The following is a 144,179-nucleotide window of genomic DNA, read 5'->3' as shown; positions in this document are numbered from 1 at the left end:
TCCAGTTCCATCCATTTACTGGCAAATGCCATAATTTCATTCTTCTTTAAAGCTGAGTAATATTCCATCACTTTTTTTTTTAAATCCAGTAATCTGTTGAAGGGCATCTAGGTTGGTTCCATAGTTCAGCTATTGTGAATTGAGCTGCTATAAACGTTGAAGTGTTTGTGTCACTGTAGTATGCTGATTTTAAGTCCTTTGGGTATAAACTGAGAAGTGGGATAGCTGGATCAAATGGTGGTTCCATTTCGAGTTTTCTGAGGACTCTCCATACTGCTTTCCATAATGGTTGCACCAATTTGCAGTCCCACCAGCAATGTATGAGTGAACCTTTTCCCCCCACATCCTCACCAACATTTATTATTGTTTGTATTCTTGATAATTGCCATTCTGACTAGGGTGAGTTGAAATCTTAGAATAGTTTGAATTGCATTTAACAAGCAGATTTTTTGAAGATTTTCTTATTTAAAATTGAATTTTAACGGACATATCAAAACATAAAAATTGTACACAAGGGGTCCCATGTGATGTTTTGATACATGTGTACATTGTGTGATGCTTTAATCAGGTTAAACATACATATCTCCTCAAATATTTATCATTTATTCTTGGTTAAAACATTTAAAATTCTTTCTTCCAGCTCTTAAAGCTATACACAGTCACTACTATAGCCACCTACTGTGTGACAGAACTGTAGCTTACTGCCCACTGACCAACATTTCCTCATCCTTCCCCTTCCCTACACTCCCAGCCTCTGGTAACCATCATTCTGCTCTCAACTTCTATGAAATCAAAATGTTTAGCTTTCACATAAGAGTGAAATTATGTGGTGTTTGCCTGTGTCTGACTTATTTCACTTAGTATTTCCAGTTTCATTCATGTTGTGCAAGAGACAGGATTTCATTCTTTTTTTATGATTGAATAGTATTCCATTATGTATGTGCACCACATTTTTTTAACCCCTTTATCTGCTGAAGGACACTTATGTTGTTTGCATTTCTTGGCTAGGGCGAATAATGCTGCAATAAACTTGTAAGTGCAATTGTCTCTTCAAAAGACTGATTTCAGTTCTTTTGGCTATATACCCAGGAGTAGGATTGCTAGGTAACATGGTAGTTCTGTGTTTTACTTTGAGAAACATCTATAACGTTTTCCATAATGGTTGTATAATTCACATTGCCACCAATAACGTGCAAGGTTCTTTTTCTACATCCACGCCAGCACTTGTTACTTTTAGTTTGATAATAGCCATTCTTAGTAGAGAGGTGTGCTATCTCACTGGGGTTTCAATTTGCATTTCCCTGATGATTAGGGATGTTGAACATTTTTTATGTACCTATTGGCCACTAGTATGTCTCTTGAGAAATGTCTATTAGGTCTATTGCCCAGTTTTTAAATCAGGTTGATTTTTTTGTTGTTGTTATTGAATTTTTGGAGTTCTTTATATATTCTTGTCAATTGAATAGTTTGCAGATATTCTCTCCCAATTTGTAGGATGTCTCTTCACTCTGATAATTGTTTCCTGTGTTGAAGCTTTTTAATTTCAGGCAATCCCATTTGTCAAGTTTTGCTTGTTTCTTATGATATTCAGGTCCTGCTCAAAAAGAATCCTTGCCCATTCCAATATCCTGAAGCATTTCCCCTGTTTTCTTCTAGTAATTTTCATGTTTCAGGACTAACATTTAACTATTTGATCCATTTAGAGGTGATTTTTTAACTGGTAGGAGATAGGGTGTAGTCTCTCTTGCCCCTGGAGACCTAATGTTCCAACAACATTTATTGAAGACTCTTTTTTCTAGTGCATGTCCTTGGTACCTTTGTTGGACATCAGTTAGCTATAGATGTGAGAGTTTACTTCTAAACTTTCTATTTTGTACCATTGATTTATGTGTCTATTTTATGCTAATACCATGCTGTTTTGATGACTACAGCTTTGTAGCAAAAAGATACCATTCTGCATTGTTTTGCTCAAGAAAGCTGATTATTTTGATTTGTTCTGTGGTCCATTACAAACTTTACGATTTTTTCTTTTAATTCTATGAGAAAATGTCACTGGTATTTTGACAGGAATTGCATTAAATCTATGGATTGCTTGGGGCAGTAGGGACACTTCAACAATACTGATGCTTATTATTTATGAACATGGGGTGTGTTTTAATATTTTTGTCCTTACCACTTGCTTTCATCAGTGTTTCATTGTTTTCATTGCAGAGATCTTTCACCTCTTTGATAACATTTATTCCTAGATATTTCATCCTTTTGTAGCTATTGTAAATGAGATCAATTTCTTGATTTCTATCTCAGAAAATTCACTATTGGCATATAGCAATGCAACCGATTTTGGTATGTTGATTTTGTATCCTGCAACATTCCTGAATTTATTTATTCTGAAAAAAATAAATAATATATATTAAAAATATATAAATATACATTTATAAATAAGTATGTACATTGTTTTTTGCAAAGTCTTTGGGTTCTTTTTGCAGATCATGTTATTGGCAAGTAGTGACAATTCGACTATTTTCTCTCGCCTGATTTCTCTGGCTCTGATCTTATTTCTAGTACTCATTTTGAATTTGGTTCTTATTTTTATATTTCCTTGAGATGCAGCAGTATGTGGTTCACTTGAAATCTTTCTGTTTTTATGATGTGAACATTGCTTGCTAAAAACCTTCCTTTTAGTTCTGCTTTTGCTGAAGCCTATACATTTTGGTATTTTTTTCCATTTTTCATTTGTTTTTTTAATAACTTTATTGTTTATTTATTTATTTACATTATGTGGTGCTGAGGATGGAACCCAGTGCCTCACATGTGCTAGGCAAGTGCTCTACCACTCAGCCACAACCTCAGCCCCTTCATTTGTTTTGAGAAACTTTTAAATTTCCTTTTTGTTCTTCCTCGATTCATTGATTGTTGAATTGTTAATTGCTTAATTTCCATGTATTTGTTTAGTTTCCAAATTTTGTTGACTTTTAGATGTATTCCATTGTGGTTGGAAAAGATAATATGATTTTCAGATTTTAAAAATTGGTTGATACTTGTTTTATGGTCTGCCATATGATCGATCCTGGAGAATGTTCCAAGTGTTGTTGAGAAGAATGTGTATTCTGCAGCTGCTGGATGGAATGTTCTGGGCATACCTTTTAAGTCCGTCCGGTTCAGGGTCCAGTTTGACCCTGTTTTTGTTGATTTTTCTGTCTGGATGATCTGTGTATTGCTGAAGGTGGGTTATTAAAGTCCACTACTGTTATTGTCTCTATTAGTATTTGCATGATATATTTGTGTGTGCCAACATTTGGTGCACATATATTTAGAATTATTTCATCTTATTGAACTGACCCTTATTATGTAATGACCTTCCTTGTCTCTTTTTTGCTGCTTTTGATCTAAAGTTTATTTTATCTGATATTAGTATGGCTACTCTGGCTTTCTTTTGGATTCAGTTTGCATGGAATATCTTAGTTCATACCTTCACTTTCAGTTAATGCATGTTCTTAGTGTTGAAGTAAGTTTCTTGTGAGCAACATATAGTTGGGTCTTGTCTTTTGATCCATTCAGGCACTCTTTGTCTCTTAATTGGAGAATTTGATTTACTTGCATTTAAGGTAATAATAGATAAACAAGGTCTTACTGTAGTTATTTTGTAACTTTTTTCCCTTAATTTTATTGTGGTTCATTTCTTTTCTACTCCCTTTCTTAGGATCTTCCTTTGTGGTTAAGTGATTTTTTTTTCTACTTGTGTTGATTTCTTGCTTGGTATTTCTATTATAGATTTTTGCTTTGTAGACTGTGAGGCTTATAAAAAACATGCTTTGATTCTTAACAAGCTATTTTGGAATGATAACAACATGATTGTTAAAATAAGAAAAAAAGAAACAGAAAAACACACTAAACTCTTCACTTGTATTCCATTCCTCCTCACAGTCTGAATTTTTGATATCCATTTTAGCTCTTTCTACTTTGCCTACCAACATATTAATTATTTTAATTATTTTAGGTTTTAGTCTGTGCTAAATATATGAATGGTTTATGTGCCGTGTTGACAATCTTAGAGCATTCTGAACTTGTCTGCATAATTACTCTTGTCAGTGATTTTTTGTCTTCTTCCTAATTAATATCTCTTTCATTTTGAAGAGCCCATTAGCATTTCTTATAGGACAGGTCGAATGGAGACCTATTCTCTCAGCTTTTATTTGGGCATGACTTTATCCTTTTTAAAGTTTAGTTTTTCTGAGTACAGTATTCTCGATTGGCCTTTTTTTCCTTCAGTATGGTGAAAATCTCATACCCTCTCCTCTGACCTCTAAGATTTCTGCTATCGGCATATTGGGGTATCCTTATGTGCTATTTTTTTCTTTTGATGCTTTCAGAATCTTTATTTTTCACCTTTTGAGAGTTGATTATGATGTCCCGTGGTAAACTAGGTTGACTTAAAACAACAACAAAAATGACTGGTGACCTTGACCTTCCTAGCTATTTTTATGCTCTAGGTTGGGAAAGCTTTCCACTCTTATCTTTTAAAATAAGATTTCTGTTTCCATTCTCAAGTCCCTCATGAACCCCGATAACCCAAACCTTTGCTCTATTAATGCTTTTCTAAAGTTCCTATAGTCTTTCTTCATTGCTCATCATTCTTTTTACTTTTTCCTCCTCTTTTTTCAAGTAGCCTAACTCAGAGCTCTTTCCCCCCACCCCTACCCAGTGCTGGAGATTGAACTCAGGGCCTCACATGTGCTTGGTAAATGAACTACATTCCCCAGTCCTTAATTCTTTCTTCTGTTTGATCTATCCTGTTTTTGATATCTTTTATTGCATTTTTAATTTTACTTAGTGTATTTTTAGGCTCAGGGTTTCTGTTTGACTTTGAAAAATGCTTCTCTCTGTTATCTGTTAAAATATTAAATTGTTTGTTAAAGTGTGTCAAGTTTCCTTAAGTGAGCTATTTTGAATTCTCTAAGACCTCACCCGTATTAGTTACTGCTGCTCATTTTCTGGCACTTTATTTTTTATTTTATACAAGATTTATCTTGGTGGTAACTATATGAATATCAACAACAAAAAATTTTTAGGTTGAGAGTTCTCCAAATGTCTTTTTTCAAGATTGTTTAGCTATTTTGTGTTCTTGCATATGCATATAAATTTTAGGATCTTGTCAATTTCTGCAAAAATAGGAAACACTGATATTTTGATAGAAGTGTTAAATTTGTAGATTAATTTGCAAATATTGACATCTTAACAACATTGTTTTCCAGTCTATGTAGTGTTTTCATATATACTTGGATTTTCCTTAATTTGTTGACAACTCATTTGCAGACTACATGTTTTCACTTATGTGTTTAATTTACTCCTAAATATTTTTGATGCTATTATAAGTAAAATTTTGATCTTAATTTCATTTTTAGATTTTTATAGTTGTAAAAAATGATTTTTTCTATACTGATCTTGTGTTCTGAAACCTTGCTGAACTTGATTATCAGTTCTAAAGGTGATTTTATGGATTCTTTGGATTCTGTATATGCAAGATCATATCATCCATGAATAGAGATAGGCCTCCTTCTTCTACTTCTATCTAGATGATTTTTATTTCTTTTTTCATGCCCAAGTGCCTCAACCAGGATTTCCTTTACCATGTTAAGTAGAAGTGATGAGGTTTTCCTGATTTTTTTATTACAGCATCATATTTATACATAGTATTTGGGTTCCTTTCGATATAATTATACATACAAGGAATTTTATTTCAATCCTCATTCCCCAACTCCTTTCCTTCTCACCTCCCTCCCCTTTTTCTCCCTCCTCTACTCTGTTGATCTTCCTTTCAGTCATTTACTTTGATTGGCACTTTCTTCTTATACATAAAAAACTGTCTTTGGTACATTTATATATGTATATAACATAATTCTGTTAGATTCATTCCATATTTATTTCCCTTTCTTCCTCCCTCCCTCTCATTCTACTTCTACTCCACTGATCTTCCCTATATCTTTATGATATCTGATTCCCTCCTCCTCTGCATTCTTTCCCTTATTTTGCTTTAGCTTCCATATATGAGAGGAAACATTTGATCCTTGATATTTCTGAGTCTGGCTTATTTCACTTAGCATGATCTCCATTTCCATCCATTTACTGGTAAATTATTTAATTCCTATTTATGACTGAATAAAACTCCCTTTGTGTGTGTATCACATTTTATTGATCCAGTTATCTATTGACAGATAGCTGGTTTGATTCCATAATTTGGCTATTGTGGCACTGTATTTAGACTACTAGGTGAGTTCATGGTTTCCTGAAAGCTTTTGATGTTTGGTGTGTGATTTCAATTTTCCTATGACTTTGTGCTTATCTTCCCAGAAATTCTAAGCAGGCTGTTTATTGTCTCTGAGTCTATAGATACTTCTACTATTTTAGCACTAGATGATATCCTCAGTGTGGGTTTGGCAGGAGCTTATTGTTGGTGTGTTGTCATTGTTTCTGCAATAGAGAGTAATCCAAGTCCAGCTTTGTCCCAGATCTTCAGTGTATCAGACAGCCTAAACCAGGAAAGAACCTAAGAAGGGTGGTCTATTCCCCCAACGCTCTTCCTGTGGTTAGTGTAGAACCCAATGCCTTCTCTACAGTCACCAGCATGTGATCAAGCATTGTGGGATTCTGTACAGTTCTGGGCAAAATCACTGTGTAGGGATCAGTCCCAGACTACTGTGCCACTTGTGTCCACCAATACCATAACACTGTGTCACACCCTGAGCCTGCAGCCCACCTAACCCCAACATAGGGCAAGGACCAAGGCCCATGCTGTTATGAACTGCCTACTGCTGAGGTGGGCTTGTGGTCCAAGACTGCTGCAATTAACCACAGGTGATGCTGGCCAGAAGAGAAGTTTAATAGACCCAGGCCATGTGTCTTCACCTGGCATTGGGGTGATTCCGGAGACTCCATCTGTGTACACTAGCCTGGGAATGGGTGCTGTTAGGATCTGCCCAGTGTTATGTCTACCAGTCTGGTACCAAGTTCCAAGACAAAGTCCTGTGTTACCTCAGTAAACCCTGTCCTACTCTCAGTAAATAGAGTCTCGCTTCATGCTATGCTGTCTGAGGTTGGGACAGTGTTGGTAAAGGAAGTCCCTTGGTCACCAAGACAGACACTAAGCTTGGTTGTACCTGAGTCTCACAGCTGCCAGGACCTGCACAGTCTGTAAGGTAGGTTCCCAGCCCTACTCCAAGGCTGGCAATGATATAAGCACAACTCCAGTCCATCCTACCAGTGTGTAGGTCTCTGCCTAGCTCTCTGCCTGATGCCAGGGCAGGTTTAGAGGCTCTATGAGGTCTGACCTGGGTATAGTGGCCTTTGATTTCTGCTTGGTGCCAAGTCTCATCACAGTGGGCTCAGCACTGAGCTCCAAGGCACAGTCCTGTGCTAGTTTTCATGCCCTGCTTCCCACTAGGTGGAGTCTTACTCCCTGCTCGCCACTCAAGGGTGGAGAAAGGTGATGCTGGCAGTTAGCAACCTGGTCAACTGGAGTTCCATGACTTGGTCCAAGGTATCAGCCTTTGGGTAAGGGTCATGCTACACTTACCAGCCCTGGGGTTTACTGTGGTGGGGCTGGTACTGGGTTTCAAACCTAAGGACTGGACCTAATTCCTTCTCCCTCCTCCAAGTGGAAGGTATATCTTTCCACACTGTTTGAAGTTGGAGAGGAGTAACACTGGCAGCTCTTTCCTTCCTGCCGTCTTTGATGTATCTATTCTTATAACTCTAAAACCAGGCTTTATGCTTGTTCTTCAGTATCATTTGGTAATGAAATTTTTAAGCTGTATCTGACCTCAGAGATTGTCTAATTCAATTTCTATGTTTTGTAGATAAACTGAGGTCTAGACAGGTGCATGAACTGCCTGCACATCTTTCTCAATGTTCTCCATTAATTTTCTATTCCATGGGATAAGATTTTCCTATTTGTCCTCAGACCCTTGGCCTTTATACTGTTTTACTTTGCTCCACTTAACATAATCTTTTCTAGGACAAGTCTTTCTGAGTTTGTACACATCTTCCTCCCCTTCCTTGGTGTTTCTCCAGCACTATTATTTGTGTGGGGCATGTTTTGACCTTTGACACTGGGATCTTAGCATTTTCTGCTCTCAAAAAATTATTGAACTGAGAAATAAACAATGCCCTACTTCCTCTGATGATAGAGTCAAGAAATGCTTTTGGAGTCCTTATCCTCATATCATAGGACTTTCATCCATATGATCTTCATATACCCCACTGGGGTGAGACTTGTAGATTAGCACACAGCAAGTGAACGTCAAGAAATTTCTTAGTTTAAGTTTTGTTCTGCTTCCTTCCATTAACATCCAATTTGACATTTTTATTTTATCTTTTCTACTTGTTGTTCTATAGATTTTTTAAAAATATTCTTTCAATTCATAGGATATGGCAGGACTTATCACTGATCCACTTCCCATGTGTCCATCTTCAATAAAAATCTCATTTTTCCACCTTCTTTTACAGTTGTGCATTTTGCTTTGTTGACTCTCCCATCAGATTTTGAGTTATCTGATCTCACTGGCAAGTCAGAACACCATTTTATTCATTTGCAGAGAGACATAAAAATACCCAGAATTGGCATCCCTCCTCCTGAACTGGCCTGGCTACATCTCATATATCTGGCCCCTTGACTTACATTTTTCTAGAATTTAGGCTGAACAACAATTTCCTAAGCAAGTCAGATTATGGTACAATGAAGTGAAGTAAGCATTCTTTGGCCACAGCCCAGGCCTAGAGTTGTACCCTACTCACTCTGATAGGGCTTTGCCAGCACCCAGCACATGATGTGAAAGAAGAAACCCTTAAGTGTTTACTTAAATGGGTCTGTTTTAATTTCCAAGTTCCTAGTAAAATTTTCCCAGCAGATGTGTGGGTTGCTTATTCTCAACTTTGCTTAATTTCTCCCACTACATTTGGTAGCTTTCACCCCAGGGGCCTTTTCTGGCTCTGGATTCTTTCCTCATCATCCTTCAATGATTTATCCCAAGTTTATCAAATGTATGAACTTCTGGCTTCAATATTTAGTAATGTCAATGATCTCCAGTTCTTAACAATCTTCCTATTTGCCTTTACATTTAACCATTGCCAGCTCTCCTCATTCTTGCTTCTCTTCTTTCACTGTTCTCTGTAGACCCCTCTCTGCCTTCCATCTGGATGAAAATCCTGGGGATAAAAAGTGTGGTCTCAAGTTTCAGGGTATAATAGAAACCTTATCTCCCATTTCTCTGGTTTCCAAAGGCACTCACCCAATCAGCAACTTGGAGCACCATACGGAACTGCAGTGGATTCCTGTGCTGCCCATTGTACTCTATTCCTGGCTCCCTGCTCCATCCAGCTTCTAATACAACTTAGCATAGAGATGTTGCATTTAATTTGAGGGTCTTGTACTTCAGCCTCCTCAACTTGATCAGAAGCCAATGGACTTGAGCATGATGGTTTTGGTCTTAGTAACCATTAGGAAAACTCAAGTTCCACGGATTTTCCTTCTATACTGGATGTAGAACAAGGTTGAGGACATTTTCCAGTACTCCTGATATGAGATCACATGGGCAAAATACCCCCTTTGAATCCTGTTAGAACTTCTGAGCATTATTACACTTGTCATATGTTCCATTGCACACAGCTACTTTTGTTGCTCACCTCCCTTCTCTGCCCCTCACAGATGGCTCTTTCCCGTAGTACAGGACTTACTCATCTTTACATTGCCCACAAGAAGTGAATAAAATGTCTGTCTAAGGAATCTCATAAAATCCTCAGTGGGACAAAGTTTGAGAGGGAGAAGACTCTTTGAGGAGTTACAAAGAACCACTAGGGCATGTCACAAGCAGTAAGAGAGGAATCAAGTTTGGTTCCAACAAGTGGATTTTATTCTTGCAATACACACTCAACTTAACATTCCTAATAACAGCAAGTCACAAATACATTGAAGATTCACTCCCTTATTCACCTAGAGTCCAATCCCCATGGACTTACTCAATGCAACATCTCTTAGCCAAGAAGTCAGTCAACAAGACCGAGGGGATTCTCCTCAGCCTTAGCTTCTCTCAGCTCCTCAGATGCCTTTGGCTGGCCTTGGGTGTCTGATAAGCCAGGGGCTGGGTGGCAGTCGTCGCTACGGGAAAGGTGGTCAGCCATCTGGTCTCAGTGACAATGGTCAATCAGCAATAAGTGACAGAGTGGACAGCAGCCAGGGCAGTCAAGAGCCAGAGCGACATGGAGTCCTCTGGTCACGGTGCTGCTGACAGTTTGCTCTGAAAGTCCAGGGGTTTAAATAGTGATTTTCAGCCCAGTCGTGCTCTGGTCTTCATTGATAAAGACCAGAACATGAGTAGACTAGGAGCCACTGCTCAAATCATAGATAAAGGTTCATATCAGCATTGTTCAGGAGTATCATCCTGCCACAGAGCAAGTTTGTCACCAGGCGCCTTTTATGATTTTAGTTTTACAAATCCAGGCAAATACCAAATACAGTTTATTATTACTACATAACCACAACTATAACAATTTCTATTATTTCCTTGTCTCATTACAGAGCAGCAAAAGGACTTTCTATAACTCAGAGGTTTGAAAATCTGCTCTGAAGTTCTCACAGTATGGTATGCATTATTTTATGAAATAGTATCGAAAGGTGGATCTAGCCAGTCCGAGGACATAAAAATGTTGTAAAAGCAGTACTTGTGAAAAGTAAACAGCCACACTGACTTGCTTATCCTCAACTATCTTTTTCTGTCTTGATTTTCCTCAAGTTCTTAGTTTAATTTATTCCTCTTAGAGAAACTTTTCTAATTAGGAGAGGAGGAGTATGAGATAGAAATTGTTACAGGGAGAGATGTGGCCTTCTGGAGAATATGTATGTTTTTTGAAAAATATTAAAATACAGACTTACATTTTCTGACCAGACTTCTGTTTGCCTTGGGGGAGGATTAGAATTGCCACAGTGGGAATATAAAGAGAAAGATCAAAATTTGGTCTTGGACTTTAAGGGTAGGACTTCTGCATCTTGAGAAAAGCATGAGCTTTGAGATCCGCACTCTGTGGACTGAGAATTTCTTTAGCACCCATCAAGAGCTATCCTGGTGGACAAGACCTAATGAACATTAGGGTTTGAGAGAAATCAGTGAATGGCTTAGGGTGGATGGAACGTGTGAAAGAGAAGGGAAAATAGAGGGGAGGCAGGCAATGAGACGTGTATCCTGAGAACTCTTCTTTGGGGTAATGGCCAGAGAAAGGAATCAGGGTGCAGATGCTGACACCAGTAGGCAGATGGAGGGCCTGTTGAACCTCAGCTATCACCAGTACAGGGCACAGACCTGACCATGGCTCTGCAGCACAGGGCTAGCCCCTAGGAGGAGGATGCAGAACAAGAACAGCAAAAAGAAGAAGGCATCTCTGGTCAGGAAAGTCATTCACTCTCTGAACCCATATATTGTGTCATAGCTTTTTAAGATAAATAGCATTTTTATTTCATGGCTGAAGAAGCTGAGGCTCCTGAAGCTTAGGGTGATTTACCCAAGTTCATCTGGGAGTTAGACTCAGGGCTCATTCAGTGTTCAACTTCAGTTCAATCCAGGAACTGAACATCAGTTTCTCTGCTCCTTAAGGTTTTAAGGGTTTTTTTTTTTTCTTTTTCTTTTTCTGGTTTCTACTTTTTCATGTCTCATTTAATTTCAAAACATGCCTGTAATTCTTCCAAGGTGAAACAAATAAAATGCAGTGGTTTGGCCCTATAATGTAATAACTTAATCACCTTTTAATAAAAACATCATGATAATCCCAAATGCAAAATTCCATACAGTAGGAAATTGGATATTGGGGAAATTCCTGATAAATTCTCCCAGTTGATTTTATGAATCATTAATTTGGAGTTTGTTGGATTTACATTTTAGCCTCCAAACTCACAAGATTATAAAGACAGAATATTTCAAATTCATCACACTTTGTTCATTTTTAATTTTTCTTATTTTTGTGTGGTCAGAGTATATGATAAAACTTTTCTCTCCAACCTTTATTTTCCTTGTTAATTAACAACAACAAAAATGTATGATCTATGAGAAACTTCCTTTCTTTCTTTCTTTTTGTGGGTGGACAGTACCAGGAATTGAACCTGAAGGTGCTTAACTACTGAGCCACATCCTCTTTTATTTTTTATTTTGAAACAGTCTTGCTAAGTTGCTGAGGCTGGCTTTGAAATCGTGATCCTCCTGTCTCAGTTTCCTGAGTTGCTGGGATTGCAGGCATGTGCCAATGCACTCAGCAAAGCTTCACTACTTAATCAAGATTTTCATCATAATTTAAGTCCCCTAATTTTTCTTGAAAGTTAAAAAGTGATGCATTTATAGATTTCCAGTTTTCCTTCCACATATAAGGAGTTTGGAAGTCACTATTCAGTCCTAACAACATGTAAAAAGCTGAGCTGACTGAAAAATCAAGACATCTTCTTAAATATGGGAGACAGGGACAGACACTGGGCAAACCGTTGCCTCCAAGATGGGAGTGACAGACAGGCAAATTCAGGGAGTCATGGCTAGCTGGAGCAGAGACTCACACAGGTGGAAACCACTGTAGGAACTGGGGCTGGGGTAGGAAAACCTGAACGTTCTGATAAGTTGCTGGAGGGTCAGTGTGGACAAGTGTCGGTTAAAAACATTAGGAGGATCTGGTCACAGAGTGTCCCTGCAATATTCTGAGACTTAGCTCCAGGAGGGTGCCCAGGTTCTCATGGTTAAGTGTCACAGAAATCCCCTTGTACTTTGGCAGAAGCAGCAGACGAGGAGACATATGAAACTTTCCAGAACACTCTGTTATTAACAAAGTCCACCCTCAGGAGAAACTAGTAAACCAGAGCCCAAGTGACCTGGGGGAAGGAGAACCCAATTCCAGGCCCCTCTCATCATCCTGAGAAAACTGAGAAGCATTCGTGAAACACCCTCCAGAGATCTGGGCTCACTCAACCCTGAGACCAACTCACAGGGCGGTAGAGCACCTCCCCTGCCCACGCTTACCATCACACTGCTCAGGACCTGTGAGAACAACACTATGATCGTTGTTTGGCTATGGAGAAGGAATTACAAAACCTACTAAAGGACAAAAGGAAAAATCGGGAGAGAGAGAGCAAGAATCAGAATCACCAACATGAAAATGACATGGAAATTGTCAAAGTACAAATTTAAAAGAACTATGTTGAATTGGTGGATGGCCACCATGGATAAAGTAGATACTCAAAAATAGATTGGCAGTGTAACCAGAGAGTCAAACCCTAAGATAGAACTGAAAAGAAATGCTAGAAACCGAAAAACACTAACAGAAATGAAGGCTGCTCTGGGCTTCTTAGTAGACAGGACGTCACTGAGGAAAGAATCTCTGAGCTTAAGGATGTAATAACAAAAACTTCAAAAACTGAATAACAAGGCAAGACTGAAACAAAACAAAATACCAGAGTATCCAAGGGTTGTGGGACAACTACGGAAGATCTTATCACATCTGTGATAGGAATAAAAGGAAAACAAAAAAAACTGAAGAAATATTGGAAACAAATAATGACTGAAAATCTTCATAAATTAATGTCAGACACCAACTCCTAGAGCCAGGAAGCTTAGAGAACACCAAGCAGGATAACTGCCCCCCAAAATCCCTACACCATGTTTTTAATGGTGTGTATATTTTTTATTAGGCGCATGGCATTTTTTACTTAAAATCTTTTCAACTGGTAAGGAGTTTATTGAGATACAACTGTGATGTAACTCAAGGAACATCTGTATAATGGATGTGCTAAGAAAGGAGAGGAAATAGGATCCTAAAGCCATAAAAGGCATAAAAAGTTTGGAAGACAAAAATGGGAACAAGGAACAAGAGCAACAAGAAGACAGTAAAACATGGTAGGTAGTAATCCGATTATATCAAAATCACTTTGAATACCAATGGTTTAAATGTACCAATGAAAAGACAGATGATCAGATCAAAAAGAAGGGCCAACTATATTGTCCACAAGAAACCACTTTAAATGTGTAGACACAGATTAGAAGTAAATGGATGAAGGGCTGGGGGTGTACCTTGCCTGGCATGGGTAAGGTCCTGGGTTCAACCTCCAGCACCAAATAAGTATGTACCATACTAAAGAAAAGAAAGCAAAATTAGCTATGTTTTTTTTTTTTGCCAGTTATATATTTATAGAAAGATAGTCTCTGGCTTTAAATAGATATGTACATACAGATACGAACAAACTTAAAAAAAATACAAACCCTTGGATCACAAGAGGGCTTCTAGGAACCCTCTTATTCTTTTCCCTCACCCAAAGGCAGAGGGCATGAGTCTGCTTCTTAAAAATTATTAATTTTGGCCATCCTTGCAGCAATAAGCCTGAAGTTGGGTGATTTTCCCACAAGGTGAAAGTCAAAGGAAAAGTTCAGTTTACACTCTTTGAACTCTATGCATCTTCAAAATTAGGGCTACATGCTTTCTTGTTCTGTCTTAACTAGTATATCAGAGTAAAGGAGGGGGTTTCCCCCTGAAATGGGTCAAGAAATAAGATAGACTCAGTTTAAAAAGCAGGGGTGGGGTAATATCATCTGCTATAAAAGCAAATGACAAGACAAAGGCATACATACCCCAGGGAAATACCCAGTTCCCATACCTCAAAGGGATACATTGTCCAGCCTAGGTCCAAGCCTTAGGTTCTTTGCTCTAACCACCCCCTATTTCTTTGGTATTGTCAGAAGACAAGATTCAGTTCCTGGGTGCTGGGGGAGGAAGGCGAATGGTTCAGGGGCTTCCTATGAGTACTGAGTGAACAATTTAAACTTAAAATTTTCCCTTTTTAAAATATTTAAAAATAATCAAATCAAACTCCATCCTGTGCTGTACACAGTCCTTTTGACTCCCTGACATTGATTTGAGGAAAAAAGAGAAGGGGCTTCAACGTTGGAAGGGCCTCCTCACTTTCTTCCGCCGCTTGGGTTTGGCTTCTCCCTTGGGTACTGTGCTGTTGGGCTTGGAGGCTGCAATGGCCCCAGGACCAGGCTGAGGAGCTGCGAAGAAGTTCCCATTGGACATCTGGCCAGGGGGTACTTGAAAGATCCGATTCAAGAAATCCTGAAGGTCAGCGGGAGGGGCATCTGGGGTGGCTCTCTGGCGACCACTGGTGCCTGGGATCCGAGAACCAAATGAGATGTGATAGGGAACTCTGTGGGTATCTGGGGAGATTCCGACACGCTGGCATCCAGCCCACTCTGTGATGTCATACACCTTTCCATCCATCAGTGCAAAGTAGGTAATCTTGAGGCCCAACATGCTTGATTCTGCCCAAAAGTCTCCTTCTTCAGCAGGGTGCAGCCTATTACATTCAGCACAATATCTGGCACTTTTAGGTTCCCGGTCCATTTCAAACCTCCTGTGCTTTCCTTGGCATCGGCTACACATCATAGTATTCATCGCCTCCTTGAGGTCATCTTGCAGCTTGGACAGAAACTCATTCACAGACCGGCTCAACTCATTTTCTGCCATCCATTTCATCTCATATTCCTTCCGCCTTTCAGGTTTGCTGACAATGTCCCAAGCTGCCTGCAAAACCTTGAAGGCCTCTTCAGCCTGGGGATGTTGATTTTTATCGGGATGAACCATCACCGCCAGCTGCCTATAGGCCTTCTTCAGTTCAATATCTGATGCTGTGGTTTCAACCCCAAGCACATGGAAAGGGTTTAACTCATCCTCAGGAACCCCAGTCATACTCAAGAGTCGAGCCACTTCCTCTTCAGGATGGCAATAGCGTCCACTAGCTACGGGTGCATTCCCCTGTCTATTAGTCCTCTGCTTGCCCCAAGGCAACTCTAGCCAACCCCAGCTATTCTTACCAGCTGCTGCCATGGCCTGCTATCTCTCAGCACAGTCAAGCAATGCTGCAAAGCTGGAGAATCTAGCCAAGAGAAGAGCCAGGTGGCCTTATCCCTCCAGCCTAAATGGTTACCCAGTCCCACCAGAAACTGCCAGCCCAACTGCAGACAGCCCAAAAAGAGGGCCAGAGCCAGGAGCAGCAAAGCACCCACTAACCTAAGAAAACGGGTTAACAGTCCAACCCCATAGTAAAGCCCTTGGCTTAGAAAATGGAACATCATCTGGGCCCAGCCCCCCACCCTCCCTGCCCAGACTCCCACCCAAACTCGAAAAAGGTCCAGATCACTGCCTTTCAGCTACCTGCATGCATAGATGAGATGGCCACAAGTTTCCACATATTCTCCCACCAATACCAGAAGTTCAATCAGCCACCAGAAGCCTGCCTGTCCAAGTTGACATAGTTCCTCTGCTCCCCACAATCCCAGGCCTCTGCGCTTATCTGCCTGACTTCATTTCCTGCCCAATTGATGTCGACCAGCAGACTTGGGATCTCTACGGTCAAAATTAGCTATGTTAATGCCAGATATAACAGACTTTAAAGCAAGAAAAGTTATCAAGGATAAAGAAGAGCATTACATAATAATAAGGGGGTCAGTTCCCCAAGAACACACACGATCCTTAATGAATATGCCCTTAACAACAGAGGATCAAACTATGTGAGGCAAAAACTAATAAAATTATAAGTAGAAATAGATGTGTCCACAATCATTGTTGAACTGTTTTATCAGAAATGGACAGTCAGCTGACAGAAAATCAGTAAGAACATAGTTGAACTTGACACCTTAAGTCAACTGTGCATAATTGACATTCACAGAGTACTTCATCCAACCACAGCAGAATGCACATTCCTGTCAAGCACATGTGGCGTATTCACCAAGGTAGATCACATTCCAGGCAACGAAATACACCTTAACAAGAGAACAGAAATCATACGGTGTCTGCTTTCAGACCACAGCAGAACTGAACCAGAAATTAGTAACAGGAGAATAATGGGAAAATCCCTAAATACATGGAGGTTAGATAACACACTAGTCAAAGAGCTCTCTAGAGAAAAAATATTTGAACTAAATGAAAATATAACATATCAAACTATGGGATGTGTGAGAGTAGTGCTCAGAGGGAAATTGTAATGGAAGTCCTGGTGGGTCATATGGTAGTCCTGTGCTTTATGAAGAATATCCTCATGGTTGTCCATAATACATGTAATAACTTAGATTCCCAGCCAACAGTGTGTAAGTGGTTCCTTTTTCCACATCCTTGCTTGCATTTAAAAAAGTGTTTTTTAATGATAGCCATTTGTTAACTAGAGTGAGGTGACATCTTACGTGGTTAGTTTGCATTTTCCTGATTAGTAAGAATGAGTATTTTCATATACTTTTTGGTCATTTGTATGTCTTCTTTTTAGAAGTTTCTATTTAAATCTTTAGCCTATTTTTTCTTGTTGTTTGGTACTGGGGATTGCACCCAGGGGTACTTTTCCACTAAGTCACATGCCCAGCCCTATCTGTTTTTTATTTTGAAACAGGGCCTCACTAAGTTGCTAAGGTTTTCGCTAAGTTGCAGAGGCTGCCTTCAAACTTCTGATCCTCTTGCCTCAGCCTCTCGAGTTGCTGGGTGTACGCCACCATGCCTGGCTTTAATTGGATTACTATCATATTGTGTGTATTCAGTTTTTTGAGTTTCTCATATATTCTGGGTATTAATCCCTTGATGGATGAGTAGCTTGAAATTATTTTGTCCCATTCCGTAGGTTGTCTCTTAACTCTGTGGATTATTTCTTCTGTGCAGTCTTCTTAGTTTGATATGATCACATTTGTCTATTTTTACTTCTGTTACCTGTGCCTTTGTCTGAAAAACCTTTGTCTACACCACCGTCTTGAAGTGTTTCCTCTCTTTTCTTGTAGTGATTTCATAGTTTTGGACTTCACATTTAGGTTTTTGGTCCATCTTGAGTTGTGTGCAGTAGTAGGAAGGAATCTGCATATGTATATCCAATGTTCCCAATGCTCTTTATTGAAGAGTGTCTTTGTCAAAAAACAGTTCGCTGCATGAATGTGGATTAATTTCTGGGTTTTCCATCCTGCTGTGTTGTTGCTGTGTCTGTTTTTATGCCAGTACCCTGCTGTTTGGTTATTATAACTTTATAGTATGTTTTGAAGTCAGGTATTGTGATGCCTCCAGCTTTGGTGTTTTGTTTTCTTTATTTTTTGCTCAGGATAACTTTGGGTATTTTGTGTCTTATGTACTTCAATGTGAATTTTAGGATTTATTTTTTCTATTTCTGCTAAGAAAGTCATTGGTATTTTGATGAGAATTGCATTGACTATGTGGTATAGTATTTTTTTTTCCTGATGTCCAATTTTTTTGCTCTAATTAGTTGTATATGACAGTAGAATGCATTTTGACACATCATACATAAATGGAGTATAACTTCTCATTCGTCTGCTTGTACATGGTGTAGAATTAAGCCAGTTGTGTAATCATATATGCACATAGGGTAATAATGTTTGAATCATTCTACTATTCTTCCTACCCTCATTCCCCCTCCCTTCCCTTCACTCCCCCCTGCCTAATTCAAAGTACCTCTATTCTTTCCATCACCCTCCTTATCGTGAATTAGCATCCCCATATTAGAGAAAACATTCAGTCTTTGGTTTTTTGTGATTGGCTTCTTTTGCTTAGCATGATATTCTCCAGTTCCATCCATTTACCTGCAAATGCCATAATTTCATTCTTTAAGGCGGAGTAATATTCCATAGTGTATATATACCACTTTTCTTTATCCATTCATCTGTTGAAAGGCATCTAAGTTGGATCCATAATTTAGTTATTGTAAATTGAACTGGTATAAACATTGATGTGGCTGTGTCACTGTAGTATGCTGATTTTAAATCCTTGGGTTTAAACCAAGGAGTGAGATAACTGGGTCAAAAGGTGGGTCCATTCCAAGTTTTCTGAGGAATCTCCATACTGCTTTCCAGAGTGGTTGTACCAATCTGCAGCCCTACTGGCAATGTATGAGTGTACCTTTTCCCCACATCCTCTCCAACAATTTGTTTCTTGTATTTTTGATAATTACACTCTGACTGGAGTGAGATGAAATCTTGGAGTAGTTTTGATTTGCATTTCTCTAATTGCTAGAGATGTTGAACACTTTTTAGTATATTTGTTGGCAGATTGTATTTCTTCTATGAAGTATCTGTTCAGTTCCTCAGCCTATTTATTGATTGGGTTTTTTTTTTTTTTTTGGTGTTAAGTTTTTAGAGTTCTTTATAAATTCTGGAGATTAGTGCTCTATTTGAGGTGCGTGTGGTAAAGATTTTCTCCCATTCTTAGGCTGTCTCTTCACATTATTGTTTTCTTTGCTGAGAAGAAACTTTTTAGTTTGAATCCATCCCATTGATTGATTCTTGATTTTGCTTCTTGTGCTTTAAGAGTCTTTGAGAAAGTCAGTTACTAAGCTGACACAGTGATGATTTGGGTCTACTTTTTCTTCTATTAGGTGCAAGATCTCTGTTCTAGTGCCTAAGTCTTTGATCTACTTTGAGTCGAGAGGGGTTTCATTTCATTTTGTTACAAATGGATTTCCAGTTTTCCCAGCACCTTTTTTTGAATAGGCTATCTTTTCTCCAATGAATATTTTTGGCACCTTTGTCTAGTATGAGATAACTGTATTTATGTGGGTTTGTCTCTGTGTCTTCTATTCTGCACTATTGGTCTATGTGTCTGTTTTGGTGCCAATACCATGCTGTTTTTGTTACTCTGGCTCTGCAGTATAGTAGATTCTGGTATTGTGATGCCTCCTGCTTCACTCTTCTTGGTAAGAATTGCTTTGGCTATTCTGGGTCTCTTATTTTTCCACATGAATTTCATAGTATGGTAATTTTAACGGTATTCATTGTACCTGCTTAAGTGGGATATCTTTGCATTTTTTTGGCATGTCCTTGTTATGGTTTGGATATGAAGTGTCCCCCAAAACTTCTGTCATTGCAGGAATATTCAAAAGTTTGGCAATTAGATTATAAGAGCTGTAACCTCTCCATCCCAGTTTGAATGGGCTGACTGGAAGGTAACTGTAGTCTGATGGAGCATGGCTGTAGGAGGTGGGTGACTCGGGTGAGGTACCCTAAAAAGGTACACCTTCCCTGTTGCCCCTTCCTTACCCCTCCCCCCTTTTACCCCCCACAACCATGAGCTGAGCTGCTTTGCTCTGTTGGGCCCAGAGCAATGGAGTCTGCTGTTTATGAGCTGAGATCTTTGATACAGTGAGCCCCAAATAAACTTTTCCTCCTCCAAGTAGTTCTTGTTGGATATTTTGGTCCCAGAGACATGAAAGCTGACTAGAACAGCCTGCTATAATTTCTTTAATCAGTGTTTTATAATTCTTTCATTGTACGGATCTTTCAGTTTCTTGGTTAGGCTTATTCCTAAATATTTTATTTTTAGTAGTGATTGTGAATGGGATTGCTTTCTTAATTTCTTTTTCAGTAAGTTCATTATTGGTATATAAAATTCTACTTTTTCATATTTCTATTTTTGTATCCTGCAACATGACTTTTATTATCAGCTCTAACAGCTTTTTGATGGAGTATTTAGGTTTTTCTATGTATAAAAATCCTATCATCTGCAAACAGATAATTTAACTTCTTCCCTTCCAATTTGGCTGTCTAAAGTTTTTCTTTTGCATGATCGTTCTTGCTAAGACTTCCACTGCAATATGAAATAAGAGCGGTGAAGGTGGACATCCTTGTCTTGCGCAGATCTAAAAAGAAATGCTTTCAGCTTTTCCCCCATGATATTGACTGTGGGCTTTTCACACATATCCTTTAGCATTTTGAGATAAGTCACCTCTATACCTGATTTGTTGAGAGTTTTTATTAAGAAGGTATGTTGATTCTTATCAAAAGCCTTTTCTGCTTCTATTGAGATGATCATATGGTTTTATCCTTTTTTTCTGTTGATGTGTTTTCTCATATGTATTGACTTGCATATGTTGCATGCACCTCTGGGATGGATCCCACTTGATCACTGTATATGATTTTTTTGAAGTACTGCTGAACTTGATTTGTGAGTTCCCCCACACTCCCCATCACATGGTACTGGATATTGAACCCATGGATTCAGGCTTGCAAGGGAAGTGCTCTGCCACTGAGCTATATCTTCAGCTCTTTAAATTTTATTTTGAAATGGGGTCTTAACTATTTTGCCCAGCTGGCCTCAAACTTGTGATCCTCTTGCCTCAGTCTTTGAAGTAGCTGGGATTATAGGTGTTTGTGGTATTTTATTGAGAATTTTTACATCTATGTAAAAATATGAGTTTATAGTTTTCTTTGTTGTTGTTGTTGTTGTATCTTTGTTTGGTTTTTGGTATCAGGATAATGCTGGCCTGGACTTATAAAAAGAGTTTGGCAGAATTCCTTCCATTTGAATTTTTTAGAAGAGTTTAGAAGAATTGGAATTCATTCCTTAAATGTTTTGTAAAATTCAGTAGAAGAACCTGGACTTTTTTTTTTTTAAGATGGAAAAAATTTTACTACTTTGATCTTATTACTCATTATTTGTCTGTTAGATAGATGACCAAATCTATTTCTTCTTGATTCAATTTTGGTAGATTGTATGTGTTCAGAGATTTATCCATTTCTTACAGATATGCCAGGATTTTTTAAAAGCCTATAATGGTTCCTAGTATTTCCTTCATTTCTTTGTATTTCTGTGGCATCAGTTGTAATGTCTTCTTTTTCATCTTTGATTTTATTTGGATCTTCTCTTTTATTAGTTTAGCTAAAGGTTTGTCAATTTTATTTAGAAAACCACCTCTTGTTTAGTTGGTCTTTTGTATTTTCTTTAGTGTCAGTTTTATTTGTGCTCTGATCTTTATTATGTCTTTCTAATGTTGGGTTTGGTTTGGTCCTGCTTTTCTAAGTCGTTGGGGTACATTATTTGGGTGTTTGTTTAAGATTGTTCTATTTTTTGGTGTATGCATATATTGCTATAATCTTTTCTCTCTACTGATTTTGCTATATCCCACAGATTTTGATGTTTTTCTAATTTGTTTATAGAAAAAAGTTTTTATTTCCCTCTTTAATTTCTTCAATAACCTATTAGTCATTCAGGAGCATGTTACTACATTTCCATGTGTGTACTTTCCATTTGTCATTTTGTTGTTAACTTCTAGTTTTGGTTTGTTTTTTTCCCAGTACTAGGGTTTGAACCCAAGGGCACTCTACCGCTGAACTACATTCTCTGCCATTTTTTATTTTTTAATTTTGAAACAGGAAGTTGCCCAGCCTGGTCTCAAACTTGTGATCCTCCTGCCTTACCCTACCAAGTTATAGAATTGTGAGTGTGTGCCACCATGCCTGGTTGAATAGCAATTTTATTCTGCTATAGTCTGAGAAGATACATGATGTGATTTCAATTATTTAAAATTTATTGAGACTTGATTTATGACCTAATGTATGATCCATCTTGGAGAATGTTCCATGTGCTGGTAAGAAGAATATGTATTTTATATCTTTTAGGTGAAATGCTTTGTAATGTCTGTTACATCCCTTTTCTCTAAAATATGGTTCAACTCTGATTTTTTTTGTTGACGTTCTGAACAAACGTCTGTCTGAATGATATGTTAATTGAGGAAAGTGGGGTGTTGGAGTCCCCAGTTCTTACTAAATTCTAATTCTAATTCTCTCCATTTAGATCAAGTAATATTTGTTGTATATATTTGAGTGGTCCCACGTTATGTTCATATATATTTATAACTGTTGTATTATCTTGTGGAGTTGATTCTCATATCAATATAATGACTTTCTTTGTCTCTTTTTACAGCTTTTGATTTAAAGTCTGTTTATCTACTTAGAGCTACTCCTCAGTTTTGGTTTCCGTTTGTGTGATGATACATCTTTTTCTAGCTTTTTACTTTGTCTGTATATACTTTTCTCAATGAAGTGAATTTCTTGTAAGCAGCATATAGTTTGGTCATCTTTTTTAATCTGTTACTTCGGTCCATCTTTTAATTGATAAATTTAAACCATTTACATTCCAGGTTATTACTGATGGGTAGGAAGTACCTCCTGTCATTTTGTTGTTTTCTGCTCATTTTTCTATAATTTTCCTTCCTTTACACCATTTGTTTATTTTTATGACTTGGTATTTTCTGTCATGCAAGGTTTAATTCTGTATGTGTATTTCTGGTAAGTTTTGTAGGTTTCTGTGTACTCATCCTTTCTAGTGTTGAACACTTAAGTATTTCTTATAGAGTTGGTCTGGTGGTGAGTTCCCTCAGCTTATGCTTATCTGAGAAAAACTACTTCTTCATTTTCTAAGGATAGTTTTGCTGGGTCTGCTGTTCATGTCTGGCAGGTTTTTTTCTTTCAAAACTTGGTATTGTTTCCCTGTCTTCTGGTCTATAGTGTTTCTGCTGGGAAAGCTGCTATAAGTCTAATGGACATTTCCTTATATATGAATTGATACTTTCATTGCATTTAGAATTCTTTGTCTTATATTTCTGACATTTTGAATATAGCATGCCTTGGCAAAAGTCTTTTCTGAATTGAATATAGTTGGGGTCTTTTGAGCTTATTCTATCTGGATGTCCATATCTCTTTGAAGATTTTTCTATTATTGCAGGTAATAAGTTTTCAGTGCTTTTTCTCTTATGGAATTCCCATAATGTGAAGACTTGTTCACTTAATGGTGTCCCTAACTCTTGTAAGCAATTCAAAAATCATGTCCTCAAGTTTAGAAATTTTATCTTCTGCTTGATGTATTCTGTTGTAGAAGCACTCTTTTATATATATTTTTTATTTCATCAATTGATACTTTTAACTCCAAGGTTTCTCATTGTCTTTTTTATGATTTCTTTCTCTAACGAATTTCTCCCTCGTATCCTGAATTTTTTTCCCCATTTCTTTGTATTGTCAATCTGTATTCTCTACACATCTCCTTGAATTTCTTTAGGAACATTATTTTTAATTTTTTAGGCACTTCATAGATACTCTTCAAATTGGGATCTATATCTGGAGAACTATTGTTTTCCTTTGGAGATATCATGTTTCCTTTGTTCCTTTGTTGAATCTGTGCATCTGGTGTAGCGTTTATCTCTTCTAATTTTACAACTTTTGTAGGAAAAGTTGTTTTGTTTTGTTTTTTCATTTAGATGGAATACAGGGTGTCAGTTAAGTAGGGTCTTTAAGTTTAGTTATAGGTAAGCCCAGTATAGTAGTCTCTGATTTCTTCAGCTTTGATTGATGTCAGCAGTGTCTGAGTGCCTCAATAGTCTAGACTGAGGCAGTTTCTGAAGGTAGTTGAACGGCTTCACAGTATGTGTCAGCTTCCAAAGGTGTATGTCCCCAAGCTGCATAGAGCTGAACTCTAATGGCAGTGGGGCTTAGTGGTCAGGGTATGGAGAGGACTGTGCCCAAGTACCTCCAGGCAAGCACAGGTGACACCAAGGGTTGTGTGTCAGCAGTCATGGTCCTTAAGTGTTAGGATACGAAGGAGACCTTCTTTAGGACTCTAAAGATGAATGTGGGAGATGTTTGGGCATGGTGCCAGCATGGGGTGGGGAAGGGATCTTTCTTACTTTCTGTGGGTAAACACAGGTGGTTCTGGGGGTTGGGGTACAGTTAGCCATATTTCTGGGGTTATTGGATTATTGGATATGTTTATGATTTTCTCCAAACTCTGAGGGATATGTGCAGGTTCTTACAGGCTTTTGGCACCAGCAGCCATGGTCTCAAGACTGTGGGTTGGGGAAGAGACCCTCTCTCATTCCCATGGAATGAGTGGAGGTGGCCCCCAGAACTGGGGCCTCTGGTAGATACATCTCCAGAGCTGCAGGATGCAGTTGAGACTTTCCTGGCTCCTGATGACCAATTGGGTGAAGCCAGGACTTTGCACCTCCAAGGAGGCAGCAGCAGTCTCCAGGCTGAGCTGGGGAGGAGCCTGTTACTAAGACTGTCTCTAGGGCAAGAGTGAGTGGGACTCTCGCTTGAGGCTATTGCAGCTGCTGGTCCTGAAGCTGCACGACACAGAGAGGGCTGTGTTTTGCCCTGTGAAGCATGCACAAGCCCAAGGATTTGGGGGACAATTGGTGGCTTGTTGATAGCCTCTAAGGCAATATGGTATCTGGCAGTAGCTGTTGTAGCAGCTTGAAGCAGAGAAATCCATCTTAGATCAGTCAGTTCCCCAAATTGGATTTAAAGGGTGTGAGGACTGTGGAATTCTCCTGCAGTCAGGACTCCCAGTTTCCTGCTATGATTGGGGTTGTTGGCACTTTCCCTGCTTACCTGTTTCTAGCAGCACGGAGTCATCGGCACCCCATACCCTATCCCTTCCAGGGAGGGAGCTGGGGGCAAAGATGCAATTTCTTCTGTGCAGCAATTTTCCTAACAATGACTTGATTGCTGGACACCATAGGGCATACCTGTAATCCCAATGATTCTGGAGGTTGAAGCAGGAGGATAAGTTCAAGGCCAACCTTAGCAACTTCCATCCTAAGCAACTTAGTAAGACACTGTCTCAATATGAAAATAAAGGGTTGAGGATGTAGCTCAATGGTAGAGGGTCCTTGGGTTAAATTCCCAGTACCAAAAAAAAAAAAAAAAAAGACCGCACTAACTGCCTGATCAACCTCAAAGGTATGAGGTGATGATTAGGGATAATGTCTTTTGTATTTATTTGACATTAGCATTTTGATATACATTATAGGTCCTTGTTATGGTATCAATACTGGGTGTCCCCAAAAGCTTGTGTGAGACAATGCAAGAAAGTTCAGAGGCAAAATGATTGGGTTATGAGAACCTTAACCTAATCAGTGAATGAATCCCTTGCTAGGGATTAACTGAGTGCTGACTGTGGGCAGGTAGGGTGTGGCTGGAGGAGGTGGGTCACTGGGAGCATGACTTTGAAGTATGTATTTTGTGAGTTGAGCTTAATCTCTGCTTCCTGGTTTCATTTCCCCGCTGCTTTCTTCTGCACATACTTCAGCCATGATCTTCTGCCTCATCTCTGGCCCTGAGGAATGGAATCGACCATCTATGGACTGAGACCTCTGAAACTGTGAGTCCCCAAATAAACTTTTCCTACTCTAATTGTTCTTGTCAGATCTTTTGGCCCAACAGCAAAACAGCTGAGTAAAACTGTCCTTTTATCCTGCACTTCAGGTTGGAACTTCTTACAAAACTAAACATATCCTTGCTGTATGATCCAATAATTGCATCCTTTGGTGTTTACTCCAAGCAGTTGAAAACTTGTATCCTCACAAAAACCTGCATGTGGATGTTTATAGCAAGTTTATTCATAACTGCCCCAAAGTTGGAAGCAACCAAGATGCCCTGTAAGTAAATAGATAAACTGCAATACACATGGACAATGAAATATTATTTAGCACTAAAAAGAAATGTCATTAAGCCATGAAAAACATGGAGGAAATTTAAATGCATATTACTAAGTCAAAGAAGTCAATCTGAAAAGACTATATAATTCCAAGTATGTGACATTCTGGAAAAAGGAAAAAAATTATAGACAAAAGATTGGCAGTTGTCAGGTTTGGTCGGGGAGGGAATAGGTGGTAAACAGTCTATATGATACTAAAACAGGTACATGTCAGTAGATGTTTGTCCAAATGCATAGGATGTATAGCACCAAGTGTGAACCCTGATGTGAACTATGAACTCTGGGTAGTAATGTGTTCATCAGTTGGAGCAAGTGCACCCTTGTGGTGAGGGTCATTGATAATGGAGGAGGTTAGGCATGTGTGGGGTTAGGCTTGGGAAATCTCTGTACTTTCTTTTTGAATTTGATGTGAACCAAAAGCTGCTTTTAAAAACTTCTTAAGTATATGTATCAACACATATGAATACATCCATATGCATTTATCAAGAGAAAAAAATAAAGGAAGAAAATGGCATTACCTCTAGGCCTGAGGAAGGGCAATGTTCTGCAGAGGTTCCAACTCAGCAGAGGAGTTTAAGAAACTGGGTAGTTTTAGACCATCACAAACCAGTGTTCGCTGAGTCCCCTCTGCTCCCCATCTCCTCTCTCAGCCCCCATTTCCTCCAGGATGTTCAACTGCAAAACCTGCAAGTTCAGAAGTGGAGACAGGTGCACGTGGGCCATATACAAATCTGATTGAATGCCACTTATTTTGTTGGAAGATAAAATACTTATTCACATTATATAGTTAATTTGAACTTTAAATTTTTTGGTAGAAACTGTACTTTATCACATTAGAATGAGGTTAAAGGTTATAGTGGGAATCATGCTGAGGCTCTCATAAGTCTGATGTAGGGGTTTTGGAATGTCCTGACCCCTAATGAAAATCCGACAAAATTGACAGAATCACTTGCTTAGATTTTGGAAGGAAGTGAATTTTTATTTCAGTTTGAAAATATTGGGAACAACTAAAAAAACACATCTAGCATAGGTTAACCCTCTGTATTTATCTTTTTAACCCCAAGAATCAACGTGGTGCGTAGTTTCTCTGTGCTGCAGCTGGTGTGCACTGCTCTGCTGAGGACCAGAGCCTGGTGGGTGCCCTTGTTGAATGCTGGTTAGTGATTGGGATCTTAAAAATGGGACAACAGAATGCCATTTCATGATCCTAAACTGGACTGTAGCCATACCCAAGAAATTAAATTTAATGAGTCTTGGGAAATAAAATAATCTCTTTAAGAAAAATAACATTCTTGTAATATGTGCAAATGCAACAGAAGTTAAAACATGCCAAGACTTGTGTTTAGCTGTTTTTTTTTTTTTGCGGCTGGGGATCAAACCCAGGGCCTTACACATGCCAGGGATGTGTGCTGCCCCTGAGCTGCATCCCCAGCCCCTAGCTGATCTTTAATAAAACCTTTAGTGTAAGGCAATTTTAAATAAGATACATTTACAAATCACATCATGATGGCAACAGCATTACAGAAAGTTGGAAAGGGAAGGAAAAAATGTCGTATAGCTTCCCTTAAGAACCAACGTCATTTTGGTTCAGCTATTCCTCAAGTTGTTAATATCGGAATCATCAGGAAGCTTGTTGATGTAAAGGTGTAGACTCTAGCTTTCTTAGGCTGTCTCAGCATCTCTGGGCAGCACCCCATGGATTTACAATTTAAACAAGGACCTCAGGTGGTTCAGCTTTGCAGCAGCCAGGGGATTAATTTGTTAGCTACCCAGGGGACCATTTTACCACCCATTCATCCTGGGAGTGGGTGGTGGTGGTTGGGGGATGGCAGAAGGCAATCTGAGATTTGCTGCAGAGAGGATTTCTGTCTGAAGGCACAGGAAACCCCTGAAGGCTCAGAATAGGAGGGGACCTGATTTTATTTGCTTTTTCAAGTTTTGGAGTCAATGAGCAGAAAGAATTTGAGGGGGGCAAGATTTGGAGTCAGGAGACAAATTATAAAGCACGATGGGGAGAAAAGATACATTTGAGGCATATTCAGAAGTTAGAATTGGTAGAACATTTGAGGCATATTCAGAAGTTAGAATTGGTAGAACTTGGTGATGACTGATTTAAGAAGGAAAAAATGAGAAATCTTCCAGCTTAGCAGGTAGGATAGATGGTAAGGACTACTCGCCGGCACCTTATTTACATACATCTTTTATTATAATTTGTCTCAAATGCTTTCCCCCTAAAGTGGTGTTTGTGCATCTTAATTCAGGTAAAAATATAACTATCATCAAATTATAAGATAATAGTCAAGAGGAAAAAGTAGTCACTTTCCAGTGGAGGAGGTAGGCAGATGCCATCTTAACCAAATGATCCAAATTGATATCACCAATCAATAAGACATATCAGCACCATGTGCCCTCTGATGTGAGGCACTGGGAAGGGCACAATCTAACATCCAGGGATATTCTTGCCAAAAGTGCATAGCCTCAGTCCAGTGATGAGAAGACATCAAACTCTGAATGATATTCCACACAATAAATAACCAGTCTTCTTCACATGTATCATAGCCATTAGAAGATAAGACTGAGGTACTGTCAGAGATGGAAGAATAAAGAAGCCATGGCAATCATGCACTTCAGGCTCTGGGGGTCAGAAAGGATAAAGAAAAAATGAGAATTGAAAGTGTGGAGATTAGTTAGTAGTGTTATGTATAGTTACACATATTTTCCAGGTTTGAGAAATTGTACAATGCTAAGGTTACAGATGATGTCAACATTAGGGAAATTTGGATGAAGAGCATACGGTAACTCCCTGCACTTAAAAAAAATTGTTTTTTAGTTGTAGATGGACACAGTACCTTTATTTTATTTATTTACATGTGGTGCCAAGGATGGAATCCAGTGCCTCACACAGGCTAGGCAAGCGCTCTTCCACTGAGCTACAACCCCAGCCCGCCACGCTGCACTTTTAAAGCAAGTTTTCTTAATTACAAAGTTAAAAATTACAAACATTCCTTTTGCAACAATTTAAAAATATCAGTAAAAAAAAAAAAAAATATATATATATATATATATATATTTTTTTTTTTTTTTTTTTTTCCCTAAAGACATTCAACATCTGAGATAAAATGCAGGTACTTAAAACAATATATAGGTACTTTGGCCAGTGTATGTGGGAATTAGTTCTGGTTCCTGTGTGCCTAACCATTTTTCTAACCCATCAGTTAAGACTGGCAAGTTGCAAATCCTTTCTCCATCCCTTGATCAGAGTTCTCAGCTGGGATTCTTGACATTGTGGGATTGCTGAGGATAGAACTCCTGAGTGACAGGTAAGGTCATACAAAAACACTCATAGACTGAGACACCAAGAGCAGGGGTAACAGGTAGGCACCTTTGTAGTCCCCACCTCCCTACTCTGACTGCTCTCTCCCTTAGCAAGTAAACCTTAAACCCACTTTACCCAAGGGCCATCATTCCTCACAGCCCTGTTCTTCATTTGGGAGTAGCAAAATCAGTTCCAACACGTAGTTTTTAGCAAATGATGAAGCCCCTCCCAGTTATCTTCAACTCAAGACTTTTGCATTTAGCAACTCTTGGATGAATTAGGGAGTTTGATAACTCTGAGGCAGATCTGAGCAGTGACAGAGCTAGGCTGTCCCAGGTGTTCTGGTTCCTGCACTTCTGGAAAGAGGTTGCAGGGCTGGAATCCTGTAAAGTGCCAATTACCACCCCGATACGTGAATGTCATGGGAGAAATAAGAAAGCGTAACTTGTGTTGACATCCATCATTTTCCCTAGAATTTAGGGTTATGTTTTGATGCTGACCTTGTTTTCAGGTTAACGTCAGTTTGACTTGTCCTCAAAGTGGCTAGAAGCTCTTTCCTTTGGTATTTGCCAAAGCCTTTAATACTGTGGAACTAGAAGACAATGCATTTTCATTGTCAATTAACTATATGTGACTCACTTTCTAAGTCCTCTGTTTACAATTCCTAGGGTTATTTGGCATGAATAACTTCCACAAATGGTCACCAGGAGACTTTCTCTTGCTTAGTATGTAAAAGAAGAGCCTTCTTTGTCATTTAATGGAGCCTGCTTGCCCTCGCCTCTCCTGCCCCTCTGTGCTGCAGTACCCTGTTGGCAGGAAGCCCTGGATTCCTGAGCAGAGTGAAGTCAGAGGTAGATGCAGGGCATATTCTCAGGACAGGGATCAGCAGGACTGACTTGGTCTAAGGAACAAACTCAGGAGGAGGGAGCATCAGCTTCCCCTGAGACGTGGACTCCAACATAAGTTCTGCTGCTTAAAATAGCCCTGTCCTGCCTGCCCAAGCTGATAAGCAAGCTTTTATCTCTTTTGCCCCTGTCACCTGCCTCTTCCACTCCATTGCACTTCTCCAGGTGCTATTCCTGGATGGCACTCATCCAGGGACTTAGTGTTCCTTTCCCTCTCCCACTATAGGATTTTATTATGACAACTTTATTGAAATTACATATCATAAAATCTATCCTTTTTAAGGAAACAATTCAGTGACTTTTTTTGGGGGTAAATTTACCTGGTTGTACAACCATCACCTTAATCCAGTTTTAGAACATTTTCTTGATGGGATCCTTTATGCTCAATTAGTGAATCTCAATTTCCATCCCCAACACCACACACTGGAGATCTACATTCTGTCTATGGAATTTTCTGAACATTTCACCTAAATAGAATCATACTTTATATGGTCATTTGTGTCCGGCTTCTTTCACTTATTGTTTTCGAGGTTCATTTATGATGTAGCAGGTCAATTATTTGTAGGTTCTGCCACCCCAGCTCCAAAGTTCTTTCAAAGTGCTAAGACCCCCTGCTATCTCAGTGGCTTTCCTGCCCCAAGCTCTTCTGCAGTCAGTCTGTCCTGGGCTGAGCCCCACACTGTCCAGCCTGTCCTCCAGTGGTCTGGCTAGTTCCCACTTCAGGCTCTGCCCAATGTTCCTGTCCCCTATCCTACACCCCACGTCTTTGTTTAAACGCTGCTTCCTTGAAGAGGCGCACTCTAACCTTCTTGGCTAAAATAGCATTCTTTGTCATGGACTATTCACTTGTCCCGGTTTGTTTCTTCACAGCTCTTAATTTCTAAAATGATATTTTCTGCTTATTATCTTATTAATGGGCCAGTGGAAAAATATATGTTGTTTGGGCTACTATAAAAAAATACCATAAACTGGGTGGCTTATAAACAACAAATTTATTAGAATTCTGGAGGCTGGGAAGTCCAAGATCAAGGCACGGACAGATTTGGTTCATAGATGACACCTTTCTTGTGCCCTCACAGGGTATGAGGGATGAGGAGTTCTCTTTGACCTCTGAGTAAGGGCAAAGCCCTCATGGCTTGATCATCTCCTAAAGGCCCCACCTTCTATTAGGATTTCAACATATCAATTTTCAGGGTAAACAAACATCCAGACCATAACAGTTCCAGGGTGCAGCTGCTGGGGTTACTGCCCTGCTTGCCCACTTCATCTGGGGAACCTTTGCCAAATGGATTCAGGTTAGTACATGATTGCTAAGGTTGTGTGAGGACACACACACACACACACACACACACACACACACACAAGTGCATGTGGTGCACGGAACAGAGAGGCAAAGGATAAATGCTCAGCAAGAAAAATTCATTACTTGTCTCCTCCCCTGGAAAGTCACCTGATGAGGGCAGGACTTTCTCTGCACCTCCAGCCCCTGGAGTATGCAGTGTGCCTACACGCTCCTCATTCATCAGCCTTAGTCCTCATTCCACTGCCTGACCACAGTGATAACCTTTAGCCCTTCCCAGTCCCCTCACAGCTTCCCAACCTTTGAATCTTTAAGTCCTTTTGGGCATTAGCGGTGTGACCTGCCCTGAGGGAACTGCCAAGGCTGCTAAGATTGTCAACCATGGACAGATCGGCGACAGGCTTGCTCAGTTGAAATTTAACCTTTCCTAACTAGTAGCACCATCTGTGCATAGTTGCCTAAGTTCCGTAGGAGTATTAAGAAACGTGATTAATTAGTTTTATAATATTCCAAGTATGAATACATTTAGTATCACAAATATGACTATCCCAAGGTAACAAATGCTCTGTGGCATTCAGCAAGGCCCAGTGACAAGGCTGTTAGACCACATGTGCAAGGGTAGAGTTTTTTCCCCTAAATACCACAGACCAACATAAGACCAACATAAGATTTTTCTGAGAAAAATCCCAATCTCAAGTCTTACTTCCAATGTTTAAAGCTTAAAAGATACCTTTTAGTTCGTGGGAGGAGTTACTGAGTTAAAATTGAGATTGAAAAATTAGGTTGGAAAAAAAGAGTTCATAATTGTAAGCAACTGTGTGCTAGGCACTCATAAACACACTACTTTGTTTATTCTACATCATTGCCAGGTACCAGTTGAACAAGTTGGGATTTGAGCCCAGGCCTGACTCTGAAGCTCAGACCCTCCACACCATACTTTCTATTTTCAAGTAGGAGACCTCAGTGGGAAAGAATTGTTGGATCCTACACAAGCTAGAAATGCTCCCACTGTGTCAGCCGCTATCTGCACCTCAGATGACTCACCCGATCTAGGAAAGGGTTGCCTTGGGCAAAAATTTTATTGCTTTTTCCTGCTGCACTAGTCAGGGGTTTCTTTGTAGTTAGCTAGTGTGAGCATCTGTCTTGATAGACTGACTTCAGTCTCCAGGTGCCCTGCACTATCTGCACAGCTTTTCTCCTGAGAGGTTATAATGAATCAGATGTTCAATGACAGCTGCTTTATGCATAGTGCTCATTCAAACAAACAATAACAGAAAACATGGTTCTAGAACAGAAAAACCAAGTTGTGGCCACCTTTCAGTTATGCTTGGCGTGTGCTGATATACTAGGTAGAAGATGGTGCCTAATTTTTGACCACAATTTAAGTAGAGCAATTAAAATATGTTTGTATATGATTTAGAAGACAGAACTTGCAATTTTATATAAAGTTAAGAGACTTCATGTAGAATAATTTTCATCTTAGCTGATAAAGACAAACTTTTCTTATAAATTAGATCAGCATTTCATAAACTGCTACTCAAAGTAACACTATTTCATGTGATATTAAAACATAGGCCTTGAGACAACTTCTAAGTGAAAGTTTGAGGAATGGCATGCCCTCCTCTTAAAAGATTCCTGGGGAGTGGGATGAACCCAAACTTTCTTCTTACTTTTGCTGTTGTAGGTTTGTTTTTAAAGAATGACTATTTCAATTTCCAGGAAGTGGTTTACAGAGATGAAACAGCTTGGGAAAGGCTGAAAATTCTGACTGTACATTTGGATGAATACCTCTTTTGGATAATTTACTCATGGGGCCTCTTAGTTTCATATCTGAGGCACTCTGATTTCCAGGAACACTCTGTAACCAAATCAATATGCAGTCAGATAGGTGAGTAATCTGAATTTTCCACTTCACAGATTTTAAAAGGAGGCATCCAAACCAAAAGAGCCCCATATCAGATCATCACCCGTGTCTGAATAGGTAACATTTAAGACAGTGAGCCGCCTCTAACAGCTTTGCCCAGAGATAAGGGAGCAGGAATGGACAAGCTCAACTTCTTTTCTGTGTTTACATTCTATGATTTAAGGGTTTGGAAACTAACTTGTCGCATAAAAGTGAAATGTTTTATCCCCATGGTCAACTGCACTTCAAGTGATGCCCCTCAATGCAAAGGAACCAAATATAAAGTCTCCCATTCTTAAATAGCATTTATTAGTATTGCAATGAAATCTTTCATGAGAAGAGTTCTCACATTTATTTAAGGATATATAGGTTATGGTTATAGAAGCAAAATTCACTGAGTTGTTACGTATGAGGATGCCCGGCCAAAACCCTTAATTCGGCAATCTAGTATTCACACGTTTGCTGACATTGAGCTATTTATCCAAACATGCCTTTTAAAATTCTTTTTAAAATATGTGCCTGGATAGGGTGGGAAAAGAAATGCCAAGGGCTTGCTAAAAAGGAGAAGCCTAAAAAAGATAAAATTCCCACGGTAGTTCTGTTCGACTGTAGTCTGTGAGTCCAGGAACAGTGCTCATGTGGGGAGCGTTGTGCCCAGTGGTTTCTCAGTTGGAACAGTGTGAAAGCCCTTGAGGTTTTCTGTGGCTGTTGGAGGAGCAGGAAATCCCATTTACTGAATCCAGTCAATGTTCAGGCATCGAGCTATGAACGCAAACATATCTGAGACTTCTTCTATCACTTTGGCTGTGGGCTTCCCTGCCCCATGGCCAGCCTTGGTGTCCACATGGATGAGCAGGGGGTTGCTCTGCTTCCGGCTGCGGCCCACCACGTACTGAAGGGTGGCAATGAACTTCAGGGAGTGAAGCGGGACCACCCGGTCATCATGGTCAGCGGTGAGGAGAAGCATGGACGGGTACTGGATGCCATCCGCCTCAGGCAGCCTCACGTTGTGCAGTGGGGAATATCTGAAAGACAGAGGGACTTGTGTGAGGTTTTGTCAAAAGCAGAGTTGTTCAACAGGATGATCAGGGAGGACCAGTGTCACAGGCACCTGTGTGGTATACCAGCCATTAGATTGGATCTGAATGTCCCCCAAAAGCTTGTGTTTCAAAGACGTGGTCTTCAGTGCAGCAGTGTCCAGAGAGGAGGCTGTGGGGAAGGGACTGGATGGGGAGCTCTGACGTCTCAGTGGATTATCTGCTTGAGGGATTAATAATTTGAAGGGCTTCTGGGAGGAGATGGGAACAGTGGCAGGAGGGGTGTGCCTGGAGGACACAGGCCCCATGGTACCTATGTCTTATCCCTGACCCTTTCCTCTGCTTCCAAGCTGCTAGGAGCAGAGCAGCATACCTCTGCTGTACCCTGCTACCATGATGTTTCTGGCTTGGAGCCAGTGACCGTGGCTGAAACCTCTGAAACTATAAGCCAAAACAAACTTTTCCTTCTGTGAGTTGTCGGGTATTTTGGTCGCAGTGACAGAAAGTTAACACACCAGCCTAACTTCACTAGCAAGGAGGACTTCTGTTGCTTAATATGTGAGTGGAATGGAAGCCTGCTTGCTTGTCATTTAGGCCATGACTGTGGCAAGGGCTACTGCAAACAGGAGCTGTGTCATTTATGTGGCTTCAACTTTGAAATATTATGTAAGAAAGAAATTCACAGGGCCGTAGAGAGAACCCAAACTATATGCACACTTACTTGTTCTGAGTTGTATCTTTTTGTATTCTCTAGACTTTTTACTGCTACATAGTTGGACTAATGACTGGTTTTTGAAACCACGGAGTGTGACTATTAAGCTATTAATCTTTTGTTAAACTTCAAATCCAGTGTGCAGCAGCTTTCTTCCCCTAATCCTATAAAGCCTTTATTTCAGGCTCAGTTTTGCAATCTCAGGAAGAGCATGTGTCTTTCTTGTCTACAAGGAACCTGAAGTGAGCTCCTGAGCCTCTGCTGGCTGTCACAGTCCAGCAGAAAAGAAACTGCCTTTGGCCAATGGAGAGAAAGTTAGTGGAAGAGGAAGCCTTTGAAATTCAATAAAAGTTTCCAGGGTAAGCTAACAAAAAATGGTTTCAAGAATAAAAACAATAAATTAGACAGTGATTGATAATAACCAAGTTTGAGAAATATCTGTACGTGATATTTTTCAAAGTGTTTAGAATTAATGATTATAACCAAATGTTTTAGCAGAGTTTGATTCTGAAGGGCAAATAATGAAAACAGTGTAAATTCTTCTTAGTTCACCAAGTCAAAGCTAAAGCCATGGGGAGCTTGGTTTCCCAATACCTACCATGGGGGATGACAATGGATGTTTTCCGATCTAATCCTTCCTCCACATAAGGGTTAATTCTATGGGGAACAAGTCTGGAAAACTCTGCCTATTAAAAATATCCCCTCCTGGAGATTCACAGGCTACATCACAGATGTGGAGATGTTCTGTAGAAAGACAACCTGCTAGGCTTTATTCATCCCAGCCAGTCCCAGACTTGGAGATCCATCCAGCTCTCTTGGGAGGAAACACCTTTTAATATTCTAGATGGGGCTCCAAGGGACATGCTCTAGGCCCTTTCCAGCTAATTTAGCTCTAGCTAAATGAGACGTAAGCTCATTTGCTAACAGAAGGTAAAAGGAAAATACAGCCCTGTGAGAGCAAGGTTAGAAAATTGAAATCTGAGGTAGGAATATCACAGAGGAAAAAAACTTTAACTTTTTTTTTTTGCTTTCAAGTTAATTTTGTCTCCTTTGATATATAATTAACTCACTCAGGATTTTCAAATGAGTTTACACAGTACTTATTTCCCTGGGTACATGTCGTTGCTAGATAATTTGAACCATAGCTTCTTTGGATACACAGCTTTTACCAATGTGTGTCACGGAGGTCATTTGAGCATTTAAAAGAAACAGCTTTCACAGTGAACTTTTCCCCCTTAGAGAACAGAATTCAGTAGTTTCAAAGTACTCAATTAAAAAAATGCAGTCATTTTAATTATGAGAGACATAAAAAACAAATTAAAAAATTGACCAAGTTATTTTTGAGAAGGTTGGGATGGGGAATAGGCCTCTTGTGCGGGTCGAAGGGCCATTCCTAAATGATGCTAGTAAATAATCCCCAAATTTTGTCATTTACTCACTGTTACCACCAAAGTGGTTGAGGACTATGAAACTTGTAGTTTCAAATATGTAGTTATACTGAGCACAAAATGAGTTTAATTATGCTTGCCTGTGTTCTTCTTTTATGTCCTTATTTCTTGATTTAGAAAAGGAAATTATACATACTGATACAACATATAATGATAGTTTTTTGTATTAGTTTCTGATCACTGTAGTAACAAATTATTATCACCAATTTAGTAGCTTAAAACAATGGACTTATCTCACAATTCTGTGAGTAGTCTGATGGCTCAGTTGGGTTCTCTGCTCTGGGTCTCTTAAGGCCAAAATGAGGTATTGGCTGGGCTCTTAATCGGAAACTGGAAAAAAATTTACTTCCAGGCTCAGGTTGTTGGCAGAACTGTCTTATGTGGTTGTAAAACTGAAGTTTCCTTTTATTTGATGGCTGTTGTTTAGGGGTTGTTCTCCAGTTCTTGAGGCTCCTTCCTCCATCTGCAAAGTCCCCTTGGAGCAGTACCTAGATTAGTTTTTAATGGAATAACCAAGGACAGGTATCCTGGAGGGCCATTTTTGCAATTCTGCCTATCACTTCTTTAAAGTTTATTGTTTTTGTTAAAGACCATATTAAAACAAGGCAGGAAAGTATTCCCATCTTTTATTCTTGCAGTAAATTATATGCAAGGAAAACACACCGAGGGGTCAATGCATCAGATACTAATTCTGTTGACTATGTTTAATATTATGATATCAAATCATTAATAGCACATGTGAATCAAAACATACTTGATGAGCCATTCAAAGTGTTGTTTGCTGTCCGAGCACCCATAATCAGTGGTCCAGGCGTGACCGATGGTATATTTATGGAACTTCAGCATGTCCATTACTCCAACTTGGGCAATAACACAACCAAAGAGGTCAGGCCGCTGATTTGCACACGTAGCTGAAAACCAAGAAAGAAACATTTAAATATATAAAGCAAACTTACATGCTTTCTGAAACCTGGTTGCCTTTGTCCTTACAGCACAGGAAACTGTCAGAACCACACCACCCCTTTTGTCCAAGAGGGCAGGAAATCTTATCTGTAATAGAGATTTGCTCCCCAAAGTCAATCATGTTACCTGAAAAGCCTGAGGACTTTCTGAAGAACCTGTGTCCCCTCTTCCCCACTCATGTGCTTTCATAGCTGTTGGGGGAGGTTAAGATCTGAGGACCAACCTGAGGCACAACAGGGTCTGAAATGCAGCTTGAGGTTCTAACCAATGTTGGCACGTCATCTCGTCCTGTTTTTTGAACTTTTTAAAAAATACTAAACAGATATTTATTGAATATTTACCAAGTGGGACACTAGGCCTGGACCTGTTTCAGTGAATAAAACTAGATCTAGTGGGGAAGATTAAGAAATGAACAAGCCACTTAAAGTACGACAATCACCACTGTAGGGAAGGTGTGGTGTGAGGGGACCTAACTCAGTGCCAGGCAGTCATGGAGTGGTAACATCAAAGCTGGCAGGACTAGGAAGCAGTTAAGGGATCTGTATTTTTCCTGCCTCTGGCAATAAAACAGTTCCCAAGTACATTGATTTCAACACTTATTAACAATACTGACTCCTGAGTCCTACCCTTGGAACCCCGGTGCCCTTGGTTCACTGTCTGTCTCCGCCCCTAGGACGAAAGCCCGGTGACAGTAGAGAGGTTATCTGTTTAGTTTACCTACAGAGGCCAGTATCTGGAAAAATGCCTGGCACTTCTCAGTGTCCAATACGTATTTGCTGAAGGTCCAGATATGACTGTCAATGTCCTTTACAAATTAAAACAAATTATTTCGGACATCTATATTTTTACCTTCATGGGAATTCTTCTTTGGAGAGCTGGGATTAAACCCAGAGCCTCACACATGCTAGGCAAGTGCTCTACCACTGAGCTACATCCCAGCCTGGAAATGATTTTATTTTTTTAATGACTTCATCTTAGAACAGGAATTCAGGTTTTGAAATGACTGCATGTTTCAAGGACAAGAACAAATGAGCGCTCTGCCCCTGACCTCTCCCCATAATGGACTTGTCACACATAAGTAAGTGTCTATGTGCTCTTCTAGGTATGCATGATGGCACTTCATGCCTTAAATGCCGAGGGGTGCAGGACCGAGCAGGCACAGTCCAGGCCTACCACACACACTCATGAGTGTTGAGTGTGACTGGGGAAAAAGTACAATTAGGAAAAGCTGCTTAGAGGTAATGCCACACAGAAGAGCAGAACGCAGACTCACGATACCAGGTTTAACCTCAGCACCAAAGTTTTTCAGTTGTGTGACACCGACGAGCTCCTCAACTGCTCAGTGCCTCCCCTCTAAAATGCGGACAGTAGCTGTGTGCACATGGTGGGCTTGGACACAGGTGCTTAGCAAGTGGGAGCCACTCCTGAGAACAGCTAGGATTAACTGATTCATGAGTCAGGCTGTGGCCCTGCCTCTGCATACCCCATCTTCTTTCATGGCTTCTCTCTGTACCCTGGACATTTAGCACCACATGGCACAGGTATTCAACAAATGTTCAGGGAGGAGCCCATCTTACTGAGCAGCACAATCAGGCTGCCAGGTCAGCCCCTGGCTGGCCGAACCCGGGAACCCACAGTGGGGGAAGACCTCAGAGGAGGCCATGGGGTCTTGGTTCTGCTGCCATGAGTATGTCTACCATTTCTCAGGTGCCCCAGTACAAATGGTTTTGCTTTCTTTATACCAGTATAAATCAGAATCGCCTATGGAAAGAGTATCTGGAGACCCCACAGGGGTCACTCGGTAGGTTCAAAGAGTAAAATTCAGTTCTTACCCACTAGGAGACCTCCATTTGAACCTCCGTTAATCGTCAGCCTCTTGGGAGATGTGTAGCCTTCCTTGATCAGATACTCGGCAGCACACTGAAAGTCATCAAAGCAGTTTTGTTTGTTGGCCAAGATACCACCTATGATGTGCCAGAGTGAAAGGCAGTTAATTAACAAGAACACACAAAACTCAGTTTAACTCAAATGGAATTCAAATGACAATAGGGCACACTTTCAGCTATCGATCAACCTAAACAATGGTGGCTAAAACAACATTTAAAGAAATGACTCAACTTAAGTTTTATGTGCTGTGGAAATCTACCACGAACACCACTGGACTTGCTAGCCCATACGGTGAATTTGGATTTTATTAAAACCCTTTAGAACTTAAAAGGCAAGTGCCCCAAAGAGGATAGATCTGTTTTGTGAGAGAAGCATGACATCAAAAAGAATGTCTATTTTGGAGAAGTTGAAGGTAAAATGAAACAAGGCCTCCCGTGGAGTTCAGTCCTCAGGTTCCACCCAGCACAAGGCACAGGGCTGCTCCACACAGCTCCCCTCCTCTCTCTAGTGGGTACATGATCCAGTTTTGCCCTGGGTTACTAATTTACAGAAACAGTAGAATTGGTGGGGTGGTACTGTAGCAGAGCACACGGGGCTTCTCCATTCTTGAATGAAAGACCTTAGACACCTCCCCAGGGAATCCAGGCTTTATTGTCTATAAGCCATTCCAATGCACTAAACCAAAGAAATCAGAGAAACAGCTACAGGGTCTTGGAATAACTACAAGTAAAGGCCAAAGGCATGTCTTCACAGGAAGAGATGTCTGAAATAACTGGCTCTGAAATGAACAAAGAGCAGGCACAGATCTAATTAGATCTGAGATGAACCACTTTTGCAGAAATTCAATTAAAGATGAAGCAGTGCTACTGAAGAAATGTTTTCATATCAAAACAAATGTTATTAAAATCTTAATAAGAAATTATCGGTAATTTGAACAGCTAAGATTACTTAGTTTCCAGGAAAAATGTCACTTGGGCTTATGGCTATACTTTTAAGAACATTAAATTTTAAACTCAAGAAACAGAGGGAATTTAGATTTATCAATGTTCTATATACTAGGTTATAACTCAAAAAGGTCCATTTCTGATCCTTTGACTGCCTCACCTTTGAGAAAGTATATGAATCAATCTACTTTTAGTCTTAGTCAAGCTCTAGCCCATCTAACTCCTATGACTTTTGAACAATAAGTTGGTTCAAGTTAATAAATAGGGGAAAAAGTCAACCAGACTCAGGTATCTTCCTTATTAGATCACAGTGGCCCCTGATGAACAGAGGGGTTTAATGGAGGAGACCCAGTTCTTTCAGGATTCCATGTTCAGGAACTGGTGGCCCCCTTTGTCAAGTAGGCCTTGTTATAAATGTCAGCTGATGTTGAGAACGGGAAATGCAAAGCTGGCAGACATGGAGGTCCTGACCCACACCTTCCTCAAGGACACAGGACCAAGGCAAGTGAAGAACACCCTCATCAGACCACTGGTTGATCTATGAATTCAATTCCAGCTACAAAAAAGCCAGGTGAGGGTGGTGGGATGTTCCACATACAAAGAAATGGAAAAGGAAGGGTTTTAAAAGAAAGGTGATTATTAAAAGAAAAAACAAAAAACCTGTGGCCCCTCTGGGGTATGAAGCTGAGTACTAGCCAGTCAACTCAAGTATATGCTTCAGGAGGCCAAAAAAGAACAGTGACTGTATTCTTGTGTCTAAAACCCACACTTGATAGTCACAGCGGCAATTCGAGGGTACAGAATGTTTCAGTAATGTTGGGAAAAAGGGGTTGCCCACACTGAAAGCAGTCAAGCTGTAGACTGCTTTCTTCTCTTAGGAGAAAATGGCCTGCTTTGAAGTCTGTTTTGAGACAGACAAACGAGGCTGAATATTACCAGCAAGCTGTCGGGAAAAATATCAAAAAAGTTCCTTTAAGAGTCACTTTTGATTCTGATAATTAAAAATGCAGCTTGTGCATTGCTAAAAAAATCCAAAATTTTGATTATGGTCTTAAGGGGAATGCTTCTGAAAAATATGTGCTTTGTTATCAGACTACAAAAGAAAGTAAAATGTGAACAGAATGGATTCTTGCAACATGTATGAAAATAATTCTTATTTCTCACGTATCTCAGCAAAATGCCTTTCAGCCCCTCACCCCCTCAGCTCATTCAAATGGGAAGGTCACCACAACCTGAGCTTGGACTAGGCCAGACTTGAGATTGCTTCAGAGAAAACAGCCCACCTTTATGCCACGTCTCTCCATATTCACCGCCACCCCTGATGTTGGCCACAGCAAGGACGCCACCCATGTGTCTCACGAATATGAGCCTGGATACGCTGAGTAACAGAGACGACAGTTAATCTCTAAGCTCTCTCCCTCCATTGCAAAAATGCAAATGTATCCCTGAAAACACACCATGTGTAATAGTAGCTAAATATCAGCCCAATTGTTTTATATTACTTGATTATAGTGAAACATTAATGTTTAACTGCAAAGCTCAGACGTTTGCATGAACACTCAGTATGTTTCACTTTTCTGTACTAGTAAATACTTCATTATACACACACACACACACACACACACACACACACAAAACAGAGGCCCTCATTTCACACTGAATCTATCTTTGAAATAAGGCCAGCTCAGGTAAGAATGGTGGGGGCTCACAGGTGCACCTGACGATGGTCCCTGCTCTCAGTTTTTTCCCCCTTTTCCTTTTTGGTAACACTCTCCAGATTTTCAACCTGTTTTCCAGTTCTAAAGAACTTTGGATGTTTAGTCACTATAGGACATAAGAAGTGGAGGATAACAAGCTCACAGACTAGAAAACAAAAACAGCTCCCAAGGCTCCAGAGGACTTTGTAGAAATAAAATCATAGCACAACACTTCTAAGTCCTTTGGAAAAATCTGGATTTTGTTTCTACCCTTCTCTTTTCACTGTGGCACTAAAAGTGACATTTGCTTTCCTATCAGTTAATTTTGCCTTCAACTGTTTGAGAATTTTATAATTCTCAGTAAAGGGAAAAAGGAGGGCTTCTGCAAACCTAAAGCTCTAGTTGGCTTTAGTGTTAATTTCCTCGAGGTCAAGGATGAAGAAGAAAGATAACTAGCATTTAGGTAGATGTCACCAGGCCAACCGTACACATCAGCCAAATTCATTTTCAATCACTGGGTCTTCTACGTTTCCTGCATCTCTGATGATCTCCCCTGGAAGATTACATTCACTTGGTTCTGGGATGAAATGGTTTGGGACTCGACTTGATTCTCAGCACAGAAATTTAATAAGTACAAATGAACAAAGGTCAGTGCTTCTACCCACAGTAGATCCACTCAGTGATCAGTGTGGTCTAGATTTCTGTTGGTACCAAGAGAATGGGGCCTAGGGTGCAAGTTCCTCATTACTCCCTGGCATGTGTTCACTGCTTTTCCACTCAAGCATCGCTGACTTAAAGGTGAAGCCTGTAATTTTATCTCAGAATAAATACAGCATATGGTTCAACCACATAGTCATGGATGTACTAATGAGATAACAAATCTCTCTGCCGGGGAAGTCCATCTGGGGGCTGCTCTCACCCTGGGTTAAGGCAGGGACTGGGACATGGCACTGTCAGAATGAATTAATAGTGTCTGTAATAACATTCTCCTAGTGTCCTTTCGGTTAGTTGTATGATGCCACAGAAACCTGTCATTTTATACAACAACCTCCACTAGTTCCTAACAAACTCTTTAGCCACATGTTCAGGGAAGTCCACAAGCTGGTTATGAACCACTCGAGGAGGGCAGGGACCATGTTTTATACTTCATTCCACAATAATGAGTGGCTATAGTTATTGAGTATTCAAAACAAACGACTAGCTTTCTTCCAGTTCACTCTGGGATAGCTGATTGAACCCACTCCATATTTATGTCCTGGTAGTTACCAGTCTATGAATCTCTTCTCAAAGATCCTGAGTGACTCTGTGAATCAGATTTATATGAGGTTCTTTTTAGAAGGTGGGTTAAAGTTGGTGTTGCTTGTAGGAAACTGTTTTTATTAAAAACACTCAAAGCAAATTCCATACTAAGGAATGGGATATTAAAATCAAGTTTGTAAAAAAAAAAAACTGGCAGGCTGTTTATATAAACTATGGCAATGTATAAATGTAGATTCCCCCCGACCCAGGACATAAGTTATCTGGGAAATAATTACAAACAATAAGCACAGAACAGTTTTTAAAAAGAATAACAGAATTTTCAGAAAATATTTATAGCTGAATGTTAAGTCTATTTTAAGTCTGTGTGCTGGTAAAAAATTCAATCATCTAAAACATTCCCACTGAAGAGAATTCTGGGGGTAAAGGCTGATTTGGTAACAAATGAAAATGAAGATAGGTACTTCCTTTCTTTAAGACCTCAATTGATACTAATCTTTTGTAGCCAGGCTAAAGCCTCTAAATCTAGTGCTCAACCTTACACTGAGGACATTAAAACAAAACAAAACAAAAAAACCAAGATCAGCTTGTCATTATATTTCCTGCAATTCCTGAGCAAAAATTCAAGTTATCAATTAATTCCTTCCTTGTAAGAAAACAAGCAAGAAATATACAGTTAAGCATTTTAGAAAGAGATGATCTAGTAGACCAATCTCTAGTTCCCTTCCACTACATGGTGAAGATCAAATACATATCAAGTTCAAGAGTGTCCCAACACTTACCTGTAGTTGGGTGTGATAGATATGTTGAAGCCACCATAGCCATATAAGAAAGCAGGATGCGAGCCGTCCAATTTTATGCCTTTTTTATGCACAATGAACATTGGAATTTTTGTACCATCCTTGCTAGGGTAGAAAATCTAGGATGAAAGAAAGAAGAATACTTTGATTTAGCATCTCTCAGTAAACAGTTGTATACTTTTAAATGGGAAAAATAGGTAGTACTCTTTTCATGTACAGAAGCACAATGAAAATCTACCACCACCAAAGGGCTATTTGATAGTGAAGCATATTTCAGTTTTATAGGGATGGTTTAAAGAGTATGGGTCTGAAAGTAGGGAAACTGGACTTGAATTCTTATCTCACAACTATCTAGTTTGGTACAAGTCATTTATCCTCCCCTCAGTCTCAGTTCTTCACCCCCAAAATGAGGCTACCAGGCCCACCTCTTAGGGCCTTCAAAGGGCACCTGAGAGGACAAGCATTCAGTTCTCTGCTCAGTATCCTTCTCGGCACTGGGAAAGTCAGATTCTGCCATCTTGCCAAGCAACTTAATCTAGGGAGACTTCTTAAAAACAAAGTTCACATTCAACTTCTTCCTAAAAGGTGAAGACATTCAATACATCTTCATTTTTCTATGTTTGACTATTAAACAAATGTGAGCAACAAGAAGATATTAGCTTAAGCTGGTGAGGAACACCATGGAAATCCTATTATTCCTGGTTAAACAAAGACATTTTCTCCAGTATTGACAATTAAGGTTCCTCAAACTTTCCAGAATCTGGGCCACCTTGGGCAAGTTCAGTCAACATCTCCATATTCATTACTTTTGAATAAAGGATTAAGAGAAAAAGGATAAGGAAGGGAACATTAAATGCAATTCAAGCGATAAGCCATAGAATAAATGATAAGCCACGAAAAGCCGATAATGGCTTCTTCCAGACAGAAAAGCCGTAAATTGTTTTCCCTTCAGGCAAACATGGTGTCTGTACCCTGACACTTGGAAAGTGCCTCAGCTCAGAAACTTCTTCCTGACTTCCCCTGTGAGCCTTCGTGCTTTGTGTGACCTGGAGCTAAACTGTATCTACAGCTTTTGATGGCAGCAGTTCTGTTACAGAAAGTAGCCACAAAATCCTTGGAGATAAACAGGAGCAGAGGTACCACGGGTTTGGGAGCTGGGGGTGCAGGACTGTGATAAATGCTCTAACTCTGGTCATTCTCTGAATCCTGTCAATCAATAGCATGACTAAAAAGCATCTGTTTCTGACGTTGGAGAGAAAGACAAAGTACATTTGGCAGTTTAGGAATCATGGAGTCTACTCTGCAGAGTAGAGAGTTTTATTTGAAGTTATTTAGTGTTGGCAGCCACTGATGTAGCTGTGTGAGTGGGTTCAAGGAAATGCAGAGTAAGGAACCAGCCTGAAGTGACTGGTTGGGCTAATGAGCTGGAACACAAGGTCTTCTTTGAGTTGGGAACAACTGAGGGCTCTTTAGCCACAGAGGCACAGCATCAAAGAGCAAATGAATCATGTCTCACATCATGCCACCATAACTGAATCATCTGCTCATATTGGTATTTCCTCCAGCTACCTGCCACTGCCCATCTATCTGCAAGTCCCTGCCCAGTTCTCCCTCCCAGGCTGGCCACCCCTGTGCCCCCTGCTCTCACCCAGGTACACCGAGGCATCTCTTGTCTCTGCTGACTCTTAGACCCTCTGCCTGATCTCAAAGTGTTCTGTCTCTTGCTGCTTCATAATGATTCCACTCCTCCTCTCATATCACTTTTCCTGCTACCTCTTGTAAGATTTCCAAAGCCTGCAAACTAGCCTGCCATTCTCTCATCTGGCTGCAGGAGCAACATATCCTTTCAGAATATCATCAAAAGGTCCAAAGCCCCCATATGCCTGTAGAAATAAATCCACACTTTAGGTTGGTGTGATTCTGATGTTAAGATAACAGTATTCTAAACTGTCCAAAAGTGAAAGGGCATGGTAAAGATGATTTTACTGTGGGCAAGAAAATGCCTTACAAAAAGGCTACTGCAGTCTTAAAATATACATACCATGTATCCATGTGTACATACATTCTATCCAGTCTCTTTCTATGCATTCAAACACAGCAGCCATCTATGCCATTTCCATTTATGGAACAGCAGTGGACACTAAACTAACCCTAAACCTGACTCTTCAATAAAAGGGCAAATTGAATCCTGAGTCTTTTGATAACTATGGAAGGAACCCCTGTGAGCGTTTTGGAAACAGTCATTAAAAGTAGTCCAGGAATTTGCCATCATGTACTATCCACTGCTTGTTCTTGAAGCCACTTCGCTAGGTTAGGAGGGGAAGCTAGCAAATTCCTTGCTTCTGTCTGAGTCCCAAAACTTCACCAAAAAGTTCCGCATAAAAGTCTATATTGGTGCTTTTATTAGACTTACTGGCTGTGCCGAAGCATCTATGAAGAATCTGTTAGAAATACTGTTTTCCAGGCATCATCCCCAGATGGTGGAGTTCTCAAACCTGCAGATTTAGCACATTTCCTGTGTGCTATGTGGCAGGTGGAAATGGCCTCAACAAAACTGGCCATAGCATTTGCTTTTATCATTCTCTCTACTCTCACCAATAAATATAAACTAAAACCAGATATTTCCCCACAATCCTTGATAACTTCAATATGGTACTCTGTTCTTTTTACCCAGTTCTCCTGTGATTTCCCTTAGAGTTTAATGAAGAAGACCATGACCTGTCCCTCACCCTGACCAGACACTTGAATGTCTCAAGATCAAGACCTTCACTTCAACCCCACTTCAACCCCACTCCAACCCCTGCTTCATTCAAATGTTTGCTATGTCTATTATGTGCTAGGCATGCTGCTAAGCACTGGAGAGGCAAAGAGAACAGGACCTGCAGAGTCTCCGCACAGCATACACCCATCACCTTGGCCCTCAGAGCTGGTAGCTGTTCTGCAGGGAACTCCCCCTCTGACCAGCCTGCTCTTTCCTGCCCTGCCTCCCTCCCTTCCTTTCCTCCTAGGGTATCTGCTCTTACTATTATTTTTAAACTCTTTTCATGACATTCAGTACCTTCTATTCTCTGTCAGCCTCTCTTGCGTTTTCTTGCCCAGCTCAGGATTCCTTGACAGCCCTCTAAATGTCACTCATGCCCGAAGCCCTCTAATGCTAATCCCAACCCTTCTCCTCTTCTGGGCACCCAGACACTCAGGAAATCTCAACCCACTTCATCGCAAATTAGTAATACCTAAACTCAGCTGGGCTCTGGAATTATGACTTCTTTTTTCCCCCCTCCCTAAATGAATTCCTCGTATCTTTTCCTTCCCATGTCTTTCTTAATGCCTCCCTCCCTGACAATCTATTCCAGAGTAGCTGCTTCCAGAGTTTTCTACTTTTTTCCACACCTAGCACCACCCATTTGCATTCCCTTCCCTTTGTATGTGGCCTGCCTCCAGAGGCCATCCACCTGGAGTTCTTAAAACACCATCTTCCGTCCTCGCTCAACCTCTACAAACCCAGAGAAAAGGACTGCCTAGTCTTGATTCCGTTCCTTACCTCCTCTACGACTACCATGCTCCTTCGGGTACCACTGTTTGTGAATTTTCTCTTTCCCTGGTGTACAAACGGACCCAAATTTCTCCTCATCTATGTAAGAAAAAGAAACCTTTTGCATCACCTTGTCTGCTCCTCAAGCTGAACTTCCATCTCCCTCTTCCTTCCTGACCTGATCTATCCAGAGTCACCCACGCCACGGCTCACCGCTTTCCTACCTTGCGTGTTCCTCTATCCCAGCCACCACTGCTCTTTCAAGGATCATGCGACAGTGTTTTGGTCTTTTCCCTTGCACGTCCATCTCTACCTCTACTGAGGGGTGTATGTCCTTCCCAGATTTTTCATAAGCCTACAGAGAAACACCTATTTATACATGTTCACAAACACAGAGGTTATTTATATAGTGATAAAAAGAATCAGGCTAATATTGGGCTACAACTTACCTGCCCCCTGACTTCTCCCTAAGCAAGATTATCATGGAATTATTTTTTAAACCACCCAGATTTACCTCATTAAAAAAGTGGATGTAGCTGGGCAAGTGGTACATGCCTGTAATCCCAGGAGCTTGGGAAGCTGAGGCAGGAGGATTCCAAGTTCAAGGCCAGGCTCAACAACTTGGTGAGGCCCTAAGCAACTTAGTGAGACCCTGTCTCAAAATAAATAAAAAGGGCTGGGGATGTAACAGTGGTTAAGTACTCCTGGGTTCAATTCCCAGTACCAAAAAAAAAAAAAAAAAAAAAAAAAAAAAAAGAATGCTGTGTATTTTATTATATGGATATACATATATTTATCATTTGCTCACTGATGCATACAAAAGTATCATGCCACTCATCTACGTATATCATATGGCAGTCACTCATTCTTAGTGAACAGTTACCATAGCTGAAATCCAGATGTTGATTTTCCACTCTCTGATGACTGTTACCACAATACTCAGGTTCTAGGTAAAAAAGCAAAAATGTTTCCATTTCTCATACTTGTAACCAATGAGAGAGCTGCCAATATACACCTATTCTTCCTATAACATTTAAATGGGCACTTATCAATTCCACATATTTATGAAGTACAGTGTGACATCTGAATACATGTATTTGACAGATATACATCAGTAAAATGTGGATCTGCTGAGCTGCGAGTCTTCTTGTCTGTTCCTGCAGTACCCAGTCCCTGAGAAGACCAGCACTGCTGTCACCTCACTAGGGTGAACTCAGAAGATGAAGGGGCTCTGATTAAGCTGGTGGAAACTATGAGGATCAGTTATAAGTGACAGCTACCATGAGATCTACTTTTACTGGGCAGAGGCAACATTCTGGGTTTCAAAACCTGTGGCTCACATTGCCAGGCTGGAAAAGGCAAGGGCCACAGAACTTGTCACAAACTTGGTTTACTGTGCACTCTTTTCTGTACTTAAAAATTCTCCTTCAAAAAACAAAACAAAACCAAAAAACCAAAAAACCTTTAAGTTTTTTGTTTTGGAGACTCATAGCGTGGTGGCAATGTTATTCCACATTTCAAATGGAGAACATTAGGCACAAGGCTATAAGGAAGCACAGCCTCAGGGAAACTCATGCTGTCTCTTGACAGAAGACAAAAAAATGGTATTTTCTGAGCAGTTATGAGACTGAGTCACCTGGCAAACAAAGCTGGTGTCAGTTCTTTCTCATCTTTGATGAAATAAGATGATAATCCCAAACCCTGGGACTTTAAAATATTTCAGATATAAGGATAGACTGTCACTCTAGGACTTCATCCAGGCCAGTTGATAACTCTTATTTTTCAAATGACAAAATAAGATACAAGAAGATAAATACCAGTAAGGTGCCAGGCGCGGTGGCGCACACCTGTAATTCCAGTGGCTTCAGAGGCTGAGAGGCAGGTGGATCGCATGCTCAAAGCCAGCCTCAGCAACGGTGAGGTGCTAAGCAACTCAGTGAGACCCTGTCTCTAAATAAAATACCAAATACGGCTGGGGATGTGGCTCAGTGGTTGAGTGTCCCTGAGTTCAACCCCGGTACTAAAAATAAATAAATAAATAAACCACTAAGGTAATACTTCTGGCTTATGACAAACTGTCACCAATGTCTCTCAGGTTCCTGGTCCAGAGTTTTTACCCCCTACTGTATCACAAAGCAATTCACTTCAATCAATTATTTCCTCATAAGTATCTTTATGAGGTGCAACTATTCAAAATATTGCAAATATTATAACCTTTGGCATGGATTTAATACATTGATTTTTTTTCCCCCCTCAAGACAAGGACCACCTAGGAATCCAGGGGACAAATACATTCCATTAGAGGTGCCATGTCTTATTTATAAGCTTTTCTACCTTCATTATGCTCTTTAAAAGGGACTCATTTAAGCATTTCAAAAGCTGTATTCTATATATAGGGCTTGTTATTACTATTTTAGCAAAATGAGTCTTCTGGGAAAGATGAGTCTTCTCCACATAGTCAGCATTACCATTTTGAAGATGAATTATTAAAACAAGAAAAAAAAATCCCACTATATCTTGCCATGCCATTCTTCCAAAAAAATTCAATAGTATTTCTTAAAAGACATAATAGATGCAACTCTCTTCACAAATGAAAGAAAAAATGCTTGAGAGAATCATAAAGAATCCCAACTTTCTTGGTAACTGCCATGGTTCCACTGTGACTGCCCGGGCTCCTTCATGTTCCCTCATGCTCCTGTTGAGACTTATGTGTTGATGACATTGATTCCCCAATTTATGTGTTTTGATGATATTTGGATCTGAGGTCTCAGGAAGGAAATGAAATTAGATTAGATCATCAGGGTAGGGCCTCCATGATGGGCCTGGTGGTTTTAAAGGAGAGGAAAAGAGACCTGAGCTGACCTGTGCTTGCCCTCTCTCGCCATATGAAGCCCTTGCCATGTTATCATGCAGCAAGAAGGTCCTCAGTGGATGTGGCACCACGCTCCTGGGCCTCGCAGTTTCCAGAACTGTGAGCTAAATAAACTACTATTTTTTTTTTCTTCTCTTTCTTTCCAAACATTAGTGACCAGTCTAATAAACCACTGTTCTTCATTAATTAGCCAATCTCAGCTAATATGCTATAGAATCAGAAAACAGATTAAGATAGGTATCAAATTTAAAATAGCTTCTAACTTTGCACATTTAAAATCATGTTCTAATGAATGTTTGATAAAGGCTCACACATTCTTGAGCTGAATCCTTTAAATTAAAATAAGGACTACTAAAGAAAAGAAAACAAAGTTTACTTTTATGTAAAGTCCATAGTCTAACCGTTCAGAAAAGACCCACCTCTATTGGCAAGCATGGCTTTCCAGAGGCATCAACAAATATAAGGTGGTTTACCTCAGGAAGTGTTTGGGCACAAGATGGCCATTAGTGAATATGTGTCTAGTGGTCTTAACGTGTGGATTTGGCTTCAAACAAAAATAATAAAAATATCTTCCCTTAAAGGAAAAAGAGCAAGTAAACAACAAATCAAGTGAACATTATTATTCCTTGAAGTGAATGTCAGTAGTTATGGAAAGACCAACTATCTCCCCTGAAACATTACTCCTTGACATGAATATATTTAGTAATAAAATCAATTTCTCTAAAATAAATATGTGCAACCATTTAAGTTCCCCCAAGCAATCTTCAAGGGCACATCTGATCTAGTTCAGATCTGGTGCTCTCTGAGGACTCCTGTTATCACACTTATGGGGATATGCTCCTATATGAAAGAAGGAGGTAACTGCAAAGGGCAAGCCCTTTGGAGAGAAGAATGTCTGGCACGAGCAACTCCTGCCTAATTTTAGAGACTGACAGGTTTAAGGAGAATGTTCATAAAAGGGTGTTGAATTCCCTCTTTTATCAGAGTTGACAGAGGCCACTTGTGTGGCCTGTACTAAGTGTGGCCAATAAATCTGACAAGGAGCAGAACAGCCCAGAGATTCCACAGTCAAGACAAGGAGGGAATAAGACATTCCATTACGCAAAGGAGAGAGTGGAAGGCAACCGCTGTGCCTCAATTACTTTGCTAAACAAGTCTATGAAGAACTTTCTGGGACTTAGGGGAAGGTACTGCATGTTTCTGTGCTGTGCTAAGGTTAAAAATATTAGCCTGGCATTATTAGATTGTAATCCTATTTTCCAGGCATTTAATTTTGGAAGAGTGGGGAAGAGTTTAACAGTCACCTTTAGGCCGAAAAATATAACAGGAAAGTCTAGTCTAGACTGCTTAAGTTTTTCAAATGACAGCTGGACATTTTTGCAACACTGGAGATTTAAAAATCCCTTTAGGGTGCCTCAATAATGAGTGAGTCCATTTAAAAATCTATTTTCATTCTTGAGTGCCAACAATGTACTAAATGCTAAACTGAGTCTCTGCAAAAAGTTTCTGCAGAAACTCATTAGCTCTCTCCAGCGCTGCCATCTCTTTGGAATAATAAACCTCTTTCTGTTTCAAACTGGGGAACAAGCTATGAAACAGAAAGGGGAAAGTTCTGAACATAAAGAGAAAGTTCTGGGCATAAAGAGAAAGGAGCAGTGGTGGAGGCAACTGGACTTTGGTAGGCTGTTGGATTTGGGAGGTAGTCAAGTGTTTTGAGGTAGGAAGCCACCCAAGACTAAAATGAACATTTGTCTCAACTGTAGAAAAGTAAGGTCAGTGTCAGTTCCACTGCTCTACTCTGTGGTCAAAGAAAACACACCACCAGACAGCACTAGCTGCAGACGCCTAGAAGCAGCAGCTTCTGTTGGGGTACAAACAGAAATGGCCCTATAACAAGGTTCACTGCAATGGGGTTTAGGCCACTCATGGAATGCACATATGTGTCCTGCTCCTGTATAAAAACAGCATGATAAATCCACTGTTGGGGATCATGAGCTCTGCATTGATTGTGATCAATCAATATCTGCTGAAGAAATCAGTGAAGCAGAATTGTATAGTAAATGCTCTTTCTGACTCCCAAATATTGACACCAGCTTGGCTCAGCTCGCAGCTCAAAGCCATCCTGGCTGCCTCTTCCCCATCTTATCCCTGCCTGTCAACATGGCGGCCTCGCCTGCTAACATGACTCCTAATACTAGATTAATTCGGGCACCTAATACTAGATTAATTCCTTGAAAGCTTCCTTTTAATCTAGGCCATTCCCCTACTGAAAGTATATGGTCCCTCTCATTCTCTAAAAGATGAAGAGTTTTAGGTTCTTCACCCTTTGCCTTTGACCTTGGTGAATCCGCCCCCACTTAAACTGTTCTCTCTAGTGAAACTGCCACTTCCTGGATCCAGAGGCCCCAAGTCATGAGACTTTACATACTAAATCATGACTGGGGGGAAAAAAAATCAGTTCTTACTCCCTTGTTTGTTGCCCCCTTCACTCAATGTAGGCACTCCCAAAGTCACATCTCAGCAAGTTCACCCTTTGCTTGAATATTTCTAGTAATGAAAAAGAAACTTAAAATAGCATAAATGGTCATTCACTTCATTTTGGAGCCAGTTAGAGAATTATTCCTTACCTGAAAATGTTAAAATAACCCCAAACACGAGAAACAGAAGTGAGCCAAGGATCTAGAGACAGAACCCAGGGATAGACATTCCTATGCAAGCTAATTACTAACTGAAGTTCTCATAGGTTTTAAGATGCCTGCCAGTCAGTTTCTATATTTTTTGCAATAGGATTTTCCTATTTCCTACTTTAGTCAAAATACATGTTATTTATTTGCTTGATTTGTTTAGAACACTTATCTAGTTCTTACCAAGCAATCTTCTAAGGACTTTAGAATTATCTTCTCACTTTCATCCACACAGGTGGTCTACAGTGTACCCTTATCTTTTAGTTGACATCATCCTGACACACAGAAGTAACTAACCCGAGCTGGGTAGGGTGGCACATGCCTACAAGCCCAGAGACTCAGGAAGCTGAAACATGAGGATCACAAGTTCAAGGTCAGCCTTAGCAACTTAGCAAAACCATCTCAGAAGAGGATGGGGCATAGCCCAGTGATAGAGTGTCTCTGGGTTCAACCCCCAGTGCCATCAAGCAAACAACAGAAAAACCTAATTAGCCCAAGTCATGCATCTTGTAAATGATGGTATCAAAATTTGAACCCAGGTCTTCTGGTTCCATACTCCATGCTCTTAGCCACTATGAACAAGGGATCAGTAAATCCTCCACGGGGCCCCTCTGGAACCCTCCCTGGCACTGCTATTGTGCTCTCACGTGTATCTCTTCCAGGGCTGTGCATTTATTGCCTCTGTATCTAGCACAATAACCCAGAAGAAAGTATGCACTTACAAAACACAGTTGATAAATGCATAAATGAATGCTCAAGCTGGACCCTATATTTCAATTAAATAATATAAGAAAAATATTTAAGTGGCATTTCATTATAAATCCATATAAACAGAGCAGCCTAGAGAATGTGGCTTCAAAATGCTTGCAAACTGAAAAAGTAATAAAATAAAAAAATTAACCCTGGTTGAGGCCCTTAAGAGATTGTATAATCTTTTTAAGGTCACAAATTTCCAAGTTATTGCTAATAAAAAAATATTTAACATCTGACACTTTCCTTATGTGTAACTATTAATCTATTAATTTAGCAGTGCCAGGGCAGGAGAGCTTTATGGCTCTCAAACTGTTTAGCTATGGTAATTTACTGCATGAGATTGCACCTGCATAATAAAAACCCTGACAAGGATACTTGAAATCCATTTCAAATCCCTCATTAACTCAAAACGACAGTGGATCACTTATTTTATTGCATTAGAAAAAAAATAATAAAATAATCACAATGCTGAAAAGACAAACTCTGGCCAGAATGTTCATTAATGGAACAGAAGAGAACTGTGTAGCTCTAAAAATCTGGGGCTGGTAGTTATTCACTCCTTAAAAGGGCTGAGCTATTAGAGAGACTGATGTTAGTGAGGAGAAAGCAGAGCTGGGTCTGTGCTATCAAGCAGTTCATGGGAGTGTGTGTGTGGGGGGGGCGAGACAGGACTGCACAAGCCAAGTGTGGTCCTGAATTGAGGACAGTATTGACAAAATCCCTAGCACCAGAACCCTGGCATGAAGTCCAATTACCATTTTTTTGTTTGCCCATTCAAGGGGGAAACTGATGTGTGGTAAAACACTCTGGGGCAAATGCACGCAAGACTTTTACTGCAAAAAACAATCGACTGGAATACTGAAAAGGCAAATTTGGCAGTAAAATTCTCTGGCACAGAGACGTTTACACCCATTTCTGTGGGACAAGCCTCAAAATGTTGTTATTATACTCTAATCTGAGTCTCTTAGACCGAAATAAATCCTCCACATGAGTAAGAGGCAACAAGCAACCCATCATGGATGGTTTCCAGTTACTTAAGGAACAATCATTAGGCAGCCCAGGAGCACTTCACTACCCTGCTGGGAAACGTGAGGCCAGAAGTGGCCACAAGCTGGTGAAGGCGGCTGCAAAGCAGTGGCCAATTAGAAGAGACTAACTCCAGGCAGAGAGGCAGCATCACAAACAGCCATGGGAAGCAACTCGCCAGGGGGCAGGAAAAAGAAGGGGAGAAAGGCAGGCAAAACACAAAGTTTGGAAATCTTGCTGTGAAGGTACAAGAACAAATTCTTTTTGATTTATATTCTAAACTCAGCTGTGTGAAATGTTGTTTTGTATTTGTGCAGAACAACAGCTGCAGAAATCTTCGTGCAACTACATCCTTTTACCCTAAGTGCCATCATGATAAAAAAGATCTTGTGTTTTGCTCTGAAATGTTTCAAAACGTAGGGAAATATACTTTTTTTATGAGTTGTTGATGAACTTTTATTTATTTATTTGTAATGTGGTGCTGAGGATCGAAATCAGTGCCTCACACACGTGAGGCAAGCGCTCTCCCACTGAGCCACAGTACCAGCCCCAGGAAGATATACTTTTAGTCACATGTGCTTTTGTGCTGAAGATGAATAATGAACCATGTTCATGGAAGATCTCAAAGAACATCGCATGCCGTACTGATGATAGATGGCGTTTGGAATGTGGACAAGGAAGATCTGGCAGTGATGGAGCATCAGGGGTGTGTGCAGAGAAGCTAATGGAGCTAGCACGCTGAGTACAAACCCCCATTTAGTGAATTCCATGTAACACTTCCTCTACCCAGGAACTGATAAACAAGGGAGGCCCCTAAGTCCATTAGAAGGAGCCCAGCTGCACAGCCTCTTCTGGCGCTCACTGGCTCCCTCAGTCAAATGCCCTCGGCCAATCCAAGCACTGACTTGCTCATCTCCCCCATGCCATCCTCCTTGAATCTGGCTTCCAGGATACAAGTGTGCCTGGCTCCTCTTCCTCCCCTGGTACCTAAAATGTTAGTGTGGTCTTCTCTTCCTTCCATACACACTGCTGGGATTTTCAGATGTACTCATGGGTTCACTGACCACCATGACTACCACCAGCCTTTATGACTGTCTCTGGCTCCTGACCCTTGTTCTCTGAGCACCTGGCAGGTAGATGACCCCAGGTGCATCCTACCTGGGCCCTTTCAAGTCTTGCCCCGTTTGGGTGGCAGACCAGGCCTGCAGGGTCTGACCTATCTTTCTTTCCAGGCTACTCTCCTGCTTCTTGCTTCCACAGGGTGCTGGTGACCTCGGCTGCTGTGTGGGCTGTTCTCCCTCTGAAGTCCCTCCCCTGGCTGCCCAAGCTCCTTTCCAGGAAGCCTCCTTCCAGAGCCGTCTTAGATGCTCCATATTCTCTGAGCTCCCATCGGCCCTGAGAACTATAGTATCTTCATCAAATTGCTGCAAATGTTTGATTATATCCCCATTTTCCTAGTATCCTTATATTCCCAGCATGGCCAACACTGTCAGATACAAAGCATAGTGCTTAAAAAAGTGTTTGTGAAATAATTATTTTTATTTGCTTAAGCAATCCTTTCACCGAGCCATTCTAAACGCTCACTTCGAAATGATTTCTCACCTGACAATTTCCATTTTATTAAATTAGTATTAAACAGTATCACTCTTACTGTCTTTAGCTTCTCTCCATGGGTGACTAACACTGTGAGGAAGGATATTTTATAAGAATCACAAAATAATGAAGAGGACTACAGAGAAAATTTTGCTTTGATTCTCGAAAAGGGAGACAGTAAGATTTCCTGCTTTGGTCATAAACTATGACCAAAATAATTCTTTAAGACTAGATCATATAAAAATTCCACAGAAGTAAAAACAGCAGTGAATATTCATTTTCTGACACGATCTGTGTTAAGTGGAGAAGACCAATTACCCTACAAGAGGAAAGCTGGTCCAACACAGAAATATTGCAGAAAGGAAATGTTCAATTTTTCTAGGTTTCTGGCAACAGGGTGATTATTTCAGGGGCCACCATCTATCAGGGCCTCTCTCTTTCATTCTCCAAGTATTTATATGTATCTTCCCTGTGCTCTGAGGATAGTGCAGTGGGCAAAACCATATTCTAGTGGTGAGACAGACAAACACAAAAACCAATGACAATGCACTGTCAGCTGGCGAGAAGTGCCATGGAGAAATAAAGCAGGGACAGGGAGGAGGAGGTTGGGAAGGGTTGTTGCACACAGGATGGAGCCTGGAGTCTCTGACCCATGCACTCCAAGAGTATATGAAGGAGCGGCCAGGAGTGGGGTGGATTCCCAGGCAGAGAGGGGTGGGACAGGGAGGCAAAGTGAGGGGACCAGTGTGGCTGCAGTTGAATGATGAAGGCTAAGTGGCAGGAGATTTGGCCAGGGAGAGTGCAGGGGCCAGACTGTGGGGTCTTGGGGGCATTACTTAAGGCTGGGAAAATCAGCAAACACAATTGTAAGGGACATGCTGTTTATCAGCATACTGTTTAATCCTAATAAAGGATTAAGATTAGGAAGCCACACTACCCTAGGAAACAATGGCCCATAGTCACTGCCTTTGTACTAGTGACCTCAGAACTGGCTGCCCTGCCAGGAAGTCAGCTTGCTAATGTATCAAGACTGATATAAATCTGCACCCAAACTGACACCACCACAACTCTTAATACTGTAGGGTAGTACACTTACAGGAGGTTATAGTCCACCAGTGTCACCCCAAGGAAAGAGTCTGGCTAGAATACTCTTATGTCCTTCCACTGATGAATGAGCACTGTATTAAAGTCAGTGTAGCCGGAAGAGCAGTTTCCTTACCACCGTGCTATCTAACCTCGCCATGAACCCTGCAGCCGAGGTAAACTCAGGTTGTGAGGAGTGGGTGGCCCAAGAAGTCCTCAGTGCTGCTTCCTTATCTCCAACATCTGCCCCAGTTCCTCAGAGACTGTAGGTGTTTGAATAAATATTAGGGCCTGGATCCAGATGGGTGCACAAGGAGGAATGGGTGCCAGGGAGCCTGAGGGGAGGCGGCCTGTAAGAGACCACACAGATCAGCCTGGGGTTAGCAGCAGCTCGCCTCAGGCTGCACAGGGGCTCTGACTGGCACTTCTATAAGCTCTTTACTAAGTAAAGTAGAAAAATAAATGTCACTTAATAAAAAACAGTGTGTTCACAGGGCACGGTGGTGCATACTTGTAATCCCAGTGGCTCAGGAGGCTGAGGCAGGAGGACTGCAAGTTCAAAGCCAGTCTCACCAAGAGTGAGGCACTAAGCAACTTAGTGAGCCCCTGTCTCTAAATAAAATACAAAAAATAGGGTTGGGAATGTGGCTCAGTGGCTGGGTGCTCCTGAGTTCAATCCCTCATACCTCCCCCAAAACAAACAAACAAAAAAATAAAACTGTGCTTAGGATGCAAACTCTCCCATAGTTTTGCATTTGCCAGAGGAAATAATAAGGCCCTTGGAGGAAAAGAAAAAAAAAAAAAAAAGACTATTCACTAGGTTTTCTAGAGCTGTTTGCATTGTAAAGAAAATGCTTGAAAAAATGAAAGCTTAAATTAATGGACTTCTCTTGACAGGATTTTAGGTGCTGTGGTAAAATGATGGGACTGTGCAGAGATGACACCCAAATTCTACCAATGCCTCTCCTGCCTTCTCTGGGAAGGGCAGTTGGTAGGGCTTGTCCTGGGTGCTCTGTTCCTTTCCTTCCAGCATGGAGGACTGGCCGTCACACTCCCTGCCCACTTCCAAGGTGGTCTGCCCTCATGACATAGTGTTGGATGTTAACATGGCCAGGATGTTACTTCTAGGCAGGAGGACTGAGGGCCACCATGGGATGTCAAATACTCTGTCTGTGTCAAATGCCACAGAACAGGTGACGCATGGGTAGGAAGGTTCCTTCCTGCAGTAAAGGGACGTGGAGAAATCCCTGTTTGATATGTGATCAAAGAGGATGCCCAAACAAGTGATTAACTGTTCCAGCTTTGGAGCTGGGGATGTAGCTTAGTGGTAGAGTGCTTGCCTAACACGCGCAAGGCCCTGTGTTCACTGCAATTAAAAAAAAAAGAAAATCATAGGCTAGGTCCCTGAGATTTTGGAATTGCTTGTTATAACCTCAATGACCTAGCTTATCCTGACCTACAGAAAAGAACAACTGGGTAGAAATCTAATTGTTAAGAAGCAGAAAATTCCAATGCTCAATATTTGAGATTTCCCACTCCTAAACTGAGCACATAACAAAATATATAACTATTTCAGGATTTCAACACTATGTCTTGATTTTTAGTTGAAATTCAAAAAATGCCTGAAAGGGGCTGGATTTGTGGCTTCCCTAGCATGTGGGGGGCCTTGGGTTTGATCCTCAGCACCACATATAAATAGATAAATGAAAAATAAAAGATCCATTCATGACTGAAAAATATTTTTTAAGAAGTGCCTCAAAAAAGTAGATGAGAATTTATGAAGTCTCAGAAAGGAAAGTATGGGGCTGGCAGCTGATCCCCAATTCCAGAGCCCCTAGGTACTTGCACAGTATTCTCTTTTCCTTTCTGGGAGAATAGAAGAAATAAATGCCCCTCCTCCTGTGAAAGCCAGTCCTTCACTGCAGCTTTGGATTCTCCTCACCTCCTTGAGGTCAGCTCCTGTAGTGGGTCCCTGCTTACTGGGAACAACCCATCAATACCAAAACAACATAGTTTTTCCCACTTGGTAAGACATGCCATTGATCTCATGCAGCCCTCTCACCCCATGCAAAATAAACTTTCCAGGACTGTCTACATACGTGGTCTCCATTTCTCCCCTTCTCATGCCTTTTCTCTGATGCCACAAATGCTATAGAAAACTGTATCTGTAGAGTAAGTTTTATGAAATAAAGAAAATTTATTTTTTGGATAAGTTTTCTTAGCACAGCTATACCAGTTAGTCTACAGGAAAAAATGACAAATGAAATCTGGAGAAAAAGGAAGAGAACAGGGAGAGTGGGAAGTTGATACATACCACAGCTGTTAAAAGTCAGACACTCAAACCACCCGAGAATTCCTTGCTTAAAAAAATTATTTTTAATTTAAGCTTTGGACATTGTAGCACTAACATGAGATTGTTCTTAGTAGGAAAATAAAGCATAAAAGCAAAGCAAATCCTCCCACCCATCAATCACACCCACCCATAAGGAACCAATGCTATTGGTGCCATGTACATTTTCTCCTATCTTTCTCAGTTTAACCTGTCCAGTCACTAGTCTTCCCCACTGCTCCCTAAAAATGCTCTTGTTAAGATCAACAATGAATCTACCCTGCCAAATCCAAGAACTCCTTCCCTTCTTCCTTTGATCAACAGCACTGGGTACTGTTTGCCACTCTCTCATTTCAATAGCTTTTTTTCCATTTCCTGGTCTACATTTTCCTTCCCTCTCTGCTGGTTCTCAGGCATGCCTGCTGGCTCTTCCTCTTCCAACCTACCTGTTGATGTAGATGTGGGGCTCCGCCGGGCTCAATGCTGAGCCTTCCCCACTCTTTTCATTCTCCCCACCATGAGATTGTGTCCCCATCCCTGAATTTTTTTTTTTTGTTCCCTAACTGAAAGAGCTTATAATGACTCCTGACTTCTGGGTGTTTACATGGATTTTGTTTCTTCTTGCGTTTTAAAAACTGTTGATTAAATATTTTGCCTGCCTCAATCTGATGTTAAATTTTTCTCAGTAGAACATCAGGGATCAAAAGCTAAATCTGGATTGCTAGCACCACTGTCTATCCCTTTTATTTTTATTTTGTTTATTTTTTTATTTTTTTTAACAACGCATTTATGTTGAAGATTCCCATACTTACAACACAGATCTCTCCTATAAGACTCAACTATCTAACTCTATACCTGACATCACCATTAGTTTAAAAGGTACTGAAAAATTAGCATGCTCAAAACATTTTCCCTCTAAACCCTCTCTACCCAAACCCACTGCCAACTCATTCATAAAAGGTACCAGCTGTTAGATTTGAAATCTCAGAATTGTCCTTGATATGGCCTTTTCTCTCACCCCTCCAGCATTCAATCCCTTGGCATGTCCATGTCAGGGATGTTCTAACTTCCAGGCACATCCAAACCCACTTTCCCTGGGTCCCCAGTTTCTACTCTAGTCCCAGTCCACCTTATCTCTTACCTGGATCCCTGTCGTGGGTAATCTGTTCTCCATAACTCGGGAGAGGATAATTTTTTAAGTCAGAACCATGTACTTTTTGTGCAAAGCAGTGACTCACACCACATTTGGAATAAATCTGAAATCCTGAACATGGCCATGCCCCCTGCCTTCCCTATGCCCACTGTCCATTCCCCCTCCCTCACTGGGCCCCAGTCTTCTCTCAGGTCCCTTCTGAGGCTCAGTGCTTTGTTCTTGGGGCCTTTGCTTTAATATTCTGGGCTTCCTATCCCATTTTCACATGATTAGTTCCCTTTGAGTCTCCAGGCTTCCATTCAATGAAAACTCAGGGTGATTCTATGACCCTCATCTATAGTGACCCCCTGCTATTCTTGGTTGAGGTCATTGATTATTTCACCTGCAGCTTTTCTACCAACCTGCAATGCAGATGTTTATTTTCTGCTTCTTTGATTCCTCATAAGGACAAAACCCCATCCTCTAGGTCACTTCTGTATTCTACTATTTAGCACAATGCTTGGCACATGGTAAATTTTTAATGAACACACACTGATGGGATGAATGAAAGTGGTTCTTCCCCATCCCACCTCCACTGTTAAGACTGATTGATAGAGATCTGCTGATGGAAGGTGAGCCTCTGGTGGCTGTAAATGGGCTGGAGTGAGGTCTAACTAGATAGGTGAGCAGAGATGGCTCCAGCAATATCCCAGAACACTCTCTTGTCCATTTTACCTCTGAGGCTTCTAAGCATTAGAGTCAAAGTTGGCATGTCCAACAATGAAATCTGAAGATTCTCAAACATACCATATATTTATGCTTTACCCCAATTCCTTCCCAATACTTAAATTAGTTATATACACATTTCACTCTGGAGTTGAACTTGACATATGCTATGCAAAAGATAAAAGACTTGAAGGTCCAGATGCAGGTAGCATGTGCACGATGATTTTTCACTTACGCCCTAAAGTCCAATTACAGAATCACCAAAAACTTGAACTGGGACCAAAGGATATATTCTGTTTAAAAACATGATTGTATGCATACTCATACTTAGGTCTACTCATATTCATCTACATGTATACAAATGTATAACACTGGAGACAGGGAGGACACAAAGTATCATCTATTACTGAACTTAGCAGAACTGACAAATGATCTTAAATGCTCCAGAATTCATATGGGCTGCACTTAAATTCAGCCCTAGTAGACAATTTACAGTTCTTGATTTTGAGACATTAACCAGAAGTAAATGATGACACTTTTTCTGGGTCTTAATAAAGCCATGTTTTATATCAATTTCTACATGAAGACCCAGAACTAACTAACTCAGGGTTCTCAACTGTTGAACTGTGAGGGCCTGATCAGGGAAGCAAACCCTGCCTCACAGGACAGTTTTCCTTCAGGTCACCTCTGAAGAAATAAGATGTGCACAGAGTATGCAGGCCCAGGCCCTGACATCCATATTATTTTGTCAAGAGACAGCTGAAGATGCCCTCTGCCTGTCTTCTGCTTCAGACTGACATCCTAAGGCAGAAACAAGAAGAAAAGCTTCTACAGAGAAACTGTGAGGTGCTTGAATACTGAAAAATATGTAGAATTTGGAAAGTGGAGTAAAGGAAAATCAATTGTGGAGGAAGGAGAGATGAAGCAGAGGTGAGACAGATTGGTGGGTAGGGGCTCAGCTGGGAGGGCCTGGGCTTCTCAGGGAGGTGGCACCCAGACAGGGCACAGAGGTGCCTAGGGGAGCTCCTATCTGACACAGGAACCCACACATATCCTCTGTAGTATCTGTCTTCCATGTCATAACATGTCACTGTCATGTTTATAACCATGGTGACATTTCTGGTCTACACTGTAAATTATTCAGCACTGAGTGTGAACAGAGGACAGGCAAGTCCACCTCCTAAGCACAGGTCAGGTACACTTAATCCAAATCAAAAGATGATACTTGTGAAAATGGAAAACTTTTCCTCCTTTCTTCTTCACAGTCCAATGACAGTTAGGCCAATAATGGTTTTTCCTCCAGGGAGATAATGGAAGATCCCCAGTGCTGGATCTATTTTTATTCACACCATCACCCATCCACTGTCAATGTAACTCCAGGTAAAGGAGGGGAGGGAAGAAACCATAGCAGTTAGGGAACCCAAAATGTCTCTTTTCTCCTTTTGCCCTAAAAGACAGAGTAGAGCAGGAAGCCAAAAATGGTTCTGCAGCTGGCTGCCCAAAATGTCCCCCTGGGGTTTAACAATGATACTGACAGAAAAGCAGGAAGAGATCACCCTCAGCTTTCTCCTGCTCAGCCTTCTAAAATGAAGAGAAAATTTAAACCACCATAAGATTCCTGTTCCCAGATATCCTCCTAATTCTACAAATTCTTTGTCTAAATTTGCCTATTTAGAAGACAGAAATACATGAATAGACCCCGGAATGGATGCAGACCTTCAAGAAGGCACCGTAGCAAAAGTCACTTTCTTTGGGTATAGAATTGCTATCCAAACTCAACTGCACAAGAAGCAGAGGTCTGGAGCTAATTTCCAAAGTAAATTTGTAAGTATTCTTCTGAATATGAGTACCCAGTAGGAATAAGCAGGTAAGACCAGAAACATAAACACATTTTCATTTCACTTAAAAATATATTTTAGGGGTTGGAGTTGTGGCTCAGTGGTAGAGCACTTGCCTGGCATATGTGAGGCCCTGGGTTCGATCCTTAGCATGGCACATAAATAAATAAATAAATAAATAAATAAATAAGTATAATATACATATATTTTTAATGGAGTTTCAAGCGCCACATGGTAGCCAACATTTCAGACTTTAAATAAAGCTCCACAAATAAAAATGTAAGTGTTGTGTGTGTGTGTGTGTGTGTGTGTGTGTGTGAGAGAGAGAGAGAGAGAGAGACACACCAATAAACAAATGGGTGAGGCAGTGAAATCTCCATTAATATGTAACAAGGAGACTGGAATTGAACATTAAAATACATCATAAACTATTTATCATTTAAAATTATTCATGAGTCATTAAATAAATAATATTTATAAATCATAAACATGAATTTGTGGGCTCTGTCTCCCCTTTTACACAGGGAGTATTTCTATTATTTAATAGGTTCCATAAGGGTCTCCTCACCAGATACTTGAAACATTCTTTTAGAGATAAGGGAGCTTAGGAAATTAGAGGCCATTTAGTCTAATTTTTTCTTTCAGAGGTAAAACAAAAACATGAAATAAATCCTGAGTTATAGGGAGAATAAACAATTTTTATTGAGAATGAAATGTAAAGGATTAGCACAGGTCTGGAATTCAGAATTCTAGCCTTGGGTGCCAGTTAATGGTGTAACTTTTGACAAGTCCTTAGCACTCAGTTTTACTTCCTCTTCTGTAAAAGCTGAGGGCTAATTCAGACAAGCTCTAATGTGTATTAGTCCATTTTTTTGTCACTGTAATAAAATACCTGGGGCAGGCTAACTTTTATCAAGTGAAAAGCTTATTTAGCTCAATTCTTAAGGCTGAAGCCTGAGAGGGGGCAGCCTCAGAGTTTTGGCCTCTGTTGAGGGCCTGTGGAGGATGACTTCATAAAGTCAAGTGCATGTGAGGAGAGGGCACATCTTCAAACTGGAAGCCAGAGACAGATCCAGGGCTCCAGCTCACTCTTATAACAACTTACTCTCAGGAGCTCTCAGGTGAGTCACCTTAGTCCCAGCCTCAATCCCCTCCAAGGGCAGCTTGCTCAATGACCTAAGGACTTCCCACTGAGCTCCTCTTCTTAAAAGTCCACCATCTCTCAATACCACTATTCTAAGGACAAAGTTCCTAAGACAAGAACCTTTGGGGACACACTCAAACCATACCCAAACCAAGGGCTCAAACCACATCAAAACTTTGTCCTGAGGCCTAAACCTCATCAGTGGAAAGTCATACCACCTAGGAAAAAGCAAAGGAGGGAGCTTTGAAATCAGGGACCCCATCACCTCCATATAGGCTGATTCACAAGAGCAGGCCCCTCAAAGGACCACGTCCACAGACACAAAGGAATGGTGAAGGAAGGAAGTTGGGAGTGGTGATCCTGGCTAAGATGATGACTCTGGTGCAGAATCAGACACCTGGAGAGCCATCTGGACACAAGCTTACTTCACTTCCACATGGTGCCACCATAACCAGATAGTTAATTATAAAGCTCAAATATTCACTTCATGTTCTGGAAGCCATATTAAACATTTCTTCATGGGAGGAGCACCTCCTTATAAGATGCTTCTGTCTTTATAGTGTGTGATTTCTACTGTCCATGATTATGAAATCTGAAAAGTCAAGTTTTTAGGGGGCTTCATTTTTCCAACCCTGATCCTGAGATTTAATTACCTGGCCACCAGGTGGCATTGGGCCCCTTGGTCTCAGGGCCCACACCCAAGTTTGTTGAGCCAGCCTGTTTTGCTTGGTGGGGAATACTGCTACTTGTCCCTCATTATCCATTCCTATGTTTCTTTGAATAACGAAGCCCTAATTTTTAGCTGGGCATATTAATGTATACCGCCTTCTAGCAAACAACCTTAGAAGCCAGTTAGTGTGTACCCATTCCCATTTCTTCCCTACTGCCACCTCTGCTGGTTGGAAAGTGAATGTAACATGGCTGAAACCCCAGCAGCCACTTGGGACCATGTGGGGACACTGGGATAGAATCTATCCATGTATGAGGAAGCAGCAAGAGAAGATGTAGGATTCCTCCCTCTTTGGACACCAAGTTGGCCCAGGACTGCCCTCCACCAATTCTCTTATGCAAGAGGGAAAAAAAAAACGATCTTCTTGGAGATAGTTTTGATGTTATTTTTCCTGTAGTTCACAACTGAACCTACACTGAGAACCACAACTGAAGATCAGATTCATTTTGAGAAACAGTTATTAAAATGAAATGACAACAGATAAATGCCACTAGTAAACATATTATGCCACTGGTTCAATTCTATTAAGAAGAAAGTGATTTCCTACTTTGCTTTTATAGGATAATGAAATATCATTCTGTTCTAAGATGGTTTTCTAGCAAAGAGTTGGAGTGAGTTGTTAGCTGTGGCTACCCTGAAATTCACCCACCTCGAGATCAGCAAAGCTTAGCAAGAGTAACTTTTATGAATCTCAAAAGGCATCACTCTTAGAACCAAATTTAAACCTGGGTAAGTGGTTTTATTACCCAGAAAAGCAAACTCAGCAATATCTGTGATTTCTGAAATATCTAAAATTTTGTATGTGGGAGAACAGATCCACAAAGAGTACAACTCTCACCTATGGTATAGAGTTTATGTATAGCCTGATCTCTGAGAGTTAGGGCCTCTGGTATGACAGACAACATTATTCACGAACTATAAACTGAGGTGGCCTTCTGGAACTGAATCTAAGCCATTTCTTTTTGAGTCAACACCTGTTTGACTCACTTACTAATATCTCAGCAAGGCAAGCCTGCAAAGCAAAACTGCCATGGTATTGGGCCATGGTGCCATGTCCCACATTCCCCAGGGGAGCCGACTCATGGGGCTTCTTTTTCTGGTGCCCTCCCCAAGCAGTAAGTGACCAGGCACAGGCTGAGCTGCTTTCCCGGTTCCCATCTTAATACAGAACACATTCATAATTCAAATAAGACCTTTTCCTGGTCAGAGAAACTCAGGAAGAGCACAGGGCTGAGGAAGCCGTGGATATTCATCCACCTTGCCATAGGGAAGCCCCACTGAAGGCTCAGGAAGTCTATCTCCCCAGGGTTCTCACTACAGGGATTTTATACAACTACCCAAACATGGGTGGCTCCATTCTCAAGGTTTCTGTGTGATTTTTACATATTATGGGTTAAATATTCTCAGGTTGCTACAAAGTCCCGTTGTTCAGTCATGGAAAATAATTTATGTAAGTGGTATGGAGTCCGTGGCAGCTACAGAGTTGGATCACACAATAATTTATTTCTCTATTATAAGGCAGCAAGAAACAAAGACTCTTACCATCTTTTAGAGTCAAATTATTCCAACACTGCTGACATGCAGAGAGGAGGAAAGGGACACAAAGGTGTAGAGTCTGAATGTGAACACTCAGTCAGGAAACCTGCATAACACTGAAAATTCTAGAGCAGGGCAGGAATCTGGATATGCAAGGATCCGTTACCATGAAAGACAATATAAAAAAGTCACACCAATGCTTACGCAATGAATTGTCAAGAACAAATGACTGCATTTGCAGACAATTTCCTAATCATTTATAAGCACAGTAACTCCTCAAAAGCTTCTTTTTGAAAGTGCTCCCCCATTCAATTTCCCCTACATTTTGAAGATTTCAGATCAATACCCAATAGCACGAACACAGTGCTTTGGAAAAAATTGTCATTAGTTCAATAATCAGCTCACCAAGGATGTGAATGAGTCAATACTCTGTGTGCCATGAGCTCAGAACAGAGGTTAGTGAGTATTAAAACACTAATTAATGTTCTGAAGACATGTTCTGAAAATCTGAATATCCTGTATGCTGGCAACCACAAATGAGTTATCACCAAGGTTAGAAAACTGGAGGAAAAAAATTCCAAATCTAAATTAAAAAAATAAAATAATCCTGTTGTCCTGACCCCAAGGCATGTTGTCAAACCCAAAGACTCATCTAATGGAACATTTCTGTTCAGCAAACCACCTTCAGGTTGGTCTTGATGCACCACAATAGGTAATCCTTAGAAGAGGAATACTCCTAAGTGTGAGAGAGGAGGAATAAAGGTAATAAGTCTATGTTAAATATACATGATCCTTATTGTTTCCTTCTGTGATTTAAGTTTGCTTCGCTCCATAAAATATAGTTACTAGGATTATCTTAATTCATTCTTTTATAAAAAGTAAAAATTGTGAAGAGTTTGCTCATCATATACTCAGTTAAGTGGTCTTTTTCAGGTCTGTGACTTTTTTGTCTTTCATTTGGGGAGGAGAAAAGCCAGTCTCCCAGCTGGCTGAAGGACAGAGAGACTCTCAGAAGCCAGAAAGTGCATCTTGCTATACCACATTCCTTTGTTTTGCCACTTTCAACCACAGTGCATATTTCATCCCCACACCATACAAGACAAAGGCCACCGCATCACAGAGAACACTGAGTCTATGTGTCTCCTTGAACTAACTGTGAAATTATGGAATTCCACTGCAACTCAAAGGCAGAAGCAGTCTCTGCACAACGGGCGGGGGTAAAATGGCTTGGGAGTCTCAGGGGAACTGGGAATCATGAAGGCAGCCATCCTTCTCAGCCCGGCCCAACTTCCATCCAGGAAGGAGTCCTCCTTGACTCTGGCAGTATGTCTCTGTGCCCTTCCCTTGACCATGGTGACAACGTCAGGTGGGCTGTCTTTTCAGATATGCATGTTTCACTTCTCCAGTCTGACTATCGATTTCCCAGAGGGGACACCAGTATCTGGTAGGTCTTTGAATTCCAACAGTCCCTGGCATTGTATCTGTTATAAACACTGTGTTTACTGATAGACTAAATTTAACTACCATTTCCCCATTACTTTACTTTGCTTAAAAAATGAAATGTATTATAGACAGATTTTTTCATATAAACTTACTTGAATCTGTTTTAAAAAGTATCACTGAACTGTTTTATAAATGTAATTTCTAATGTTCAGTATCTCAACTTCTTCTTAGAAGACACAGGTAAAGAGGTTCTAGTTAATACAATATGCTTGTGTCATTCACAGTAAAAAGCAGGGAAAAGAAAACATGAATCCATTGCAAATTTGATAAACCCGTCTGAAAGTTAATTCTTTAAAAATTTTTTTAAGTTTGCTCTTTTTAGATATACATGACAGTAGAGTGTATTTTGACCTATTATACATATTTGGAGTATAACTTATTCTAATTAGGATCCCATTCTTGTGGTTGTACCTGATGTGGAGTTTTGCTGGTGGTATATTCATATATGAACATAGGAAAGTTATGAAACTCAATTCTTATATGGTAAGAGAAACAGTTTTTCCTAGAACTGCTTTTCAATATTTTATTTTGAATACAGATCAATTTTCTACCCATACCTATAATTAGGAATGGATAAAGGATATATAGACAGAAATTTTACTCTATGTCTATCAGAAAACTATGACACCAGATCCTTCACCTTCTGAGTTAAAATGTACAGGGTCTTAAGGAAATGTAGACCCCACAAGGAACAGGGCCCCCTTGTGGCTTATTTAGGCACATTTCTTGGACCTTTTCATTTCTCTTGCGTTAGCTTATTTATTTTGCCAGCTGCACCTCTAGGTAGGAAGTACTATTAAAAGATGTGCATGGTTATTACCCTCATTAATTAATGTCCACCAACAACGCAGACTAATCTGTACTGCAGCATCTGCTCAATATGAGAATATACCTCAGAGAAGGGAAAAAGAAATGCCAATGTCCCAGAGGATAATCTTTTTAAATAAACAATGGAATAAATATAAACCTCAGAGTCAAGTGGAATAAAAAATGACAATACCCTAAAGTAACTGCAAAGATAGAGTCTCTTTTTTCCAAAATCCTGTGGTTTTGTCTCTGTATCAGGAGGATGCTTCTGTTCACTTACGAATCCCTCTCCAGAGCCCCAATGGCCCTCTCACTGAGAAGAGAGAGTTAAATTCCTGTGAGAAGAGGACTCCGTGGCACCTGCCACGAATCCAGGCATCCCTTCCTCCCTTAACTCCAAAGTCAGTTGTACACCTGGGCAGACTGTTTGTTGGAAAGTGGGAAAGAGAACAGGGACTTTCTGTATGGAACTTAGGGAGCTCAATTCTAGGGCAGCTGAGACTGTTCTTGAGAGCAGAAGAGGGGACACCTGCGGGGTGCTCCCTGAGTGTCCAGGACCATAGTGATAGAAGAGGTACATCTGTTCTCAATGGGGATGCCCAGGCAAGGACTAGAATAAGGCCCTGACTGGACCAAAGATCTGATAGGGTAAATTTCTACACATAGAATAAAGGGACAGCAGTAAAAAATGATACCCTAAAAGTGAACAGATTCATAAAGTGTAAGTGAACTGATGAGCCATGGTAGACCCTAAAAGAAATCCTCCAGGCAATGGCTCAGACCCTAAAAGAAATCCTCCAGGCAATTGCTCACCTTGAAAATGAAACTAATAAGAAGTAAGCAAAATTGATACAGAAAACTGTTAAGTCTGCTACTTCTTATTTCTATTGAGCCAAATAGATGGTATTCAGTGTGCCAGACCCTTAATATACAAATGAATCCTGAAAACTAGGTAAATATCTCTATTTTATTGTTGGAAAAACATTGTGGCACAAGGTTACATGACATGCCTAATGTTACCCGAGGGGTACATGGCAGATCTCAGGCGTGCCAGGCAGGGCTTCTTAACAAAATCCCAGTGCTTCTGATTTTAAACATGATTTACACAGATGAGGACCCAGCAAAATTTTTCTTAAAGGGCCAGGCATACTAGATAATTTAGGCATTGTGGGCCATGAGGTCTGTGTTGCAGCCACTCTGTAGAACGGCTGAAGTGGCAAAGGAAAGCATGTTGGAGGGCATAGCTGCTCTCCTACAAAACAGGCGGCCAGTTTGCCAACTCCCAACATGGAACAGGGGACGGTACACAACAGTCCTGATCCAAATCCAGCCTTCCACCTGTTTTTGTAAAAGTTTTACTTATTACCTAGATCTAGTCCATCCACTGAACTATTTCTGGAGAACTGAAGGATCATTTGCCAAACAATAATGTTCTAGTTTCATGAAAGCATCCTTGGGAACATTCAAGATGCTTAATCCAAGATCTGTTTCCATCTTCCTTCACAAACAACATTCTGACTCCTCATCTGTGGTCTGCGTGGTCCAGCCCTCCAGGAGGCAGAGCACTGAGAAACACCTGTGCACTATTGGTGACCTCTCACTGCTAAGGAACAGAGATGTTCTTCATCATAAACCAGACAGTGACTCAGTTTCTGGAAGACTCAGTACCCTTGAGGCACTAAAAGAAATGAAAAAAAGATTCTTAACTTGAAAAGATGTTGATTGAAGAAGGACTTGTGGCAACACAACAACTAACTAGTTAATTTAACCACTTAAATATGTTACTGAGTGCCTACTCTGTGCCAGGCAGAAATCTGCATGAGCTTCAGACTGAAAATACTGACTTGCAGCACCTGCGTGAACACTTTACATAGAGCGAATCTTTGAAAGACCTGGGCTAGAACACTAACCATTCTCATGTAAGCAGAGAGACACAGATAAACGGTGTTGCTTTGATAGCTACTGCAATAAGAGCCCCGAGACAAAGAACTTTGGCTTCCTGTCAAAAATAGCCACGGGAGCAGAACCCATAAGCTATGAGAGGGTAGGGACTGTGCCAGGCTCACTGCTGAGTCTTCAGCATCTGGCTCAATGCCCGGAAACAGCAGGGGCTCCAAAGATATTTGTCGTCTATAGTACTATGGATTACCTCTGTGGCTTTTAACAAGGTGGAGTGGGAATAGCCCAGCCCCAGAGTCAGATGTCCCCACTCTCACGGTAAAAAGATCAGAGGCTCCATACCTGGATTGTCTGGTAATCAGACGCGTCGATTCCTTTCACAGTCACCTCTCGGAAAACTCTGGGCTCCAGTTCCTCTTTGGTAAGATCACAGTGATAAATGATACCTGGAAGGAGAAGTCCTAGATTAGTCCACAAGACTCACCGACAGATGCAAGGGCAATGAGGACCACAAAGCACAACCCTATGCCAGGCAAGGCAAGACAGGAAAAGACTTAGGGTCCTAGTCAATCACTATTGAAACAGAAGGGTCCCTGCCCCAGGAGGGCTGAGAACAGAGACGGGCACAAGGGATGCCCTGTGAGAGTTCACCTTCCTTCTCACCTTCTCTTCTATAACACTACCCTGAGCATACACCCAGAAGATTCCAATGTATTCTGTGAAACAAAGAAAGGGTAAACACCTAATTGGAAACTTGACAGATTTTGGCCAAGCAGGTCACTTAAGAGTGCAAGACAAAGAAAACAGAAAACTTCACCTGGGGCCTTCTGCCCAAAAGACAATTGACAGAAAACTCTAACCACCTGCCCAATCAGGGGTCTCTATGTGCATCCCCCGAGGTTCCTACTATCTGCCACCTAGTTATCCTGGGACACACATGTGGCCAGCAATCAGGGGCTGATGGTGATCAGTAGTCACTTTGGAATGGCTTTTTTAATTTTGATGATCCCAGTAGCAACATAAAATGATTAATATATACCAAGAATTCCAGCTTATTTAACCACTAATTAAAATTCCATTTCCTGAATTCAATGCTATTCTCTAACATTTAAGAACTAAATCAAAGAAACAATAAGTAAGACGAGTCATTAATGTCTGCAAACAATGGCACTGCTGTGGTTTAGGAAACAGAATTAGAGTGGCTGGTGTGAAAACAGTACTTTCCCACATAATGCTTTAAACATATGCTGCCAAGCACATGAAAAATTGATTTTGTGATCCCAGTACTCGCTGGAAAACTGGAAACGTAACAGTACTCCCACGGGGCACATTTAAATTGACTGATCATGCATTAAAATGGCGACACACTCTTTCTCTAACTCCTCTGTGTACGTACGTACTTCACTAACAGTTAAGAAACAATACTCTGCCCCCGACTGGCAAGGAGTAATACATTTAGATTCATCAACAGCATGACAGCTACTCTGTATCAATGTTATTTCAATTCTCCTGCTTACCAACTATTCTAAGGTTACTAAAATTGGATGTCTGGTTAACATTGACAGTAAGAAGACACGACTGAAGTAATGACTTTCTGAGTTGAAGTCATATTTGGATTATGTCATTTGCAGGAAAATGGATGGAACTTGGGAATGTTACGTTAAGTGGAATTAGCCAAACTCACACAGTCAAGGGGGGTATGTTTTTCCTTATATGTGGAAGCTAGAGAGGAAAAAGGAAAAGAAAGGTGGTGGTGGGGGGAATCTCATAAAAATTGAAGGAAGATCAGTATAGTAGAGGAGGCTGGGGGCAGGAGGAGAAGGAAAGGCGAAATACTGGGGAATGATACTGGCTAAATTATATGGTTATATTGTGTGCATATGCAAATATGTAACAACAAACCCTACTCTTACATACAATTATAATGTACCAATAAAATACCTAAATATCTGTTAAGAATGTATCTTCACATCTCCAACTACGCTCTGCGCACTCATGCCAATTAACTACATACGCTGAATGCTGTTCTTGACTGTATGAATGTAATCCCGAGAGCAAAAGTTCTGGGACAGCTTCTTTAACAGTTTTTCAGCTTCTTCAGACAGCTCTCTTTAAGAGCTTTTGATCAGTACCTGGGACCCACCACAAACACAAAAAGCATCTAAATCCTTGAAAGAAAGTCCCCAAACAAACAAAAAGACAGTTGCAGGTCACACATTTGCCATCTGAGCACCTGACCCAGTTGTGACCTCATCACAATCTGTAGTTCAGAAAATGAATTTAGGAGCCAGAATTCTCAGCTCAGTGACTTCAGACAAGTCACCCAAATACTAGAATGCAAATTCCCTAGTGAAGGACAAGGAGTAGGAGATAGCACTCAATATGCCTGTTTAATAAAGAAAGGTTGAGACATCAACTCCAATAGCTGCAGGAAATAATTAATGGGGGCTGGTCACTATTCAGAGAAAGGGTGTCAAATACCCCGTTTCTGTTCTGTGCAAGGGTATGCAATGGGTCCTGGAGGGAGACGGGGTTAAACCTGAAGGGACCAACCCTTCAAACACATTTTATTAAAGTGTTCTATGTATCAGTCTGTCTGGATTAGCCCAGGCTAGCCCACTGTACATTCACATGTAACTGATACACTGTGACATGCTGATGCTTGTGTCCTATCTGATTCCGCTCCATGGGGAAAGAAGAAGGAAGACAAGAGTTTGAAGAACACATTGTAGAATCATGAAAAAGAGAACCAGTTATATGCTCTCTGGGAAATAATGTCAAGGTTTAAGGGTGAAAGAGAAAACTGGATTATAGAAGTACCTTAAAGCAGAGTCATCTCTGGACTTGAGAGGATTCTGGATGAAAACAGTGCTTGGACCAGGCCACTCTGGCAGTGGGACAGAAGCAGGCAGATCAGCTGGCCTGCCCCTGGTGTAATCTGAAATCATTGTAAGGAGGGAGGCACCCTAGGGGAAGCGCACAGGAACTGGGGGTGGGAGTCTGAAAGCTGGTGTGAAGGGAAGGCAAGGGAACCCTATAGACACCAGTTTATTCGATTGTAAGTTGGGTTTAATGCTATCTAAAGAAAAAGAACAAAATTAAGTCTTCTAAAAAGTTTCTGTCTTTTCCAAACAGCCTGTGAAAGCTTTTTAGGTTTCATCCCTGCCTCCCAGAGCCATGACTGTGGCACTGCTGTCCTGGATTATTAAAAGAGGCACATCTGTCTGGAGCTAACCTTAGGCAACCCCCAAGGTTCCACAAGCACAGAACTAATCAGTTCAACCGCTAAGAGGTTTGAGCCACAGAGAATCAGTGCATCATGCTACAAATTGCCCTGGCTGCCTGTTTTTTCCCAAGTGTGACTTAAGGTGCAAAAGTCACAAATGGCTTTGGCTCAAGATGTGTCTTCGCCATCTACCTCCCTGGGAAACAAGATCAGCTGGCATGCACCTGCCAGATGTACCTCATATCCACAGCGGGAAGCTGGGGCTACACTTATTTGTGACCCCGAGGCTTTATTTATAATTTCGAGTCTCTGCTGTTGACTGCAGTGAACGGCTAATCTTCAGAGGGCAGCGCCTGGCAGCTTTTGAGTGGACCTGTGTGCCTAATGCATAGATACACACACACACTGACAATTCTTGTTTTTCTGAGATGAAGTTGAATTATCTGATTTTTTTTTTTTTTTTTTTTTTGGCATTTCACCAAAGAAGGTCTGAGTCTGGAAGCCAATCCTAAGGTTTTAAGTAACAAATTGCATTTAAATAGAAAAAGAGAGAAAGATAGAGGCAAAGTGACTAAGAGATAAGGAGACAAAGCATTACAATAACAAATTAAGGCTTTTTTAGAAGCTGCCTGGTGGCAGAGAACCAGGAACACATTTCTCTTTCCAAACTTCACAGCCACAGTCATGGATAATATTTCATTGCTTGGCACAGAACCACAATGAGCCCTTTCTTCCCCTAGGTTATGATGAGCTTGTCCCTGAAATAAAAGGCCACGTGGGGTCACTGAAGGAGTCTTACAGGCCTTTGGGGAAGCTGGCTTTTAGTAACAGCAGGTGAGTCACCCTCCTCTGTGCTCTTCTTTGTTCTTTATTCATTTAAACTGTTCAAGATATGAGATTTTCCAAAGTAAAATTTTGGGAACTAATATGAATTCGAGGGGATAAATGTGGACCCTGCAGCAGAGGGGTGAGAGAGCATTTGGAGAAAATGGATTCTTTGTCTGCTCTCTGGCTGCTGCTGCACTCTAGGCTCCAGGGGGAAGAAGGAAGAGGGGGTTGGGGACACAGCCTGAGAAGGACTCCTGGCGTTGGCATGGTTTCTACATTCCAAGGACTCTCTTCCCAGTCCCTCTCCATCTTCTGACAGGTGTTTGGGAAAGTAAAGCCTGCCAGGTATCCTCTCAGACTTACTTACAGAACATCATTCTCTTGGTTTTAATAACCCTGACAGCAACCTGTCACCATGTTAAGATTTCTTATCTACTGCCAGCTCTGTGACTCAGAGGCTCAAAAGAAAAGCGGATGAGACGTTACTGTGATCTGGCCAAATCCCAGAGGAGGACGGATCTAGCACCTGCCGAACTCTCCCCTACAACCGCCTTATTCTTTAATGAACCAACAACTGCAACAGAATCGGGTGGGACAAAAAAGTGCAGAGGAGCTCGACAAATGAACAAGGAAAGTGCAGACATTTTTCAGCCAGACTACTTTTAAGACAGTAGTCTGCCTGGTCAATTGCAAATTGCCAACTGAGCCAGACTCCTAGGACAAACCACAGAATGTGTACAGATATGACTCTACACGAACAGGACCGTATGGTGGAGTGCAGAGGAAAACCCAAAACAAAGCAAAATAAATGTGGCCAACTTTTTTTAAAAAAGTTGAAAAAAAAATCATTTTAGCCAGCTGTGGTGGTGCAGACCTCTAATTCCAGCTATTCAGGAGGCTGAGGCAAGGAGGAACATGATTTGGAAGCCAGTCTGGGCAACTTAGTGAGAGCTTGTGTCAAAATAAAAAATCTTATAAGTATTCTTCCTTTCCTACTAGAACCACCATAATACACTTTTTCTTCCCCCAAGGTTAAGACTAGAATTATATTTTAATTCAGTTTACCAATAGCCAGATTTATTTATTCTAGAAAACATTTTTTAATGTCAGGGGTGGCTACAGATTTTATGTTTTCTGCTTTTTTGTTTTGTTTTGTTTTTGTTATCTGCACCCTGTCCATATCAACTGTATAGACCAAAGGTTGAATGTGATATGTGTTAGCACTGATTTTTTAAAAATAAGTTTTAGTTGTAAATGGATACAATCTCTCTTATTTTTCATGTGGTGTTGAGGATCGAACCCAGTGCCCCGCATATGCCAGGCAAGCGCTCTACCACTGAGCCCCAGCCGTGTGTGGGTACTAATTTTTGTTGTTCCTGGCCCCAGAAAAACAGAGACTCAGAATACAAGACCAGTAAGGATACAGTCTTAGGTGTTCACATTTCCCTTTGTTCCAAGTACCTGTTTTAGTCTTTTTTTCCCCATTATGTAATTTTGGCTACAGTGCAGCATGTGTGATTTGCAATAACACAGCATTGTATTTCCATCTGCCCAGAGAAATACCTGTTTTATTTTTTCAAGTGAAAACAGTGGTGGTGAAGAGACCCTCACCTGGAGATAAGAAGGAAGTGAACTGGTAGAAGATCTCAGTGTCCTTCTTCTGCCCACTGTACCCCACGATACTGCCGACCTCGAGCGGGAAGGTCTTGAGGAGAGCACCGGTGGTCAGGTCCTGCAGCTGCAGAATGTTCTTCACATCATGGAGGTAGCACAGGACCAGAAAGTTGGACCTGACACAAGCTACCCATTCTGAAGAGACAGAGAGAGAGGAGACAAATCTAATGACATTTGAAAACAAGCGAAAGACCTATTCATTAACTGAACAGCAGTTCTAGAGCTCTCCATTGTGCTACTGAAGCAAAGAGACACACAAGAGTCATTTTATAATTGGTTTCAGTCATTCATCTAGTTTCGGCACATTCCTCTAATAAGTGATGGCAGCAGTTATGTTCAAAGGAAATGAAACTTTCTCCACTTGGATCAGGGGCTTGGAATGATCTCGGTAACATGTAGGTCACAAACAACCCTGCTGCTATGATTTGCATAAATGTCGCCCAAGGTTCACAGTTGAAGGTTTGGTCCCTAGTCTATGATGCTATTAGGAGGTGGTGGAATTTGAGGTGGGGCCTAATGATAGGAACTCAGGTTCTTGGGAGTGTCCCCTTGAAGGAGATATTGCACTGGCTCCCCCTCTTCTCTCTTTTTGCTTTCTGGCTGCCATGAAGTGAGCAACTTCCTCTCCATGAGCTCCCACCATGATGTGCCAGAAGCAAAAGGGGCAAATGGCCATGGACTGAAACCTACTAAACTATTAGCCAACCCCCCCGCTTCATCCTTATAAGCTGATTCTCTCAGGTATTTTGTCACAGTGATAAGGTGATAATGTAGACACACCTGTCTACATATTTTGTACCCAACATCAAGCTGTGGGGTGGGGGAGAAAGAGGATAAAACAAATCAAGAGTCATGTCTGCAAGGGTTGATGATTTGACAAGAATGTATAAAGTTCTTGGTATATACCCAGACACCCTGCAAGGTCCTAGAGCGGTAAGTAGGAAGATGAGGTCATTTCTGTCCTTGAGATACAGTCATAAAAATACAAGTAGTAAAATGTAGACAAAAGTAAGTGTTTAGTTGATTGAGGACCCCAAATAAGTAAGTCCTAAAGCAGGGATGACTTCTGTCTTAAGTACAGGGGTGTAGACATAGGGGAGAGTCAGAGGGGTTAACAGGGAAAGGGTACCTTTAGGGGACAAGGTGATGGGAATACAGGAGATTCAAGGAAAGAAGGCCAGAGTGAAAAGGAGAGGAAAGGACGATGAGTGAATGAATGGACAGCTGGGAGGACAGAAGGGAGGAAGACGAGTAAGCTGTTCAGGTCAGTGGTGGGTGGTGACGCTGGTGGAGGTGTGATGAGGCATTTGGACGGCAGACACGGGGGAAGCCACTGAGCAGAATGGCAACATAAGAAAGACAATAGTAATAAAGGATGTAAGTGTCTTTTTAAAAAGTTTATTTATTGTATTATCTTTTATTAGTTTGTTCTTGAGACTTGGTCTTCCTATGTTGCCAAGGTTGGTCTTTTATTTTTTTTCTTAAAAAAAAAAAAAAAACAGTACCAGAGATTGAATTCAGGGGCATTCTACCACTGAGTTACACCCCCAGTCCTTTTTATGTTCAGACAGATTTCACTGAGTTGCTGAGGTCGGCTTCAAACTTGTGATCCTTCCGTCTCAGCCTGTAGAGTTGCTGAGATTATAGGTGTGCACCATGATGCTCCTCTACAAGGATGAAATAACTGACAGCGGAATGCAGAATGCAAGTCTAGAGAAGGATGCAGAGGAGTATGAACACACTGCAATAAGCCAGGGAGAGCTCTGGGGCTAAAGCCTTCACAGGGAAGAACAGAACTGAAAGGCACTAACTTCCCAAGAAGAATCACCAGGACTTGCCGACATTAGGGCTGTGGAGACTGAGGCCAAGAAATGACTTTTCCTCAACTCCGAGGATGGCAGTGTGTCGTGACAGTGCTCAGTGGACAGAGCTCCTGGGATGGGAGCCGTCAGTGAGGGGATGAGAAAAGGGGAAAATGGAATGTCAGGCAGAGAGGTCGGCCTGGGGTAGGGCGGGCCACCCAGGCGGAGGGATGCTGTCACAGGTGAAGTGGGGCTAGGGCTGCAGTGAGCGGTTCAAACATGTTGAGAAGCCTTTCTCAGGTTTCATGGTGGGCTTCTTGACCCTGTTTGCTTTCACAAAGCAAGAAACACTTACAATGTTATCATTTACCCACGTGAACATCAAAACATTGCCCAGAGGGAACTCTGAACTCACCAGGGGTCTTAATCTGAGGTTGCTTGGAGAAGGCAAACTTTTCCTCGAGTGAGGATACAAAGCAGTCTCACAACCCGATTTGCTCATTCTCTAACAGGGCTTTCTTTTTAAGAGCACCTGAATCAAGCCATACATTTCATGAGGCTTAATGTTTTAAAGAGAGAAAAGTATGGAAAAAAACTGAAGTAAATCACAGCTGTCCAAGAAAAGTCAATCTGTGTTAACTCTGAGTACCTGGAGAAGCAGACAAAGTGAATAAGAAAAGGACAAGGAGATTTGTAGACTGTCATTAATAAAAGCTCTGACTTTATAGCTGGACTTTATGACTCATCTCTAGTTTTTATTCTCAGTAGGGCGTTCTGTGCTAATGATATATAGCAAATTCAACTGTGCTTCTCTTTCAGTTGATGAGTTCTAGTGAATATTGAAGATTTCCCCTTTCCGGTCTAAAGAACTTATAACCTTTCAGAAGGAAGGTTAAAAAAAAAAAAATCACTACCCTCAAATCTCTAAGTATTAATTTGCATTTCATTAGATCTACGAATGAGATAGAATGTCAGCTTAAGGTAGTTAAACCCCCTCTTTAAGCTTTAGGTGGCAGAAATTCAGATGCCTTAGGAAATATTTACAACATCCGTGATGGCTCTCTCTACAAGAATCAGTATTATTCCAACTTGATCTGCACCTACAAAACACCAGGACACTTACATGGAAACTTGTATCATCCTAGTCTCATTTGACCCCACCAACGCATGCGTCAACCCATCTGGAGCAGAGTGCAAGTCTGGCACTCAGTAAGCTCCTGCTACAGGCTGGCTGTGGCTACCCTTAGGGGAATATTCCTGCCTCAGTGTGGAAAAGCCATCATACTCTCAGAGTGACTCTTCAAAACCTATTCCATGACTTGTGGGATCCTCATCCAAATACAAAAACAGGTGAGAGAGTGAAGGAAGTTTTCAGGAGATAGATGAGACAATTTGCTTAGAAAGAGCACTTGCCATGCGTCTCCCTTCCCACTGGGGAAAGGGTGGCAGGGTTATTCTCCCTTCTATGGACCCTAGCCTGAGAGAGACAAAGTACTGGTGCCGCACTGAAACCTGCGAAATGATGGGGACACGAACCGACAGAAGGACTGGCTAACAATAGAAGAAGAGCCTGGGATGGACTGCAGCCTTGGGGTTGCACGCGTGGACTCTGCAGGAACCAGCAGGCAGGGTGTTGTCTTGGGTCCTGTCTAATAGAACTGGCTGCAGATCTCAGTGCAAGAGGGTGGGGGTGGAGTCAGATGCCCAGGGCTGAGGAGAAGTTCAGGCACACCAGTGCTTCCTCCAGAACCAGAACTGCAGAATCAAGGGCCCAGCAGAAAATGCCCACAGGAACCATGGCCCTGAGAGTCAGCTGTAATCCCCTGCAGTTCATTCCAAGCAATGGCAGGACTAAACACCTGCCAGGCACAGAGAACACATCACCTTCAGTCAGTGAGAAAGAGTCCCTTGTGAGTCCAGGACACGAACCTGGACTTGCCTGGCTCCAACACTCTGCTTTAGTTCACCGAAGCACACATGGCAGGCTGCTTGTTCTGACGTAGAGCCCTCTGCAGACTGGGTGTGTGTTTTCCCATTTATATACCACATACCTTTGCGTGTTGGAATGGTGCTCTTATTCTCATTTAACCCACCAGTAGAAGTTTACCTCCAACAATTAAGCTGTGTTAGCCTAAGGGTACTTAACTCTTCTTTGTATTTTTTAAAAAAGTTCCCAAGTTAGTGAATCTTCTAATCAAATTATGCTTTCATGCAATAAATAACTTATAAAACAGCATATCGCTTTTGGAAAAATCAGAGAAAATGAATAAAAGGGAACTGAAAGGCACTATGGGACACGACTGATACAGAAGGGAGGTTCTCAAGAGGTTAAGTGGTTTGGTACACAAAACAATGACTATAATGGTTTCCAATTAAATCTGACAATAGTCTATTTTCTTTTGTAATAAGAGGGCTGCAAACACACCTGCAGATCAACAATGGGTGTAATGCAAATAGTGGAAGATTATTCAAAAGCTTAAAGCCAAGGGTTGTGAACCTAAACAGTTCAAAAAATTAAATATTGGTGATTATCATCAGACAATAAGAAAATAAAGAGAATTGCTGTTTAAAAAAACAAGCAACACTTTTAATAGTCTGAATTCATACCTTCATGATTTTTACTCTGCATTTTCAAGATCTTATAGTAAGCTACAAGGATGTCACACAGCAAAGACTTGCATGCATTATTTAGATACTTTGTTCCTGATTAGAGGTCAGAGGTTCTTTACCCTTGTAACCAGTTACCAGAGAAGGAGATGGACCAACCTGTTGGTATTCTCACCAAAAACAAAAGCATGATTTTCAAGTGACCTGTGATCTTACCTAAGACATCTTTCTCATGCTCGGGAACAAGCACTTTCCACTTAGACTCGTCAGGATCCGTGAAATCGATGTTGATCAGGCGATAGTTGGGAGAATGGCGATTCGTCTTGAACGTGAACACTGTCCCCTCATTGGTGACGTAGTCATATTCTCCTTCAAAGTTGTCGATCAGTTTAACCCACTTCAGGATTCCTGGTGGGAGACAAAACCGTTCCAATGTCAAGCAATGGTGTAGGTTTGTACAGAGGAAGGGGAGTGCGGATGTTTTCTATCTTCAGAACACAAAGCACAGATGGTATTTGGAAGCTCTAAGGCATGAGAAAGAGGAATGGAGCCCCTGAAAAAGCTGGTGGTGAGGCGGGAGGAAGCACCTCCCCCACCCCAGTCCACTGGGAAGACATCCATATCAAAATGTATCTGACATAAATGATCAGAGAATATCTCAAAAACTTTAAACAAGAGAGCTCTGTGACTTCTAAATGACTGAAAGGCCACAGCAGTCACCTCCTTTCAATTTCACAGTGAACTTGCAACTTTAACTTCGATAGTTCACTTCTATTCCTTCTATCTTTCTTGAATACTTTACATGCATTATCTCATTCATGTCCACAGCATACCTTTATACAATATGTTGTTTAATCAAACTTGTTAGGGAAAATATAATTACACTAGAGAAAGAGAATTCTGTGGTCAGACCTATTTCAATGAAAACCCCAGCTTTTGGGTTGGGACTGTAGCTCAGTTGTGGAGTGCTTGGTTAGCACTCACAAGGCCCTACGTCCAATCCCCAGAATCACTAAACAACGACAATGACCCAGGTCTCCTAATATTCAATTGTATCTTTGAGCCATCTCTTTATTCCCTGCTGACATTTTTCTCAACTGTCAACTAGAAATATTAATGGAATGTGAAAATTATAACAATGATTACTACTACCTACCCATAGTAAAAATGCTACAAAGATTATTTCTAAGTAAGTGATTGGAACTGAGACTAAGAAAGACCAGTAGTTAAAAAAAAAAAAAACAAAAAACTATAGCTTTTCTATATCCTAGCAATAATCAATTAGAAAGTGGGGCAGGGGTGGCTCATTTACAATAGAAGCAAACATAAAACACCTTGGAATGCATCTAACATGAAATGTGAAGTCTATATGAAAAAATCTCTAAAATTTTTCTAAGAAAACTTAAAAATAAACAAAAACCTTATAACTGGAAATGTATACCATATTTCTAAATGGGAAGACCCAACATTTCAAAGTTGCATATAGTTTCAGAGGAAATGTATAAATTTAACATAATTCCAATCAAAATCCAAATGAGATTTATGGAGAATTTGACAACATCATTCTAAAATTCTTCTGGTTGAAAGTCAATACATTTCTGTTCATAAAAGAAGGAAACTCTTCTACCCTGATGCTCTAACCAAGTCCTTCACATCTAAGAGGAAACCATCATCCTGAATTTTGGGAAATTTCTCACTTTTCCTTATACTTTTTCTGTGTTCATCTGTATCTATAAACAACACTACAGCTTAGTTTTGTCTCATTTGTGAACTTTATATAGAATGAAATCATAATACATATTCTTTAGCATCTGACTTCTTTCATTTGACATCACATTTGTGAGATTATTCATCTTTTGGTTATAGCTATTAATTACTGGCTAAATCTTATTGTGCTTAAAAGGCTCACTTGATATGAATTCAGTCCTTTTAAATTTGTTGAGAAAAGCTCTGAGACCTAAATTTTTTAAAACTGTTTTAATAACTGCAAAGAAAGTATTTTCAGGAATAATTGGGTATGATTTACTAAATATGCCTCTTGGGTCATTTGATAAGCATATTTTTCAAATCTTTTAAGTATTTTCTGATTTCTTTTTGGCTATTTGTTTTATCAATCACAGGTTCCTTAAAAAATGACCCTCTGCAATGATCAAGAATATGAACAATAATAAATACAGGCAAGGTTATGGGGAGAAAGAAACACTTGTACATGACTGGTGGGACTGCAGACTAGCACAACCACTCTGGAAAGCAGAACACTAGGGATGGAACCACCATATGAACCAGTTATCCACTACTTGGTATTTTCCCAAAAGGTCTAAAATTGGCATACTACAGCAATACAATGCTCAATACCTCAATGTTTATAGCAGGACAACTCACAATAACTGAATTATGGAATCAACCCAGAGGCCCATCAATAGATGAATGAATTAAGAAATTGTGATAGGTGTGTGTATGTGTGTTATATACACGTATACACAATGGAGTTCTACTCAGTCATAAAAAAATAATGAAATTATGTTATTTGCCAGTAAATGGAAGGAAATGGAAAATATCATGCTAAATGAAATTAACCAAACTCAGAAACTCAAAGGTTGAATGTTTTCTCTCATATGCTAGAGTAAAATAAAGGAAAGGGGGAGGGAAGGATAGGATAATATAAAGAATCAAGCAAATATAAATTAATAGATGAGCAAAAGGAAGTCAAATAGAGTACAGGAAGGAGAATGGGAAAGGGGAGGGAGAACGGGAGGGGAAAGTAGGGTATTATGAACTAAAATCTATTTCCTTGTAGGTACGAGTTTGTCAGGATGAACCCAACTACTATGTATAGTTATAAAGCTCTAATAAAAAGAAAAAAGAAAGAAAATGCCTCTCTGCAATTGTGGGTTTGTCTTCTTATATTTGTATGTCTGTTCATTTCTGCTCCCTACAATTTGAAATTATGCTGCTAGATATACACAGAAATACTTAAAATAAAACTGAATTGAATCTTTTATGATTATGATTATCATGTTTTATCTCTAGTGAAGCTTTCTGCTTTGACATTAAGATAGCTACATCACTCTCATGGTAAACCTGAGTCCAGTTATTAATCACTTTCTCTTTGGCTTTGTGAAGTGTTCAAACAGACCTTTTTTGTTTTTTTGTTTGTTTTTTTTCTAATTGTCCTCTGCACAATGGTTGGTCCCAATTTGTAGTTTATCATGTCTAGAAAGAGTTTGTTCTTCATGTCTAATAATGCATGTTTTTTCAGACTTAGTGGGCTGCATCCTAGGTATTTTTTAATATTTACATTCTCTTTCACTAAATCTCTCTTTAGCTGTGTCTAATCTGCTCTTTAACTTATAACTGAATTTTTAATGTTACTGTTTCTAGAAGTTCTATTTAGTCCTTTTCCAAATCTGTCTGGTCATTCTTCATATCTTGTTTCTTGTTATGATTGCAAGCTTTTTGTTTGTTTATTTCATAGCAGCATTATACTGTTTATTTTTTTTTAAAGTATGCTAAACATTTATTTTATACTAGAAATCTGATAGTTCCAGTCTGGTGCTCCTGGTGGCTCTACCTCTTGTGGTGAATTTTTTTGTCTGATTTAGAGTTTTGACTATGGACTGTTGATTTCCCTTGAAACTTTATCTGTGGGAATTCTTGGAGGCCTGGGCTGAAGTGGCACTCTTCCAGAGAAGATCTGTATTTGCTTCTGCTGCTTCTTGGAATACAGCCAACCTGGGAGCACTTCAAGTTAAATTCTTGGCTTGAAGACTTCTGGACCACATAGGCACAACCAAGTCAACCTGCACAAGTGACGGTCAGCTGCTCTCATGGTTTAGGAGGAAAATTCACGTCCTGTCTTCCCTCAACCGTCCTTAGTGCCAAGGTAAAGACAGGCAAGCTTCCTTAGTATACACTGTACCCTCCAGCCCTGCCACTGTAGGTTTATTTATCAACCCCCTTTATGCTGAGGGCACCTCTCATTAGAATCTCAACCATGGAGAAACATGGATCTGATCTCTCTTCCAGCTGGTCCCGGCAGAACCACTGGGACAATCCAGCTTCCATCCTAAATTTCCTGCTTTCATTCTGGTTTCGGTCTCTATGATTTCCTTTATTTTGTGCCAAAGTAGCAATGTATTTAGAAACATATTTTATAGACATTTTACATCATTTCAATTGTTTCCATTGGGAGGTTATTCAGAATATATCACCTGCCCCACTCCCAGAAACAGTCTTTAAAATTAATTTTCATAAAAGCTTAAACTCTGCATGTGAATTACAAATGTATTGTTTTCAGTGACAAACTACTAACCTCAAAAGACTACTCAGTTGATCCAATCAAGGGTAAACTGAATCTTAGTTCACACAGAACAATGCTTTAACAATAAACTCCATACCTTAAAAGAATAGCAACGTAAGTAAAACAGGATCCAGCAATGCAAAATTTTAAGATAATCAGAAAGGTTCATTTGTTATAATAAAAATGATGAAACATAATTTTCTGAACCATGACATTTGTAGACACAAAATCTTAGTTCAGTGAAATGTCAGATTCCTGAAATATTTCCCTGACATAAAGCATTTCTTGATGGGAAACCTGCATTTCACTTACTAAACATTTAACGGTATCTGCCTAAAATGGTCTTGCAGTCTGTATTGATTCTTGCCCAGCCAAAGTCACTAGTAAGCATCAGAGGCAAAATGCAGCAGAAATATCATTCAGGGCTGCTGAATATACAGATGCCCCAAGATGTGGCACAGGTATTTAAGTAATCGAGTTCCAATGAACATCAAGACTTCACTCTGGTCATTTTCTGTTATCAAATTCTGAAGTAGTAATCTCAGTTATAAATACAGTGAGTCAAAAGCTCATTCAGAAGAAGCAAGCCATAAAATTTGAAATATAGTCCAAAAAGTAGGGCCTCACAGGGCAGGAAGTTTTAAACAAAAGCTCATGAAATCCTTTTGCTCTTCAAAATCCTGGCTCTGGGTTTTGATAAAGAAATAATTGATGAGAAAAGGTATCTCAGTGGGACAATGGAACACATTCATTTTTGCTACACACAAGGGAGAACCATGTTGATTTAAATAGAAAACAGGAAAATTGCTTTGAAAAGAGAGACAAGGCTTAACGCTAACCCTTTCCCTTTTTGCCCCCTTTCTCTGATGTTGTTTTGTCTGTAAGTGACATTATTCAAAGTCAAAAGAATTAAGTTTCTGAACCTCTCCACATTAAAGTTAAACTTGCTTTTTATAAAGCTGCTTCTTGGTGGGGACTGATTTGTTTACTGTGTGGTTAGCTTAAAATAAATCCTCTTATGCTTTTCCTAGAGCAAAGACATATTTTCATTTCTTTCTTTGAAAATCATCAAGGATATTAAGCTACTTTTCATAGAAAATGAGCAAGTTATCTAATAATAGGAACTAAAGTGCTTTTTATACTTTACAACTATACAGGCTTGACACATCACAATAACAAACACAAGGTGTGGTTAAGAGGCTGCTGTCCTCTGGCTTGAAGGTCCTCCTTTGTCCTGCTCTGACACATGGCTAGAACACAGGCTGGGGAGTCATACTGGCCTGGATCCGAATCTTTAAGTGGTACCAGGAAAGCTAGTTGGGCTCACAGCTTGGTTTCCTGGGGAGAGGAACTTGTGCTCCTTACAGGATGCTGAGACTGAATGAATTATCTACCCCCGAAGCTCAGAACCTGGCACACAGGGAATGCTCCATGCAAATACCTACCATTATTCCAGATAACCCCAGTGTTTTTCAAGTGACAGAAATAGATGGAATGTGATGGCTCTGAACAGAAGGATTTGCTAACAGTGCACTTTGAAAATCTAATTTTCATCGCCTATGGCATCTGAGCATTTTCCAAGAAGAAGTATTTATGATCACGAATTTTAAAAATTAAGTACTAATGTTGCCAGGTGCAGTGGCATATGCTTGCAATCCCAGTGGCTCGGGAGACTGTGGGAGTAGGTTCAAGAGTTCAAAACCAGGCTCAGCCAAAATGAGACGCTAAGTAAATAAAATAAAAAATAGACCTGGGGATGTGGCTAGTGGCCAAGTGCCTCTGAGTTCAATCCCTGGTACCTGACCCCTGCAAAAAAAAAAAAGTACTAATGCTATCATTAGTATTTTGTCTTTAACATCAAATTTCAAATTCTACTTCTTATTTTCATGCCGTCTTTTGGCATTCCAATTCTTTCTTTTCTGCATTCTCACTCTGAAAGAGGTGACATTTTCTACCAGCTCCCTGACTTCTCACAGGAGTCCTTCTCCCCTGTTGGCTTGGCTTTTAACATTCAGATGACTTACTAAGCTTTAAACAGCTCATTTGCTTACAATTTCTTGAAGGTGTCTCTCCCCTTTCCCATTCTACTCCCAAAGGGTGCCCACCCCATGGGGCATGAACTGCAGAGTCAATATCATGTCCAATACCTAAAAACAAGAGCTGGGCTCCCTTGTACTAGCCAGTGATGGCAAACATGGAGTTTTCTTTTATGGTTATGTTACCATGTAGTGTAGATTAATTTGTGCAGGACAGAGTTCGTTTTCTTTATTAACATGAAAGGATTAAAATAAAGACATGTAAAGTACCAATCAATATGAAGTGATCAAATGTGCAACAAAAAAGGAAAAGCCAGAGAGACACGTTAGTGAAAGTCTGGGCGAAGTGCAGGGTGTACTGATTTTTCTTGTAGAAACCAGGAAGCAGCAGCACCCCGCTTTCCTCCCCAGTCACTTCATAAATGCTGTGACCGGCACAGAGACCATTTCAGGCCTGTTGAAAAAGTGTGCTGCATTAATAGCAAGAAGGACCTCAGACTTACTCAGTTCTCCTCACCTAACAATTGCCTCTTAAGAATTCTATTCAAAACCTCTGTCATAATTTTAAATCAATTCAACACAGGGACAAATGGTCAGCTTCTCTTTTGATGCTGATTATCCTATGAAGTGGGGAATAAAGTAACTGAAAAAAGTAACTGCAGAAAAAGGAAAGAAGCAAAGAGAAAAGGAAAAAATACAAGAAAGGAAACACAGAGGAGAGAGAGGGAGCTTAAGAGATGTCCTGCCTCTGAGCCTGGGGCTGCACATAGGGTCACAGCACCTCTGACGACCCCCCACCCCTCCACTGACAAACTCCATGCTCCTGTCCAGAGGGCGGGAGCACTGGAAGGGCAGGGTCCACGGCTGCCATCACCTCTGGTGCCCAACAGGGCACTGGTACAGAGGGGGGCACCCAAACATGTCTACTCCCTAACAAGATAAAACACAGTTCTAGATCTTAGACTAAACCTTGCCCATAGTTGTCTATAATTAAAGACAACAAAAGGAACCAATTTGAAATTTTGAAAGAATTAGTGGTAACTTCCACTTTTCTAATACAAATATTGAGAAACGTATGCCTGATTTGAATATACTTATATACTTATGAATATATTAATATTTTTAAGGTATAAATTCACTTAAGTTTTCATGTGAACTTTAAAACTATCTATATATTTGGGAGATAAGAGATAGCCCTGAGGCCTGATATTTAACTGTAAAGTAGAAAATATGTGGAAATTCATTCTAAATTTAGTTTAAGTATATGAAGGAAATTTATATATTCAAAACAGGAGTACTTATAGCAATCTCAAGAAACAAAGTATGTGTGTACTTTTTTTCAAAATACATGGTTTAATTTAGAAAAGTAGAGAAAAACGTAACTATGAAAATCAAGACAGATATATCATTTTCTTGCAAGGTTCAGGATGATTACTTTCCACTCATCTGCAGGCATCAATCACATTAAGAACCAGAAGAGTCAAGATTCAGCTGTCTTTTTTACTGCAGAATAATAAAACATCACACTAGCCTGGTGTCCCTAATTATACCTTTATACTTCTTCACTTTTGATTTTAAACAAACAACAGAAAAAGAAAAGTGGAAAATCTGCTCATACAATATATAGGACCGAAAGGAACACAACACCATTCTCTCAGGGTTTAGAGAGGACAAAAAAAAAAAAAAAAAAAAAAAGTTAGGTCACAGGGTGAGGATTCAAAATGCTCACAAGTAAATTAATGGGTACAGAGGAGGATGGTTCATAAAGCAGCCATAAAGATCATAAGGGACATAAGGATCCCTAAGGGACAAGCTGGCGCACACCGACCATGAAACCATCAGCATTGTTCTAGGCACTGGGGGTCTCCACAGAGAAGAAGACAGACTTGGTCCCTGGGCCCACGAGGCTTATAGATCCTCACACTAAATCTTTTTGTATGGAGAGAAAGTTGCAGTGGAGGAGAGGAAGGGGCAACACAGAAAAAGATGTCCACCAAAAGCACAAGGGCACCTGGGAACCTCAGAGGCAGAAACTTTGCACCCCAAAGTAGAATGAGGCCACTCCAATCAGGCTTCTATGTTAGCCAGTGGAGAAGAGAGGGCGAAGTTCTTTGTGGAGGACCTGCTCTTAACTGTTTTGAAGTTCAAAATTACATAAACCTCTAAGGCCCAGATGATAGGCTTAATGTCATTTCTCCAGAGTGGTGCACATGAGGTGGGCCATGGGAAGGGGCTGTTCAGAACAGGCAAGGAAAAGGAGCGGCTGCAGCTCCTAACTATGCAAGCAACGTTTTCAGATTATCCCCAGGTAAAGCACTGCACACGTGAATGGCAGAAGTGAAGTTCTTCCGAGAGAGGCAAAGGACAACAGGAGACCCACCCACTTCATGAGGCAGCACGTGGGATGGACAGCAAGGGAGAGAACAGCAATTCAAGCTTACATGTCAAAATGAATCTAGTTCCATGAGATCCCAAGATTTGATGGATCCCTGTAATAATGGACCTTTGTTCTCTCTGTGCTTTTTCTATGACAATAAATTGCTTCTGGACACTTATTTTGTGCTTCTCATTTCAACAGGCACCTAGGCAGAAGGTTTTCTTGAGAAACAAAGGTGCAGAAATGTTAGGAAAGAACCACCTATGCAGTTTTGTGGCATGTTCATAAAGAATAAATCTATGTGAAAAATGCTGATAATTTTTCCCGCCTTTAAGGGAAAAGAGATTAAAGTCAGAGCAGAAAGACTCTAGGATTATCAAAAATGGTGCAGATTTCTGTACTAAAAAGTGGAGGTTTCATGACACTGGATTTAATTTTCAGTCATCAGCTGCTCTTGACTAACTCATCTGACATTTGTGTTAATGAATTTAAGTTCAAGGCTAATTCCCTTTGCCTTGGTTTAAAAAGGGCAATAAAAATGGACAGCAGGTAAGCAAACAGCAAGAGGGAGGTGGGCACTCTCACAGTGGGGCACGTACCAAACTGCACAGTGAGACACCCTCCCAAGCGGTCTCCCACTGGAGGGGCGTGTATTTGTTTTTCCCTGATTAAAGACTCTTCTGTTTGTGAATCTGGTTTTGTAGAAAACAAGTTAATGCAAGAGTCTGTATTTATAGCAGTTTTGACAACTGAGATTACAAAAATAATTTTTTTAAGGATGCCCTGAACTTTCTTTCCTATGTAATCTAAAACAAAAGTGTGGTGCTTCCAAAATTCCCCTTTTGGACAAGAAAAAAAGAGAAAAAGAAAAAAAGAAGAAATACTTGAGAACCCACTCTGGGCCAGGAAGCCCACTCTGGGCCTATGGATTTCCAGCATTCTTCACAGTTCCCTGTGAAGCAGACACTGATCCTTTTATTTGTAGACATGGGCATTTTAAGAGCAGGAAAAACAAACTTCCAGGTCACCAGTTATTGAGTGATGGAACATAGACTGAAATTCAGATCTGACCTAAAGCCAGTAGTAGTTACTGTCCCAAGATAACCAACTGTAATTAACAGGAACTATTTAAATAATTTTAATGATCACTATATATCTGTATGCTATGTTTTTTTTTTTTTTTAAATTTTTAATTTTTTTCTCTCATTATTTTATTTTTAATTATTTTTTATTTTTACAGACTGCATTTTGATTCATTGTACACAAATGGGGTACATCTTTTCGTTTCTGTGGTTGTGCACGATGTAGATTCATACCATTTGTGTAATCATACATGCACACAGGGTAATGATGTCTGCTTCATTCCACCATCTTTCATACTCTTACCTCTCATTTCCCTCTACGTAATCTAAGTTCCTCTATTCTTTTTTTTTTTTTTAATTGTAAACAAATGGAGTACAACTTGTTTCTCTGGTTGTACCTGAAGTAGAGGCATACCATTGTGTAATCACACATTTACATACGGTAATGGTGTTTGATTCATTCTGTTATTTTTTCCTTCCCCCCTACCCTTCTTACCCCTCTTTTCCCTCTATACAGTCCCTCTTTCCTCCATTCTTGCCATCAACCTGGTTAGGCTAATGTTGCCAGTTAGTCAATCAAATACTAACCTAAGTGTTGCCGTGAAGGCATTTTGTAGATGTGATTTAAATCCACGATCAGTTGATTTTAAGCAAGGAAAATTATCCCTGGTACTCTGGGTAGGCCTGCTCAATCAACGAAAAAGCCTCAAGGACAGATCTGGGGCTTCCCTAGAGAAGAGGAAATTCCATCTCCGGACAATAGCACCAGACTGTCTGTCCTCCTGAAGGCCTGCCCTATAGATCTCAGAATTGCCCAACTGCATCCCACAATCAGGTAAGCCAATTCCTTATAATAAATCTCTTAATAAACACCTCCTATTGGCTCTGCTTCTCTGATACATGCCCCTTTTATCTAATCACATTTCTACACAGTTATCCATTCGTCAACCATGCTTACACAATGAAATTGTCATAAAACCCCCAAAGGGCTTCCAGACAACTGAATAGGTGCAGGCTTGCAGGAAGGTGAACAAAAATGTGCCAGAAGGTTTTAGCACAGCCCAACTCCATGTCCCAGAAGCTCCTGCACCAGGACCCTTCCAGATCTCCTCTATATATCTCTTCATCCAGTTGCTTATCTCCTTGAAAATATCCTTTGTAATAAACTAGCAAATTTAAGTATAGTGAATCTCTCCATTCTGTGAGCTACTCTAGCAAATATGAAATAGAAAACTGAACACGATGAGTGGGGAGCAGGTACCCCAAGTGGTAGCCAGTAAGTGAGAAATCCAGAGTCCTGGACGTGGACCCAGGGGCAGTCTTACGGGACTGATTCCTCAACCTGTAGGATCTGACGCTATCTCCGGGAAGATGGTGTTACAACTGAATGGAACTGGAGGACACCAACTGGTAACCACTGCTGAACGAATCACTTGCTTGTTGGTGGGGAGATCTGGGGGTCATGGAAGTGACCTTTGTTGTGACCACACAGTAAGAGACACAGTTTGTTTTTTCCTCTGTATCTTTGGGGAGCCCCTTAGGGTTTCTCAGATGCTTTTCCTTTGTGTTCTTCTTGTTCCTTCATGGCTGCACTGTCTAGAATCTTTTTTTTTTTGGCGGTGCTGGGGATCAAACCCAGGGCCTTGTGCTTGTGAGGCGAGCACGCTACCAACTGAGCTATCTCCCCAGCCCTAGAATCTTGTTTTTGAGGGCCTAGTGCACCTCCACATCATGTTCCTTTTGGACTTCCAATCTCTGTATATTGCACCCTCTTCTCTAATTCTAACACTGCATGATAAAATAAAAAGTGGGTGATAAAAGAGAAAGATAAGGATACTGGGGAGAAAACAAAAAGAGTTTCCTTGAGTTAAGCTAGTATTCACCCGTTTCATTCAAAGTACTGCTCTCTCTTTTTAAAGTGCACACAGCAACAGTATTTCAAAGTATGAATACATGGATGGAATTTTGTCCCTATTTGAAGTAAGTTACGCAATTTGTATTTTTTAATTCGTTAACTTTCATCTTTTAATAACATAAGCCTATTTAATAATTTAAGACATAATGCAGTTATAAATAGAAAATGAAAACAGTGCTCTCTTGAGGAAGAACACTATAATTGGAATTTTTAATAAACTGGAGAAAGGTTAGGTCCTCTCTACCATCTCAGAATCACACAGGAACTGTGTGCAGGACAGCAACACTATTTCATTCACACTCAATCTTAAGAGTTTGCTCAGTTCTATGTAGACCTAGTGGTGACTTGTTCCTCTCAGGAGACAGTGAACACTAACGTGGTTGTAGTTTTCTTGTGACCAATATGGGTGTATCTGTTATCTGTTTTTTTTTTTTTGTTTGTTTGTTTTAAATAGAAGAAAATTACACAGCTTTATTAAATGGAGATATATATTTAACATCAGGAAAAAAAGTTGCTAATTTTATCCAGCTATATGTGTGAATGGTGCTCTGTAATATCTAAGAATGCCAGCATGTGGATTTTCTCAGAGTTTAAAAATGACGTAAAGTCTAATTGAAAGTAAATATTTTTATACCATAATATAATGCAGGTTAGATACTAAAGAGGTTGAATAAATTATTATAGAAATGCACTCAGTATTGTATATTTTGAAAATCTGCATCAAGCATCTCTAAAATATATTTATTTTATGTTAACCAGAACATGGTATAATTAGTTCAGAGCCCTATCCAGATGCCAGCCTATCTGATAGAGCTTCAAGGTCTATCTGTGGCATAATAAATTATGCTGTTGAAAAGCTTTCACACTTGATGACAGTGTTGGTATGATAGATGTTGGAAGATAACATTAAAAAATGAACCATCTCCAGAATGTGTAACTGGCTGTTTTAAGCTCACCATTCCAACATATAAGGCTTCAGGAAGCAAACTCAGGCTGTTATTGTGCATGTGGCTCAGTACTGAGGAGCTGTCTGTTAATCTGGCAAATCTCTCTTTTCTAAAAACCTCTTGCCTGTGACAGTTTGCACCATTACATCTTATAACACTTTATAGACCAATGGGCAGCTTCTCCCTAACACTCTCTATCTGGATATTTTCACACTCAAATGCATAAAAGATGGTTAACCTCAATCTACAGAGAAAATGCTTCATCCTATTTTTCTTCATTTTATGAGAAAGAAAATCATATGAACTGAGATGATGTGGCAGAAGGGAAGACGACTTCTTGGAAAATCAATTAGAAGACTCAAATAATTGCTTTTTAATGGAGCTTCCTGGAATAATGATCTGTGTCTGAACAATAACATACCAGTGATGCCATTGGATTCCTGCTGCAGGTCACAGTACCAGAGTCGGTTCACTGGATCACATCCCTCCCTTATTGATAACAAGACATAGCGCCCGTCATCAGATAACTATAAAGGAGACAAAAACAGTGCAGAGGCCTGATCAGAACTGAGTTTTTGTGAGAAGATTGTTAAGAGTTAAGCAAAAAACTAAGGTTAACTTCAAATGCAGAGTCTTTACCCCAAACTTAGAATCTGATTTAAAAAAAAAAAAAAAAAAAACAGTACAAATTTCAATTTATTTCACTTTTCATCATAGTTTAAGAAAACATCTGAGGTACTTAAAAAATAGCAGTAGGTGCAACTGAATGTTATGCCTTCCATGTGATTTTTATTTCAATCCCTCATCAATTGGTTAACTGAAAATATGTGCAATCTGTCTTTGGAACATTGGCATTCTTGACTTTGAAGTTTGTTTATGAGTTACATATTTTAAAAGTCATTATTCTAAATGAGTAAGAATCAGCGAAGTGGGTGTGGATACAAGAAGTGACACTGGTCACATAAGCAAGTTTCCACTGGACAGCTTGTTATGCACATCTCTAGTCACCTCTACCACAAGATCTGAGATGAAAGGTCTGTGTTTCTATGAACTTCCTTTTTAGTATGGAATCAGCAGAACCTTGGGTAGCAAAAAATCTTGATAAAAATCCAAGGCAATAAACAATACTATTGATTTGTCAGAGTATATAAAAGTGGTATCAAACTATAAAAATATCCTTTTGCAACTAATTTTTTCATTAAACTTTTACAACTATCCATGTTGGCATATGTAATTTGAATTCATTCTTTTTAACTCCTGTACACTATTAAACCCCAGTTGATTCTTCTTCCAACCATAACGCATTTAAATTGTTTGCATTTCTGTCCTATTACAAAAAATTCTTTTTTTTCTTTCTTTTTTTTTTTTCTTGCAGTACTGGGGATCGAACTCAGGCCCTTGTGCTTTGGAGGCAAGCACTCTACCAGCTGAGATATCTTCTCAGCCCTACAAAAAATTCTTTAGAAAAAACTTAAGCTTTATCTGTGAACTAAAATGCATCCTAAGACACAGAAATAGAAGTAACATTGCTCAGGATAGGATATGCACACATTCAAATTTTATTAAACGTTGCCAAATTATTCTCCAAATTGGTTGTACCAACTTTTGCTACTACGTGGCAATAGTGTATAATACTTCCCATTTTTCCACACCCTTATTATGATGGCTAATTTCATGTTACCTTGACTAGATCACAAAGCTGTTATTTTGTTAGACATTATTCAGATGTTTCTGTGATATTTTTTTAGATGAGATTACATTAAAATGAGTGGACTTAGAGTAAAGCAGATTTTACTCCACAATGTGGGTGGGCCTCCTTCAATCAGGTGAAGGATTTAAAAGAACAAATACCTTCCCTGAGCAAGAGGGGAGGAGAATCAGCCACAGACTACTTTTAGACTCAATTGAAACCCTTCCCTGAGTCTCCATCCTACTCTGCAGACTTAGGACTTGCCATGCTTCTAATCACATGAGTGGATTCCTTAAAATCCTATCTTTACATACACACACACACACACACACACACACACACACACACCCTGTTGGGTCTTCTCTGGAGAGTCTTAATATACTTACCAAGATTCATCTTTCATTTGTTCACTCAATAGATATTAGCTACCTATTATGTGCAAGACATGCTTCTTGACATTAAAGATACATCAGTGAACAACTCTGAAAACCCAGGCTACATCTAATAAAGGAGAAAAACATAAATATGGAAATAGCAATGTGTTAGTCAGTTTTCTGTTGCTATATCAAATACCTGAGAAAAACTGCTTAGAAAAGGAAAGGTTTATCTCAGCTCATGGCTTTAGAGGTTTCTGTCTATCATTAGCTTGCTCCAAGGCAGAAGCATCATGGCAGAAGAGTGTGGAGGAGGAAGGCTGCTCAGTTCACAGCAGCCAGGAAGTTGAGAGAGGGTGTGGAAAGGGGCAAGGGACAAGGGACAAGGTACAGTCCCTAAGGACATATCCCTAGTGACCTGCTTTCTCCAGCCACGTTCCACCTATCTACAGTTTCCCCCATCTCTCCAAAGTCCATTGAAATTACCAATCCATCAAATAGATTAATCTATTGATGAATTTAGAGCCTCATGTTCCAATCATTTCCTAAAAGCAATACCTCTGGATATTGCCACTTTGGGGACCATCAACAAATGAGATTTTGGGTGACATTCCAGATCCAAACCATAATATGCAGTGATAAATGCCATGGAGAACATGAACAGATTTTAGTAAGAAGGATACTATGTGTGGGGCAGGACTGCAGTTTTAAATACAGCAGTCAAGGCAGGCCCCATTAAGAAGGCATCTTTCCACTGTTTCCTGACGTGCACTGTTTCAGATGAGAAGTCACTGTCATTTCTTATTCTTGTTTCCCTGTTTCTTCTCTGACTACTCTTAACATTTTCTTGTTATCTGTGGTTTTCTACGGATTATAATGAACTTTGCTTTAACAGACTGTTTGAGATTTCTTGGGCTCCTTGAATCTGTGGGTTTGAACAGTTCATCAATTTTGTAAGTTTAGGCCATGTGTTTCTCATGTATATTCTTCTGTCCCTTTATCCCTACTTGGTATTGTCCCATAAGTCAATGAGATGTTATTTGTTTTAATTTTTTTTCTATATAATTTTAGTTTCAAGTGTCCTGTTTTCAAATTCACTGATATTTTCTTTTATAGTTTCTAACTACTAATAAACTTATGTGGAAAATCTTTCATTTCAGAATTTATCTCTAGAAGAATGTGACTCATATTTGCATTTTCTATTTCTTTGCTTATTACATTAAAATTTTCTAAAAACATTTAAAAATTATTTTTACAGTAACTTTTTTAAAGTTCCTGTATGTTAATTCTGTCATTTCTGGATCTATTTCTATTGACCAATTTTTCTCATGGTTATTAGCCATATTTTTCTACTTCTTATGGCAACTTTTAAAATTAGATTATGGACATTTCTAATGTCTGAATTTTCTTTTTTTCCTAATCTACCTTTAAAACATTTTGAGGCAATTAGTTTGTTAATAAATCAGCTGGATCCATTCAAGGCTTGCTTTCAAGGTTTGTTGAGTAAGGTCTATAGACCTACTGCTAAGACATGGCCTCTCTGGAGTCTCTGCCAAATACACTGTGTGTTCACAGGTCTTTCCACTCTGATCAGAATGTGAGTATTTCCCAGCCTTGTCAAACCTTCGGTAGTTGTCATTTTCAACTCCCAGGTTGTGTTCTTAGCTTGAGTTGTAGAAGATCATTCAATGCATGTATCACTTCATGATTAGCTAAATACATAAGGGGATCTCAAAGCCAATTTTGGGACTCCTAGTGGGTAGCTCCCTCCTTTGGCACTCTGCCCTGCAAGTTCCAGTGGCTTCAGGCTCTTTGGATCCTAGTTCAGTGAGACTGTAATACTCTTGAGTTCCTCATCCTTATGCTAGCGTCCAAACAAATACTTTCAGGCAGAAAGCTGGGGCTTTATAGGACTCTCCTTTCTCATGGATCAGGTCTGGGTTGCCAGTTGACCAATATCTGAAAACAGTTGCTTTGTCTACCTTGTACAGTTTCCTAGCTATAAATGGCAGAAGGGCTAGTCCAGTACCAGTTCCCCCATGGTGCCTGTTACTATGTTTTAAGACTGTCTCTTGCGATTTAGTTCTTAAAATCCAATCTCAGAATCTGTATTTTTTAATTCTTTAACTGTTATTGCTGACAGAATGACTTCCACACTCTTAATTTTGAGTACTCTATTCACCCTGCTTTTCTCTTCTTTTGTCTTTACTGTATCAGCATAACTTTCTCTCTTGTTTTATTTTTGGTGCTGGGGGTTGAACTCAGACCCTTATACTTGCTAAGCACACACTCTACCACTAAGCTACCTCCATCCCTGTATCAGTATAAACATTTTAATGAACATTTTTCCTCCTTTGATAGATTTGTGAATTATACATTCTGTTTTTCCTTAAGCTTTAACTTTATATGCTTTAACTTTAGCTTAAGGAAAAACAGAATGTGTAAGTTTTAGCCTTATAAATGGCTAATATGTTTAAAATTTTAATCCCACCTTTTTATGCCATCCTGTATTAAGAGTACCATTAGCAATCTCTCAATTATAATTTCATTAAACAAAATCGAAAGCAGCCTCATTAACTTCATATTTTTGTTCTCTTGTCCTTTAAATAAAGACAGAATCTGTAGAGCTTAGTGCTCAAAGTCATGCCACATCAATTGTAAATGATGGCTAATTCAGCTGCAGTGATTCAATCAACAGAAAGAACAGTAAAAATCACTGCGAGACCCACACAAGTCTTCCACGGCAGCTGTCTTCAGCACATCTAATGAGCTCTTCTCAGCATTTCTGGCTGGACTCAATAGTTGTAACAGTTTATATTTAATCTAAGGCAGGAAGTTCCAAAGCACACTGCTGTTAGAATGCCAACTAAGTCAGTCTTCTTCCCTATAATTCTCTTCAACACAATTCAGAGAGATTCTTAGCCACGAAAATTTGCTAAACTGGAAATACCTTCCAATGCTCAAGGTCTCAGATCACAAAATCATTTCAAAGTTGTTTGAGCCAAAATATATAGATTAGAAATACACCTTTTCCCAATTCAATCAATAATAACACTTTCTTAATGACAGTCTCACACTCAAGGTCATTTCAAGGTCATTTAAAAGATGGTTTTTGTAAATCTTTGGGAGAAGATAAAAATCTTGTTGAGGAAGACTTGAATCTTAACAGAATAAAGTGACTTCCCTGAAAGTCAGATAAAGGGAAAACAAAAAAGCAAGAAAACCAAGAGCCCATTGGGTCTTCATAAAACAGCATAAATTCCACTTTGCAAAACATTATTTTTTGAAAGCATTATGACAGCAACTAGAATAACTGCTCCCTGGAAGCTATTAATCTGATTCAAAAACACTGACTTTTTGCAATTAACATTAGCCTGACCAATTACAAACTATGTAATTCCTGTATCTATACTTTTTACACTTTTCTTCGGCTTTATATTTGTATCATTTTAAGCCAATTTTCAAAATCACTTCATTTCATAAAAAACTACTTTTTACATAAGTAAAACATTAAGAAAAACAAAATCCTAGGAACTACTAAAAATGAAAAATTGACATTTCCTGATATTAAATCAATTACTTGCATTCCTAACACTATCAACAGGGATGAAAGCTAAAACTCTTCACCATTCTTATTACTGTTAATTTTTAATATACAGGTTACTTTGACAATTCAGTTCTGTGAAGTTATTTGGATCATATTTAGAGTATTGACTAAACATAATTGGAAAATGTTAATGAAGAAGAAAATACTAATATCTGTATTGATAAAAGTATTGACAAAGAAAAAAATCTAGCTCTACAAAGAATATGGTATTCTACAGATAGGTAAAAACCATTTGGTAATTCACTGAAACTAATTTTTTCATTATTCAGAACCAGACAAACATTTGAAGGAGAGAAAAAAGAACAAAGATGAAGGCCACCCTCCTTGCTCCTGCCCTAGTGACTGTCAGAAGGTCTTTTTCCCTGGGGTGGAAGGAGCAGAGCATCTCTTTAGGTTTAGGGAGTACCTCGCTCTTCCCTCTTTTCTTGGCTCCTCTTCCTTGGCAGATTTCTCTCAAACTTAATTTCTGACTGGAGCAGGATTTGGGTCCTGAGTGAAAAGGGAAAGCCCCGTATCAGCTCACTTTGGTTAATGCTACCTGGATATATCACTAGTTGTAAAATGGATCCTCTGGGTGATTCAGCCCAGTTCATCAAAGAGAACTACTAGAGAGAGGTTCAAGGACAAAAACTTCTTGACAATAAAGTATATTCCTCAGCCCAGGTAAAGGGACATGGCCACTGTCACCAAAGGCAGGCAGTTTTAATAGAAAAATCTAGGTCCCAGCCAACTTTCCATCTCTTCTGTGACACCAAACACAACCAACCACTATTCAGGGGAGTCGTGGTTGAGGCCGTTTATTCAGTCAACATTTACGGAGGTCCACCTGGTATATTCTGCTGAACTAGGCTGGAATATACAGATCAATAGGACAGGGACTTCACAAGCTCTGGATAAGGTGGAAGAGAGACAAAGAATAATCCATGTTGTTGGACATTAATAGCAAGAAGTACAAAGATGGAGTGTTGGAGGGGAGCATCTAATAGGGAGGGGGGTTGGGAAGAAGAGCAAGATCTGGGAAGGTTGTTGGGAAGGATGGTCCTTCACTGCCTCCTGAAGGAGAGGGAGAATTCTTCTAAAAGAAGTTGCTTGAGATTTTCCATTCTTGTCACTGCTATGCTAGTATAGGAATCCAATACAGAGAGCAGTCTAATATATACTTGAGCTATACACATGCATTCTCAGGTGCACATCTCTGTGACAGATACCAGCATATGTACCAGATGTGGGGCTGGCCATCCTCTAGGACTGAAGCATTCATTCCTTGCTGGGTGCTGAAGCAGACAGCTCTCAGCTGAGAATCTCTGGAGGACTCATTCTCAAGATGAAGAGCATGACCTTCCCCAAGGTCATACACTTTTTCAGGTTCACCAAACATACAATAAATGGTTAATTCAGGAGAGATGACTCTCCTCCCAGAGGTCAGCGCAAGGCTGAAGGGCTAACCTAGCTACCTGAAAAAGTGGCAAGGCCTCAGTAATGACTGAGGCACAGCTCACCTTCTCCCTCTGGGCCTTCACTCCCCACCGAGGCAGAGATTTTGAAAGCACTCCCACTAAACTTATAGCACACAAACGTTTGACTTCTGCATCTGCTTCCCAGGAAACCTGACCCACAACAGCATGCCAGATATCAATAACACCTTGTAAACACGCAGTGTGTGGAACAGCAAAGCCACGGCCACTGCTGTTCCACCCAGTCCCCTGGGCAGGCCCCTGCAGAACACATCTCCCAGCCTGAGTGCTGAATCGAGTCTATAGATGGAGAACCAAGATACTGATTCTACTGCTAATAAGGTATACACAAAAGAATGTGGCTTAGGGCTATGAATCAGCGAGCTGTGAACTCCCAACCCCTCATGTCTAGCTGTGGAGAAACTGTTGAAAAACCACTGCTCTGCAGGGAGGTCAGAGAAATGGGAAAGAAGCACTCCCTCCACCCTCTGTGGCTTCTCTCCTTGGCATATTGTACACTAACCTGAGAAACCTTCAGAAGCGTTGGCTTCTGTTTTTGAAGAGGCCACCCAATGACCACTGCCAGACTCATGTACATTTACCAAAAAACAGGGCAGGGCACTGTATTTTATACTTTAATGAAGTAAGCCATATTAACTAATTAACAAATTTTAATTTTGCATACTGTAGTATCAGGTTACACTGAGACCATGATATTTACTAAGAAAATTTTTGATAAACATCAAACATTAGAGTATGTATTTTATATTTTATTTGGTTAGGTTCATACATGCTGGTCCAACAAACACACAATTCAGGCAACTTAGCATAACCAGAAACATAACTCCTCCAAACCCAAGAGATGAAAACCCACAGAATTTAGAGCAATAAGCAGCAACCAAGAGAATCTGGTCCCAAATAAGTGGTCTTACAGTTAATGTCTTCAGTCAATGGCTCATGTAAGTGTGATTTATTTGGATCAGTACTGATCAAACTTCTCCATTTTTACAAGAGTGCGTCAGCTCTATCTCAGGTCATTTGATTGATATGTGTATATGTTAATCATGTACGTATGAATCTATAGAAAAAAGTGTGAAACAAATACTCCTCAATCAATAGAAATTTCTCTGAAGAATGGGATTGTTACTTTAAAAAATTAACCTATTATTATTTTGATTACTAGCAAAATCAAACTTTTAAAGCTGATGAATTCTCAGTCAGTACTATTTCATGATACAATAGCTGGGCTTTCGCAGCGATCCCAGTGAGTGAGGCTTCCTTCATGTTAAGGGAAATCCAACAGAAAAGCGTTTAACATTTTTCACTCCCAATGGCTTATCTATAAAATTAGATGTCCTGCAAAATGACAGGAAGCCAACTCATATTTATATATACAAAGAAATGTGGACTTTCACAGAAAAACTCAAAACTATTTTATCCTGGAGGTACTAAACTCCAGAGCCATGCAGTCTTGGGTTAATAAATAAATCTTCATGGACATGAAATTTCTTTGATATGTATAATTTTTCTGCTTAGAAGATGAAGAAAGTTTTTGTGTAATTTGAATCTACATGCACTACTTCAGGCTGAGGAAAGCATCTTCTTTTATATGTTATAATAAAAGAATTAATTGCATATTTAGAAAGTATACTAAAAAAGCAGTGACACTTGAAATTGTCCCGGACAGTAACAAAAGAAGTAAAAATGAATTTTAATAGCTTTGAGAGTTCATCATGTTCCTCTCAGAGCAGGAAACTTAAATTTATTTTATAGACTCTTTTGGACTCCTTTCACAATAATTGTGAATCATAACAACAATCCTTTAAAATTAAGTATGTTTCCAACACTTAATTTTTCAGAAAACTTTTAAATGTCAAACAATCTACAATGATGACTTTTCATAGATGGAACTCATTTATGGATTTGTAATAAAGAAGAGAGTGTCAGTAAGAGAAGCACAGGTACATGACTGATGTGATTCTGCAATATGTATAATCTGAAAGATGAAAGATTATATTTTATTTATGTATGATCTACCAAAATGTATAAATGCATTCTACTGTCAGGCACAACTAATTAGAACAAATAAAATTTAAAAATTAAAAAAAAAAGAGAGACACACAGAAGCATCCACACGTACATGTGAGTATGCATTAAGCTAACATTTCTAAAAAGCAGTCATTAAATCATATTGGCACTCCAGCAATGGGGACAAATGAAATCAGGGCTGAGGATATAGCTCAGTTGGACAGCACTTGCCTAGCAAGCACAAGGTCCTGGGTTCAATCCCCAGAACCACAAAAAAAAAAAAAAAAAAAAAAGAAAAAGAAAAAGAAAAAGAAAAAAATCATTCCAAATAGCACATGAGGTGCTGCTTTGCATGCCATCAAAAGAACAGAAAATTCTATGAAAAGAGAACCCATTCAAATTAAAATAGTGTAAGTCTTGACACCATCTAGCTACTAACATTTCTAATCTACCTGGTAGTTTATCTGGCAGATAAGCACAGTCATTTAATAATCTATTATTTATTTTCTTTTCTCCCTTACTGAGCAATAACATGGGTCAGGTGAGAAAAAAGATTAATCATCAAATCTAACATTATTACATGTTGAGCACTCTACTCCAAAAATCTGAAATCCAAAATGCTTTAAAATCTGAAACTTTTTGAGCACTGATATGGCACCACGATTGGAAAATTCTACATGTGACCCCATGTGACAGTCATAGCCAAAATGCAGGTGCATGAAAAATGTATAAAATTACCTTCAGGTTATGTATATAAGTTGTACACGAAATATAAATACTTTTTTTGCTTAGACTTGGATCCTACCTTCAAGGTGTCTCATTAAGTATATGCAAATATTACAAAATATGGAAAAGTCGGAAATCTGAAAAGTCATCTGGTTCCAAGTATTTTGGATAAGGAATATTCAACCCATACTACCAACCCATACTACAAAAACAACTCTCCTGTCAAGAGCTGTTTTATGCCTACAGAGAAGCATACCCTTCTTGCTTTATCCCCACATAAGTCTCCAGTTTGGCATGTGGCTTTTCTGCCTCCCCAAGCAGTCGGCAGAGATTTTCCCATGTTCTAATTGGCATGGTGGATGTTACCACAGAAGGCAGTGCTAAGGTCGTGGACACAAGACAAGAGCTTACTAGGTACTGGGGGAATAAATGCATGAACTGCGCCAACCAGGAAGAAGATTGCTGAACCATTTCAACTCCAAGTCAAACATACTTAAAAACTTAGGGGCAGAGGAGGCAGAGTCCCTTAGGAACATCCCTGGCCTTTCCTGTGGAAGTTCTGCAAGATGAGACCCTGCTGGTCTTCACATACATGAACCTGAACAGGAGAGAAAGGCAGTGAATGTTCACTGTCAGTTGTGAGTCAAGCATCAGGTAATGCACTTTCCATGTTAATGTGTGTGTAATATGTATATTATATACATAAAATTATGCATATAGTTTTTTTTTTAATTACTAAGGATCACAAGTGAACATGTCAAAATGGCTCATGGTGATATATGAGAAGTATTGAGATTTAGGATTACATTGTTTAAAAAACATTAAAAAAACCCAAAAAACCTTTTTTACAAATTAGGTACAGTAGAATCAGGTTCACCATGTAGGAGTCAGCTAGATAATCACACAGAGGCTGGGCATTTTCTCCTTCCTCCTTTCTAAAGTGACTTCACGCACTTCCGCAATCTTCATTCTAGAGCACCCTCTGCTGGGAACAGTGCCTCAACATGTTTGATATCTTTGGAACTCCCCACCACCACAACCAAATGCTCACAATTGATCAAAATAGAGAATTTTTTTTTCTTTTATCCAACAGAATCTTCTAAAACATGACCACGTCTATCCTCCCACAATCCTGTCCTTCAACTGAAGCCTCATGGTCTATTAAATAACAGACATTTCTGTCCATTTGAGTCAAATGCCTACTATCTTGTTTTGTGCTATACACTGGGGGGCCCAAGGGAGTTTTTGTTCCTGAGCACAGTAGTCTGGCATGTTCAAGAGGGACTGAGGGCAGGAGGTGTCCCAAGATCCTCAGCTGGCAGATGGAGCAGGCAGTGGTGAACACAGCCTGTTCTTACAGGATAAAGTGACCCACAGATGGGGCTTCCCTTGAGCCAAGAGGCACCAGGAAGGAGTTGGCCTTAAATAGCTTAAAAGGTCCCTGCTGAAGAAGAACAGAGGGGGAGCAGTGGGGAGGTGGGAATTTCAAGGAAATACTTTTAGGAGCAGGAGCTTTGATAAGGACGGGGTGGTGCAAACGGTCAGCCTGAGAGTGAATGACCCACATGAGGGAACAAGAATGCCATTGGGGTAGCTGGCACATGGGCCAGGTCATGATGGTAAGCAGCCAAGACAGACCAACAAACCACTCCAGAGGAGCAAAGACCCCATCCCCTTCTCTAACTCCGCCTCCCCTGGGTGCCTTCCGGGGAAACTACAACAGGGTAAATACTTGGGCTTGGGAGAGGGAAGCAGCGTGCAACCTGGAGAGTGAGATTTTGTTTTGGATTGCAATGGAATTGATAATTCTTTCACTCAAAAGGAGATAGGAAGGGAAGTTCTCAGTGAACTTGGACTGTGGCTGACAGCCAGCAAGAGAAACCGACACAGGTGCAGCTCCTGCCCGCCCCACAGCGTCCCTCCGCCAAACCCACAAAGCCAGCTCTTCACACCCCACTTCACCCCCAGCAGCTATGTCCTCAGCCAGAAGCCTGCTTCAGGAGTCTATGAGAAGTTGTGATAAATCCTCCTTCCACACACTTTGAGAGCTGAAAAAGTACTGAAGGGAACCAAAGAAGAGAGACTTGGACAGATGAAGGGACACTCTTGAGGACACACAGGTGGGACTAGAATAAAAACTGCCTGATTTCTGATTCAGTACACCACGATCACTGTAACACTGGCTCTTCACACACAGATACTATTAAATACATTAATAAAATACTAGGTTCCATGACATTTCTAAAAACAAATACTTTAGAAATAAAAGCAATAACTGCAGCACGTGCCTTTGGGCGTGGTTGTTATAAAGAGGACTACCACATTCCTCTAAGGTCTGGCAGGTATGTTAGTGAGCTTTGTGTTGCTGTGACTAAAATACATGACAAGAACAACTTAGAGGAGGAAAAGTTTGCTTGGGGCTCACATGCTCTGAGATCTCAGTCCATAAATGGCTGGTGACTCCATCGCTCTGGGTTCAAGGTGAGACAGCACATTAAAGACAAGGGCCCAGCAGTGGAAAGCTGCTTGTCTCACAGTGGGATAAGGAAGCAGAGCAGGGGAAAGAAAGGGGCTGCAGGAGGGTGAACCCTTCCAGGACAAGCCCTCAGTGACCCACCTCCTCCAGCCACACTTGACCTGCCCACAGTTGCCACCCTTCAGTCCATTCAGACTAGAACAGATGGATGAGTTCACAGCTCTCAATCCAAACCCTTTACCTCTGAACACTACTGTATTAACACAGTAGCTTTTGGGGGACACTTCATATCCTTACCATAAGAGCAGATCACTAAATAAAGGCCAGGTCTGACTTCTTATGTGCATTCCAGCCACAGGTGCTTCTGGCCCACCCAGTCCTATAGCACACCGGCTTTTGGACTCTCCTGGTTTTAGCACACTTCTTTGAAGGCCTAAAAAACTCCCACTTTGGCAGTTTTTTCATAATCTAGACTTTTCTGGGTAAAAGACTTGCAACTGAGCCATCAATGTAGGGTAGGCCTGAGGTTTCTGACGCCTTTACCCTTACAGAGCTATGGAACTCTTATTTTAATGATAGAGAGCTCCTCCATGTGACAAGATGGTTCACTTTGAGCAGTGGATCATACATGGCAGGACCAGGAAGCTTCAGTCACCAAGGATGCCAGACATGTCTCACCAACCCTGGAAACTGGTAGACTGAAATGGTCATAGCAAGACCCCCCTAAAGAGTTGGAATATGGCTTAATGGGAGTCTGCCCATGTCCAGTTTGTGTTTACTAAGTGTTATAGTCACTGTGACCAAAGATTCAACAGGAACAAAGTACAGAAGAAGTTTATTTTGGCTCCTGGTTTCTACAGTAGGTCATAGTGAGGCATAGCTCTGGGCCTGAAGTAAGGCAGAACATCATGGCAGGGCATGGTGGAGGAAACCAGCTTAGCACAATGGCAACGAGGAAGCAGAAAGAACTCTACTCACCAGAGACAAAATATAAATGCCCCAGTGACTTACTTCCTCCAGCCAAATCCTACCTGTCTACAGCCACCACCCAGTTAATGCGTATCAGTATAATCCTGATAAGGTTAAAGCTCTCATAATCTAATCATTCCCTCAGAACCTTCTTGTATTATCGCACACATGAGCTTTAGGGGGCACCTCATATCTAAACTATAATATTAAGCTCCTTAGTTTTCTTACAGATTTCTTCCACATAATTCACTAATGAGGGCCTTGGTCCAAGATAAAGTTCCTTGGTCTCACTCTGTATATCCATTTATTTATTTAATTTATTACTTCTAGGGAGAACAGCTGTATCCCTTCATTTACTGCTACTCTTTAAATAGTCATTACTATTTTTGTGTGTCCTCCTTCCTTCTGTCCAGTGAAGCAAGGTGCATGGTAGCTAAAGATACAGATACTTTGGGATTTAATATGTCCAGCAAGCAACTACAGCCATGAACTTGCACATTAATGCCTTAGTTGGTATTTTATCTTGTTTACACAAGGAGCAATCACTTCCTTCCCAATGTGGTGATTCAGATTATATTAGACAAGTTACACTGTGTATATATATACTGAATAAAGCAGAAGGATCATCTGAATTATTTAAATCTGCTTTTTTTTGACTGTCTGGCTAAGAGAATTGAATATACATACATTACATGCATATATGACACATCTCCTATTTGTAAACACTAGCTGCTTAGAGTAGCCTTACAATAAGACTAGGGAAGCAACCCAAGTGTCCCAGGGTGAAAAGATAAACAACATATGGTACACAATGGAATACTACTATTCAGTCCCAAAAAAAGGGAAGGAAATTCTGACACATGCTACAACATGCATGAACCTTGAGGTCATTATGCTAAGTGAAGTAAGCCAGTCATGCCAAGATAAAGAGGTGTCTAAAACAGTCCAATGCAAGAGACAGGAAGGTAGAATGGTGGCTGACAGGTAGTGGGGGATGAAGGAAGGGAGTAATTTTTGCATAATGGGTACAGAGTTTCAGTTTTTCATGATGGAAAATGTTTTGGAGATGACCACAAATCAATGAGAATGTTTCTAATGCCACTAAATTGTACATTTTGAAATGATACATTTTATGTTATGTATTTTCACTATAATTTAAAAAAAAAGTCACATCAATGCTAGTAAGATGCTAGTAAGATGATGTGAGTAGCTAGAGTGGTACCTGGTACACTGTCTTTGCTTTCTTTTAGACTTATAAGCTAAAATATATCGATATTCTGACATTTATTTTCAATATTCCATTGTTCTATTAACTAAATAACTTGACGTTGATTAAATTAGTTCTGCTGCAATGAAATTTTTAGTTTTGAAGCTCAAAAATTTCACTAGTTAAGTAAATCTCTTTGATTTTATGAAGAATCCAGAGGCAATAAAATTTGTTTATTAAAATGAACTATTTTAAGTTTTCCCCAGTAACACTGCTTTCAAAAAAGGTAAAAACAGCCAGGCATGGTGGTGTACCTCTGTAATACCAGCAGCCTGGGAGGCTGAGGCAGGAGGATCGTGAGTTCAAAGCCAGGCTCATCAAAAGCGAGGTGCTAAGCAACTCAGTGAGACCCTGTCTCTAAATAAAATACAAAATAAAGCTGGGGATGTGGCTCAGTGGTCGAGTGCCACTCAGTTCAAAGGTAAAAAGGTAAAAATACGGGACTTAACATTAAAATTTTTTTTAGTGGCATACTTATCTCCCTAATTGTATTTTCACTCAAAAGTAAAAGTGTGTGTTACTTTTATAAATAAACATCTATGACCTGCATTAAGCAGAAAGTATAAATATGAGGGAAGCTTGAGGAGGGAGAAAATTTAGTAGAAATAATCTACTAGATCCTATTATCAAAGGAGCCACTAAAAGTGAACAGGTATGAACAATGATAGTAGTGTCTACAACAAGGAAAGTTGGTGAGGAGTCAGATGGAAGAAAAGGCACAAAAAAGGAGTGCATTTTAAGAAAACAAAATATAAGTCCTACAAATTCATTTTTAACATATTCCAGTAAAATCTGGAAAACCTTTTCTTGAAGATCCAGATGGTAAATATTTTCCTCCCTGTGGATCACAGGACTTCTGTGGCAAATTCCCAACTCCGCTGAGTGTGGCTGGGCTCCAATAAAACTTTCTTTACAAAAACAGACACCAGGCCAGATTTGGCCTGAGGGCAGTAGTTGACTAACCCTTGGTCTAGAAAAACAAAATAAATAAAGAAAAGGACAACTGGGTATATAGTGTATCAACACACATGGATAGAATATCATCAATTCTCATTCTGCCTCTCAATGAATCAAAACCATTTTAACACCCAGAAGTAAAAGAAAAATTAAAATTTCTTTTGGTTATAGATGAATACAATGCCTTTATTTTATTTAATCAAAATTTTAAATGTTCCTTTCCTAGCAAGGTTCTAATTGTCTTACAGAGAAGAGGTAAGTGATTTCCATGAGCTAAAAAAGTTTGTATTATATTACTCATTCCCAATAAGAATGAGAAAATATACCTCACACCCATATTAAAACACTCAAAAATTTTCTCTTTAACATCTAACATTTCTTAATACTCAGACATAAACTAGCAAGAGTCAAATTCTTACGCCTAGCACTCCAAGTTTCTTCACTGCTGACTCTCAAGATTACAGAATAAAACCTGGGCCAGTCACTTCAGGCATACCACTTCATTAGAGGTTTGTTACTGGCAAGACTCCTAAGGAATGCAGGAATATTTACAGATGGGAAAACGTCTAAAAGATGCCAATTCTAATGTGAAAACAAGTAAACAAAATGCATGGACAGAGCACAATCGTGTAAAAATGGAAGACTCCTCTCTACTTCTCACACACACATACACATTCTCACTTGTGTGTACGAAGAAAAATTTTAGGTTACTTTGCTCACCCCTGAAAATAATTCTGAATTTTGAAATGCTCATGTTTTACTTTATATTATTGTCTTTTATATTTTCCCCATGTGCACTTTTAGTATTGAGATTTTTACATTGAGAAATCACCTTTGTTATTAAGAATCAATTTGAATATCAGTATTTTTTAAAAAGAACGTTGACTCTTAGGACTCTTACTATCCACAGAGATCACCACATAACAAGAATATACATCCACCCATAACATATGAATTTTGAGGGCAAAATTTCACAGTTGTACAATACCTCAGCTCCTCCCATCCACTTAGGCTCCTCAGGAAACTCAGCACACAAGATGTCTTCTGACTGATCGGTTCCCAGGACATGATAGCAGAGCTTCTGATGGAGATTAGTGGATGTCTCTGTGCCTGAGGGGTTAAAAAATGTAAACTGAAGTGCAGTTCAAAATTTTGGGGGGGGGCAGGGGTGGAGAGGTACAAGGGTGGAGAGGTACAAGGGATTGAATTCAGGGGCACTCAACCACTGAGCCACATCCCCAGCCCTATTTTGTATTTTATTTAGAGAAAGGTTCCCACTGAATTGCTTAGCACCTTGCTTTTGCTGAGGCTGGCTCTGAACTCACGATCCTCTTGCCTCAGCCTCCCAAGCCACTGGGATTACAGGCATGTGCCACTGTGCCTGGCCACAGTTGACAATTTTAAGAAAATCGGTTCCACCTATATTTTACAATGCTAGAAACATTTAAAATGTTAAGTGTCTGGTTGCAGGATTAATGAACAAGTCAACTGCTTTTAGATACCAGTAGAATTTGAAATTACAAACACAATACCACTTACATTAGTACAGAACCAAATGAAAGACTTAGGTGTCTTATCTAACAAAGTATGTACAAGACCTGTATGAGGAAAACTGTAAAAACTTGATGAAAAAAATAAAAGAACTAATAAGTAAATGGAGAGAAAGTCCACACTTATGAACAGGAAGACTCAATACTGTCAAGATGACAATTCCTCCCAACTTGACATATAGATTCACTACAACCCCAACTAAATCTCAGGAAGGCATTTTGTGGATATGGACAAATGGATTCTAAAGTTTTTATGAACAGGCAAAAAAGACTCAGAATAGCCAACACATTATTAAAGGTAAAGAACAAAGTTTGGAGGACCAATACAAACTGACTTCAAGAAATGCTATTTAAAGCTACAGTCATCAAGATAATGTAGTATCAGTAGAAAGAATAAATACACAAATCAATGGAAAAGAACTGAGACCCCAGAAAAAGACCACACAAATACAGAATACTGATCTCTGACAAAGGAACTAAGAACATACAATGGAGAGAACAATCATTTCAACAAAGGGAGCTGAAATGGCTGGGCATCACATGAGGTGGGGAGGAGGAGGGAGGAAGGGAGAGAAAAGAGAGGCTCTAGACAAAGAGTTTACACATTTCACAAAAAATTAACTCACAGACATAAATGTAAAACACACTACTATAAAACTCCCAAAGATAACAGGAGAAAATCAAGATGACCATGGATTTGGTGATAACTTTTTAGATACAACAAAGGCATACTCCGTGAGCTAAATCGTTGATAAACTAGAATTCATTAAAATTAAAAAGTTATAAAAAAAACACAAAAAACATTAAAAAAAACTAAAAAAAACACACAAAAAAAGAAAAAAAAAAAGAAAAAAACCAATAAAAGAAAAAAGAAAAAAATTTAAAAAATTAAAAAGTTATGCTTGGCAAAGGAAATTATCAAAAGAATGAAAAGTCACAGTCTGGAAAAAAAATGTTTGCAAAAAACCTGTCTGATACAGAACTGTTGTTCAAAATACAGAAAGAACTGCTAAGACTCAAAAATAAGAAAATAAACAACTTGATTAAATACTGGGACAAAGACCTTAACAGACACTTCACACCAAAGAAGATATACAGATGGCAAAGAAGCATATGAAAAGATGCTCCACACATTACATCATCAGGGAAATGCAAATTATAACAAGAGAACTATTACACACCTATGAGAATAGCCAAAATCCAGGACATCAACAATACCAAATGCTGGTGAGGATGCGGAACTACAGGAGCTCTCGTTCTTTGCCGTGGGAATGCAAAATGGTGCAGCCACTTTGTTAGACAGTTTTAGAGGTTTCTCACAGAAGTACACACACACTTACCACAAGATGCAGCAAAGGTGCTCCTTAATATTTAACCAAAGGAACAAATTGTGTGTCTACACAAAACTTACCCACAATTTTAGAGCAACTTTATGCATAACTGCCAAAGCCTGAAAGCAATCAAAATATCCTCATACAGGTGGATGGATACACTGAGGTAAATTCAGAATAGGTGGACTGCAGAATCTTTTTATGGCAGTGAAAATACTCTATGATACTATGATGCTGAATATACAGCATTATGCATTTGTCCAAACCCACAGAATGTACAGCAATAAGAGGACACCCTAAAGTAAACTACGGACTTCGGGTGATGATGATGTGTCAATGTGGGTTCAGCAGTTATAAGAAATGTACTACTCTGGTGGAGAATGCTAACAATGGGAAAGGGTGTGCATGGTAGGGACAGGAGGTATGGGGGAAATCTGTTTCTTCCTCTAATCTTCCTATGAATTCAAGTTTATAAGAAAAATAAACACATATCAGTTGGCATCACTCTAAAAGTAGCACTGTTGATTCTGGGGACAGTTATAAGAGTGTTTTTCATTATAAAACACAAGCAGCTATCAGAGCAATGAAAAGAAAAAATATATAAAAAATACTTATGACACTTTAGAGATATTAATAGTTTTCCAGGAACCTTGATGACAACCAGCACCATATGAATTGCTTAGCTTCATTCACAAGGCCCCCATTGTAGTCTCAGAGGCTACACAGACCCCCTCAAGAAGACAGCAGAAAAATTACAGCTGGGAGATGATGTTGGCTTTCTTAAACCAATCACATTTACTAATCATTATTATTTTTGCCACTTAAGGCTGAGGAGAAATAAGAACTTTCATGCTTCTCAGAAGTTAACTTAGTAACATCGTACTTTAACAAACTTGGCCAATTATGCTTTTCATATTTTTTTGCCTCCCAGAACTTGGAAATAAGCAACACTTTCCAACTCTGGAGCACTCTTAACACAGTCAGCTAATTCAGTACAGGACACAGATGTCTTTCTTTAGTCAACATCCTTGAACAAAAAGCCTACTCTTAGCTCCTCTTGTAGTTTACTGGTGAGTTAAGGAAAAGGTCTTACTGTACCCTCATCAAAAGGCAGCAAATGCTAAATAGAGCCAGAGGAGAAGAAAAGCACTGTAGCCTCATTCTCAATTCAACTGGATGGGAAAACAGAAAACAAGTCAAGCATATCTAAAGATGACAAAGATAAGGCAATCATGATAAGGGGGTCATGGTATAGAAGAAACCCCATAGCAGCATGCTTTGTCCTGCCAGACTGAGCCCTCCAGCAGGTTACGCAGACCCTGAACCCAAGCTCCTACACTTTAATAGATCATATAAGCCAGCTGCATGAACAACAAAGACAACAAAAAACTTCCACACCCCATGTGGAAATGTGGGCAGCATAAGGTAGGTGATGCTGATGGCTTATACCAGTAAAGACCCAAGGGATGTGCCCTGTCTGGGGAGTGAAGAGGAAAGAGGAAAGAAGGAACACAACAGGATCTTTGTGCAACAGAAGAAAACAATGAAAGTATGACCAGGAAGGAGGAAAGAGGCAAATGCTATCTGAAATGCAATCAACAGGTGACTAACTGCTGACCAGAGAGATGAGATTACTGCAGCCTCAAGGTTTTACAATTACTCAGTGTCATCCAATAGGGTGGTGGTGTTAAAACGTCCATCTTCTCCAGTATCACTTGGGAGACATAACACATCTATGAAGGACCCATATGGGCATTATGGTCCCAATTTCTGAACCTATTTCCTCACCTTTTGAAAAGGGGATGGCCCTATGACCCTTTGGCCAACAGAATGCAGTGAAATTAAAGTATCAAGTCTAGGAATCAAAAGGTTTGTGCCTTCCAGCTTCCCCTCTTGGAATCCTCTTGAGTTACCACGGGAATAAGCCTGGGCCCATCTACAAGCAGATGAGACCACGCGGATCCAAGCTGAGATAGCCCAGTAGTCCCAGCCCACACCCCAGACATGTGAGAGTCAAGCCAAGATCAGCCAACTGACTTGAAGCTGGCCACAGACATGGTAGCTCTCAGCTGAGCCCAGAACTGCTTGGCCAGCCCACGGGTCAGAAGAGAAAAAAAAAAAAAAAAAAAAAGGCTATTATTCTAAACTAAGAATAAGTTTTGATGTGCTGTGTTACAAAGCAAAGCCAACGGACAGAATACCCTTTGAGAAAACCTGGCTATAGTCTAAATAATGTTGAGGTAGCATTCAGCTTCCTTTTCAGTTATGGGAAGTCACACCTCCTTTTGGGGAAAAATGTGCTTCACTGAAGTCTTCACATACCATCACTCTTTCCATCCTGTTGAGGGTATGAGTTGTAGAACATTCCCTTCCCATCATGGGTCCAGGCCATACAGCTGAACTTGACCCTTTCAAGCACATCAGGAAGTTCTTTGGCACCATCGACTTTCATGAACTTGATCGTCACCCAGTCTGAGCCACTGGCACTCAAACCATAGGCAAAATATTCACCATCTTCACTGAAGGCATAACCTATGGGACACAGGAGAAGCCATCAAGGGGTGAAATTGGAACACAACTCCTAGCCTTGTGTGCTATTTTCTATGCTGACTGACAAAGCTGTTTGCCATAACACAGAGGCAGAATATGACAGCAAAATAAATAGGAAGTTCATAGTGAGCAACCCTGAGGTTCAGCCCACGTCTTATAGGAATCACCCTTATGACCTTGGACAAGGTCCCTAACCTCTCTAGGTCTTAGCTTCTTCACTGGTAAAAGGAAGCATGGGATTACATGCCCAGAAAGTTGCTCCCATTTTAAAATTTTTATAATTTAATAGGCAGTTCAGTTAAAAGCAGAGCTCATCTGAGACTTCTAGCATATTTTATTTATACGCTAAAGGGAATAAGGGGAAAAGGAAACTGCTTTTAGAGTAATGACTGAATTATGACACATACCACATAATAGAATTAAATTGTAGCTATTAAGTAATTTATGGGACGGATGCCAAACTATTTGAAATCCCTCTTTACAACCTCATTTTCAGAGTATTACTGGCACTCAAGGATTAATGTTCACACTATCCGACATCACAGGCCAGGTAAGTAAAGCTTGAGGATTTGCAATAAGTGCTCACTGCATACACTTTTCCAAAGTGACCAAAAGCAACACTATCATGCCATGTCCAATTTTTAGGACCCTGAAGACAGAATGTTCTCATTACTGTGGAATGTTTCTGAACAAATACTTACATGTTTTATGTTGGTTTTTACAATAATGAGGTATGTACAGCATTTGATACACATTTACTATTAGAGACTCCAACACCAGAGATGTCCTCTTAGGAAGTTTGCTAAACTTTATTGGGGACTGAAAACTGTAAGAAGCTCAACTATTATCAGAGGCTTTCTACTTTTCTACATGGAATTTTAATAGGAGATTAGTTTAAAATTTCATGAAATCTACTTAATAACTTGTAAGTCCTATATAGCATCCAGTCTCCTATATATGTAAATGCAGAATAAAAGTCTAAAAGGTAATGGGGCAGAAGAAAGATATTCACCCACTCACCTTTTATTGTACAGAGCACTGTAGTGTTTGGATTATTTCTATATAATTAGAAAATTTTCAAGAAAAATTAAAAAAACATTTTGATGTAAAATATATGTTTAAAAAATCATATATTAAAAAAAGGCTCAATGTGTTCATTTATAGTGTCACTTCTCCGTGATACCACTCTGAGAAAACTCATCAACTAAGGCCAGGTCTCATTCCTAATTCACCTTCTCACCCATTAGGGCTTTATATGTGGTAAATATTCCATAAAGAAGTCACTGGAATTCATCGACAGGGCAAGAGGCAAGCCTATGTTATAATAAAGTCCTTCTTCACCATATATAGATTGTAAGACATACCTTGGTGAAAATGAAACAATTCCTATACAAAATATATTATGGCAACAGAACCATAATGAACTATAATGAATTCACTAAAACTACAGGCTCAGATTTACAGAACACTTTTTATCAAGGTGCTGGTGTCTTTCAATACCTATTCAATAAAGATCTATTATTTACATACTCAGACTATTCTGGGGAAGGAACAGAGGACCACTGAATGACACAGTTACTGTTCTCAATTCTAGAGAGCCAAACTTGTACCTCTGCTTTATTCACAGAACAGATGGAACTGCAGGGGAAATGCTGAGCCAACTTACAGATACCTGCATCTCCAGGGGACAAGGCATCAAGCTGTCCAATTTCTACAAGGCTGTTTGCACTTTTTTTTACTTTTAATTCTAACATACTGACGATTAACTAGGTTTTTAACTGTGATTACTCTTCCCCAAGGAAACAGATCTGATAATATTCTTTACTGGTTTCTTTTTATAGTTGGAACATTCTTTACACAGCTCAATTTCTTACAAAAGAGGATGTAAGCTTCTCTAATCACAGATAGGCCTGAGGGATGTTATAGGAAATAATACTAATACTTTAAGATCCCAGAAGCTAATTTGGGTCCAGGGGGAATTATTCTCCAGTTCTGCTTCATGCCACCAGAGTGAGAAAGATGAATGTGACTATTCATGTGTTCTAAATATACTGTTCAAAAGTTAGCTTTCCTAATATTGTGTGTGCATCTGTTCTACAATATGGTCCAGACCCTGCCTGGCATTTCAGAGGTGAAGCCACTGTACTAACTTCAGAGCTGTGAGTAAAGCTTAGGCCCTCCTAAAGGTCTGGTGTACCACTCACCTCGGAGAGCCACTGTGCCATCGTCGGACAGTATGTTGGGGTCGAGAAACACTCTGGCCTCACCCTCTAAAGAATCTTGCACATATAATACTCGTTGATTCTGCAAACCTGTATTATAAAAATAAAAATACCTGGAGACAGAGATGGTCTTTATTTAGCTAGGGTATCTTCTCTTGTGGAGTTAAACCAAACACATATAAGTGAAAAGCAAAACTCAAAACAAAACCCTAAACATAGAAAGGTATAACTTCAATAGCCTATGACTGAGACATGGAGGCCCCTAGCGTGAAAGGTCCCACCAATTCCCTATACCTCGAGCTTATTGTCTGAACTGCTCTCAGTATGCAAAAAATTTATTGTAATTCTGCATATTAGCTATATAGAGACAAACACTGATTTGCTAAAATTAAAAGTGATATTCAAATAGAATAGTAACTTTTTCTTTTAATTGAAGCAGGAAGCAGATTTTCTAAAATAAAATTCTACTTAGCTTCCTGAGATAGCCTGCTAGGGTATGGGACCAGTGCACTTGATTCATGAAGGGCAAAACTATATATATTTCAGGCTTTGTGGGATATACGGTCTGTTGCTATAATACTCTATGGGTGTATTATGAAAGCAGCTGTGGTCAATACATACATAAATGGGCATGGCTGTGTTCCAACTAGACTTTATCATAAAAACAGGTGGCAGGCAGGGTTTGGCAAGTAGGCTCTACTTTAGAGATCTCTGTGTGAGTGGGGGAAGGGCCTAAGAAATCCTAAAGCAAATATAAGACGGTGGCTTCAAAGAGATTTTAAAAAAGAACATGAGAATATATTTAAGTAGGTGTTGAAAGAGAGGAACAAGAGGGCTGAACTCACAGACCCCACTTCCTGGCCCATTTCATCATTCTTGGAAGGAAAAATGCAAATAATAAAATGTTCTCAAGAAGGAGTATAAGCCAAAGATAATTAATTTAAGAGGCAAACAAATCTCCATTGCTATTTATGAATCTTCCTATCTTACTATTAGCCATGGGACAACAAAGATAAACAATGAACTATAATCTAGGTCTTCACAGGACATACCTTCACTACACTTTACACTTCTTAACCATTGTTTAAGAATCTGAATCAAACCTAAAAGAACCAACATATTCAAGCACAGAAATTAATTCCCATCGCAATAAAATTATTGTATACACTGTTAAGTTGAGAACTTGTATGTTAAAATTTATAAAAGCATTCAACTGAAAAGTAGAAAACAAAATGAAAGCAATCCCACATACCGCTTTCCTTTCTTGAAGTGGCAGCTATACTTGGGATAGTCATAGAGTTCAGTCATTCTCTCTTTGTATAAACCTCTGATGGGACACTGCTCAAGAAACGGCACAGTAATCTTGTTCTGGGCCTCCACGAAGGCCTGTGGAGAAGATCGAAGTGGACAAAGCCGGGCAAATGTAAGATTTCCCATGTGGAATGTTATCCATTCATCAGTATCAGCAAAAGCATGTCTTACATGGCACTAACCCAACTGATGCTTACAGAGCAAATAATAACTCATTTAAAACCATGAAAATTCTAGAGAAGATTCTTTCATCAGGCTAACTTTATAGATGAGAAATCTGAGGCTCTGCATGTTTAAAAGCTGCCTAATATCATACAGGCAGGGAGTAGCAGCACCGGCTCCTCAATCTATGCTTTCAACAAACATACTCTGCTCCCTAGGAACCTACGTTTAGGTGCCAAGGTTCCAGGCTTCTTGTTTGGCAGGTGATGCTTCCAAAAGAAGTCAAAGAGGAAATGAGAGATACCCAGACACTGTTCACTGATTTTGTTTCTGACTTATTATTCAAGACCTATCAATCACCATGTCAACTCTAGAGAACTTTGCTAAAATTTGTGACTAAAGAATATTTAAAAAAAGAAATATAGAAACTAGTGGCATTGAATAAAAATATGGACAATGGTTTATAAGAAGGGCAAGAGATGGCCTGCAGAGTCAGGAGATCTTGGCAGCAAAGGCAGGAAAAGGGGATGTTCAAAAAAGATCAGTTATATCTAGGCACACCCTATTTACAACCAAGCAGTCAGAATATTTATAATACTATAAAAACTTGGCCACATAATAATTCATGCCTGGCTCTTGGTAAGAAATAACAGTGTCAGTTCTAAATTCAACAGAAGGTTTCATCAGATATCTATACATAAGTAAATCATTATGGAAAAACTTTAGGGAATAATAATTTAGACAGTAGAAAGAGATGTATTATTACCAGTCTACCTCTGGACACATCATCCAGCTCTCAGGGCTCATCTGAATTTAAAATGTTCTTTTAAGTTGCTTTGGGTTCCCCTACCCCTGGAGAACCTATTGTGTTGGGAAGCTATTCCAACTTTTGTTAATGTTCATAACATTAACATGCACTTGAAAAATGGAAGAATGTATAATAAATATAGTGATTAACAATATTTTTGCTAGAGGACTAATTCAAGAAAAATAAAATTGTTACAGGTCATATTTTTTCATCAAATAGAAAAAAAAATTGTGGAGTCCTACAGACATATATTCTTACCTGTCTATTGTAAAGACTTGGCAAACTGCCCTGGCCTGTTTTCCTAAGGTACTTGAACTAAGGGTTTTTAAAATATTTTTAAAGAGCTGGGGGCAGAGGGACAAACAGAGACCTACCGTTACTATGTGGACTACAATGCCTAAAATATTTACTATGTGGCCCTGTATACAAAGAGTTTGCTGACCCCACTCTCTATCACTAAAAAGAGTGTGAAGGAGGAAAATGGCTTTTGCTTTTAGTTAGAAAATTGATATATATACCTGAGAAGCCACAGTGTATAGCAGCAGTTTGAAGATCACAAAGCATGTCCAAGAGCATGACCTCATTTTATGGTGGAAGAAAACACTATGCCTACTTCAGAGACAGGGAGATGGAAGTATGTAGTGTCAAAGATCCTGGTCAAGGTCAAGCAGTGAGTTAGCAACATCTTTGAGGCTAGAATTGCTGTATACCAGTCACAATAACAATGACTGATGCTAAATGTGGAGATGTAGCAGATCCACTGAGAGAAGGGAGGGGCAGCCTGGGTCTCCTGTGATTTCCTCCTATTTGGGCTGGGCTGGGCTGGGCTGGGCTGCATTGGGCTGAGCTGGGCTGCACTGGGCTGGGCTGGGCTGGGCTGCACTGGGTTGGGTTGGGCTGGGCAGGACGAACGGGTCAGGGAGTTGGGCATCTGAGTGGATTTAACTAAAACCTAGTACATATGAAGAAAGTAGGGATAGAAGAAACTTATCTTAACATCATAAAGGCCATATATGACAAACTCAAAGCTAACATCATAGTAAATGGAGAAAACCTGAAAGTATTTCCTTTATAATCTGGAACAAGGCAAGAATGTCCAGTCTCACTACTCCTATTCAATATAGCACTAGAATATTCTAGCCAGAGCAATTAGGCAAGAGAAGGAAATAAAAGGTATAAAAATAGGAAAGGAAGAAGTTCAAACATCCTGTTTGCAGATGATATGATCCTATACTTATATGATCAAAAAAGTAGAAACAACTGTAATAGGAATAGACACAGAAAATGTGCACAGTGCATGTTAGTTTGCAGTTTTGATAGCTACTTTCTAGAAAGGCTTGTCAGAACATTCTAAGTAAGTAAGTAGGCTGAACCCTAAGTAGGTTCCTATACTGAGACCTAGCAGGATGAGGTCTTGGCTGGTCTTCCTCTTTCCTCTGGGGAATCCTGAGGACAGCACCCTAATGCTGAATGGTAGTCAGGTTTGGTGGGTGCCAGGGTCACAAGATATTCAGTTCATTTTTCCATTTTCTTTGGAAAATTGTGTGCTTCAACAGTTTCTCTATTTTATTTTGCTTTTTTGACATCACAGTATAATCACAAGTACTACAACAGAATCCAACTCACCTAAAAGTAGATCAACTGCATTTTCTCATATAAAATTTTCATAAAACATAACACCAGGCTTAATAACACTACTAAATAATAATACATCCATGTACTATTTAAGAATAATATATCCAATTTTGTCACCTCCCACCCACAAATGTTTGTCTACTGCTTTAAGTAGAGTGGTACTTAATGTCTATACTCTTCCAAGTCAACTATTTAGATGCAAAACCAAAAAAATGATCAAATTCCTCAAAGTCTCAGGTTCTGTTGTGACACATATCTTCATACTTGGGCAAATTCTTCTCACGAAGATGGTGGTACATTTTCTGTAAAGAGGCTTTGCTAAATTTAGAGTTCCATAGAATGTCTAATATTTCTAATACTTTAACCAAGAAAATACCTTGTCATTTATGTATGTATTAATTCTCGATCTGTATGGCTTCTTGGTCTAAAAAACTAGAACAAATTTGAGCAAAAGGGAAAACGGGGATAAGGATAAAAGAAATAAAAATACTGTAAGAATTACATGGTGATAAGGAAGCAGGATGAGACGAATTCAGAATCTTTGGTCTTCAAGGAGTTTCAGCATGCAGAGTCACAACCAGGATTTACTACAATAACGGACACATGAAAGTTCATTTATGACACATGGAACTGAGCCTCTAAAGGGGACTATCATTTTAGATTTTAGATCTGAAGACTAACTGGAACACATTTTCCTCGTAAAGAGTAGCTACTCAAAACTAAGAAATCCTATTCATATCTCATTTGATTTGACTATTAGAAGGCTTAAAAACAAAGCAAAATTAATACAGTCATTATGGATAACAGCATGGAAGTGCCTCAAAAAACTAAAAGTAGAACTACCATATGATCTAGCTATTCCACTACTGGGTGTGTATTCAAAAGGGATGAAATCATACCAAAAAATTTAAAAAAAAAGAGAGAGATTGGCATGTCCATGTTTATTGAAGCACTATTCGCAATAGTCAAAATATAGAATCAACACATAATCTTCAGTGGAATCCTATTTAGTCATAAAAAAAATGAAATCCTGTCATTTGGGTGGAACATGGATGGAATTGGAGGTCACTTTGTTAAGTGAAACAAGCCAAGCACAGAAAGGCAAATATATTTTCTCACTTGCTTGAGGAAACCTTATGAAAGAATGGAACTGAACGGTGGTCACTAGAGACTGGGAAAGGGAAGGTGGAGAGGGAACGGAAAGAAGCTCAATAAAAGGCACCAAAAACAGTGAAGGCATCACAACCAGTTCTCCTTTAGTTCTTCCTATTTTGGGGCAAAACAACCTATATTTCACAATGACTAGAAGAGCACAAAATTGCCAGCTCATGAGCAATGGTTGAAGAGCTGGAAATGATTATCATCCCTGACGTGATGATCACATTGTATACATGTAATGAATAGCCATAATGTACTCCATAAAGAAAAACAAATTAAAAATAATTTAAAAACAAGTTTTGAATTCTAGAAATCTGCTGTACAGCATCATGCGTATAGTTAATACTGTATTGTGCACATAAAAATTTGTTACAAAGGTAGAACTCATGTTAAGTGTGCCTATTACAATTTAAAGTAAGACGGGAGAAGCAAGCTTCCTGACAAACGGTGGTTGAGTCTGGGAGCTGGAGATCTCTTTACCCCTCCTGCCTTTAAAAAGAGTGTTTTCAAGTTGTCCCCCCAAGGACTGCACTTTAACACACAAAAGACTCAAGTCCGATGAGATAAGCCAGGTACAGAATGACAAATACCTCATGATTTCACTTACAGATGGAATCTAGAAGGGTTAAGATCATAAAAAGAGTAAAATGGTAGTTACCAGAGTCTGGAATGGAGTTACTAGAGAGATGTTGGTCAAAGAACACAAAATTTCAGTTATATAGGAGTCAAGCCATGTACTGTACATTATGGTGACTACAGTTAATGGCAATACACTAGGTATGCTTGAAAGTGTTTAAGTGTTCTCACCACAAAAATGATAAGCACGTGAAGTACAGCATATGTCAAATATCTTGATTTAGCCATTCCACAATGCATACATGGGGCAAAACAACATGTTGCACACTGTATAGAAACATACACAATTTTTCCTGTTTACTGAACACATGTATGTACACACATATGTATACACAATTAGGGACTACAGATCAATGTAGGCTCATTTACAGATTGCTCCACATCTAAATACATACATTCTAACTGCCTTTCTAAGCAGAAGTATAAATAAAAAAACACAAACCGGTGGTATAGTAAAGCATTGGCCTCATATGCCCAAGGTCCTGGGTTCAATACCCAGGAAGGCATACACACACACACAAATACAGTTCACGAAAAAAACAAAACAATCCCATCCTTTTATAATTCTTACATAAATGAATAAACATGCTCACAGTGACTCAGTAACTAAATATTGATACAAAACAATGTGATGTGCAACATGGTGATTAACAGGACGAATTAGGGATAAAGATAAATGCTACAAGAGAACAGAGGCAGGGGAAACCACCTCCAGGAGGGGGTGAGGTGGCAGGGGGTGGTGTGGTCTGCAGGCGATCAAGTGACCAAGAGGGACTTCCATGGGAGACTTGCTCTACAATTGTCAACCTCCCCTTTCCAACTACCAACAAGAACCAGGCATGGCGTGTAATCTACACCCCGTGAATTTTGAGGGGTTTCTGCTACATATACAGTTGCATTTGACATACTCTGCATTTGACACTTGGATTTGACCAACTGTGAATCAAAAATATTTGGGGAAAAAATGATTTCCTTACTAAACATGTATGAACTTTTCCCCTTGTCATTATTCCCTAAACAGGACAGTATAATAACTACTTATGCAGCATTGTATTAGGTATATAATCAACCTAGAGATGACTTAAAGTATACAGGAGAATATAAGTAGGTTATATGCAAATACTACATCACGTCATATAAGGAACTTGAGCGCTGGGGCTTTTGGTATCCAGGAGTGGTCCTGGAATTGATCCCCTGCAGACATCCAGGGATTACAGTGACACCTAGAGGACCTGGTTAAAGAATCATGGGCTCTGGAGAAAGCAGCTGGTGTCCCAGCAAGACCTGGCAGGAAACCACAACCCCAGCCTAGGTGAAGGGTCAAGGTCCAGAAGGCCAGGGGCAGCACCCTTGAACCCCCTTCACTGGCAGAATTCGGAAGTGACTCTCCATGGGCATGGATCCCCCTACAGCAAGAGGTGGCCAAGCTCGCCCAAGGCTGAGGGATGCAGGCCCAGGAGGACAGGAGTCATCGAGAGGACTGGAAGTTGGTCGTGCCAAACAGAGAAAGAGATGCTACTGCTTTCCAGGAAACATATCTAGAAATTGTGACTACAGAGGACCAGGAAAATGTACTTTCCAAGAGTAATATGAGGAATCTGTACCAAAAAAGAGAAAAAAAAAGTGTTCTCCTTTCCAGTACTCACTGAACATGAACAAAAATCAGAAGAAACCTTAAACCCCAAGAATAAGAGTTTGTTCAGGACGGTTGTGACCTCATTGCCATGAGCCACAACTAAATGAAATGCCTTTCTCTTCCTAATCCACAAACCCCCTACTCATTCCCGAGGAAGAGAAATACCAGTTTAATCCATGAGAGCCCAGATTCTTTCAGCTTGTCCTTTAACATTACAAGGACAGGCTGGGCCCATCTCTTTGTAGGACCATCTATTCTCAGGTAAGGAGAACTCAACAGGGAGCTAAGCTACACATGGTCAATAGGCCTTCTAGAAGGCCAGTGAAGTTTCTTTCCACCTTCTCTGCCCATTCTCATTGTTCCCTCCCTGGGGTTACTTATTATCAACCAAGGAAAATGGAAACAGAAACCCTCATCCAGACCTCAGGATAAAGCTTTGTTTTCAATACTAGCTGTAACCTGGAATCCCATTCAAAGTTAAAATTTTAACCCCTTGTAGCTCAGAGACCCTACTGAACAGAAATCTGGTGAGGAAAGTGACTATTCGCACCTCAAATCCAAACCTAATTAAATAGGGACCATGAAGAAAGTAAACACTGATACATCCTTTCTTGATTAATCCTTGTTATCACTGAAAGAGTCCAAAGGAAAATAAGAATACTTATTGGAAAATAGGAAAAACAAAGACTATTATACATTGAAGTTCATGGGATGTGGCCAAAAGAAAAATGTTTCTTTCTGATACCTGAGAGGTGTCTGACCTTTGTTGACCAATCAGAGCGCCTCTGTCCCAGGCCCTGGGCCCCAGACATCCTCGCAGGACAAAGCTATGGCTATCTAAAGGCTCCTTAGCATGACTTCCACACACATCAGAGAAGTCCACCTGTTCTAGTCCCACAGCATTTAACTTGGGAATGCAGAGGAAGAGGCCTGAGAAACTTGGGTGTGCCTGCCTGGATGTGCCACCTACACACTGTACTTGAACATCTGGCCCAGGTGAGGTGCTTTGTACTCAAATAAAAAGAATGGGTTCAGAAAATGACAGTTGAGTTTTCAGAGAATTTGAGGTTGACTTTCTTTCTTCATCAGATCTTATCATCTGCAACGGTGCACTCTCAGAAAGGATCCTGGGTTCCTGTAGCTGGCACCTGCATCAAACACAGGTGGTACAGATACCACTATTTTCTATGCTAACTCCCTCTACATTCTTCATATAAGTAAACTCTGTTCATTTTTATGTGCAGTGTTCCCCCATCAATTTTCCTCTATGAACAACATCAATAAAGTAGTTGTGAATCCTAGCAAAGCAATCAGAAGGTTTTTTTTTTTTTTTTCCAGGGGTAGAGCTGAATATTGGCAGATAGAAGTTACCTCGTCTTAGAAGAGATGGGGCTGTAAGGACCGTGTGAAACCTAAAGAGACAAGACCCATCTTTCCTTACCACATAGGAGAGGTGGCTGAAAACAAAATGATCAAAGATGAGCGGAAGACCTAAGAGACAAAGAGAGACTGGTTCCCAGAAATATCATGTGTACCCTGGACCAGACTGAACATAAAAGCATTTACCACGGTCTCTAATCCTGTGAGCCACACAGCTCCTTTTCTCACAGGAGCCAGACTGAGCTGGGCTTAAGGTGCTGCTCATCAACGGTCCTGGCTAGAGCAGCCCTCCCAGGGGCCCTGGGTTTGCTGAGCAATCTGAGGTTGGATGACCAGGAGCAGGGTGGGAGAAGGAGGAACTAAGAGAAGCTTGACCACAGGCTACCTACCTGGGACTGGAATAAGTTATCTGCACTTATTCCAAAGGGATTTATCATTAGATGAGAAAAGTGAAATTAAACTAAACAATCAAATCAAAAAGTTTTTAGAATAAAAAAAAAGTTAATGAACTAGAAAATTTAAAAAGTATGACTTTTAAATCCTAGAGCTGCTTCTTTAAAAGTAAGGTTGATAGATAGACATGCCAAAGGTCTGGTTAAACTAATCACAGAAAGGGGAGAGAAGTTATAGATACTCAAAATTAGGAATGACAAAGAAATGTAACCACAGACAGGGAGAGTAAAGTCATTACAGAATAATGTCACACATAACCCCTGCCATTAACTTTAAAACCTCAACTAGATGGATGATTTTCTAAGAAATACAAATGATTAAAAGTGATCCAAAAAGAAAATGTGAACAGAACAATAAACAAGAATAAAGTGGGGTAAAGACCCCAAGGATTAATAAAAGAACTTGTCGTGGATTGCTCTTAAGATGAGGTCTTTCAATGGTTCAAGAAGCAGATAATTTCCATGCTACTTAATGTTCAGTGCTAAGTGCAATGGTGAATATTTATTAAGCACTTTCGTGCTTTGCAGAATGGTTCAAAAACACTTACTTAGTTTTCACCACAACTATGTGAGGTGGTTTTCTCCAAATTATAGGTCAGAAAATTGAAGCTTAGAGAGGCTAAAAACATGGCCTCAGATCCAGTAAAACTGTGGAGCTAGAATTCAAACCTGTCTTTCTACTTCTAAAGAACTACCTAGGGATGGGAATCTAGATCTCTACTGAATGAGAAGCTCCAGAAGCGGAACTTGGGCACCCAGATGATTTTTTTTTTTTTTTTATGAGTGTGCACTTTTCCCCACTAGACATGGCAGAATGGTACAGTAAATGGATTTGAGGCAACTAAAAAATATAAAGTTGGTTCAAAGAAGTCAGAGTTATCTTAGTTCTTTAGTTATAAATTGTTTCCCCCAAAGATAATGATGTCTGTCTTTTATCTATTCTCTTTGTTTGTTTTACACTACTGGGGATGGAAACAAGGGCCTCACACCTGCGAGGCAAGTGCTCTCCCACTGAACTATACCACTAGCCCCAAGATATTGTATGGGACGTCAGCATTCCTTACCAAAAAAACACATCGCTGATACCAAAGCTGAGTAACTGCCTACAGGGAAAATATTAATGGTAAGTACTTCAAGCATTTCATCAGTGGTTTAGGGTCTGATCTTCTATAATGGAGCTTCCCCTAACAGTAAATAAATGGGGCTAGACTCCTAGCCTCTAGTTAAGATGCAACCCAGCCTCCTCTGGGCACTGACCTCTGGCTTGGTCATCTGTACCCTCTGGTCCTCCCAGACTAGCATAAATTCTACACTGGCATATACCACATCTGTCTGTCTTATAATGATGTACCCATGTCATTTAACCTAATACTTGCTTGGCACAGAACATAAAGGATAAACTGAGGACAGAGGGGAGGAAGGGAAAAAGAAGGGATGGAGCAAATATAAAGAGAGAATGAGGCCACTCTCCCTCCCTTCTAAGTGGGACAGGCTGCTTTCCTGCCATTACAGGAGCTTCTACAAAAGCTTCCTCTGACTGTTACCATATGGAGGGACTTGTATATCCAGAGCTTGGCCAATCAAGACGTCCTCTCTGGGGATGCAGTCACTTGAACAGGGGACAGTGGGTTGAATCAATGAAAATCATCAATGCCATTAGCAGTGTTGGATGAAGAGTGGGAATTCCTGCCCTAGTATTTAGTTGCTGCCTATCAAGCCTGACCCTCAGTCCATCCCTGGAACTGCCCTCATATCCTTGCCATAAATCCCCTATTTCCCTAACTTGGCCAAAACTAGTCTCTTCTGCTTGCATTGAAAACACTGTTAAGAGAAAGCAAGAGAAAGGAGGTAGAAAAAGAAAAGGGACAGTAACAGAAGAAAGGAGTGGTCTGGTATCAGCAACTTCCTCATACCTTTGACAATTATCCCAGCCAGAAATTAAAAGGAATTTGTACCCTAAGTATATACTTCAAGTGTGGACTTATGGGAAGTATGTTTACAGACTGTAATGAGGGTAAATATTCCCATGGGAAGTAATAAGACATTTGAGACACAAGAAGTTTTGAAGTTGAGATAATATGTGGTAGTACATTTGCTTAAAGCATTTCCTGTCTGTACTGAAGAAGAGATGACAGACAGTAGCAATTCTCAGTCCAGGTCCTTACATGAAACATTAATGAATGGGTGGGTGTTTCTCAGGTTAGCTTTGTGGGTGGGATTCGCAAAGTACTAATTAAAAGAGATCCTATCAGATTGCTTTAAGGTGATCTTTGCCTAGTTTAATCACCACACTCTGGAACAATGAAACCATACTTCAAGTCTCCACTTCATTCAAAGTCAATGCCAAGAATGCATCTTTTTTATTTTTTTGTGAAAAAGCTAGAATGCTGAAGGAAAATTAGGTTGGGTTTTGTGAATGAAATAAAGAGATAAGTCTTTGAAGTTCAACATTCCCACTAAGCAACTGGGGGAGCAGAATCAGATCATTTGCATTCCAAAGGGTTTAAGTAGCAGTGCCAAACAGCACCCTCTTCACTGGCAGGTGAAATGGGCTTTTACAAACATTCTCACTTGGGTGTCACTATACCTTGCAGCTAAATGAATGTATAAGATTTTACTCATCAGCGAGGAAAGTGAATCCTGATTAGGTACCTTCCTGGCACAGAAGAAAACAGAAGACCAAGGTGTGTCTTCTGACTTCTGGTCCCAAAGGGCAGATATTCCATCTTCCATGCAGAAGAACTGGACATCACAGGATGAAGGAATGATCCACAAAGAGGATATTCCTAGTCTGAGGTCTTCAAAGAATATGGTAAACCAAAACTAGTTTTTTATACCTGTAATTCCTAATATCCTTCAGCTCCAATATTCAGCCTTAATGGCTATCTTTTGGCTTAGAAACATTTAACTAGTCTTCACGATACTCAAAGTTTCAGGAGCGAGCTTCTATTCCACTTGTTCTTCTTCAGTCTGACAAAGCCGTGGCCTGAACGGGAGAGGCAACGACAGAGGAAACCCTGCTCACAAGGGTCCATATTTTATTCTTTCAGAGGAAGGCTCTGCACCCATGCTAGGCACAGCACTTAATCTAGGTGAACCTGGTCCAGAAAACCAGAAATGAGCACAAACTCCTGCTATAGACTTCCAGGGTTAAACTTAAAGAACAAACACAAAAGCAAGCAAAAACCAAAACCCTGATTTCAGAAGGAAGGGCGCCATGGAAGGCAGGTTTATCTCCCTAAACTCTATTCTCTACTGACCTCTATGACATTATAAAATATCTAGGATATTGAAATGCTAGGATGTTCAAATAGGCTGAGATGATCAGAAGTCCTTTAAGATTTAGGTCTTTCCTACTAAGGAAACAGTGCTGGTATAAGGTAAGAAAGGAGGGCATTTCTAGGTTTCCTACCCTGCAAGACTGCTTCTAGAGTCCCTTCCCGGCAGGTGTAATGGGTGTCTTTAACCGCTCAGTCCATTGGAAAGGAGAGCACATAATGTCCTAAAAAGATCTATAGTGTATCTTTCTTTCATCCTCTCTGAAACATATTGAATTTTTATCCTATTGTTTTAGAAGGAATGACTATACACAAAACTTTTGTTGTTACTGTTGTTGGCTCCTGTTAGAGTTCTCTCAGGATCCACAAAGGAAATAGAGCTGTCATTATCCTCATTTTGTGCAGGGAAATACTCAGGCAGGAAAAAATTATTCATCAGATATAAGCAGCTGATAGTCTACATCTGGTTAACTAGTGTTCCCAAGCCCCAGGACAGTTTCAGTGAAATTCTGACTTGACAGTTAATTATAAGTAAGATGGCTATTCCTTGAAAGGTGTGAATATCTCCTTTCTCTACAGATCTCCTTCAATTACTCAGTAAATTCCTGGAATATTCAGTTAAGAGGATGAAGCCAAAATAAGGTAGTGTAAAATAGAGACGGAGGTTATGAAGACATTGCTTCTATCTGGATCTTGGGACAAAGTCCAACCAGAAAAGGAAAGGGAAGAATTTAATCACTATCAGAAAAGGAAGCAAAGGTTTTATGAATGTGAACTGCCTGGCAGCACGTGGGTGAAGAGGCCAGGAAGAATAAATATTAATTTAATCTGATCTAAGAAGCTTCCCAGATGATGAAAGCGATGGGAACAAACTCCAAAGGTCACAGAGGCAATGCAGGGCGAGGAGGAGGAGAGGCCCCTGGCCAGTATACACAAGTCTGCACAGCTCCCCCTGGACATGACAACTGATTTTTGAAAGCCACGGGACTTGGTAACTAGGCTACCATTAATCTCAAAGAGAATGGTTTGCAGAAGCTCTCGACCTGGGGTGGCATTATGTCCTGAGAAACCCATCATAAGCTTAAAATACAGCCAGTCAAAACCAGGTTGCATACACCTAACCTACTGTACAGCACCACTGAGCAACACAGCACATGGCAGAATTTCAGTGATTTACTTTTACTCCTGGTGGCTGGCTGGGAGTCCCGGTTTACTGCTGCTGCCAGCATTACAAAGGAGGATCAATCATACTGCACATCGCTAGCTCAGTGAAAGATCAACATTCAGTTCCAAGTAGGACTTCCACTGAATGAGCCTTGCCTTCACACCAGGGTCAAGTCCTCATGAGCTGGGACCTTTCTGTATACCGATGGGAGATGTTATAAGAATTGTAACAAGGGTAAAGGTGTTGCCACAGAGAGGCTTGTTGGCAGGTAGAAAGAGAGAGAGGGAGATAGCCCATAATAAAATAGGACCTGAACTGGGCACAAAGGGGCTGGGAAACAACTGAGAGGGAGAAAGTAGTTGGGCAGAGTCAAGGAAAAGTGTGGGGATTGGACTTTGCATGTTTGTTTGCCATGGGAAGTAAGTGCGCATACCAGAGAGAAATTCAGGAAGGTAAAGATTAGGAAGTCTACCACATGCAGATGAATGTCAGTGCAGGGATGGAGTGAGGGGGAATGGATCCTCATCATTAGTGGACTGTAGACTCAACTTACCAAAACTTTGGGGTACATCAACACTGATGCAAACTTCTACAAACTGCAGAGGATAAGTTGGAAATGCCCAAGGAATGGAAAGCTTGGATCTTTGGGACCTGCCTATCTCAGCTTTGAATAACCATAATTTCAGGCTGAAAATTTCCATGATTACCGGCTGTCCCTTTCACACCACTGAGATTTCACTGTGGTTCACACGTTTCAAGAATATCTCACACTTAAATATCTAAAAGGTTTTAACCCAGAGTTTTGCCTTTATCTTACTTTAAAAAAATTTTTTTAGTTGCATATGCACAAAATGCCTTTATTTATTTTTATGTGGTGCTGAGGATCGAACTTAGTGCTTCACACATGCTAGGCAACTGCTCTACCACTGGGCTACAACTCCAGCCTCCTTCATCTTACTTTGGATGTTTGGTTTGTATTTTCTAGAGTCTCCTAGAATAGTTTTCCCAAAGATATTTAAAGTCGTAATCATTTAGAGAACTGTGGCCCTCCATTCTTCTCTCAGTGTTCTATCATAGCCAACTTTTCATGTTCCTAAGCAATCTTGATAGCTCAATGAGTTAATAAATTCATACTATCTCATTAAGAAAATGAATTCTATTATGTGCAATAATGTCACTCATGTTGTAAAATGATCATTTCAGTTTTTCACTATTACAAATGATGCCACAAACTTGCCTTCTCCAGATCTCCCCAACAATTTGTTTTTGTTTTGTTTCTTGTTTGTTTTCTTCAGTGCAGGGGAACAACCTATACCCTTGTGCATGCAGGGCAAGCACTCAACCACTGAACTACATCCCTGGTTCCAGATCTTCTCTTTTCTGATAGTGATATTCCTCCTGTCCTAGTAAGCTTGCTCTTGTCCATACTCTCAGGCATTTGCTTTTTGTTATTAAGGTATTTGCTTTCTGTTATTATCAAATGGATTCTTTTTTTCATTAATGATGATATGTAAGAGTACTACTGACTTTATGTTTACTTTGTATATTATTTTACTGAAGTCACTAATTTTCATAAATCTTCAGTTATTTCCCTTAGGTTTTCTAGATGCATGAATGTATAATGTACAATTAAGATAATGCTGTTTTCTCTTCTACCATATTCTGATTCATGTTTTAGTACATTGGCCAAAACATTGCAGGACATATAAAAATAATGAGAAAGAACATTCTACCTTAGTGCAGTGTGATCTTGTTTAAGTAGATGAGTCCCACTTTTAGTTTTGGATTTTAAGTTTTTTAATATCAAGTAGTATAAAGTTTTATATAATTTTCTATTTATATTAATATTAAATGGTTCTTAAATTCCTGTGACAAAACTGCTGTTTTTTAATCTAATTTTTATTTACATTTTTACACATACATTTACAAGAAAGAGTATCTATCTTCATTGTCCAATACGGTAGGCACTAGCCAACTGTGGCTCCTGAGCACAGGGTTGGTCTGAAATGACACAATGCAAGTGTAAAATACACCTTGGATTCAGAAAAATCCGTTTTTAAAAAAGACTCTAAAAACACCTTAATAATATTTTATACTGATAACATGTAGAAATAATTTGGAGAGCTGGGAATCTAGTTTGTTGGTAGAGCACTTGCCTAGTACACACAAGGCCCTGGGGCCGAGCCCCAACACTGCCAAAAAAAAAAAAAAAATGAGAGAGAGAGAAATGATTTGGCTATACTGTACAAAATAAAACTAATTTCATTCCTTGCTTTTTATATGTAGCTACAATAAATTAAAATACATCTGCATTATCTATCTGTTGGGCAGTAGTGTTCTACTGTTTCCTCTTTACCAAACATTTCTGTTAAGTTTTTCTGTCAGGGTTGAATCTCCTTCATGGAATCAATTGAGAGGTATGTGATTTGCAATCTGGAATATCTGCTACAGAACAGGGTTATATAGGCACTAACAGCTTGAAAGGATTCACACAGATTCAACCCCCTCCTATCCCCATCCCTGTTATTTAAAAATTTCCAAGCTACCAGTTTGGCCCAAGTTAAAGACTTTTATAAAGGATAGAGCCTTACATGCCACTGTCAAAATTAGGTAACCTAAATTAAATACAAGATAGAATCAAAGAGCTATTGATAGCATTCAGATCTCAGTATAAAACAGCTACAAATGTTTCTCACTTCTGACAGATTTTTACCAAAAATGTAACAAGCAGTCTTTTCTTTGTTTTAGAGGTGATGCCAACATTCTCTTCACCCCCAAGGCATGGTCAAAGCACCCTGTGGATATGCTTATGACCACTAACAGAAAATGCCCCCACCCTTTATCTGTTTATTAAAAAAAAAAAAAAAAAAACACATCCTGGGGGCTGAGGGTGTAGTTCAGAGATAGCCCCTGCTTAGCATGGCAGGCCCTGGGTTCATTTCCTAGCACCCTCACCCCTCCAAAAAAAGAGAAAAGAAAAACACACCCTATCCTTTTGATCTGAGAACAAAATTTAACCCTTTCAATCCCAGATGATACACTAGCCCACATCAATGACAAGCCTGTTTAGGAGGAGTGAGAGAGGTGTATACCTAAGAGGCAGTAGGATGGCACGGGCTGCCCACCCCGACACCTGTGGCACGTTGTCACACAGGTGGTTACTGGGTGTAGGGGATGGCCCAGGGTCCAGGCATGAAGGCTCACAGGGTCCCATGGCAAGCATGAACATGAATAAATTCCTGCAGCCTGCATCCCAAGCTATTACAACCTCAAGTCTTTCTACTTTTAAGTTTTTAACACAAACTTGATAATCACCTCGGCTACCTGGGTTCCACTCCTGGAAATACGCTTACTAAATGAGTCACTTAGCACCTCAATTTAGGCATCTGTAAAATGGGAAAAATAAAAGGAACTACTCTAGAGTTTGAGAATTAAAAGAGATAGGGTGCATAAAACTCTTGAGAAAGTACCTGGCACAAGTAAGCATCCCATAAATATATACCACAAAAATAATAACATACACTTCAATGTCATTAGCTTCTATCAAGGGCTGACTGCAAGCTCACTAATTGGAAGTTTGACATTAATAAGCTCACTGACAAGCAGCTTCATCCACTAATTGGAAGCTTGGCATTAATAAGTGGCTTGTCATCCATGGGACCAGTCACTACCAACTGAGGAACACCAAAGTGTGCATCCTCAATGCAGAACAAAGTCTGCTGTGGCTGAATTGATCAATCACTAAAAAAGGCTGGCAAACTCCAGGGTGTACCCAAGGCTTAAGGCAAAGACATCATCATGTCCTTGGGGAGAGTTCTCCCAGGGATACTTAGGAAGTTCGTTTTCTTCCCTGGTGCTTTCTATCCATTACAATTACACTGCCTGTAACTCTCCACTCCCAGCCTCAATTCCTTGGTCTTAGCTTAGTCCAATGCTGGGTGATCAAGGTCACCTATAGGGAGAGGTGAGGTGACAACCTCACACCTGTTTGCCTCTATTCCTCTATCCTTAAATGCAGAGCCAGAGACTTCCCTATTCCCAAAGACACTCAACTGTTCCTCACCTTGGAATTTCTACCCATTCACCTCTAAAACCCAAGACTTCTTTAAAGAAAAATGAAAACACAAATGTCAACCACTCTTACCCAGGAGACCTCTCTTTCTTGAAGGGAATTAGAAAAGGGAAAGAATGTATGGTGAAAAGTAACAACCATTAGAAAACAGAGATGGTGGTGTGCTGACTTCAGGAGTAAAGTATAAGAAGCCATAAGGCATCCATAGAAGATCATGGAGGAGAGAGTCTTGTTGCAAAGAACAGGTGAGGATGGGAGAAGGGAAATCAGGCAAGCCAGGTGGTATAAAAAAAGAGAAGAGATGGCCATGGGCTTTACTCCAGTAGGCGTGACCTCCTCTGTCATACATCACCATGTCCCTGCTAGGGACCCCTCTCACACACATGCCTTTCCTTGTCAAAGCAAGGAGATCCTGATTCCACTAGCCAGGTACTCATCAGGAGGGGATGCCTTCTGGAAAATTCAAATGGCCTTGTGAATCTGAACTCAGGAATCTGACCTCAGTTCTCCAGGAACACTGGTGTTTATGGTGGCAAAGGCCCACACAATGAGGAAGAGCTAAGGAACAGGCTTTGGAGGCTGGTATGCAAAACTGCCCACTTTCTTTTTTCTTTTCTTTCTTTCTTTTTTTCAGTGGGAAATGTCTTCTGGGACTCTAAAGAAGCTCAAACTTCTGGAAAGGTGAGCATATCAGAAATAGTACACATGTTCTATGCACTGAATTAATATTTAGTATGGTCATAAACACGAGTCAAAGAACTTGAGGTGAATTTGAGAAACACCATTCCCCCTCTCAAGCAAACTTAATTAACCACTTACAGTATATATAAATAATAAACTCCAAAGAAAGGAAAAACATCCAGGGGACATAGCACTTAGGGACAGCTTTTATTAATAAAATGAAACTTCTTGGAATAATGTTTTTCTCCAAAAACCAGAATGCATTGTTTTTACAGCAAAAAAGTCTCCCCTCCCCCACCTTACCTTTATAAAACATAAGAATATTCTTATAGTTTAATTTAGTTCTTGTTTGTTGTGTTAAAACCAAACAGTAACCTAAGCTTGGCATTCAGCTTGCAAAACAGCATTTGTTCAATATATAAGATTTTCTTTCCTTTGGGAAAAAAATGCATCAGGCAATTTTTTTTCAGATCATCTTTCTCCAGTGAAAATCCATTTCCTTCCTTCCTTCCTAATCCTTTCATTTCAAATACTTGGTTCATTAGTGTCATGACAAACTAATAAGTTACTTGATTTTCCCCTGGGGACTATAAATGCTTTGGTCATTTTCCCCATGAATCATTTGACAAAAAGTGGTAGTTACTACCAGGTACACACACCATCTTGTGGCAGAAAATACAGGAGAGAGAAGCTAGAGTGACGGACAACTGCAGTAGGGTGCCGGCTACTACGGCTGCTTATCTTTAATTATGAGCTGAAATTACCTTGGTTTGCTCGCTGTCCGGGTCTTCAAGCCAAACATAAGGGTCACAAATTTTATGCCCATGATAATCCTGTACCTGCGAAAGACAATATGAGGTGTTAGATAATTAGGGCCTCGACCCAATTAAAATTAGTATTTTCTCCATGTGATGGAGAAATAGGAAAGGGACAAAAATACTAATTGGCTCACTGGCAACATGTCTGCCCAAATTACCACACGAACCAAAGTTGGCAGGTTCTCAAAGGTGTCAAGCCACTCTTTGTGAAAAGAACATTTTAGCTGCAGAGGGAAGAAAGATGAAAGGTCAGAATGGGAAACTGCTCTGTCTGAACAACTCAAAACAAAGGCCTGCTGCTGGGCTAAAGAAACTTGAAAATGTGCAGTCAGGGGCAAAGCACAGGACACAATGCTGTGGGCACACGAGGAGGGCACTCTGAGAGGGAGCCACCGCACGTGCTTGTTTTCCTGTTCCTGCTAAGCGTCGCCTGTGATGCGATCAGAAAGTCTCCCTACAACACAGCATATGGTCAGTTTTGTTTTTAAGTCTCAAGTGCCAAAAAGCAAGTCACTAATATGTGGTAGAATGACTGTCACCAGCTAAAAAAGGTGGTTTATATGCATTCAATGAAGACTTTAAACTTTAAACTGAAGCCCTTCTTCTTGTTATGTACTATTATTACAAAATGCCTTTGTTCGCTTACAGCAAGACATGAAAGCATCGCCATTTAAACTTACCTGATATATGAAGAAATGAAATTGCTTTGGGTAAGCTGGGTGTGGTAGCGTGGCCTATAAACCCAGTGACTCGGGAGGCTGAGGTGGGAGGATTGCAAGTTTGAGGTCATTTAGACAACCTGCCTTAAAATATAAAGGCCTAGGGATGTAGCTCAGCAGTAGAGTGCCACTGGGCTCCTTCCCCACTGCCAAAGTGGGGTGAGGAGGGGTGCTTTGCATAAGTAGAGCCTGGCTGAGGGGAGCCATCCCACCTGGGGAGCTTCTGACAGCACAAATTCCAGGGCCTGGCCTCAGGGACAAGTTAAGGGAGCTGGAAGGAGCAACAAGGCCAATTTGTTACCACTCTCCAGGTGATTATGCCTAATGAAATTATCCAAAAGGAAATCTCTCCCCCTTAAACTATCAAGATTAATCCAATCAACAGAAGCCACACTGATGAGTCTTTCCAGTCAAACCTGTAACCAACACCAGTTTTCTGGTCAAGGTTTCCTGTGCAAGGTTATTGGCTCTGTCTCAGATGAGTTTTTAATATCTCCTTCTTGCTTTGTTCAAAACTATCAAAAGGAAAGGGTCATTCCTTCTAGCAAAGTATCCTGGAAAAGGTACATTTGAATACTGTTTCTAGTTCTGGCCAGGGTTCCAGTGTGGCCACCACCAGGTGAGAACAACCTCTCGGCCTATATCATCAGGCTTTCTGCATCTGTCTCAACTGATGCAGGTGAGAGAACTCCTGGGGAAATGGACAGATGAAGTAGAACATGCTGGAACTATTCTCACTATACAACTGACTGACAAGAGCAAGGAATGTAAAACATGACTAAAAATCTCTCCTGATGGGTCTTCATAAAATTACTAATTTTCAAATATATCCCTTTTGAGTTTAGCTGATTGTCACCATTGGAAAGCTTTTCATCTCATCTGCAAGTCTTACATTTTATATACCTTGGTTATAAAACAGGCTTAAAATAACAATTCTCTTTCCCTGGCAATATGCAATCAAAAAAATTTAAATATTGTAAAGGATCTCCGATCCAACATTTTGAGGCACAATGGCAGGCAGAAGATTGGGCCATGTCAAGGCCATGCATGACCTGTGCCAGACCTGGGACTAAGTCTAAGCTCAGGTAGACATCAGATGCTCAAAAACATCCTGAGGCATACCCAGGAACTTAACTTTTCATTAAAAAAAGTAGAAAAGATTAACTAGAAATCATGCTAACTATATGATTAAGAGAAGTTATTGATTGCCAAGTGCTAGACCCAAAGTAAAAAATATTTACTGAATATCCATAACCATGGAAGAGGGTTGTGGATTTTCCTATTTCACAGATTATGAAATGCAATTCAGAGAGGTTAACAAGGGTGAAGGCCAACAGACTGGTTATATGGAGATTACTACGAGTTAAATTTGTGCCACAGATTTTATCCACATTACTTCATTTGATCCTCACTGTGAAGTCATTTACCAGATAAGGAACCTGAAGCTGGAGAGAGCTAAAGCAATTGACAAAGGTCTGAGGGTTAACAAGCAGTAGGACAGCAACCCACCCATAGCTAACTACAAAGTCTATGGATCTAATATCCTGCTGCATCCCTCAGCAAATGAGCAGGGTCCGGTGTGACAGGCAGGTGCACAGCTGGACTCTTGACTCAGAACCCTGTGTACAGTATACCAAGCTGCCTCCTTAAATGGCATCTACCACTAGAAACAGCCCTATCTGGTTGGAAACACCTGGCACTGTCATCTAAAGCTGAATGAGGTTGGTGACTGAAAACGAGGACAAGAAATTGATTTTCAGGACGATCCCACAGTCAGCTGCAGAAGCTGCGGTCCACACCCTCCCTAGGTTTTTTTTCTTTTCTTTTATAAGACCATACCCTATGAATGGGGCAGTCTCATAGCCACATTCCTTGAATGCAAGTCATATAGTATATATGGTTCTTCTGTCTGATTTTAAGTTTGCAAACCATTCCTCACCTCCTCAAGAAGTTTTAAAACAGAGGCCTGGTAAGGCACTGAGCTAGGTAACCCTGTTCTATGTCTTACCTATACTGATCAATAGCTTGCCCACTGCCTTCGGGACAAAATATAGACACTCACACTCAGCTGGCAGAACTCATCAAACCTGCACCTCTTCCCAGCCATTCAAGCTTACCCATCCATGGATGGCCTGGTCACAATGGCCTTCCTAAATACTACAAACAAATGCAATTCCACAACCAACCAGGCCTCCATAATTGCAGCTTTATTTTAGTCTGAACTTCAGGAATGTCCTTCCTCGCTATCCAACTGGCTAACTCCCAATCTCAATTCACCTATCATTTCCTCTTCCTGATGGAAATCAGCCCCATTCTCTTCTGTGTTCTCCTCCTTCCAGCACTACTCCATTATGGTGTGAGCAGGCCTAACATCCTGACAGCATCACTGATGAAGAATGGTCATATAATGCACAGGAAGTGCCATGGTTTCTGAATTTCTACCCAAAAAGGCAGAAAAATCCACCAAAAACATTTCATGCTCCACATTTCAGCAGGAAACTGCTGAACATGTGGCTGAAAGATGCTCAAATGAGAGCTACAATGATTTCTAGCACATGTTGGTGAGAAACTAACCCAAGCTCCAAAAAAAGGCTATAATTTAAGCAAATGCATAAGTCAATCCTAGGGCCAGAACCCTGATGCAGGAAAAAGACAGACCATGTAGGCTGCCAGGGCTAGTGTAAGCACACTGTGTAAGCAACAGAAAAGGATCTAGGCTGGACCCCAGCTGCGTTCCCTGGGCCACCAGACTTTGGTGAGAAGCAAGTGGAGAGTATTTAAATTAAGAGTATAACCTTTCAAGTTGTTTGTAATCTTTTAAATGTTTTTATAAAATCCCTATTTAACCCTTTCTGAAACTGTTGAATGTAGAAAAGCCAACTACAGGATTTTGCTACACAGAATAGGGAAAAACTAAGCAAGAAGCAACCCCCCCAAAATAAAACAAACCTAAAACTGTATTTATCAAACCACAGAATGGGTATGCTTTCTATTTAAATCTGCCCTCAAAACTCAAAGATTCTCAAGAACCAGAATCATGAAAGATACCTTTCTTCCAGCTACTAACTGGCACACCAAAGAGCTAGACTGTTGTGTAAATGAATGAATGACAGCAGGCTTACTGCAGAAGTAAGTAAGCCCTATGGTCAGTCCTAATGGTCCATATGAGAAAAGACGCCTATAAAAGGAGATCTGTAGGTGATCTGTCAAAAGTCACCTAGGTAGTGAGTAACAAAACCAGAACTAGCAATTAGGTGTTATTTAATCCGTCCTCTTTCCCATTCTAGCAGGATGATTTATTCCCACATACAAAGGAAACAAACCTTTGGGACTCAGGGAAAGAACTTTTTGGGCTGTTAGGTAAATTTACTAAGCCAGCAGCTGAACAGACAGACTGAGAGACATGGTTCCCAGCTGGCCAGTGGTGAAAGCATGAACATAAGATACACTAGGAAGTCTTCACTTACAACAATATGTCCTTTAATGCCTTGGCACCCTTTACACCAGTGTGAGATGTGATTTAGAGTACAAAATTTCTGGCATAAATCAGGTCAAAGTAAACAGAAAAAAAATCAGAAGTGTATTACACAAAAATATTTTTACTCTAATTCTATTTTAAGTGATCTGAGAAATCTGGCTACTGTACAAGAATCATGACCACAACGTCTGGATTCAATCCAGCTCTTAAAATGCCAAACTAATTTTTACATCAGAATAAAGGTGTCTGCTCAGAATTTCACTCACTGGGTCTCAATAATTACCTCGAATTCCTCTGCAACTTAGGTAAATGACTAACTCCCACCAGGAAAAACTACTTTGAAAAAGGCCATCCCCACTCCCTCTGTCAACTCCCTTTCTTCTTCAACAAAACTTGGACCAGCCCTGCGACAATACCAGGTCCCTCCTTTGCCTTCCCTATTACTCTGGGTCTCTGCGCCCCCTGCAACCAACGCCCAGCACTCTGCTCTGGACTGGGCAGATTTAGAACAGAATGAATGAGCTTTAACTCCAAGGACTTCGAAATTCTAAGTTTTAAAAGTTTGCTTTTGTTTTTAAATCTTACATCATTTCACACGAACACACATGCACACACCGGCGTGTACTTTCTCCTACCACCATATTTAAGAGGCTTCTCTAGTCAAAAATCAGTGACACCTTGCCTTCCTAGTCCCTTAAAGCGCCCATGCCTAGCCGGGCGTCTGCCCTTGACCCCATTCATTTTAGGAAGCGGTGCTGACCACAGACTGCCGCCAGCAGACCGCCAGTACCTCCAGCCGGGCCCCCGCGCCCCCGGCCCGTTTCTTGCAAACAAAGGCCGAGGGGGAGGGGAGGGACGCAGGGGCGAGGGGCTGCAGGGAGACGAGCCGCAGGAGGCGGCCGGCCAGGCGGGCGGGCACCGGTGGCCGGCAGCCCGGTGGACTCGGCAGGGGTACTCACAGCAGTCTCGTCGCGGTACACGTCGGGGTACTGGAAGGACAGCATGGCCGGGGACGAGCAGGAATGCGCGGAGGGTGCGGACTCTGGGAGCGGACGCGAGTGGGCTGGGCTGGCCGCAGGGCGACTCACGGGCTCGGGGCTGCGGCCGGGCGGCGGCGGCGGACGGACGGCTCTGGGACAGCGCGCTCACGACCACTCTGGCGGCGCGGTGCGAGGATGTGAGCCTAGCAGGAAGCAGCTGTCGGCGAGGCCGGGAGCCCCTCCCCGCCGGGCGGGCCCAAACGGCGGCAAGAGGGAGAGAACTCGCCGTGCGGGCGCCAGGTCTGGCGCACAGCTCCCTCTGCAGGAGCGCCGGCCGCGGCCGCGCCGCCCAGGCGCACGGAGGAGCACGCCGGCTACGCGCCGCGCTCGCGCCGGCAGCCCGCCCGGCCTCCGCGCCCCGCTCCGCCCGCAGCGCTCTGGTAGGAAACTCGAGCTTTGCCTATTGATCGATGGCCGCATCCTCTCCAGCCGCCCTGTTTCCGGGCCGCGTAGGGCTGGGGAGGGAGAATTTCTTTGCCGCTCCCCTGGCGGTGGCCTAATTTCCATTCGATTCTGGACTTGGAAGGAAGAAGTAATGCTCATGGTGAGCGTGGAGGAACCTCATCTCCCTCCACCCCAGCACCCCTGGTGGACAACGACCGGTTCCGCATCCAGATTATGGAGGTTCTTTGAGTTGTTCTCAGGGCGATGGATGAGCCCTTATTTGAAATTTACTGATTGAGAAGGGACCAAGGTGGGAGGACTGCATACCATCTAGGATCTTTTACTCATTCTGCTGGTTCCTTCCTTTCGCTCCTGCTTATACATGTTGAACACGTACTGTTAACCTTGTGAGGGAAAAACAGTAAACAAGATGCTTCACCTCAGACCCGTGAAATTTCCGTAGTTATATTTCTTCATCCTTGAGCGAGTGAAGGTATGTGTTTTGGTCTTGCTCTCTAGATCACCCAGAAGAGGCTATACAGCTTCAAGCATCTGGGCTGTTGTGTGTGCAGTGTGTTGCCTATCCCTGGCTTCTTACAAGTCCTGGGAAAGGGCTTGGGTGTGGCCAGAAAGTCCTTCATGTCCTCAGTAGTGGACATGTAACTATTGTACACTTGTGTCTTCTATTCCTTTTGTGGTATCATTTCAGTCCATGCCTCACCCTTTAGTGTTACTAATCATGGTATGGGTAATGATCATTTGCTATATCTGTTCCTAGACTCCTCTTTCAGGTCACCCAGAAATTCTCAGTTCAGGGAGTACTCACACTGTTAATGCTGAACAGTGGAGACACGCAGGGGCTCTGCAGCCAGGCATTCCTCATCCCAGTCACCACCCACACCCAGGAACTGCCAAACGGTGCCCCCTGCTGCTACTTCTTGGTGATGGGGGATTCTTTACGAGCATCTCTGAGACACTTGAGCCAGCAGATCTCCTAATAAGAAACAGTTAACGCTTAATGAATAATTTTTAAAGTACCAGGACGTTGTCTTCTTTAAGCTTTCTGATATGAAAACTATTATTATCCTGATTGTTGTAGTGATTGGACTGACTTTTGCAGAGAGCTTCACAAATAGTAAAAGAGCCAGGATTCAACCCAGGTCTCTGGTGCCAGCACTCATTCTTAACCATCCTGATGGCCTTTCTTTTCAGAAGTAATTAGGTGTATTCTGTGTTCTATAAGGGCATCCAGTAGGAAAGGAAACTTACCTGGGATTTCAACTTAGCAGGACCTGAGGTAGAAAGTATGGCAATTTTGGTACTCAAAGGATAAATAAAACGTCAGGCATCATCCTTTTCCCTTCAGGTCAGCCATCCAGGTGCATGACTCCTCTGGGCCCTGAAAGCTAAAGATGTGAATATGACACAGATGCAATGGGCTAGAGCAACAGATTGCACCCGGGTGCAGTGAAGTGGAAAGGAAGGTAAGACAGCGTGTACTCCCCTCCCTCTGGACTCTGATTGTACAGGCACCTGATCTGTGTTGTTTCCTTTAATCCTATAATGAAGCCCATTTTATGGATTAGGAAAAGGAACCCCAGCAGGTGGAAAGCTTTTAAGTCATTGCATAACTAAGACAGTGTCAAATTCAACTTTATCAATTGACTGCAAACTCAATCTCATCCATAGAAAAAAA

General features: G+C 40.3%; 2 protein-coding genes across 2 annotated transcripts; both read right to left on the bottom strand.

Annotated features, from left to right (window-relative positions):
- Positions 1 to 14,242: 14,242 nt before the first annotated feature.
- LOC124989223 (dnaJ homolog subfamily C member 14-like) lies at positions 14,243 to 15,897 on the bottom strand. The gene has a single exon (XM_047559175.1). It carries the CDS (start codon positions 15,895 to 15,897, stop codon positions 14,950 to 14,952), a length of 948 nt encoding a protein of 315 aa, XP_047415131.1. The 3' UTR covers positions 14,243 to 14,949.
- A 15,616-nt stretch (positions 15,898 to 31,513) lies between these two features.
- Positions 31,514 to 142,225, bottom strand: Prep (prolyl endopeptidase). Its single transcript, XM_047557994.1, has 15 exons — positions 142,019 to 142,225; positions 136,809 to 136,883; positions 118,923 to 119,056; positions 117,653 to 117,783; positions 115,221 to 115,430; positions 111,006 to 111,127; positions 94,891 to 94,996; positions 82,029 to 82,220; positions 77,341 to 77,538; positions 72,018 to 72,121; positions 44,471 to 44,607; positions 42,018 to 42,112; positions 39,736 to 39,867; positions 37,695 to 37,851; positions 31,514 to 34,768 (listed from the first exon to the last, which is right to left on the bottom strand). Exons 1-15 carry the CDS (start codon positions 142,061 to 142,063, stop codon positions 34,474 to 34,476), a joined length of 2,133 nt encoding a protein of 710 aa, XP_047413950.1. The 5' UTR covers positions 142,064 to 142,225; the 3' UTR covers positions 31,514 to 34,473.
- Positions 142,226 to 144,179: the final 1,954 nt, after the last annotated feature.

The sequence above is a fragment of the Sciurus carolinensis genome, chromosome 7, assembly GCF_902686445.1.
Source record: "Sciurus carolinensis chromosome 7, mSciCar1.2, whole genome shotgun sequence".
Taxonomy (NCBI): domain Eukaryota; kingdom Metazoa; phylum Chordata; class Mammalia; order Rodentia; family Sciuridae; genus Sciurus; species Sciurus carolinensis.
The sequence above is the reverse complement of the archived record's forward strand: the minus strand, read 5'-3'. Positions and strand labels throughout refer to the sequence as shown.

Excerpts from the sequence above, each read along its gene's own strand:
- LOC124989223 (XM_047559175.1), bottom strand. The coding sequence starts at position 15,897 with ATGGCAGCAGCTGGTAAGAATAGCTGGGGTTGGCTAGAGTTGCCTTGG.
- Prep (XM_047557994.1), bottom strand. The coding sequence starts at position 142,063 with ATGCTGTCCTTCCAGTACCCCGACGTGTACCGCGACGAGACTGCT. Across the intron at positions 115,431-117,652 it reads TGGCACAGTGGCTCTCCGAG|GTTATGCCTTCAGTGAAGAT; the intron begins GTGAGTGGTACA and ends TGTGTCCCATAG. Across the intron at positions 82,221-94,890 it reads GGAATCCAATGGCATCACTG|GAATCCTGAAGTGGGTTAAA; the intron begins GTATGTTATTGT and ends GTCTCCCACCAG.